Source organism: Dasypus novemcinctus, chromosome X (genome assembly GCF_030445035.2).
Source record: "Dasypus novemcinctus isolate mDasNov1 chromosome X, mDasNov1.1.hap2, whole genome shotgun sequence".
NCBI classification, from domain to species: domain Eukaryota; kingdom Metazoa; phylum Chordata; class Mammalia; order Cingulata; family Dasypodidae; genus Dasypus; species Dasypus novemcinctus.
In genome coordinates this window covers 62,613,455-62,744,002 of record NC_080704.1, presented here as the reverse complement: position 1 = coordinate 62,744,002, position 130,548 = coordinate 62,613,455, and the positions used below count along the sequence as shown (strand labels likewise).

The window sequence follows — 130,548 nt, the reverse complement described above, 5'->3', positions numbered from 1 at the left end:
TGAATCCTTTAGAACTCTAAAAGTAGCCAAATCACTGAACTGCATTAATATATATACATTTTCTAGTAGAAAGTATTTGGAGTTAAATGGTAAGCATTTTGTTGTTGTTGTTGTTACTGTTTCTGTGCATCTTGAATCTATTTGACACAAACAAATGACAGTATTGTTTGTTAACTCTTACAGCATTAAGATTTCTTATTTTGTAGGCATTTATTGTGAGAAGTAAAATTGCTGCTTTGTCGATAATGATTCCAGCTTTCCTCCCTTCCACATAGTTCTACTTTCCACTAGCCTGGCCCAGGGTGAAACAAATGGTCTGCCTTCAACCTTTTGTTTGATTCAGCACTTTGGGTTTAAGGAGGTTACATGAAATAACAATGAAGGGCCATATTCCTATATTTTAATTTATCTGCCAAAACACCCAACATAAAAGTCAGAAAAAGTAAGGTTCATTACTGGGAGATGAACTTTTTCTAATTGGAGGACAAATTGGGGAAGGTGGAGTCTGATCATTGCTGTGAGTACGACTTGAAGAGACTGTCATTCTTCACTTAAGGTTCCATTTCTGACTGCGATATGGCGTCCCTTGGATAAAGTCATGTGGAAACCCCCAGAAATGACCTCTTCACCTCAAAGGACCCCAAACAAAAGCACCCTGGGTATAAGTATAGCAACTGTTCTCTAAGGACTTCCAGTTCTTGATTTCTGTTGGTGTGTCTTTGGGTCACCCTATAATTCCTAACATCATTAGTAGCCAGTCGGCTCTGGAACAGGGTTCACTTGCGTCATTTTCATTCATTCTGAATTTCATGAAGTGACACTTGATGTGGCTAATGACATTTGGTTTTTGCCTCCGTCTTGATTTTTTGGCATTGTTGGCCAAGTCACACTAACTTTTTTTGATCACTAAGAAAAACAACCAGATAAGACATTTAGGGAGGATGGCTAAGGTGGGATATAGGAGGAGGAAAGTTCAAGTTCATGCAGGGTAGAAAGAATGTGGAGGTAACTGTTCAGTTCTGGTGATCCAGTCCTTTGGAACCTTAGAAGGCTCCTGTGGGCATGTCATTGGTACCCTTTCAGCCTCTTAATACCCACCCCTTCCTTTGAAATGACAAGTAGACCACAATTTAAAGTAGTTAGTATAATTCTAACTACTAAGGTTTAATCACTACCCTTGTTCCTTTCCTGGTAGATATTTCCTAAATATGCTAGAGGTTAGGGAGTATGAAGGGGCAGTTTTCACTGTTGCATTATGTGTCATCCTAGCTTTTCTCTCTCCAGTGACTTTGGCATCTTATTTTTCTGTTTTCTTTTTTTTCCCTTATTTTTATTTATTTATTTTTCCTCTCTCTTTATTTTTTTTTAATGTTACATTCAAAAAATATAAGAGGTTCCCACATACCCCCCACTACCCTTACCCCACTCCTCCCACATTAACAACCTCTTTCATCATCATGGCACATTCATTCCATTTGGTGATACATTTTGGAGCACCGCTGCACCACATGGATAATGGTTTACATTGTAGTTTACACTTTCCCCCAGTCACCCAGTGGGCCATGACATGACATACATTGCCCAGCATCTGTCCCTGCAGTACCACCCAGGACAACTCCAAGTTTCTTGGCTTATTACAGTAGTGTGCTGGTGCAGGTGGAGAGAGTTCAGTGCACCTATTCCTTTATTACTGCTAATTATCTTCAATATTATCACAGATTATTTTAATGTTTTATGACGATAACTTTAATTTTCAAAAAATCATCTTTTTTAAGTTAAAAGCAAAATAAAATACCCCTTGTGCTAGGGTGCCAAATTCAGCTTTTAACATTGCCCCTGTACTTTTATAGGTGCCCTTTTTGTCCATGTTGGTAATAACTAATGACTAGTGAATTTTCATGTAAATGAAGCAAATTAAATATTTCAGATTTTATTAATTTCTTATAACCTTGTCAAATCTGATTACTTCATTTTAATTACTTTTCAGAAGGACTTCCCTTCCCACTTTCTATTTCATTTCACTTCTATAATAACACACGAGGTTAAAAAAACTTTTAACTTCAAGTAGTTAATGATTTTTAGTGCTCCCTAATAAATGATGGCTTTTGATAAAAGTTAGAAATTCTTTTATTGTTTTTTTCCTATGTTAATATCTCCTCTCCTATACTCTTGACTGTGTGCTTAGTGGATGGATAATGTGTATTTCTCTTTCCCACTCCCAAATAGAAAACTCCCTGCCTTTTTAGCCCACCTCACCACAAAAGCTCCGTAGTTTATTAATGGAAGTTTTAATGAATGCTTCTTTTGGAAAACTGCTGGAATTAATGGAAGAGTTTCAGAAAGGAATGTGAATGTCTCAGAAGTTGTTCTATGAGGGATATTGGTTTGTTGTTCTCTTACTGCTGATGGAAGGAAACTTACAGCACTTAATAAAAGTCTATTCTTGAAATAATTTTGGGTGTGTGGAGTTTGATTTCTTCCATTTCTGGATCCCTTTCTGCAATTGGGAGCTATACTTGTCTCAATTCAGAGGTATTAAAAAAAACATAGTAGCCAATTAGTAATTGAATATCAGAGCAAGAGACATAGTACATACATGAATCATCAAAAGGAAGGGCATATTTACCATCCCACCGAACTTTTCTTTATTTAGATGTTCTAGAGGCACCTTTTTCTCAGTATGTTCCAAACTGAACTCATCTTCTCCTGTTGCTCTTCTTAATGAATGGCACTACTTTTCTACTTAATTACCTAAACCATAAACCAACCTGGGAGTAATCCTAGAGTAATCCTTTCCTTCATTTCTCAAATCTAATTGGTGTCAAGAGTAATTAAGGGAAGTGGACTTGGCCCAGTGGTTAGGGTGTCCGTCTACCACATGGGAGGTACGCAGCTCAAACCCCAGGCCTCCCTGACCCGTGTGGAGCTGGCCCATGCGCGGTGCTGATGCGCGCAAGGAGTGCCCTGCCATGCAGGGGTGTCCCCCACATAGGGGAGCCCCATGGGCAAGGAGTGCGCCCCGTAAGGAGAGCCACCCAGTGCAAAAGAAAGTGCAGCCTGCCTAAGAATGGCTCCACCCACACGGAGAGCTGACACAATAAGATGACGCAACAAAGAGAAACACAGATTCCGGTGCCACTGACAACAGAAGCGGACAAAGAAGACAACACAGCAAATAGACACAGACAACCGATTCGGGGGTGGGGGGGAAGGGGAGAGAAATAAATAAATAAATCTTTTTTTAAAAAAGAGTAATAACACTTAATCTTCTATTTCTTACATCTATGTCCTCTTTATTCTTCCCACTGCTGTGGCTTAGTACAGGCTTCATTATGTCTCATCAAGATGTTGCAGTTGCTCTCCTGTCTTACTCATAACCAGGCAACCGTAAGGAACATTTTGCATCTAAGTGTAACTTTTTTTAAAAATTAATGAAATATATCATTCATAAATAAACATACATAAACAAGTGTATAGTATTAGTTGTGAACTTACAAAACAAACATATATATCATACAGGGCTTTCATAGCTCATGCCACCAACAATACCTTGCATTGTTGTGAAATATTTTAAATTAATGATTAAAGAGCATCCTCAAAATATTACTGCTAATCAAAGTATCTTAAATTTTGTGTATTTTCCCCCAACCCACCCCATTATTATTATTTTTAATATCATTTATACATGAACATACATAAAAAGTGTATAGTAAAAATTGTGAACTTACAAAGCAAACATCATAACATCATACAGGGGGCCCATACATCAACCCACCACCAACACCTTGCATTGTTGTGAGACATTTGTTAAAAATTATGACAGAATATCGTCAAAATCTTCTAACTATGGTCCATGTCTTACATTTGGTGTTTTTCCCCCAAAACCACCCTATTATTATTTTTTAAAATATGTTATTATGACAAAAGTTGTGAAATTTTAAAAAATCATGTGCATGTACAGAATTCCCATACAACACCCCTCTACCAACACAACACACCATGGTGGAACATTTATTGAAGATTGTAAGATAGTATCATCAGACTATTACCACACCATAGTCCATAGCATACATTTGGCACACTTTTTCCTTATTTCTCCACTATTAACACAGTACATCATGCATGAATATTACAATACTGCTGTTAAACATGGTACATAGGTTACTCCAGTTGTATTTTTCCCATGCTTCTCCATATTCTCACCACCCTGCAATAGTGATGAACAGCTGCTTTAGCTCACAAAGGACACTGTTGCATCTGTACCATCAACCACAATTCACATACACCTCTGGGTTTACTGTGTTATTTAGTTCCTAGATTATTCTCTAGCTTTCTGTCAAGTACCATTTACACCTCTAGGCTACCCTTTCCAGCCATATTCCCATTTATAAACAGCTGTTACTCACTATGATGTGTTATCATCAACTCTATACATTTCCACACTTTTGCAGTAAGGTTAATTAAAATTTCTATATACAGTAAGCATCAGTTGTCTATCTCAGTCCTTCTCTTATCTCCTTTAAGAATCCAGCTCCTACCACCAGGTCTTGAAGATGTTTTTCTACATTTTCTTCCAGAAGCTCTGTGGTTCTTGCTTTTATATTTGGTTTTTGGTCCATTTTGAGTTAATTTTTGTGTAAGGTGTGAGATAGGGGTCCTCTTTCTTTCTTTTGGCTATGGATATCCAGTTCTTTCAGCACCATTTGTTGAATGGACTGTTCTGCCTGAGCTGGGTGGATTTGACAGGCTAGTCAAAAATCACTTGACCATAGATGTGAGGGTCTGTTTCTGAACCAACAATTCGGTTCCATTGGTCCCTGTGTCTGTCATTATGCCATTACCATGCTGTTTTTACCACTGTAGCTACGTAATATGGTTCAAAGACCAGAAGTGAGGGTCCTCTAACTTCGCTTTTCTTTTAAAGATGTTTCTGGCTATTCGGACCCCTTACCCTTCCAAATAAATTTGATAATTGTGTTTTTCCACTTCTTTAAAATATTCTGGTGGAATTTTTATTGGGATGGAATTGAATCTGTATATCAATTTGGGTAGAATTGATATCTTTTTTTTTCCCATGCTAATTACTCTTTTTTTAAAAAATTTTTTAAATTTTTTAAATTTTTATTTTTTTAATTGATTTTGTAAAAATATTATATTAAAAAAAATATGAGGTCCCTTCAACCCCACCACCCCCACCCACACTCCCCCCCCCCCCCAGCAACATTCACTCCCATCATCATGACACATCCATTACATTTGGTAAGTACACCTCTGGGCATCTCTGCACCTCATGGTCAATGGTCCACATCATGGCCCATACTCTCCCCCATTCCATCCAGTGGGCCCTGGGAGGATTTACAATGTCCAGTGATTGCCCCTGAAGCACCATCCAGGGCAACTCCAAGTCCCAAAGGCGCCTCCACATCTCATCTCTTCCTGCCATTCCCCATACCCATCAGCCACCATGTCCACTTTTCCCACTCCATTGCCACCTTTTCTCTGTGGACCTTGGATTGGTTGTGTCCGTTGCACCTCTATGTCAAGAGGAGGCTCAGATTCCACATGGATACTGGATGCAATCCTCCTGCTTTCAGTTGTAGGCACTCTAGGCTTCCTGGTGTGGTGGTTGTCCTTCTTCAACTCCATCTTAGCTGAGTGAGGTGAGTCCAATAAATCAGATTGTAGGAGCTGGAGTCTGTTGAGGCTCAGGGCCTGGCTATCATATTGTCAGTCCAGAGATTCAAATCCCCTAAATATATCTTAAACCCCAGCACCAACTACAATTCCAATAAAGTAGCATGCAAGTCTTGTGAGAAGAGATCCCCTCTGAGTCCAATTCCATCACGCAGAAACACCAGCTCCAAAGAAGGGCCATCTGACATGGCAGTGAACCCCATCTGCCATGACCATAGAACCCGTGGGTCTCTTTAGCCCTCCAAGGAACCAATACCTGGGGATTGTATCTACTTTATCTGTCTCTTAGACTCTGCTCAGTTGTGCATAAGGGCAATCCTTCTGACAGCCTCCAGACTCTTTTTTAGAGACTTGTAGCCATATAAACTCATTTCTCCTTTCCTTTTCCCCCTTACATTAGGTCAAACAGCATTTTAAAGTCATGTTATTATATGTAGACAGAGATATTCTGCTGATCCGCATCGAACCTTCAGTTCAAGGTCATTTTCCAGTTGCATCATCAGTTGGTAGTTGATAGTGATCCCTCGGTGCCAGGGAGGCTCATCCCTGGGTGTCATGTCCCACGCTGGGGGGAAGGCATTGCATTTACATGCTGAGTTTGGCTTCGAGACTGGCCACATTTGAGTAACATGAAGGCTGTCAGGAGGAAATTCCCAGGCACAGTGCTGCTCTAGGCCTTGTTCTTATTTCAGGCATATAGGCTCACAAGCATAGTCATTAGTATCAGGGGCTCACTGTTGGACCCTCATCTTTTTTTTTTTTTAATTATTTATTTATTTTTAAAAATTACATTCAAAAAATATGAGGTCCCATTCAACCCCACCGCCCCCACCCCCCACTCCCCCCACAGCAACAGTCTCTCCCATCATCGTGACACATCCATTGCACCTGGTAAGTACATCTCTGAGCATCACTGCACCCCATAGTCAATGATCCACATCATAGCCCACACTCTCCCACATTCCATCCAGTGTGGACCCTCATCTTAATGATAATTAGTCTTCCAGTCCATGAGCATGGAATGTTCTTCCAATTGTTTGTCTTTTTTAAAAATTTCTTTTAACAGTGCATTGTAGTTTTCTGAATACAAGTGCTTTACATCTAAATTTATTCCTAAATATTTGATTATTTTAATTGCTATTGTAAATGGCATTTTCCCCTGGCTTTTTCTTCTGATTGCACATTACTAGTGTCTTTTAAAGTCTATTTCACCTGATATAAATATAGCTACTGTGACTAAACAAAATTTTTTTGTTACTGCATGCATGGAATATCTTTTTCAAGTATTTCACTTTCAATCTCTTGGTATCCTTGGGTCTAAGCACACTCTCTTTGAGACAGCATATATATGGCTTATATTTTCTTATGCATTCCGCCTGTCTGTGTGTTTTAATTGGGGACTTCAATCTATTAACACTCAATGTTATTACTGTAATGGCAGTTCTTATTTCACCAATTTTCACCTTTGGGTTTTATCTGTCATTTTATTTTCACCCTTCTTTTGAGACTTTTAGTTAATTTCACTGATACCATTTTCATTTCTAGACTTGCTTCCAAGCCAATCTCTCCTGTCTTTTCCTTTCAGTATTTCCTTTAGTATTTCCTGCAAAGCTGGTCTCTTGATTATCAGCTCTCTCAGTTTCTGTTTATCTGTGAATATTCTACACTCGCCCTCATTTTTGAAAGACAGTCTTGCCAGTTATAAGATTCTTGGTTGGAAGTTTTTCTTTTGCAGTATCTTAAATACATCATACCACTGTCTTCTTGCCTCTATGGTTTCTGATGAGAAATTGGCACTTAATCTTATTGGGTATCTCTTCTATGTTTTTCTTTTTTTTTCTTTTTTTGCTGTGCTCAGAATTCTCTCTTTGTCTTTGGCATTTGACTTTCTGATTAGTATGTGTCTTGGAGTTGGTCTATTCAGATTTATTCAGATGGGAGTACTTTGTGCTACTTGGACATGGATATCTATGTCGTTCAATAGGGTTGGGAAATTTTTGACCATTATTTCTTCAAATATTCATTCTGTCCCTTTTCTCTTCTCCTTCTGGAACAATGATGACACATATTTGCACGTCTCTTGCTGTCATTTATTTCCCTGAGACTTTGTTCAATTTTTTCCATTCTTTTCCTCATCTGTTCTTTTGTATGTTCACTTTCAGAGGCCATGTCTTCAAGCTCATCAATCCTTTCTTCTGCCTCCTCAAATCTGTTGTTGTATGACTCCAGTGTACTTTAACTTTCATTTATTGTTCCTTTCATTCCCATTAGATTTGCTATTTTTCTATGTATGCTTTCAAATTCTTTGTGCTCATCCAATATCTTCTTTTTTCTTCGTTTCCACTTGACTTTTTTTCTCCTTTATTTTTTTAAATGTTACATTCAAAAAATATAAGAGGTCCCCATATAACCCCCAACCCCCTCACCCCGCTCCTCCCACATCAACAACCTCTTTCATCATCATGGCACATTCATTGCATTTGGTGAATACATTTTGGAGCACTGCTGCACCACGTGGATAATGGTTTACATTGTAGTTTACACTCTCCCCCAGTCCACCCAGTGGGCCATGGCAGGACATACAATATTCAGCATCTGTCCCTGCAGTACCACCCAGGACAACACCAAGTCCTGAAAATGCCCCCACATCATATCTCTTCTTCCCTCTCCCTACCCTCAGTAGCTACCATGGCCACTTTCTCCACATCAATGCTACAATTTCTTCCATTACTAATCACAATAGTTCCATAGTAGAATAACAGTAAGTCCACTCTAATCCATACTGTATCCTCCATTCTGTGGACCCTGGGATGGTTATGTCCACTCCACCTCTGTATCAAGAGGGGGCTTAGATTCCACGTGGATGATGGATGCAATTCTCCTTCTTGAAGTTGTAGGCACTCTTGGCTCCCTGGTCTGGTGGTTGACCTTCTTCACCTCCCTGTTAGCTGGCCAGGGTAAGTCCGATAAACCAGAGGGTAGGACTTACAAATCTGCTGATGCTCAGGGCTGGCTGTCACATGAACAGTCCATAGATTCAGGTCTCCTGAGTATACACCAACCCCAGCACCAACCACAGGTCAAGTAAAAGTGACAGAAGAGGCATGGGTAGAAAGGTCACATCTGAGTCCAACTCCATCACACTCAGGAACACAAACTCCAAAGAGGGCCAACTGGCATGGCACTGAACTCCAGAGCCATCTGCTATGACCATAGAACTTGTGGGTCTCTGTAGCCCTCAGGAGAACCAGTGCCTTGGGTTGTATCTACATTGGCTGTCTCTGGGACCCTGCTGAGGCATGCATAGGTGCTATCCCTCTGATGACATCCCAACTCTTTTTTGGAGATTTATCGCCATACAAACTCATTTGTCCTTTCCATTTCCCCCTTTTATTCAAGGTCGAAAAGCAGTTTTTAATATCTGATATTACATGTAGGCTGATATATTCTGCTGGTCTGAGTTGACCCTTTTATTCAAGGTCTTTTTCTAGTTACATCATCAGCTGGTGCTTGGTAGTAATCTCTTGGAACCAGGGAGGCTCATCCCCAGGAGTCATGTCCCATGCTGGGGGGAAGGTAATGCATTTACATGCTGAGTTTGGTTTAGAGAGCGACCACATTTGAGCAACATGGAGGCTCTCAGGAGGTAACTCTTAGGCACTCTGCAGCTCTAGGCCTAGTTCATATTTCAGGCACACAGGTTCATAAGCATAGTCATCAGTATCAAGGGCTCATTGTTGGACCTTCCTTCTTTATTGGTCTTAGCCATTGCACTTGGAATTTGTTACTGTTCCATTGGGGAATGTGATAGAGCCCCCCTGGCTAGGAACTCAGCACTCCCTCTGTTGTCATTTTTAAATGTAACCACTATGAAAATATCCAAACATTTTTTTGTATCCTGTATACATGCCCTGGAGAACTCCCAACCATGTGCCCCCCATCAATAACACCCCACACCAATGTTCCTCCCCTGCCATAGTTGAACTTCTCTGTGGTCCAAACTTCTTCAAAAATGAAGCCTAATATATTTCCAGGTTCCATTAATAGTAAAATGGAATATAGTGATGAGTTTAAAGGTTAGATATAGAATACATACTAATTTAGAAAAATTAAATAAAGTAAAAATAGAGATATCAAAAAATGAAAAAATGGAGGGAAGCAGACTTTGGCCCAGTGGTTAGGGCGTCCATCTACCACAGAGGTCTGCAGTTCAAACCCCCGTCCTCCTTGACCCATGTGAAGCTGGCCCATGCGCAGTGCTGATGTGCGCAAGGAGTGCTGTGCCACGCGGGGGTGTCCCCCGCGTAGGGAAGCCCTACGTGCAAGGAGTGCGCCCTGGGAGGAGAGCTGCCCAGCGTGAAAGAAAGTGCAACCTGACCAAGAATGGTGCTGCACACAAAGAGAGCTGATGCAGCAAGATGACACAACAAAAAGAGACACAGATTCCCGTGCCGCTGACAACAACAGAAGCGGACAAGAACAGGCAGCAAATGGACATAGAGAACAGAAAACTGGGGGGGGGGGGGGGGGGAATAAATTAAAAATAATAGTAAAATTTTTTAAAAATGAAAGAGCTTTGATTTTGATATTTTGTCTTTCATAACTGCAAATGGTGTTGCACTATATGTACAGTGGCAAGGCAATTTTTTTCATTTCTTCCTCAGCATCTACATCCTTTCTTTTTTTTCTTTTCTAATTATTAGTTTTGTCTTCACAAAAGTTTTAGATCAGAGTAATTCACATATATAATATAGGGTACTTCCACATATCCAACATCACTTTGTCCCTTCCCCAGCAATGATATTTTTACAGTTCATATTAAAGTAGCTGGAGCTAATGTACAGATATTGAAACATAGCTTTCAACCAAGGTTCCATTTTGGTTTACATTATGGTTTATATTTTAGACAATACAATTTTCTAAATTTTTAGTTACCTTATGTTTTACATTATGGTTTACATTTTAGCCTATAGACTTTTATATGTTTTTGATGTAATTTAATATGTCCTATATCCATCATTGCATGATCTTGTGGAACACTTCCATTGCGCCCCAGTTACCCTGCCTCCATCTATTCTACACCTCTCTCTCCCTTCCCTCAGGGCCCACAGTGACAGTCAATATTCACTACTTGAAGGACCAGATTTACAGATACTTGCAACACATTGGGAGCAACCAATTCTCTTGAGAGACACAATACCCTCTCTTCGAGAACATCAGGCCTCCCCAGGATGTGGGTACACCTTCACGCTCATTGTATGGGTCTCCACCCAATAATATAACCCACTATGACAAAATGAGCACCCACACACTCCCTAGAAGCCTACCCTGTGTCAGGTATCCCCCGTTAAGCATTTCAAACAGGTAAACTTCCTTATTATATTTTCTAATGAGTTTTCTCAACATTATAGTTTCAACCACATACTGACAATCTCCTATGTCCAAATGTTCCCCCACCCTCCCCTCAAATTTCTTGGGCCATCTGACCCATCCTCCCATCACTAGCCCCTCTCAAGTCCTCAAAGCTCCACCCAGAGGTATCCCCTGCCCCATTTTATCCCTTCCCTATACAAATACCTCCAGCTGATCATAGATTTCACCCATGTAGGTGTCAGTTCACAACCTTCCTCTCCCCCCAACTTCCTCTAAGCCTATCTCTTAGACAGCTTGGTTTACTTATTTCATATCAGAGATGTCATGTAGTATTTGTCCTTCAATGCCCGGTTTGCTTTACTCAACATAATAGTCTCAAGATTCATCCATGTTATCACATGTGTTTGTAATGTATTCCTTCTTAAAGCTGAGTAATATTCCATTGTATGTATATACCACATTTTATTTATCCATTCATCTGTTGATGGGCATTTGGGTTGATTCCAACTTTTGGCATAGTGAATAATGCTGCTATGAATATTGGTGTGCATATATCAGTTTGTGTCCTTGTCTTCAGTTCTATGGGGTATATACCCAGAAGTGGAATTGCTGGGTCATATGGCAAATCTATAGCTGGTTTTTTGAGAAACTGCCAAACTGTCCTCCAGAATGGCTGAATCCTTCTCCATTCCCACCAGCAGTGGATGAGTGTTCCCATTCCTCCACATCCTCTAATATCCTTAATCTCTTTATCCATCTGATTGAATTTATTAAGATTTGTTTGAATATTTATGATTAGTTGTCTTAACTCCTTTATGTCATCTGGAGGCTTATCTTGTTCCTTTAGTTGGGCCATATCTTCCTGCTTCTTGGTATGGATTGTAATTTTTTGTTGGTGTGTTAGCATCCGGCTTACTAGATTTGTTTATTCTGGGTGCACTTTCTCCCTTTAGTTTAGGGCTTTCTTTCCCTTTTTCCCTTACTGGTTGTATAGTAGGAGTTGAGGATGTAGTTGGTGCTGTAAGCTGTGGAGGCTCAAGTTGCCCGTGTTGCCCAAGCGACCAATGAAGCTTCTCTCACCTTTCTCCTTTGCCACGGGTAGGGATAGAGCCAGAGCAGTGTGTAATAATCCAAGTTGTGCAGGCCTAGACTGTAGTTTCCTGGAGAGACTGATGAAGCTTCAAACCGCTTCCTCCCCTGCCTCAGGTGGGGATGGAGCTGTAGGTGTGGGTAGCAATCTATGCCATGTGGGTCCAAATTGACCAAAGTTCCCCTAGTAGACTTCTGACCATTTAGTCTGTGCCAGCCGAATATACCTGCAGGTACCATGAGAGGCTGGTGCAGGTCCTCCAGCTTTCTCCTAGCCAGAGGTGGGGCTGAATCCTAGGCTAGAGCTGCTGTCTGATCTGGGTGGAAGGAAGGCAGTCCTTACTAACATGTGATTTTCAATCAGCCAGGCTTCCCCTCATGCCAAGGGAAGAGTTAAAATTGTGGATACTGGCCTCTTTCCAACAATGACAGTTTCAAACTTAAGATGTTCTTAAGGTTATAGTTTAGCCAGACAAATTTACTAATCAGTGGCTGAAGTTGGTGACCAACCATCTCTTTCTCCTCTGTTTTTGGGAAAAGGAGCTTCCAACTCAGCCACAGTTCCTGAGGTGGCTTGCACCACCAGAGTAGGATTATCACCATCCTCTGTGGCATGGCCTATATTTTCCCAGAGAGGATGGAGCAGGTCCTTCCAGCTTCCTCCCTGCTGGAGGTGGGGCTGGGGCTTAAGCTAGAACTGCAGTCCAATCTGGATGGAAGGAAGTTGGTCCCTACCAGCACCGATTTTCATTCCTCCTGGCTTCCCCTAATGCCAGGTGTGGAGTTAAAATGGCAGCTTTCAACCTTTATCTGACTTGGACAGATTCAAACTATAGCTGTTCTTAGGATTATACTTTAGTCCCCCGAATTTACTAATAATTTGCTGAAGTTGGTGTGCAACAGTCTCTCCTCCCCCATTTTTGGAAAGTGGAGCTTCCAATTTCAGCCATGGAATAACTCCCAAGGCAGCTTGTGCCACTAGTGGAGAATACGGAGTGCTCTACTTATGAATCTTCTCTGAATATGGGCAGTCTCTTCCTTCCATTCTTTCAAGGATGTTGGAGGATGCTCATCCGGTCTCCTGGAGCCCCCAAACAGGTGCTTTAGATAGCTCTGGGTGGTTAACTGCCCTGTAGCATGAGTTGATTCTAGGAGTTCCTTACTCCACCATCTTGTTGGTTGTCTCCTATGTACTTTTTTTTCATACTTATGTTATTTAACACCCCCCCCCCCATTGTTTGTGGTCACTGTCTGCTCTCTATGTCCATTTGCTGTGTGCTTGCTCGTTTTCTCTTTAGTAGGTGCTGGGAACTGAACCTGGGACCTTCTATGTGGGAGAGAAGTGCCCAATCACTTGAGCCACCTCAGCTCACTGGTTTGTTGTGTCTTGCATTGTCTTTCCTCTTTTGCCTCTTTGTTGCATCATCTTTTTGTGTCAGCTTGCCATGCCTACTGGTCACGCCAGTTTGCCTTCTCCCAGAGGCCCCAGGAACTGAACCCAGGACCTCCCATATGATGGGTGGGACCCCAATCTCCAGCTCCATCCACTTCCTTTCAATGGTGAAATGGCCCATATCTTTTATCAGGTTCTTAAAAGAGTCTATAATCCGAGATGTTAAGAACCACAGCTTTAATCCACCATCCTTATCAAACTACCAGAGAAATCTGTCCTCTTAACATGCTGATTCTCCACTTCCATGTTCACATTCATGATCTGGCCCCTGACTACTTCTCTAGGCTCATTTTCTACCACCTTTACCACACTCCAGCAATGCTAAAGTGTATCCCATACACAGTAAACTGTTAATATCCATTTCTTTTCATTTACTTTTACCATGGCCTAGAATGCCTTTCTCACCTTATTTCTGATGCAGTCTTGACTCCCTCCTACCCTGTGTTACCCACTCCAACACACACACACACACACACACACCAAGATTCAGCTCACTTCAATTATTTGTGATTCTTTTCCTCATGCCTTTTTAAGGATCTAGAGTACTTTATGCATTTCTGCCTCCAGAATAAACTTGAGAGCAGTGACTGGGCTTGATCTCCGTGTTCTTTGCACCTACCATGCAGCATGTGCTTAGTAAATATTTGGTGAGTAAAACAAGGGCAACCAAACCTGTGAAAATGTTCTCTGATACAAAGCAGATTGTCATCTTTCTAGGCAGAGAATATGTTGGCAAAAACACTTGTGGGGGGACAAATTGGTAGCTGAGTAGGGTGTTCTGAGAGTTAGCTCATCCTGCAGGGCAGTTAGTAACCTAAATAGAGGTATCTAAAGCACCTGTTTGCAAGACCCAGGAGACCAGAAGAGCATCCTGCAAAATCCTTGAAAGAATGAAAGGAGGAGACTGCCCATCTGCAGTGAAGTTGCAAGAGTAGAGCACTCCATGCCACAGAGGCTAGTGCCCATCCTCCACTGGTGGTGCAAGCCACCTCAAAAACTATTCCATGGCTGGAGTTGAAAGTTCCATTTCTCAAAATCAGGGGAGGAAGAGACAGTGGGGCACTGACTTCAGCTACTGATTAGTAAACTTGGCTGGCTAAAGTACAATCCTAAGAACAGCTAACATTTGAACCTGTACCAGTTGGAAAGAGGCTGGTAGCCACCATTTTAATTCTGCCCCCAGCATGAGGGGAACAAAGGCTGATTGAAAATCACAGTGATGATAGGGACCAGCTTCTTTCCACACAGATCAGACTGAAGCCCTAACCTAGGCTCTAGTCCCAAGTATGGCAGGGAAGATGGGGGGACCTACACCAGCCTCTCCAGGCAACCATGGGTGCTTTCATCTGGTACAGGCTGAATAGCCTGACACCTGGGGCTCTATCCCCACACACCTATAGGATAGGATAGGAACAGTGTTTCCTCAACCTCTTTGAGGAACTGCAGGCACTTTCAGTCCACAAGAACTGGTTTGTTGAGTGCCTCAAATTCCATCTTGACCCCTCTACCCCCATTGGATAGGAGGGGGCTGTTGTTTATTCAGCCTTTCTGGGCAACTGTAGTTGCTTTCAGCCCCCACAGGCTGGATAGTTGGACACCTGTAGATCCATTCTCACCTCCTAGTAAGATAGAAGGGGATTTGTGTTTCCTCAGCCTCTCCAGGCAACTGCAGGCACTTTTGGCCTGCACAAACTGGTTTGCTGAGAACCTTTGATTTCATATACACCATGCCCCCTATAGGATAGGAAGGGGCTGGTGTTTCCTCAGCCTCTCAAGGCAAATGCAGGCACTTTTGGCCTGCAAGACCTCAACCATTGGGTGCCTGTGGCTCTACCCCCAACTCTGATAGGACAGGAGGGGGTGGTGTATCCCCAGCCTCTCTGGGTAACTGCAGATGCTTTGGGCCAACACAGACTGAATAGTTGGACTCCTGTAGCTACATTCCTGCCTCCCAATAGGATAGCAGAGGGCTGGTGTTTCCTCATCCTATCCAGGCAACAGCAGGCACTTTTGCTCTGCAGGGACTGGATTCTTGGGTACCTGTGGATCTATCCCCACCCCCCAAAAGGGTAAGAGAGGGATGGTTTTTCCTCAGCCTTTGCAGGAATGGGAGGCACTTTCAGCCTGCACGGAAAGAGAGGCTTGGAATAGAGTCTAGAAATGAAGATTACATCAGTAAAATTAGCTAGAAGTGTCAAAAGAGTGTTGAAAATAAAATATGACAGATAAAACCCAAAGGTCAAAATGGCTGAAATAAGAACTGCCTTTACAGTTAAAACATTGAATGTAAATAATTTAACTCCACAATCAAAAGACACAGCCTGGCAGAATGGATTAGAAAATATGACCATCTACATATTGTCTACAAAAGACTCAGCTTAGATCCAAGGATACCAATAGATTGAAAGTGAAAGGATGGAAAAAGGTATTCCATGCATGCAATAACCAAAAAAAGCTGGAGTAGCTGTACTTATATCAGATGAAATAGATTTTAAAAGCAAATCTGTTATTAGAGACAAGGAAGGATATTATATATTAATTAAGGGGCAATTCAGCATGAAGAAATAACCATCATAAATGTATAAGCACCTAACCAGGATGCCCCAATTAACATGAGGCAAACACTGGTAAAACTGAAGGGAGGTAGATGTCTCTAAAATAATAGTTGGGGACTTCACTACACCACTCTCAACATTGGATAGAACATCTGGGCAGAGGATCAATAAAGAAAAAGAGAACTTAAATCATATGATAAATGGACTAAACCTAATACACATATGCAGAACTTTGCTCCTGAAAACAGCAGAATATATATTCTTCACAATTGCTCATAGATCTTTCTCCAGGATAGACCATATGTAGAGTCACAAAGCAGATCTCAATGAATTCAACTACATTGAAATTACACAAAGCACTTTCTCTGATCATAATGGAATAATGTTGAAAATCAGTGAGAGGGGGGAAAAGGGAAAATTCACAAATAAAAGAAGATTAAGCAACACATTCAATCAATGGGTCAAAGAAGAAATTGTAAGAGAAATCAATAAATATCTTGAGACAGTTGAAAATGGGAGCACAACATATCAGAACCTATTGGATGCAGCAAACGCAGTGCTGAGAGGGAAATTTATAGCCCTTAATGCTTACATTAAAAAAACAATAAAGAGTTAAAATTAATGACCTCACTACACAACTGGAGGAACTAGTAAAAGAACATCAAACTATTCCCAAAGCAGGTAGAAGGCATGAAATAACAAAGATCAGAGCAGAAATAAATGAAATTGAGAACAAAAAAAAACAGAGAATTAACAATACCAAAAGATGGTTCTGTGAGAAGATTAACAAAGTTGACAAACCCTTAGTTAGACTGATAAAGAAAAGGAAAACCTGCAAATAAATACAACAAAAAATGAAAACAGGGTCATTACTACTGTCCCCACAGAAATAAAACATTATAAGTGGTACTATGAACACATGTATACCAACAACCTAGACAATGTAGTTGAAATGGAAAATTCCTAGGAACATACAAACAACCTACCCTACTTCTAGAAGAGATAGAAGACCTCAACAAACCAATAGCAAGAAAAGAGATTGAAACAGTCATCAAACAACTCCCCAAAATGAAAAGCTCAGGACCAGATGTTTTCACAGAGGAGTTCTACTGAGCATTCAAAGAAGATTTAATACCAATCTTACTCAACCTCTTCCAAAAAATTGAACAAGAAGGAACACTACCAAACTATGAAGCCAGATAAAGATATTATGAAAAAAAGAAAATTACAGTCCCATTTCCCTTGAATACAGATGCAAAGTCCTCAACAAAATACTAATTGTATTCAACAACACATTAAAAGAATTATTATTCAGGATCAAGTGGGGTTTATACCAAGCATGCAAGAGAGGTTCAACACAAGAAAATCAATCAGCATAGTACATACCATTAATAAATCAAAGATGAAAAATCACGTGATCCTCTTGATTGACAGAAAAGACATTTGACAAAATACAGCATTCTTTCATCGTAAAAAAATACTAACAAAAGATAGGTATTGAAGGAAACCTCCTCAACATGATAAAGGCCAGACAGTATATAAAAAACTCACAGCTAACATTATGCTCAATGCTGAAAAACTGAAAGCTTTTCTGTTGTGATCAAGGACAAGATAAGGATGCCCACTGTCACCTCAGTTGTTCAATATAGTGCTAGAGGTTCTAGCTAGAACAGTCTGGTGAGAAAAAGATAAAAGGTACCCAAATCAGAAAGGAAGAAATAAAACTTTATTCACAGATGATATGACACTATGCCTAGAAAGTCCTGAAAAAATTACAACAAAGCTAATAGAGCTAATATACAATTTCAGTAGAGTGTCAGGATACAAGATGAATATGAAAAAATCAGTGGTGTTTCTATACACTAGTAATGTGCAATCTTAGGAGGAAGTAAGGGAAAAAATTCCATTTACAATAGCAACTAAGATGATCAAATACTTGGGAATAAATTTAACCAAAGATGTAAAGCACCTTTATTCAGAAAACTACAATGCATTCCTAAAAGAAATGAAAAAAAGACCTAAATATTTGGAAGAACATTCCATGCTCATGGATTGGAAGACTAAATATCATTAAGATGTCAATTTTATACAAGTTGATATACAGACTCAATGCAATCCTGATAAAAAATTCCACAGCATTTTTTTTCAACAAATGGGAAAAGTAATTATGAAATTTATTTGGAAGGGTAAGGAGCCCTGAATATTGAGAAACTCTTACAAAAGAAAAGCAAAGTTGGAGGACTCTCACTTCTGGACTTTAAAACATATTAACTAGCTATAGTGGTAAAAAGAGCATGGTACTGGCATAAAGCTAGGTGCATAGACCAATGGAACTGAATTGATGATTCAGAAACAGACTGTCACATCTATCTTTGATTTTTCACAAGTCTGTCAAACCCACCCAGCTGGAGCAGAACAGTCTATTCAACAAATGGTGCTGGGAGAACTGGATATCTATATCCAAAAGAAAGAAAAAGGACCCCTATCTCATGCCTTATACAAAAATTAACTCAAGATCAATCAAAAATCTAAATATAAATCTCCTAAAGAAAATGGAGGAAAACATCTTCAAGACCTGGTGGTAGGAGGTGGATTTTTAAACCTTACACTGAAAGCACAAGCAACAAAAGAAAACATGGACAAATGAAACCTCTTCAAACTTAAACACTTTGTGATACAAAGGACTTCATCAAGAAGGTGAAAAGGCAACCCACTCAACTGGAGAAAATATTTGGAAATCCCATATCTCATAAGGGTTTGATTTTCATTCTGAATAAAGAAATCATACATGTGAATTATTGTTTTGTAAGTTCACAACCTCTGTAATAAAAATATATTTAAAAAAATAGAGTAGGTTGGGGGGGGAAATACACCAAATATAAGATATAGACTATAGTCAGTAGTAATATTTTGATGATGCTCTTGTGTAGTCTGTAACAAATGTATCACAACAATGCAAAGTGTTGATGGAGGGGTGATGTATGGGCCTCCTGTGTGATGTTATGCATGTTTATTTGTAAGTTCGCAACCTTTACTATATACTTATTGTTTATGCATGTTCATGCATGAATGCTATACTCCAATAAAATATTTTTCACAAGTATCTACTACATGATTCCATTTATATGAAAGACTAGAAATTTCAAACAAATCTATAGTGACAGAAATCATACTGGTGGTTGTTTGGGGAAGGGGGTTGGGTGATTGGGAGGAATAATTATAAAGGGACATGATAAACATTTGGGTTTTATGTATTTGTTCCTTATCACAATTGTGATGATGGCTTCAGTGATTGATACATATGTCTATGAAACATCAAACTGTCTGATTTAAACAGGTATTGTTTATTAAATATCATTTATGCCTTTAAAACAGGGAAACTGGAAAAGAGCATTCAGTCCTGAATATTTCTCATTTAAATGTGTTTTTTAATTGGGCTTTGTAAAGAAGGGGGGGCTCTGAATCACCTGTGAGCAGTAGAGTGATCCTTGGAGTAGTTTGAAGCCAGGAATCTAGGGCATTCTTCCCAGCTTACTCCTGCTGAATGACACTAACTGGCTTGCCCAGCCCCCAACTACTCTGTGCCTTGTATTTTTTTCTCTATTTTTTAAAAATGTTACATTCAAAAAATATAAGAGGTCCCCATATAACCTCCAACCCCCTCACCCCGCTCCTCCCACATCAACAACCTCTTTCATCATCATGGCACATTCATTGCATTTGGTGAATACATTTTGGAGCACTGCTGCACCACGTGGATAATGGTTTACATTGTAGTTTACACTCTCCCCCAGTCCACCCAGTGGGCCATGGCAGGACATACAATATTCAGCATCTGTCCCTGCAGTACCACCCAAGACAACACCAAGTCCTGAAAATGCCCCCACATCATATCTCTTCTTCCCTCTTCCTACCCTCAGTAGCTACCATGGCCACTTTCTCCACATCAATGCTACAATTTCTTCCATTACTAATCACAATAGTTCCATAGTAGAATAACAGTAAGTCCACTCTAATCCATACTGTATCCTCCATTCTGTGGACCCTGGGATGGTTATGTCCACTCCACCTCTGTATCAAGAGGGGGCTTAGATTCCACGTGGATGATGGATGCAATTCTCCTTCTTGAAGTTGTAGGCACTCTTGGCTCCCTGGTCTGGTGGTTGACCTTCTTCACCTCCCTGTTAGCTGGCCAGGGTAAGTCCGATAAACCAGAGGGTAGGACTTACAAATCTGCTGATTCTCAGGGCCTGGCTGTCATATGAACAGTCCATAGATTCAGGTCTCCTGACCATACACCAACCCAAATGCCAACCACAGGTCCAGTAAAAGTGACAGAAGAACAATTATAAACAACAACTGAGGGAGTGCTGGGTTCCTAGCCAGGGGAGCTCTATCACAGTCCCTAAAGGAACAGCAACAATCCCCCAAGTGCAACTGCAAAGACCAAAAAAGAATGAAGGTCCAACAATGAACCCTTGATACTAATGACTATGCTTGTGAGCCTGTGCACCTGAAATAAGAACAAGGCCTAGAGCTGCAGGGTGCCTAAGAGTTATCTCTTGAGAGCCTCCATGTTGCTCAAATGTGGCCAGTCTCGAAGCCAAACTCAGCATGTAAATAGTTGCCTTTCCCCCAGCATGGGACATGACTCCTGGGGATGAGCCTCCCTGGCACCAAGGGATTACTACCAAGTACCAGCTGATGATGTAACTAGAAAATGACCTTGAATAAAAGGGTCAACTCGAACCAGCAGAATATCTCAGTCTACATATAATACCAGGAGTTAAAAATGCTTTTTGACCTGAATCAAAGGGGGAAAAGGAAAGGACAAATGAGTTTATATGGCCATGAGTCTCCAAAAAGAGCTGGCAGGTTATCAGAGGGGTTGACCTTATGCACACCTAAGCAGAGTCCCAAAGACAGATAAAGTAGATACAACCCCAGGTATTGGTTCTTCTGAGGGCTACAGAGACCCACAAGTTCTATGGTCATGGAAAATGGAGTTCAGTGCCATGTCAGTTGGCCCTACTTTGGAGTTTGTGTTTCTGTGTGATGGAGCTGGACTCAGATGTGATCTTTTTGCACAAGCCTCTCCTGTTACTTTTACCAGAACTGTAGATGGTGCTGGGGTTTAATATATACCCAGGGGACATGAATCTCTGGACTGACCATGTGATATCCAGGCCCTGAGCCTCAACAGACTTCAGCTCCTACACTCTGGTTTATTGGACTTACCTCACTCAGCTAACATGGAGGTGAAGAAGGTCAACCACCACACCAGGGAGCCAAGAGTGCCTACAATTGAAAGTGGGAGGATTGCATCCAGCATCCATGTGAAACCTAAGGCCCCTTTTGATATAGATGTGGAGTGGGCACAACCATTCCAAGGTCCACAGGATGGACGAATAGAGTATGGATTAGAGTGGACTTACTGATATTCTATTCATGAACTATTGTAATTAGTAGTCAAAGAAAATGTGGCATTGGTGTGAAGAAAGTGGCCATGGTGGCTGCTGGGGTTAGGGAATGGGAGGAAGAGATGAGATGTGGAGGCGTTTTTGGGACTTGAAGTTGTCCTGGGTGATGCTGCAGGGACAGTTACCGGACATTGTATGTCCTCACATGATGGACTGTGGGAGAGTGTGGGCTATTGTGTGGACCATTGACCATGAGGTGCAGCAGTGCTCAGAGATGTATTCACCAAGTGCAATGAATGTCTCATGATGGTGGAGGAGGTTGTTGTTATGGGAGGAGGAGTGGGGTGAGGGGGTTGGGAATATATGGAGATCTCATTTTTTTTAATGTAACATTAAAAAAATAAAGACAAAAAAAGGAAAAAAATTTAAAAAAATAAAAAACTGTGGGAATGCTAACTGAAATGTTATAAGGTGTATTTTGTCCTAATATGGGATGTAAAATTTAAGCGAATATTGAAAAAGTTATACAATTTGTGGAAATGCTAACTGAAATTTAAGGTGTATTGTCTTAAAATGGTTAGTTTTATGAAATCAGAAAATGGAGATATGTGGGACAGAATTAGTATACATATAGCAAGTTGTAAAAGCATTGTGATAATATTCAGTGTGTTAATGTGTTTTGTAAAAGTAAAACGAACCTGAATGAATACAAAAAGTACAAAACCTGTGTGAAAAGGTCAACAATGGACTCTTGCAGTTCTTCAAGGCTTTCTGCCCTGGCCTGATGGCAATGAATCTGGCTGCATAGAAGAAACCTGTGGCAGTGACCCTACTAAGAAACATCAGAGACAATGGTGTTTTAAGGGCCTGGAATAGGCAAACAACTGGGACAAGCTGTAAGGTCCCTGATGCTCAATCAAATTCTTAAATGTTTGGGTAAGACAAAACTATGTTGTCTGCTGTGGTTGGTAAATACAATGTTTTCTCATATTAATGGAGTTTGTATTGACTTAGCCTGTGAATTGGATGTAGCCAGCACTAATATCGAGCACTGGCCTATGTAGCCTTGTTAGTTGGGAATCTTGAGCCTATAAGAAATGAAAGTCTATTCATTAAATGTCTGCTAGTTGAAAGCCTTATTGTTTGTTGTTGTATAATCTAGGTAGTTATGGATTATGTATAAAATGCATGAATACTAACCAGAACTTTAATAATGTAACATATTATTTACTTAAATGATTTGATAAACTGTAAGTGATATATGTATGTACCTTGTTGACTATATAAATCTCTTCTTTTAAGTTTGAACAATCCTGGGACCGAATGTATTGAGAAAAAAATTTAATGTGTTGTTCAAACCTAAAAGTGAAAATATGCAGGAAGCTGTGTTAATCGGTGAAACTTCATTTGCATCGACTTAGCAAAAACAAAAAAGGGGAAATGTGGGAAAAAGAGTTTCACTTGTTCTATTGCAGATGTTGCAGTTATTCTCTATTATAGATGATGTTGTAGTTCTAATAGCAAACAGCTGCTTGGTAGTTTCCAATAAATACAAGGTGGAAAGTAAGGTCGATGCTCTCAGTTCCAGAAGCTTTGCGTCCCCTGGTCCCATCTTTATCTCCTCTCTTGTGTCTCTCTCTCTGTCCCTTTATCTCATAAAGTTCTGCATTGCCTTCCCTTCAAGGCAACCTATCACTGAGCTGATCTCAGCACCCCCTTATAATTGTAGACATCTATTTCTCCGCTTAGTTTTTCAAGGGTTTGCCTCATGTGTTTTGAGGTGCCCTGGTTAGGTGCATAATTGTTTTGGATTGTACTTTACTCTTGATAGATTGACTCTTTTATTAATATATAGTTTCCATCTTTGTCTCTTAAAATAGTTTTTCATTTAACGTCTGTATTGTTTGATATTTGTATAGCTACTCCCACCCTTTGTGGTTATGGTTTGCTTGTAAAATTGTTTTCCATCCATTCACTTTCAGTATCTTTGGATTCTTGGTTCTAATGTAGGTGTCTTGTAGACAGCATATAGATGGATCATATTCCTTACCCATTCTGCCAGTCTGTGTCTCTTAACTAGTGACTTTACCCTATTAACATTCAATGTTTTTACTGTCAAAGTATTACTTACATTAGCCATATTTTCTTTGGGCTTATGTATGCCATATGTTGTTCTTATTTCTCTTTTTGTCTTTTTATTTCTTACACACTCCTTTTTTTTCCATTTGACTTGTAGAACTCCTTTTAGTATTTCTTGAAGTGCATGTTTCTTATTGATATACTCTCTTAATTTCTGTTTATCTGTGAATATTTTTAACTATCCCTCATTTGTGAGTGCCAGCTTTGCTGGATAGAGTTCCTGGCTGGAAGCTTTTTCCTTTAGCACCTGAAGTATATCATATCACTGTCTTCTTTCCTCCATGGTTTCAGATGAGAAATCAGCACTTAATCTTACTGAGTTTCCTTTAATGTGATGGTTCTCTTTTCTCTTGCTGCTTTCAGATTCTCTCTTTGTCTTGAGCATTGGAGAATTTGAAAAGTATATGTCTGGAGAAGGCCTGTTGGCATTTACACTGTTTGGGGTGCACTGCACTTCCTGGACATGTATTTACATCTTCCTCAATAGGGTTGGAAGGTTTTCAGCTGTTATTTCCTTCAACACTCCTTCTGCCCCCTTTCCCTTCTCTTGTCCCTCTGGGATGCCTATAATGCATGTTTTTGTGTTTTGTGTTGTTCAAATCCCTAGTCCCTGCTTGACTTTCTATTTTTTATATTTTTCTTTTTCATTTTTCAAAAAAAAATGTTACATTCAAAAAATATAAGAGGTCCCCATATACCCCCCACCCCCCTCACCCCACTCCTCCCACATTAACAACCTTTTTCATCATCATGGCACATTCATTGCTTTTGGCAAATACATTTTGGAGCACTGCTGCACTACATGAATAGTGGTTTACATTGTAGTTTACACTCTTCCCCAGTCCTTCCAGTGGGCCATGGCAGGGCATACAATGTCCAGCATCTACCCCTGCAGTACCACCCAGGACAACTCCAAGTCCTGAGAATGCCCCCACGTCATATCTTTTTCCCTCTCCCTACCCTCAGCAGCTATCGTGGCCACTTTCTCCACATCAGTGCTACAAATTCTTCCATTACTAATCACAATAGTTCCATAGTAGAATATCAGTAAGTCCATTCTAATCCATACTCTATTCCTCCATCCTGTGGACCCTGGGATGGTTATGTCCACTCCCCCTCTATATCAAGAGGGGGCTTAGATTCCACATGGATGATGGATCCAATTCTCCTGCTTGCAGTTTTAGGTACTCTTGGCTCCCTGGTGTGGAGCCTGGTGTGGCTCCCCTCCCTGTTAGCTGGCCAGGGTAAGTCCAATAAACCACAGGGTAGGAGTTGCAAGTCTGCTGAGGCTCAGGGCCTGGCTGTCACATGGACTGTCCAGAGATTCAGGTCTCCTAAGTATACACAAACCCCAGCACCAACCACAGGTCTGGTAAAAGCAACAGAAGAGGCATGGGTAGAAAGGTCATATCTGGGTCCAACTCCATCACACTCAGGAACTCAAACTCCAAAGTAGGACCAACTGACATGGCACTGAACTCCAGAATCATCTGCCATGACTGTAGAACCATGGGTCTCTGTAGCCCTCAGGAGAACCAGTACCTGGTCTTCTATCTACTTTGGCTGTCTCTGGGACCCTGCTGAATCATGCCTAAACATTACTGCTGCATTCAGCTCACAGTAAGTTGGGTCAAAGGGAAGGCAATGCAGAAATAAAGGTAGAGACACAAGAGGGGAGACAAACCCGGGACCAGGGGACTCACAACTTCTGGAACTGAGAGCCTCAACTCTAGTTTTCCCATTGCATTTATTGGGAAACTACCAAGCAGCTGTTTGGTATCTGAACTGCAACATCATTTACAATAACAGGGAACAACTGCAACATCTAACAACTGCTACATTTGACAGGTGTAACATTTACAGTAACAAACAGGTAAGCTAGTTTCCCACAACACATTACCCCTCTGATGACCTCCCGACTCTATTTTGGAGACTCATAGCCATATAAACTCATTTGTCCTCTCCATTTCCCCTTTTTATCCAAAGTCATAAAGCAGTTTTTAGCACCTGAGATTACATGTCCTGCTTGATTTTTAAATCTTTTATCTATTTGTTCTACTATCTGTTCAATTTCAGATGTACTGTCTTCCACATCACTAATTCTTTCCTCTGCCTGTTTAAGTCTGCTGTTATGTGCTTCCAGTGTATTTTTGATTTCTTGGATTGTGCCATTCATCACCATCATATCTGTTATCTTTATATGTATGTTTACAATTTCTTCAGTATGTTTTTCCACTGTATTCTTAATATCTTTAATCTCTTCCTTCACTTCATTAAGTTGATTTATGTTATTTGTTCGGACAGATATGATTAGTTCCATATTGTGCATATCCTCCTAGTTTTTAGTTCTTTGTTGGACTGCACCATGTCTTCCTGTTTCTTAGTACGACTGTAATTTTTTTTTTATGTCTAGGCATCTGTTCATACTGACAGCTTTATTCAGTTGATTAGCTTTCTCTCTATGATTTTATTTTGTTGTTTTTGAATGTGGTAAGGTTTCACTTTAACACTTCATTCCCCTTATTCTATTCCCTTTGTCTTGTCTATGTTCCCTTGAAAAGAAAGTTAGGACCAGAGAGATAGGAAGAGATAGGAAGAGAAAAGAATAATAGTATTGATAATAGTAAAAGTTAGGAGAGGACTGTACAAGACCTAGGAAATTGAATAATTAGCCTAAGCAAGTAGTATAGAGGAATAAGATTAGAAAAGTACAATAGAAACAATGAAACAAAAAACAGAATAGTGAAAAGTATAGAATGACTTAAAAGTATAGAGTGATGAGAGGAAAAGAAAAAGCAAAGGAAAGAAAAAAAAGAAGGTAAAAAAAGAAAGAAAACAGAGGAGGTAGGAGGGAGAGAGAAATGAGAACAAGAAAAATTGAAGACCAAGCAAAAACAGCTGGAACGAAAGAACAACAACAGAAAACATAAAATACAAAGATGGAGGAGAGAAAAGATACAGTGTAGGTAGATAAAATTGGTAAACAAAAGAAGAAAAGAAAAACCAAGTGAACAGAAAAACAAAGGAAGGAGAAACACAAGAAAAGAAGGCAGCAGCTACTCATTTGAAAAAAAAAAGGAAAATGCAAACAGAAATCATAATACAAAGATAAACATGGAAAAACAGGCTTCTCTCTTAGACCCCTATGTATCTTCTCGGGCTGCTGTTATTCATCAATCATCCTGCAGCCTGTGCTCTACAGATTTTAAGCCAGGTTTTAGTGAGTAAAATAAGGAAAATAAAAAGGAAACTTTTTTCAAAATAAGAGATCCAAGAAGAGCTAATATAGAGAGAATGTCAATATGTTTCCTGTCCTAATGCTTCAGCTCGATGCCTGATACCTCTGTATCACTTCTCAGAGAGGAGCCAGGGCTCAAACCAGGGACTTTGTATATGTTAGGCAGGAATTCTTCCACTCACTGAGCTATTCTATCTTCTCAGTTTAGGGAGCCTTTCAGAAGGCTCTCTGCCCCTTTTTCCTTGGGCAGGTTAGATTCCCTGCTTAGTCTGTTAATTCTGCCTCCTTTCTGATGCAATTCCTTTCTTTACTAGGCTGCTGGGCATGGCAGCCTGCCTGAGGAGGAACCCCTCCCCTATCCCTGTCACATCAGCTTCCCTTCTGATACCCAAGGGCCGCTTGACTGGCTAATATAAACACAAGGAAACCACTCTCCACCCTCCCAGACCCCTTCTCCTCCCAGGGAGGTTGTCACACTCCATTTTGAGGAGGGAGCCAGTGACTCCACCTAAGCTCTTTGTCCTGAAGGCAGGGTATATGTGCCACTTCCAGACACAGGGGCGAGAAACTCAAGATTTTTCTTCAGCTTCTTTATCTTTCCAGTACCCTCCTAGATGACCCAGAGCACCCTCCTGCTCTCTATATATACCTAAAGGGGCTGGCAGGGAGTAAGTAGTCTGCTTTCCTCTTGGTCAGATACAATTCACCCAGAGTTTTACCCTCACTCAGTATCTTGGAGATGGGGTGGGGAGCTCTTCCTGGCAGCCAGGAGAATCAATAACTCACAGTTTGTTGTTTTGGTCTCTTCTTCTCTGTTCCTGACTCTCCTGGGAGTTGTGAAACAGTGTCCTGGTGTCCTTTACACCATAGCAGATCAACAAGGCAGCCCTTGGTTCCCTCTAATTGTTTTAGTGAGAACTTAGCTTTATCTGCCTACCCCATTGGCCATGTTCCCAGAATTCTCTGGAAGAACTTTTATCATTGATATAAAAGCAGTGGCCACCAGAGGTTCTGAAGGGAGGGAGAGGGAAGAGGTGGCATTTTTGAGACATTGGAATTGTCCTGCATGACATTGCAATGACGGACACAGGTCATTATATATTTTGTCATAACCTACAAAATTGTGCAGAATTGAGTATAAACTCTCATATAAACTATGGTCCATGGTTAGTATCAATACTTCAATATGTGCTCATCAATTGTAACAAAAGTGCCACACTAATGAAAGATGTTGTTAATGTGGAAAAATGTGGGAGGAGGAGGGCATATGGGAACCCCCTATATATTTTTTTAATATTTTTATTTATTTCTCTCCCCTTCCCCCCCCCCCCCCCATTTTCTTCTCTCTGTGTCCATTCGCTGTGTGTTCTTCTGTGTCTGCTTGCATTCTTGTCAGGGGGCACCGGGAATATGTGTCTCTTTTTGTTGCATCATCTTGCTGCATCAGCTCTCCATGTATGTGACACCACTCCTAGGTGGGCTGCACTTTTTTTGCATGGGGCAGCTCTCTTTGTGGGGTGCGTTCCTTATGTGGGGGGCTCCCCTACATGGGGGACACCCCTGCATGGCAGGGCACTTCTTGCATGCAGCAGCACTGTGCGTGGACCAGCTCACCACATGGGTCAGGAGGCCCTGGGTACCGAACCCTAGACCTCCTATATGGTAGGTAGATGCTTTATCAGTTGAGCCACATCCACTTCCCTTATGTAACATTTACATAATCTAAAGCTTCTTTAAAAATAAAAATTAGAAAGAAAGCTAGAGACTTATTTAGGGTTTGATTGAATACAGTGAGCCCAGAGGTCAATGCAGATTGTGGTTAATAATACAAATGCAAGAATGTCCTGTGAACTAGAAAGGATATACATCACTATTGCAAGGTGGTAAGAATGTAGAGAAGCATGGGCACAATGAATTAATGTAACCTATTGACTATAGTTGACAGCAATACTGTAATATTCTTGCATCAATGCCAAAGATATACTGTGTTAATAACAGGGGTATATGGAAAAATATATACCAAATATGTGCTGTAGACCATAGTTAGTGGTAATATTCTGATGATATTATCTCATCATTTGTTAGAAATGTTCCACAACAGTGTAATGTGTTGGTGGAGAGGTGTTGTGTAGGAATTCCACACTTGCGTGTTTGTTTTGTAAGTTCAGAAATTTAATAAAAATATATTTTAAAATAGTTGGAGGCTTCAATACACCACTCTCATTATTGGATAGATCATCAAGGAAGATGATCCATAAAGAATGAGAAAGCTTGAATAATATGGTAAATGATAGCAGTTTGATATTATTTATGAATTCCAAAAAGATGGATTATGTTTGTAAACTGGTCTGTTCCTCTGGGTATGATCCCCTTTGATTGTATTGGATTCAGCTGATGTATCTTTGGTTAAATTATGTTAAGATTAGGGCTTTGATTTGACCATGTCAGTAGGGTGTAACTCAGGGTTGAATCCCTGCCCCCTTGGTAAGCTATATAAATGGACACTCACTCAAAAAGATGCACAGGAAGAGTCAGAGCTCCATAGACATGGCAGAGGTATGAACTTTGATCATGCAGCTGTGGAAAGAGAGATGAACCATTGGCCTGATAGTTTTCAGTCTTCAGCTGATAAGGCCCAGAAAGAAACAAGCCTTATGCCAGCCTGTAGCTGAGAGAAAGGAAAGCTCAACCCTTGCAGAGATAGGCAACTATCTTGCTTCAACATATGGCAACTGACTTTGATGAGAAACCAACCTTGAGTTGTACTCTATTGGGCCTTACAACTGTAAGTTTTTATCCCAAATAAATACCCTTTGTAAAGCCAACAGATTTCTGGTACTTTGCATCAGCATCCCTTTTACTGACTAATGCACAAACTAATCCTAATAGACATATACCCCTATCTCACACCTTGATCAAAAATTAACTTAAAATAGATCAAAGACCTAAATATAAAAACTATAAGCATAAAACTTCTAGAAGAAAATGTAAGTATATATCTTCAAGGTCTGGTGGTACATGGTGGTTACTTAAACCTTACACTGAAAGCACAAACAACTAAAGGAAAAATGGATAAATGGGACCTCCTCAAGCTTAAACACTTTTGTGCTTCAAAGGACTTTGTCAAGAAGCCTACTCCATGGGACAGAATGTTTGGAAACCACATATCTGATAAGGGTTTGCTTTCCATGCTATATAAAGAGATCAAACATCTCAAAGATAAAAGGGCAAGCATTCCAATTTAAAAATGAGCAAAAGCCTTAAATAGATATTTTTCCAAAGAGGAAATATAAATGGTGATAAAGCACATGAAAAATGTTCACTATCACTAGATATTAGGGAAATGCAAATCAAAATTACAATGAGATGTCATTTCACATCTCATAGAATGGCCATTATTAAAAAAACAAAAAAACCAGAAAATGATAAGTACTGAAGAGGATGTGAAGAAATAGGAACACTCCTTCACTGTTGATGGGAATGTAGAATGGTGCAGCTCTGTGGAAGATGTTTTTTTAATTCCTCAGAAATATGATTTGGCAATCTCATTAGTAGATATATATACCCAAAAAAACTGAAAGCCAGGTCTCAAACCGATATTTGCACACTGATGTTTACAGCAGCATTATTCCCATTTGCCAAAAGATGGAAGCAAACCAAGTATCCATCAACTGAGGAATGGATTTTAAAATGTGGTATATACATACAATGGAATATTATTCAGCTGTAAAACGTCATGAAGTCCTGATACATATGACAACATGGATGAACCTGGAAGACCTCATGTTGGGTGAAATAAGTCAATCGCAAAAGGACAAATATTCTATGATATCACTGCTTTGAATACTCCAATTCACAGAATCTGAATCTAGAATATGGATTACCAGGGGTTGGGTTGGGGTTAGGCAATGGGAAGGTAAGGTTTAAAATTTACAGTGTTCCTATTTGGAATGATAGGAATGTTTTGGTTATGGATGGTAGTACAACATTGAGAATGCAATAAACAGAACTGAAATATATATCTGAAAATGACTAAAAGGGGAAATGTTAGATTGTATATATGGTAGCAGAATAAATTTTTTTCAAAAAATCCATGGAATTACCCTACACAAACAGTGAACTATAAGTTAACCAATAAACTTTAATTAATTGTACAATTATAAAAATGTGGTATCAATCAATTGTAACAAATAATTCCACACCAATATAAGGTGTTGGCATTAGGAAGATGTATGAGAATTCTGTATTTTATGCATGATTGTTCTGTAAACCCACAACTTCTCTAACATAGAACAAAAAAGAAAAAAGTATTATATAATATTTTATAAACATACAAGGATATATGTAATATACATTTTGAAGCTCAACAATAAAATGAACACTCGTGAACCCACTGCCCAACATAAAAACTATCCCATTTCCCTGCCTTCCCTAGAGGTAACCAGTGTCTTGAATTTTGTTTTTCATCCCTTATTTTCTTTTTAAATGGTTTTTATCACATATGTAATTATCCGTGGGCAATATATAGTTTACTTTTACTAGCTTTTTAGCTTCAAAAAATATTGTTTGTATATAGTCTTCTGCAACTTCCTTTTCTCACTCAACTTGATTGCTCTAAGACTCAAACATATAGTTGCATGTAACTGAAGTTAATTCATTTTCACCTCTGTATAGTATTCTATTGTATGAATGCACCAAAAATTATCTATCCATTTTCCTATCAAGTGGAAATATGCATTGTCTCCATTAATGTTGTCATGAATATGCTTGTATATGTCTTCTACTGGGACCTAAGGTATGCAAAGGTTCACCTTTATATGATAGTTTTTAAAAAACTGGTTTAAAAAGTGGTAGTATTGAGAATAATAATGCTTGATTTACCTCCATTACAGGTAGTTTTGTTTTGTTTGACTTTTTGAGGTACCAGGCCAAGGATTGAATCCAGGACACATAATATGTGGGAAGCTGGTGCTCAATCATGGACCCACATTGGCTCCTCTGAGTTGGTTTTTTTTTTTGTTTGCTTGTTTTTGTTGTTGTTGTTGTTTGTTTTTAGGAGGCATGTGGGAAGCAGGTGCTCAACTGCTTGAGCCACATCCACTCCCTACAGGTAGCTTTGACAATAACACAAGCTAGTGGATGTGAAAACACTTTAACTGCATCAAGAAAATATTAAAATTGTTAGTATACTAGCTTTAAGTCCAAAGTCAAATCTCTGGAAGTTATCCCATGTGCCTAATGGTTTCAGTGACTGGAAAGACCAAGACTTTTCATCTCAATTCTAATGAAAATTCTTTGAAGCTGAGGCACATATCTCCCTCTCTTTGTTTTCCTATTTGACCAATAGCTTTTCCTCATTTCTTCCAGTAATAGCACCTCAATTTTCCAAGAAAATACCCCTGTCCTAATTTGGGAACTAACATCAAGCGCCCTAATTTCCCCAACTTGTTCATTGAAGTTTGCTTTGTTTTTGTCATAGCTTTTCTTTTTTTGCTTGCTTTGTTTTGTTTGCTCCTTAGACTCATATTTTATTTCTTTTAAACATAGTGTGATAGATTGATTACATAAATGGCCACAATTTTCACATCTCTTTATATCCATGCTCTTTGCAGCTCCTCCCAGTAAGAAGTGGCATCAGTTTCTCCACCTGTTGAAACTAGACCAGTCTTGTAACCTTGCTTTGGTTGGTAGAACATTGAAGACGTGTTGTGTCTGTTTAAAACCTAGACCTGACGTTTTCGGGACTTGGAGTTGTCCTGAGTGATGCTGCAGGGACAGTTACTAGACATTGTATGTCCTCCCATGGCCCACTGGATGGAACGTGGGAGAGTGTGGGCTATGATGTGGACCATTGACCGTAAGGTGCAGCTGTGCTCAGAGATGTATTCACCAAATGCAATGAATGTCTCATGATGATGGATGAGATTGTTGCTATGGGGGGAGGAGTGGGGTGAGGGGGGGTAGGGGGTATATGGGGACCTCATATTTTTAAAATGTAATATTTAAAAAAATAAAGACAAAAAATAATAAAGCCTAGGTCTCAGACACAAAAGGGCAAATACTGTATGATTGTGCTATTATGAACTAAATATATTGTGTGACCTCATGGAGTTAATAGTTAGAATATAGGTTACCAGAAAGTAGAAGGAGGGTAGAGAATGGAAAGCTGAGGGGTTAATCTGTTCAGAATTGATAAAAACGTTGTTTTTAAAATTTTGGAAATGATTAGAAAAAGTGAAGGCATATCATGGTGTTTGTAACTAGCAGAGGTATTAGATGGGTATGGCAGTGGCTGAAAGGGAAAGTCTAAGGTCCTGTATATTACAAGAAGGAAAGTTAAAAACTGTAACATGGAACTGTATATGATAATAAAAGCTGTAAAACATGACTATGGGTTATAGTGTATGTATAATACGGTTTCTACCAAATATAAATACAAATATACTAGGAAAAAGGAAAAAGAATAGAATTTCTCAGCAGGGGAAGCATAGAGAGATTGAGAAGTGAGATTTTTTTCTTTTTTTATTCTCTCTCTTTTTTTTAAAGATCCATAGATCACGCAAAATGTTACATTAAAAAATATAGAGAAGCAGATGTGGCTCAAGCAATTGGGCTCCCATCTACCATATAGGAGGTCCAGGGTTTGATGCCCAGGACCTCCTGGTGAAGGCAAGTTGGCCTGTATGGCAAGGTGGTCCATACGGAGTGCTGGCCTGGGTGGGGTACCGCCCTGACCAAGAGTGTGGCCTCATGCAAGAGTGCAGCTCCATGCAGGAGAGCTGACCTACACGGAGAGCTCGTGCAGCAAGATGACACAACAAAAAGAGACACAGAGGAAAGATAATAAGAGACACAGCAGATCAGGGAGTTGAGGTGCAAGAGAATGATCCCCTCTGTCCCACTCTGGAAGGTCCCAGGATCGGTTCCTGAAGCTGCCTAGTGAGAATACAAGCAGACACAGAATAATACACAGTGAATGGACACAGAGAGCAGACAGTGGAGGGAGGGGGGATAAATAAATAAATCTTTTAAAAAGCATATATAAGAGGTTCCCATATACCCCATTCCCCACCCCACCCCCACTACTCCCATGTCAACATCCTCTTTCATCAATGTGGCACATTCATTGCATTTGATGAATACATTTTGGAGCACTGCTATACCACATGAATTATAGTTTATATTGTATTGTACACTCTCTCCGAGTCCATTCAGTGGGTTATGGCAGGATATACAATATCCTGCATCTGTCACTGCAACATCATTCAGGACAACTCCAAGTCCAGAAAATGCCCCAAAATCCCTCTCCCTGCCCCCAGCAACTCGCATGGCCACTGTCTCCACATCAATGATACAATTTCTTCCATTCCTAGAGTCATAATAATTCTATAATAGAATACCAGTAAGTCCACTCTAATCCATATTTTATATCCCTATCCTGAGGACCCTGGGATGGTGATGTCCACTCCACCTCTAAACTGAAAGGGGGCTTAGATCCCACATGGCTGAGAGATGGGATTCTCATGCTTGCAGTTGTAGACTCTCTGTTCCCTGGTGTGGTGGTTGTCCATCCTCACCTTCCTGTTAACTGACCTGGATAAGTCCAATGAACTGGAGAGAAGGTGTTGGAACTCTGCTGAGGCTCAGGGCCCAGCTGGAACATGGACAGTCTAGAGATTCATGTCTCCTGAGCAAACACCACACCCAAAGGACAAGCTATGAAAGAAAAAAATAGGTAAATGGGACTTCCTCAAAATTAAAGCTTTTGCACCTCAAATAAGTTTATCAAAAAACTGAAAAGACAGACTACACAATAATGGGAGAAAATATTTGGTAACTATGTATCTGATAGAAGCCTATATCCAGCATATATAAAGAAATCCTATATCTGAAAAATAAAAAGACAAACAACCCATTTTAAAAAAATGGGCAAGAGATTTGAACAGATGCTTCTCCAGAGAAGAAATGCAAATGGCTAAAAAACACATGAAAATATGCTTAACATCACTAGCTATTAGGGAAATGCAAATCAAAAGTACAAAATGAGATACCATCTTACACCCATTAGAAAGGTGACTATCAAAAAAACAGAGGACTACAAGTGTTGGAGAGGATGTGGAGGAGTGAGATGCCTCATCCATTGCTGGTGGGAATGTAGAAAGATCCAGCCATTCTGGAGGATAGTTTGGAGGTTCCTCAAAAAACTAGCTGTAGATTTGCTATATGGCGCAGCAGTTCCACTGCTGGGTATACACCCAGAACTGAAAACAAGGACATGAACTGATATTTTCACACCAATGTTGATAGCGGCATTATTCACAATTGTCAAAAGTTGGAATCAATTAAAATGCCCCTTGTATTAGTTAGCCAAAGGGGTGCTGATGCAAAATACCAGAAATTGGTTGGTTTTTGTAAAGGGTATTTATTTGGGGTAGGAGATTACAGATACCAGGTCATAAAGCATAAGTTACTTCCTTCACAAAAGTCTATTTTCACGTGTTGCAGCAAGATGTCTGCTGATGTCTGCTAGGGTTCAGGCTTCCTGTGTCCCTTCCTTCTAGGCTTTTGCTGCTCTCTGGGTTCAGGGTTCCTCTATTCCTGGGGCTTGCTTCCCTTTCCTCTGTGTGCTTACTTCCCAGGGCTCCAGCTTAAGGCTTCAGCATCAAACTCCAACATCAAAAACCTCTAGCATAAAAAAGCTTCAATTCTGTCTAGCCGTGTCTTTTATCTGCGAGTCCCCACCCTTGGTGTGGGTGGGGACTCAACACTCTAATGACGTGGCCCAATCAAAACCCTAATCATAACTTAATCACACCCAGGTACAGACCAGATTACAAACATAATCCAATATCTATTTTTGGAATTCATAACTACATCAAACATCTACACTCCTCAACAGATGAATGGATAAACAAAATGTGGTATATTAATACAATGTAATATTACTCTGCTATAAGAAGGAATATAGTAGTAACACATGGGATAACATGGATGAATCTTAAGGACCTTATTTTGAGTGAAGCAAGCCAGGCACTGAAGGACAAATACTACATGACCTCTCTGATATGAATTGAGCAAATCAGGCTGTTTCAGAGAGCTAGAGACTGGATGATAGGCTTACAGGAAATGAGGGTGGAGAGGAAGGTTTTGTGCTGATGCCTAGAAGGGCAAAATATATGATAAAGTGGAAGTAAGTAGTTGTGCAGTGAAGGGATAAGACGGGTCCATAGGAATACTATTGGGTAGGGTTTTGCAGGCTTGAGGAGGACTAGGGTTGGGAGGATGGGTTAGATGGTCCAAGGAATTGGGGGGAGTGTTGGGGGGGAGCAGGTGAACACAGAAGATTGTCAGGTACGTGACTGAAACTATAAAGTTGAGAAAACTCTTTAGAAAATATAATAAGGAAGGGTTACTCGTTTAAGGCATTTGACGGGTGTACCTGGCACAAGGTTTACCTGGGGCAGGCTTCTAGGAAGTGTGTGAGTGCTCATCATGTCATAGTGTGTTATATCAGTGGGTGGAGACACATACAATGAGTACAAAGATTTATACCCCTACCTGGGGAGGCCTGATGCTCTCGAGAGCATGGGTGGCTTCCAAAGGGGGAGAACAGACTACTGTATCAAGCCCTCAGCATTGTTGCAAGTATCTGTGAATCTTGTCCTTCAAGCAGTGAAGCTTGGTTGTCACTGTGGGCCTGAGGGGAGGGAGAGAAAGGAGTAGAATAGTTGGAAAAAGGAGTAACTGAGGGGCAATGGAAGTGTTCTGCATGATCCTGCAATGATCGGTACAGGTCATGTTAAATATCACCGAAAATGTATAAAGGTATATCATCTAAAATGTAAACCATAATGTAAACCATAATGGAACCATAGTTAGTTGCTATGTTTCAATATCTGTACATCAGTTTCAGCAAAAGTAACATCCACATGTAAAAAGATCACTGCTGGGGAAGGGGGAAAAGGGTTTGATGCTGAGTATATTGGAGTTCCCTGTATACTATATGTGACTTCACTCTGACTGAAAACTTTTTTGAAGACATAAAAAAAGAAAGATGTAGATACTGAGAAAGAAATGGAAGAGATTGCCCTGCCACTGTACATACAGGGCAACACCTATTACAGTGAAGAAAGGCAAAATGTCATAATATTTTTCATTTTTCATTTTTTAATACCCCAATTTATTTTTCACTTTATTTTAGTTTTTCTATTTCTTAACTGTAAACCTATCATTACCATTTCATTTTCCTGTTAATTGAATTTGGCAATATATTAGAATCCATTTTTGAAGAAATTTTGCATCACAGAGGGGTTCAACTATGGCAGGGGAGGAGCATTGATGTGGGGTGTCATTGATGGGGGATACATGGGTGGGAGGGAGTTCTCTAGGGCATGCATATAGGGAATATAGATATGTTTGGATGTTCGTTAGATATTGACATAGGGGTTAGAATTTCACATGACAACTGAGGGAGTGCTGAGTTACCATTCTGGGAAACTCTGTCGCACTCCTCAATGGAGTATCAAAAATCTCCCAAGTTCAAAGGCAAAGATCGTGAAGAAGGAAGATCCAGTGATAGGCCCTTGATACTGATGACTATGCTTATGAGCCTATGTGCTTGAAATTTCAGGGAAACGGACTTTGGCCCAGTGGTTAGGGCGTCCGTCTACCACATGGGAGGTCCGCGGTTCAAGCCCCGGGCCTCCTTTGACCCGTGTGGAGCTGGCCCACATGCATGCTGATGCACGCAAGGAGTGCCCTGCCACACAGGAGTGTCCCCCGCGTGGGGGAGCCCCACGCGCAAGGAGTGCACCCATAAGGGGAACCGCCCAGCGCGAAGGAGGGAGCAGCCTGCCGAGGAATGGCGCCGCCCACACTTCCCGTGCCGCTGACGACAACAGAAGCGGACAAAGAAACAAGACGCAGCAAAAAGACACAGAAAACAGACAACCGGGGGAGGGGAGGGGAATTAAATAAATAAAAAGAAAATCTTTAAAAAAAAAAAAAAGAAATTTCAACTAGGCCTAGAGCAGCAGGGTGCCTAGGAGTTACCTCCTGTGAGCCTCCAATTTGCTCAAATATAGCCACTCTATAAGCCAAATTCAGCATGTAAATGCCTTACCTTCCCCCTAGCATAGGACATGACTCCCAGGGATGAGCTTCCCTGGTGCCAAGGGATTACTACCAAGCACCAGCTGGTGATGCAACTAGAAAAAGACCTTGAATAAAAGGGGGAAATGCTAAAGAAAAATGAGTTTATATGACTAGGAGACTTCAAAATGTGTCAGGAAGTCATTGGAGGGGTCATGCTTATGCACATCTCAGCAGGATCTCAGAGACAGTCAAAAGGGAGACAATCCCAGGTAGTGATTCTCCTGAGGGCTATGAAGACACCCAGGTCCTACAGTCATGCAGATGGCTCTGGAGTTCAGTGCTTTGCCAGTGGGCCCTATTTTGGAATTTGTGCTCCTGAGTGTGATGGAGTGGGACTCAGATGTGACCCCTCTATGCATGCCTCCTCTGTCACTTTTACTGAATCTGTGATTGACACTGGACTTGGTGTATGCTCTGGAGACTTGAATCTTTGGGCTGTCTATGTGCCAGCCTGGCCCCGAGCCTTAGCAGAGTTGCAACACCTACTCTCTGGTTCGTTGGACTTACCCAGGTCACTTAACAGGGAGGTGAGGGTGGGCAACCACCACACCAGGGAACTGAGAGCCTACAACTGCAATCAGGAGAATTCCATCCATCAACCATGTGGGATCTAAGCCCCCTCTCAATTTAGAGGTGGAGTGGACATCGCCATCCCAGGATCTTCAGGATGGAGGAATAAAATATGGATTAGAGTGGACTTACTGGTATTCTACTATAGATATAGTATGACTCAAGCAATGGAAGAAACTATATCATTGATGTGGAGACAGTAGCCACAAGAGTTTGTTGAGGTCAGGGAAAGGGAAAAAGAGGTGCGATATTGGGGCATTTTCAGGACTTGGAGTTGTCCTGAATGATATTGCAGGGACAGATACAGGACATTATATATCCTGCCAAAACCCACTGAATTGGGACTGGGAGAGAGTGTAAACTACAACATAAACTATAATCCTTGCTGTGTATTAATGCTCCAAAATACACTCATCAAATGCAAAGAATGTACCACACTAATGAAAGAAGTTGTCAATGTGGGAAGAATAGGGGGTGTGGGGAGTGGGGTATATGGGAAACTCGTATTTTTTAATGTAACATTTTGTGGGATCCATGAATCTTCAAAAAAAGATAAAAAAAGACCATTGCTGGGGAAGGGGGAAAAGTTTTTGATGCTGTGTATATGGGAGTCCCCTATATTCTATTTGTGACTTTACTGTGATGTAAAACTTTTTTGAAGACATAATAAAATTTTTTTGAAAAAATGATGTAGACACTGAGGAAGAAATGAAAGAGACTGCCTTGCCAATGTACATACCAGGCAATCTTATTACAGCGATGAAAGGCAAAATGTCAAAAAAAGTTTTATGACATTTTTCATTTTTTAATATCCCATTTTATTTTTTACTTTATTTTAGTTTTTCTAAATTATTATGTATTCTATTTCTAATCTTTAAAGCTATCATTGCAATTTCATTTTCCTACTAATTGATAGGTGATTTTTAAAAATTATTGGAATAAGAAAGAGCTCTAAGAATGTTTGAAATGAATGCACAAATATGTGATACCAGTTATCATTGATTGTGCATGTGATTCCTCCAAATACCATTGATTGTACATTGACTGTATATGTAGATAAATATATCTACATATATTTGCTTTTATATTTTTGTTAAAAACATAATATACTCACTTTTAGTCACTGTAACTTTTTATACTCAATTTATCTTAGAGATAATTCTTTATCAGCATATATAATCTCAGAATTAAAAAAAATTTGTTGAAATATATCATTCATACATAAACATATATAAATAATAATTGTGTAGTAAAAGCAGTGAACTTGCAGAACAAACATGCATGACATTGTACAGTGCTCCCCTACATCACCCCACCACAAGTATCTTGCATTGTGGTGACACATTTATAAGAAATTATGAAAGAGCTTAATCAAAATATTACTACTAACTATAGTTATATTTCATGTATTTTTAAATTTTACACATTCTGATATGTATGAGATAAGATCTTATAGTTTTAATTTGCAGTTCCATACTGGCTAATTATGTTAAAATATTTTTATGGACTCATTTGCCAGCTGGATGGCCTCGTCAGTGAAATGTCCCTTCATGTCTTGCCATTTTCTTTTATTTTTAATATTAATATTGGGACTTCTTTATATATTTTAGATATTAATTTTTCAAATTCATAGTTGGAAAATATTTTGTCCCACTATATAGCTTGATTTTGAACAAATAAATTATATTAATAAAGCATAAATCCATCCAAAGTGTACAATCAATGGTATTTGATATAATCACATAGTTGCGCATTCATCACTTCAATCTGAGTGTTTTCATTACCTCAATAACAAATAATAAACAAAAAAAAAACAAAACTCATCACCTCTCAATCTCTATGCTTCCCCTGTCATACATACCTGTTATTCTGTTTCTCTCTATTTGTATTTATATTTCATAAAAACAGTTTTATATAAGCAATATTGCCCATATTCACATTTTACATGAGGTTCACTGTTATACAGACCCATGGTATATTTTTTTAGCTTTCCTTCTAGTAATATACATGTCCTTAGACTTTCTCTTTCAACTACTGTCATGCTTATATAATAACTTTTCTAGTTACAAACACCATGATATGCTTTCACCATTTCTATTCATGTCCAAAGATTTAGAAACAACCTTTTTATAAATTCTTCACAGATTAACTCCCAGCTTTCCATTTTCTACCTTCTTTCAATTTCCTTGTGACCTTTATTCTAATTATTAACTCCATAAATTTACAAAATATATTTAGTTCATAATAGCGCAATCATACAGCATTTGTCCTTCTGTGTTTGGCTTGCTTCACCCCACAGAAAGTCCTCCAGGTTCATCCATGTTGTCATAGGCTTCAAGAATTCATTTCTTTTTACAGCTGCATAATATTCCATTGCATGTATACACAACAAATTATTTATCCATTTGTCAGTTGATGGACACCTGGGTTGTTTCCACCTTTTGGCAACCATGAATAACATCAGTATGAACATAGGTGTGCAGATGTCTATTTGTGTTACTGCTCTCAGTTCTTTTGGGTTTATACCTAGTAATTGTATTGCTGGGTCACATGGCAAGTCTATATTCAACTTCCTTAGGAACTGCCAAACCGTCCTCCAGAGTGTCTGTACCATTCTATATTCCCACCAACAGTGAATAAGTGTTCTTATCTCTCCACATCCTCTCCAACACTTGTAGTTTTCCAATTTTTTAGTAGTGGCCATTCTAATAGGTGCAAAATAATATCTCATTGTAGTTTTGATTTGCATTTCCCTAATTACTAGTCATGTTGAGCATTTTTAGATGTGTTTTTTCACCATTTGTATTTCTTCTTTGGACAGTTGTCTACTGTCTATTCAAGTCTTATTTATTTTTTATATATAAATTTATTGAAGTATATTTCTCATACATGGACATACATAAACAATAAGTGTATAGTAAAAGTTGTGAACTTACAAAACTAGCATGCTTAACATCGTACAGGGCTCCCATACATCACCCCACCACAAATACCTTGCATTGTTGTGAAACATTTATAACAAATTATGAAAGAACCTCATCAAATTTTTCTATTAACTGTAGCCCATATCTTACATTTGGTATTTTTCCCCAACTTACCATGTTATTTTAATTTATAATATATTTTTTTAATTAAAGAAGTTGTGAACTTACAAAGCAATCATGCCCATGTGTATTCCCATACAACAACTCTTCACCAACACACCACACCATTGTGGAATATTTTTTACAGATTATGAGATAATATCATCACTCTATTACCATTAACTATGGAACATAGCATACATCTGACATATTTTTTCCATACTCCTCTATTATTAACACCATACATCTTTGGAATTAATACAAGAATATTAAAGTATTGCTGTTAACTACAGTCAACAGGTTACATTTAATTGCATATTTCCCATGCTTCTCCACATTCCTACCACCCTGCAACAGTGACCTATATCTGTTCTAGTTCACAGAAGGACATTCTTGCATTTGTACTGTCAACCATAACTCTCATCCACCTCGTTTCGCTGTTATTCAGTTCCTAGATAATTGTCTAAAGACATTTACATCTTTAGACTACCATTTTCAGCCACAGCCCCATTTATGAACCATACCCTCAACTCTATCCATTTCCACACTTTAACAGTCAAGTTAAAACTTCTACATGAATTAAGCATCAGTATTCCTTCACAGCCCTCCTCTTATCTCCTAATAAACTATACTATGGGTTTTAACTCCATGTGTTTATTCTTTGTGTTTAGTTCATATTAGTGAGACCATGCAATATTTGTCCTTTAGTGTCTGGCTTATTGCATTTAGCATAATGTCCTCAAGATTCATCCATGTTATCATATGTGTCCCAATTTCATTTCTTCTTACTGTAGCATAGAATTCCATTGTACGTATATCCCACATTTTTTTACTCCATTCATTGGTTGATGGACACTTGGGTTGTTTCCATATTTTGGCAATTGCGAATAATGCTGCTATGAATGTTGGTGTGCAGATGTCTGTGCCACTTTTCAGTTTTTCTGGATATATTCCTAATAGAGGAATTGCTGGATCATATGTTATAGCAGTTCTAATTAGCTTCCCGAGGAACCGCCAAATGTCTTCCACAGTGGCTGCACCATTTTACAATCCCACCAACTGTGAAGAAATTTTCCTATTTCTCCACATCCCCTCCAGCACTTAGGACTTTCTGGGTTGTCTTTTTTTAAATAATGGCTTTTCTATGTGGTGTGAGATGATATCTCATTTTCATTTTCATTTTCATTTTCATTTCACTAATAGCTAGTGATAGTGAACATAATTTCATGCGCCTTTTGTCCATTTGTGTTTCATTTTTGGAGAAATGTCTACGTCTTTTGAGATTTTTAAATTGGATTGCTTGCTCTTTCATTGTTGGCGTTGTATGAGTTCTTTATATAGAATGGAAATAAAACCCTTATCCGATATGTGGTTTCCAAATATTTTCTCCCATTGAGTGGGCTGCCTTTTGCACCTTCTTGACGAAGTCCTTTGACTCACCAAGTGTTTAAGTTTGAGGTGGTCCCACTCATCCATGTTTTCTTTTGATGTTTGTACTTTTGGCATAAGGCTTAAGACGTCATCTCCTACCACCATGCCTTGAAGGTGTTTTACTCCATTTTCTTTAGGAGCATTATGGTTCTTGCTTTTATATTTAGTCATCAATCCATTTTGAGTTAATTTTTGTATAAAGTGTGAGATAGGGGTTCTGTGGATATGGATATTCAGTTCTCCCAGCACCATTTGTTGAAAGGACTGTTCTGCCCGGAGGTGGGTTTGAAAGGCTTGTGAAAAATCACTTGGCCATATTAATGAGGGTTTGTTTCTGAACCATCAATTCGGTTCCATTGCTCTATGTTTTGATCTTTATGCCAGTAACATGCTGGGTTTTTTAAACAACTGTAGCTAGCTAATATGATTTACATTCCAGAAGTGAGAGACCGCCAACTTTGCTTTTCCTTTTTAAGATGTTTCTCAATATTCGGGGCCCCGAACCCTTCCAAATAAATTTCATAATTGTGTTTTCCATTCGTTTAAAAAATGTTTGTGGAATTTTATTAAGATTGCATTGAATCTGTATATCAATTTCTGTAGAATTGACATCTTAATGATACTAGTCTTCCAATCTATGAGCATGGAATGTTCTTCCAATTGTTGAGGTCTTTTACAATTTTTAAAGCAACACATTTGCAGTTTTCTGAATATATGTGCTTTACATTCTTGCTTGAGTATATTCTGAAACATTTGATTGTTTTTGTTGCTATTGTACATGGAATTTTTTTCTGACTTTCCTCCTCAGATTGAGAATTACTAGTGTATAGAAACACCTCTGATTTTTGCATATTGATATTGTATCCTGACACTCTTCTGAAATCGTTCTTTAGCCCTAGCAGCTTTGGTATGGTTTTTCAGGACTTTCTAGGTATAGTATCATATATGCCATGAATAATAAAAATTTTATTTCTTCCTTTCTGATTTGGATGCCTTTTATTTATTTTATTTATTTTTGTTTCTCGATTGTTCTAACTAGAAACTCTACCACTTTATTGAACAGTGGTGACAGTCAACATCCTTATCTTGTCCCTGACCTCAATAGGAAAGATTTCAGTCTTTCACCGCTGAGTACAATGTTAGCTGTGGGTTTTACATACATGGCCTTTACCATGTTGTGAAACTTCCTTCAATTCTTATTTTTGTAGTATTTTTATCGATATAGTATTTTATGCTGTATTTTGTCAAATGCCTTTTTGGCACCAATCGAGAGGATCATGTGATTTTTCTTCTTTAATTTATTAATGTGGCATATTATGTTAATTGACTTTCTTCTGTTGAACCATGCTTACATGCCTGGTATAAAACCCACTTGATCATGATGAATAATTCTTTTAATGTGTTGTTAGATTTGATTAGTGAGTATTTTGTTGGGGATTTTTGCATCTGTGTTCATTAAGGAAATGGGTTTTTAATTTTCTTTCTTTATTAATATATTTATTTGGTTTTAGGGTGAAATCAGCTTCATAAAATGAGTTTGGTAGTATTCCTTCTTGTGCAATATTTCGGAAGAGATTAAGATTGGCATTAAATCTTTGAATGCTTGGTAGAACTCACCTGTGAAAACATCTGGTCCTGGGCTTTTATTCTGGGGAGTTGTTCAATGACTGTTTCAATCTCCTTTCTTGCAATTGGTTTCTTGATATCATCTATTTATTCTGGATTCAGTGTAGGTTGTTTGTATGTTCCTAGGAATTTTTCCATTTTATCTACATTGTCTGGTTTGTTGGCATAGAGTTATTCATATTAACCTCTTATGATCTCCTTTATTTCTGTGTGGTCAGTAGTAATAGCTCCATTTCCATTTTTTATTTTATTTATTTGCATCTTCTCTCTTTTTTCTTTGTCACTCTATCTAAGGGTTTGTGAATTTTGTTAATCTTCTTGAAGAACCAACTTTTAGTTTTGTTAATTCTTTCTATTGGTTTTTTTTCTCAATTTAATTTACTTCTGCTCTGATCTTTGTTATTTCATTCTTTCTACTTGCTTTGGGAATAGTTTGCTATTCCTTTTCTAGCTCCTCCAGCTGTGTAGTTAGGTCATGGATTTTAGCTCTTTCTTCTTTTTAAAATAAGCATTGAAGTCTATAAGTTTCCCTCTCAGCACTGCCTTTATTCCATTCCATAGATTCTGATGTGATGTGTTCTCATTTTTTAAAAAATCAATTTTGTTGACACGTATTAATAAGACATACAATTCATCCAAAGTGTACAATCAGTGGTATCTGGTATAATCACATAGTTGTGCATTCATCACTTCAATCATTATTAGAGCATTTTCATTATTTCAATAAGAACAATAAACAAAAATAGACAAAGATAATTCCTCACTTCTCAATCTGTCTATGTTCCCTCTGCTGTACATGGATGCTATTTCTGAATATTCTTTTTTTAATATACTTTTAAAAAAAATACTTAGTTTACATAAATGTTATGTAAAAAATATGAGGGATTCCCATATGCCCTGCTCCCTACCTCTCCCACTTTTTCTCACATTAACAACATCCTTCATTAGTGTGCTACATTTGTTACAATTGATGAACACACTTTGGAGCATTGTCACTAAGTGTGGATTATAGCTTACATTGTAGTTGATGCTCTCTCCTGCACAATTTTGTAAATTATGACAAGATATGCAATGGCCTGTATTTCCCTTTGCAATGTCATTCAGGATGATTCCCAAGTCATGTAAATGCCCCCACATTACGCCTATTTTTCCTCTCCCTCCCCCCCAGAACCTCCAATGGCCACTGCCTTCACATCGATGACAGAAGTTCTTCCACTGCTAGAATCACAATAAGTCTATAGTTGAATAACTGTAAGTCTATTCTAGTCCATCATTCATTCCCCAATCCTGAGGATTCTGGAATGGTGATGCCCACTCTGCCTCCAATTGAGAGGGGGCTTAGATCTTATGGAGCAGATGGATGGGACTAACTTGCTTGCAGTTACAGACTCTCTCTGTTCCTTGGGATGGTCATTGTCCATCATCATTTCCTTGTTAGTTGTCCTGGGTGAGTCCAATGAACTGGAGAGTAGGTGTTGCAACTCTTTTGAGATTCAGGGCCCAGCTTGCACATGGACAGTCCAAAGATTTAAGTCTCTTGGACATAAACCTATCAAGTATAGTACTAAATATAGGTTCAAATAGAAAGTTCAGAAGAGCCATGTGTAGGGAAACCACAACTGAGTCCAACTCTGTTACACTGGGTAGCATAAATTCCAAAGTAGGGCCCACTGGCAGAGTGCCAAACTCCTGAGTTGTCTGCCATGCCTATAGTGTCTGGATGTCTCCAGAGCCCTCAAGAGACCCACTATTTGAAGCAGTATTTATTTTGGCAGTTAATAAGATTCTGAGGAGACATGCATAAGCATAACCTCTGCCATGACCTCCCGACTCACTTTGAAGTCTTTTAACTATATAAACTCATTTGTCTTTTCCCTTCTCCCTTTTGGTCAAGGTCTTTTTCCAGTTGCATTGCTAGCTGGCACTTGGTAGTAATCCCTCAATGCCAGAGAGACTTATCTCTGGGAGTCATGTCCCATGTTAGGGGGAAGGTAATGCAGTTATATGCTGAGTTTGGCTTAGAGAGAGGCTTCCATTTGAGCAATAAAGAGGGTCTCATGAGGTAATCTTATGCACCCTATAATACTAGGCTAAGTTTCAATTTCAAACGTAAATATTCATAAGTACAGTCATCAATATCAAGGATCTGTCAATGGCCCATCCTCTTTCACTAGTCATTGCCCCTGTACTCAGGGGATTCTTGCTGTCCCACTAGAGAATGTGGCAGAGCTCTCCAGGATGGGAATTCAATGTTCTTTCAGTTAGTGTGTGAATCTCCACCCACTGTGCCAATGCCCCATTAACACTTGAACACATTCATAAGCCTTATGGGTATACCCCAGGTACATGCACTCCCATGCATCCCTGATATGTAATAGAATATTATCTACAATGGGTTAAGAATTGTGCACTCACAGTAAAATGTAGCTTTGAGTTAATAAGTGACCAGAGATCCGGTTCCTATGAATGATTTATGTGTAACAACTCTTTGCTGAATACAAACACAGGGATGCCTTGACATGAGTCCCTGCTCTGTAGTTTCCTTTTTTGCCAAGGAATCATGGCAACTGTCTAGATGATGAATACTAAACACTGAAAGTATGTGTTCCTATAGTTTTTAGTTACTGATTCATGTATAGAATAGAGCACTTTGAGGCATGATTTCCCTCTTTGGAACTGGCCATTCTCCTGGAGATGGGCATTGTTTTTCCAAGGGGAGCTGACAAATCATGAGTTGCATGACCACTCTGAGATCATAGATTCAGTCTCTTATAAAAGTGGAGCCCCTTTTGGTTGCCGGTTGAAGTCCTACCCAGGAAAGGATGCTCGTTCCTGGGATCATTTTTCCAACTGGGACTCGGATTAAGAAATCAGATGTTGGGAAACGGACTTTGGCCCAGTGGTTAGGGCGTCCGTCTACCATATGGGAGGTCTGCGGTTCAAACCCCGGGCCTCCTTGACCCGTGTGGAGCTGGCCATGCGCAGTGCTGATGCGCGCAAGGAGTGCCGTGCCACGCAAGGGTGTCCCCCGCGTGGGGGAGCCCCACGCGCAAGGAGTGCGCCCGAGAGGAAAGCCGCCCAGCATGAAAAGAAAGTGCAGCCTGCCCAGGAATGGTGCCGCCCACACTTCCTGTGCCGCTGATGACAACAGAAGCGGGCAAAGAAACGAGACACAGCAAATAGACACCGAGAACAGACAACCAGGGGAGGGGGGGAAATTAAATAAATAAATAAATCTTTAAAAAAAAAAAAAAAAGAAATCAGATGTTGTGTTTCTCCCAATTTGGTGAATGGTTGTGTATATTTTCATTCTTTCTTGTATCTCTAATTAATTATTTTCTACTGTGATTGCCCAATTATTATAATAATTTGATATGAACTGAAACTCATTTAATTGAATAAAGCTGTTTTTCTGCCTCTTCCTCTTCATTTTGGCATAGTTGGCAGGATGTCTTTGTTTAACCGTGCCCGCTTGGCTCAAAGTTTGAATAAGCCTATAGAATCCATCCCTGGATTGGAGGACTCCCCCCTTTTCTAGTTTGGCTAAGGAACAGGCAATACACTCAGGATTGTGTGAGGACTGGAATTCACAATTGAAGTGCCCAGAACCTTCACAATTAGTTCAAGCTTTGCAAACAGTTCCTGATGTGAGAGGAAAAGAGCACGTTTATTTAGGATGTAGGGGTGGTGTCTGCTTATAGCATACAAGAGCATGGTTCTGTTAAGAAACAAGGCTGTCCAAGAAAAGTTAGCTTTAGAAAAAGAGGTAACTGATTTGCAAAGCTGTCTTTCTATGTTACAGTGTCAGACCTATATATTAAGTGACCAAAGTCCATACTTACCAGAATGTAGTTGAAAAGACAGCTGTATGGGTGGCTAAATATAAATATAAGAAAAGAAAGGGAAAAGTTAATGTGAGGAAAGTACAATTGGCATGTGCTGGGCCTGAGTGGGATCCAGATGAATGGGATGGAAATATTTGGGATGAGGATTCAGATCAGGACCCAGAGGCCCTGCTAGACCCTCCTGAAGATGCAAAAGCCCCTGAGGCAAGTGAGAAGGATGGAAAATGATAATGGGCAATCTGTTAGGCATGATGTTGTTGAGGATTTTACCCAGCAAGAAATCAACAATATTATCTCGAGCTAGTCAGAAGTCGGAAGAGTGACTGATTACATGGTTGGTGTGTCTCTATGAGTTAGAAGCTGGAGGTATCAGGTTAGACCAAGGAGATGCTTTTAAGTTCATAACCATTTCATTTGAACTTTCCATACAACAACCATTTCAGGAATGGAGCGCTAATCAACATCAGCCCAATTCCCAGGGGCAGCCTACAGATGGCACTATACTGTTAACTCTTGGAGTTCAGGGAGCACCACAATAATATCCCTCTGAGGAGTCATGGCCTAATGCTGATTGCCCCTGGTATACTCTCAAGGATTGTGTACAGAAAATAAAAGAGGAGGCAATGATGGTGGCAGTTGTCATATGCCATGCAGAAGTTCTTAGGAGTATTCCTTTAGAGATAAAAATCAGAAAGAATCATTAAAACTGCTCCCCCTGCATATAAACATATCATCATGACTCTTCTAATGAATGAGACCAATCAACCATTCAATTAGCTAATTGACAGAATTTTACAATTAGGAGATTTAGGAGATTGGAACTTGCATAAGCCTATGAAAGAAAGGAAAGGGGGCTCTGGAAACTCGGTGCCCCAACTCTCATGAAAAGACATGTTTACAGGGCTTTCAAGGGCTGGGGTGAAGCGGTCAGACATTAATGAAATAAACACAAAGGATTTATGGAAATTGTATAAAGATAAATGTTTACATGTAAAACACGCCCAGATTAAAGATCCTGAGAGCCAAAGAAATAAACTAATCACTCTTGCTCCTTCAGCAGAGCCTAGTGCATCTTCTTAAATAGATTTGTTGTTAGGATTCTGAAAGGATGGCCAAGCCCCAGATATCAAAGCTATTGGCCATCGAGACATGTGGCTTCATGTTAAAGTAAAAATTTTTTGAAAAATGGATCACATACTTTAGTAAGAGCATAATAGATACTGGTGCAGAGGCCACTCTAATTTATGGGGACCCGAAGATGGGCAAAGGGAGACCAGTGACTGTTACAGGTTTGGGGGTGAAAGAAATTAAATCAGCCCAGGTGAACTTAGACTTGAAGATTAGCCAATTACCCAGGAAAACCTACACAGTATTAATAGTCCTGGCCCCCTAATATATAATTGGAATAGATATATTAAAAGGAATGACTCTAAATTTAGAAGATGGAAAATATCAATTTGGAGTTTGTGTAGCTAAATTCGTAACCCCAATAGTGGTAGGCAAACTATTAATGCCTCCATACAAATTCCAGCCACCACTAAAATAATAAGACAGAAACAGTATAGAATGCCCAGTGGGCATGAAGAGATTACAGCCACTATACAAGACTATGTGGCAGAAGGGGTGTTAATTCTCATCACCTGTGAAGGGAACAACCCAATCCGGCCAGTGAAAAAATCTGATGGAATTTGGTGAATGCCTGTAGATTATCGGAACTTAAATGAAGTTACACCCCCATTAACCACTGCTGTGCCAGACACCATCACGTTAATAGAAAACATTCAACAGCATCCTGGAGAATGATATGCTGTTATTGATTTGGCTAATGTATTTTTTACTATTCCCATATCCCCCCGAGTTGTGGAAGCAGATTGCTTTCATGTGGCAAGGCCGACAATTTACTTTTAACTTGGTTGCCACAAGAATATATTCATAGTCCCACTATTTGTCACCGGATAGTTGCTGAACATATTGAACAACGCTCCCTATCCAGTGCACAAATTGTGCATTATATTGATGATATTCTATTGCAAGGGGAAAACAAATATGATGTCCAACAAGCCTTGACCAAATTAATCAGACATTTATAAAGTAAAGGTTGGGAAATTAATCCATCCAAAGTTAAGGGACTGGCTAAAGTCAAAATTTTTAGGAATAATGTGGAATAAAGGACAACAAAAAATTTTCCCTAAAGCTAAACAAAAGATATTAGAATTTACTACCCCACAAGACAAGAAACAAGTACAACAGTTTATGGGTTTATTTGGCTATTGGAGGAACCATATTCCTCACATGGGGCAAATATTAAGTTCATTATATAAAGTAACTAGGGAAAATATGAATTGGATTGGGAAACAGAACAGGAAAAAGCATTTGAGCAAGCTAAACACGCCATACAAATCGCTATGAATTTATGGCCCCTCAGAGATGGGCCAGTTGAATTACAAGTGACTGTGAATCTAAACTATGCTAATTGGAGTTTATGGCAAAATCAAGATGGTGAAAGAGTTCCATTAGGATTCTGGGGAAGAAAATTACCTGAGGTCGGACAATCATATACCCTTTTTGAAAAACAGCTTTTAGCTTGTTATTAGGCTCTAGTAGATACTGAGCCCCTGACCATAGGACATTCAGGTTTAATGCATCCTGAATTATCTATTATGAATTGGGTAAATAGTTCTTCAAAAACTCACCATATAAGACATCACCAGGAAGCTAGTATTATTAAATGGAAATGGTATATTCAAGATAGTGCTAAAGCTGAGAAAAAAGGAGTCAGTTTGTTACATGAACAAGTAATGGAAATGCCTAATCAGTTATCTCCTTTAGAAGACATGCCTTTGAAACCCCCACCCCCACCCCGAGAACTCCCCAGTACAATGGGGAGTCCCACATGACCAGTTAACTGATGAATAAAAATTATATGCTTGGTTTACAGATGGAGCGTCTAAATACATTGGTCCCATTAAACATTGGAAGGCAGTAACCTACAATCCTAAACAAGATCTCACCTTAACTACTTTTGGAGAGGGAAAAAGTAGCCAGTGTGCTGAGTTATATGCAGTATTTCAGGCTATACAACAAGAATTTCTTAAGCAATGCCATATATATATTGATTCCTGGTCTGTGTGTGGCAAATGGGTTAGCAACTTGGATTCCAAAATGGGCTAATGACCAGTATCAGGTAAAGAGATTTGGGGAAAGGAAAACTGTTATGGCAAGATATTTGGGATATTGTTAATAGTTTTCCATGTGGATGCTCATTGCTCTCCTGTTTCTATGGATAAGCTTTTTAATCAAATGGCAGATAAATTGTCAAAGATAGCTGCTGCTACAGTGGGAGAAAATGATACCCCAGATTTATTCAAAATAGCATCATGTGCTCATCAGAAGTCTGGCTATTTGGGCACATGGACCATCTACAGGTGAGCACAGGATCGTGGAGTTAGTATCACTTTAGAAGTAATTAGAGATGTAATTTTAAAATGTCCCATATGCCAGCATATGCAACAATGATCTGTTCCCTAGCAAGTAACTGGAGAGCTGGCTCAAGGCAAATTACCTGGTCAAATCTGGCAAATTGATTATGCTGGACCTTTACCAAAATCCCCAAAAGTGTTTACACATGTATACTGTTGTAGATACTTATTCAGGATATTTATTTGCCTGCCCATATCCACATGCAACCCAACAAAACACCATCAAAACTTTAGAAATTTTAAGTTTATACTATGGAGTCACCCTGCAGACCCAAAGTGATAATGGTACCATTTTAAAGGTAAGTTGATAAAAGAATACGCTTGTGCAAATAATATTGAGTGGCTCTATCATATAACATATTACCCACAACAGCAAGGTTAATTGAAAGGATGAATGGATTACTAAAACAGCAACTATGGAAATTAGGAGATCGCTCATATAATAATTGGAAAGCACACCTGTTCTCAGCATTAAAACTTTAAATAATTGCACTCTTAATAATTTTAATATTCCTTTAATGAGGATTATCATTTGAAAATTCTTAATGCTAAATTAGGTCCATATGACCCTCTCTTATCATATTGGAAAATGCATCCAAATGCACAAGCCCCTTTTGTTGCTACCCCTGAATCTGCAGGTTTGTATTTATTTTCAGTCAAAGAATCCAGACTGAATGCAGATCAGCAAGCCATGATTCCCATAGGAATTGGTTTATAATTGCCTCCTGGACGTTTTAGATTGGTTTTCAGTCATTCAGGTCTGGCTTTAAAAGGAATACAAGTATTAGGAGGACTAAACCTACACTGGGAGTGTCAGTGTTTGATGGAATAGGATGGCTCACAGCTGAGTCTATAACTTTTTCTCATCAAGTTCCTCAATGTATGTTAAGAAGATTCTGGATACATAATATGGGATGGACATCCTTAGAGTTATGTAATTAGACTTACCTTTTATCCTATACTAGCCTATCTGAGTGGCAAAATTCTACCTTAAAAGTTGATGCATACCTTTCCCCCAAAGGATGGCTTTGGGTATGTGGGGCCAATGCTTGGCCCTACCTACCTTACAATTGGGTTGGAAAGTGTACGTGGGGTCGACCTTACATTCTTGCCATCTTATATTACTACTTGCCTCATATTCCTGCTAATTGGAATGTAATGAAACCATGTTATCAGGTAAAATGCACCCCATCTTGGTATTACCCCTTTGCAGTGTTTGTTCCTGGAGGAATGGCCATTGTCACTGAAAGTCACGTTGCAGCCTTGGCTAATCATACAACCCAAGCTCTTAATGATTCAAACCATGCAATTGCATTGCTTAATGATGAAACCTCTCAATTACATAAAGTAGTCCTTCAAAATAGAACGGCTTTAGATATCCTAACTGCGGCCCAAGGAGGGCTTGTGCTTTAGTCAATATTCAGTGGTATGGGAAGTGGACATGGCTCAACTGATAAAGTGGCTGCCTACCACATGGGAGGTCCAGGGTTCAAACCCTGGCCCGTGTGGTGAGCTGGGCCACATGCAGCAGTGCTGTGCTCAAGGAAAACCATGCCACACAGGGTGTCCCCCACATAGGGGAGCCCCATGCACAAGGAGTGCACCCTGTATTGAGCCGCCCGATGTGGAAAAAAGCACAGCCCACCCAGGAGTGGCACTGCACACATGGAGAGCTGACACAGCAAGATGATGCAACAAAAAGAGACACAAATTCCCAGTGCTGCCGAGAATGCAAGCAAACACAGAAGAACACACAGCAAATGGACACAGAGAGCAAACAATGGGGAGGGAGTGTTGGAAGGGGAGAGAAATAATAAAATAAATCTTAAAAAAATAAATATTCAGTGTTCTGTTTATATCCCTGATCATTCAAAGAACGTTATTCAGACCTTACAACATATAGTCCACCAAACTAATCATACTAATGATCCAGCTACTGACCCCTTATCTGATTGGCACTCATCACTTTCCTGACACTGGAAACAGGCTATTTTGGAAATTGCTGCCAGCCTCTGCCTATTAATAACAGGATGCCGTTTAGTAGAATGTTGCTACTCTTGTTGTGTATGCAGGATTACTGCTATTGGAATTAGAATAGTACAATATGGATATGATTATGAATAATTGAGTGATTTGGGCATCTGTAGTTATGTAATGATGCTTTATAAACCTTTTTTCTATTATGACGTATTAGAAAACATGTCTGTGGTTTCTATACTTTTTACTGTTATGTTTTCAATTCTTGGGACCGAATGATATGTAATAGAATATTATCTACAATGGGTTAAAAATGGTACATTCACAGTAAAATGTAGCTTTGAGTTAATAAGTGACCAGAGATCTGGTTCCTATGAATGATTTATGTGTAACAATTCTTTGCTGAATACAAACACAAGGATGCCTCGACATGAGTCTCTGCTCTGTAATGTCTGTTTTTGCCAAGGAATCATGGCAACTGTCTAAGATGATGAATATTGAACATTGGAAGTATGTGTTCCTATAGTTTTCAGTTACTGATCCATGTATAGAATAGAGTACTTTGGGGCACAATGTCCCTCCTTGGGGGAACTGTCCATTCTCCTGGAGATGGGCATTGTTTTTCCAAGGGGAAATGACAAATCATGAGTTGCATGACCACCCTGAGATCATAGATTCGGTCTCTTATAAAAATGGAGCCCCTTTTGGTTGCCAGTTGAAGTCTCACCCTGGTGGGGATGCTCTACCTGGGACCATTTTTCCAGTTGGGACTCTGATCGGCTGCCAAGGGACTTTCTGGCCTTGTGGTAAATCAGAGTTTGTGTTTTCCCCCAATTTGGTGAGTGGTTGTACATACTTTCATTCTTTCCTATATTTCTAATTAATTATTTTCTACTATGATTACTCAATTATTATAATCATTTGATATAACCTGAAACTCATTTAATTGAATAAAGCTGCTTTTAGATAGCATTTAGAGTTTCTACCTCTTCCTTAGCAAAACAATCCCCCATCATTGACATCCTGCACCAATGATCCTCCCCTGCCACAGTTGTAGCACTTCTGTGATCCAAAATTTCTTCAAAAATGAAGCCAACAAAATAACCAAATAAAATTAATAGGAAAATGAAATAATAATGATAATTTAAAAAATAACAAATAAATCTAACTATTCTTGCACAATTATTTATTTGTTTATTGAGCAGTTTCATTGAGACAGATTTACATATCATATGATCTATCCCAAGTGTATAATCAATGGCTTTTGGTATAATCATTGTCTTAAAGATTTTAGAACAATTTCATTATTCCAAAAAGAAAGACTCTATGATGCTTAGCATTCCTTCCCCAGCCCGACAAAGCTACTAATGTAATTTCATCTTTATAAATTGATTTATATCTATATTTTATATAAATGGAATCATACAATATGTAGTATTCTGCGTCTGGTCTCCTACACTTAGTAAAATGATTTTTTTTCTCGATATTAACATTTTGTAGTATTAACCTACAATAGTTCAATTTCAAAGAAAAAGGGTCTTATATATTCAATTTTATCCATACTAATACTTTACATAATATATTTAGTTCATAATAGAACAATCATACACTATTTGTCCTTTTGTGTCTGGCTTGCTTCAGTCAACATAATGTCCTCCAAGTTCATACATGTTGTCATATGTTTCATTACTTCATTTAATCTTAGTGCTGCATAATATTCCATCATTTGTATACTCCACAATTTGTTTATCCACTCATCCGTTGATGGATACCTGGGTTGATTCCAACTTTTCACTATTGTGAATAATGCTGCTATGAACATCTGTGTTCACATGTCAATTCGTGTCATTGCTCTCAGTTCTTCTGGGTATATACCTAGCAATTAAATTGGTGGGTCCTATGGCAAGTTTATATTCAACTCAATATAAGAGCTGCCAAACAGTTCTTCACAGTGGCTGTACCATTCTACATTCATTCCCACCAACAGTGAATAAGTATTCCTATCTCTCTACATCCTCTCCAACATTTAGTTTTCTGACTTTTTAATAGCAGCCAGTCTAATAGGTATGAAATGATATCTCATTGTAGTTTTGATTTGCATTTCCCTAATCTCTAATGATGTTGAACATTTTTTCATGTTTCTTTGCCATTTGTATTTCTTCTTTGGACAGATGTATTTTCAAGTCTTTGGCCCATTTCTTAACTGGAAAGTTTGCCTTTTTATTGTTGAGTTCTATGATCTGCTTATAGATCATGGATATTAAACCCTTATCAGATATGTGATTACCAAATATTTTCTCCCATTGAGAAGGCAGTCTTTTAACCCTATTGACAAAGTCCTTTGAAGTGTAAAAGTATTGAATTTTGAGGAGGTCCCATTTATCTATTTTATCTTTTCTTGCACATGCTTTGGGTGTAAGGTTTAAGAAACTACTGCCTACCACAAGATCTTGAAGATGTTTTCCTACATTTTCTTCTAGAAGTTTTATGGTTGTTTTGTTCATGTATATATATATTTAGGCCCTTGATCCACTTTGACTTAATTTTTGTATAAGGTGTGAGATAGTGGTCGTCTTTCTTTCTTCTGTGTATGGATATCCACTTTTCCCAGAAACATTTGTTGAATATACTCTTCTGGCCTAGCTGGGTGGGCTTAACAGCCTTGTCAAAAATCACTTGGCTGTAAATGTGAAGGTCAATTTTTGAGTTCTTGATTTGGGTCCATTGGTCGTCTGTCTGTCTATGCCAGTACCATGCTGTTTTTACCACTGTAGCTAAGAAATATGCTTTATTTTTTGTTCATTAGAATATTTTAATAATATAAGTCTATTTTTAAATAAGATACTTAGATTACACAGAATGTTACACAGAAAAAAATAAGGGATTCCCATATGCCCCACTCTCAACACCTCCCACTGGTCCTCACATTAACAACTTCTTTCATTATTGTGGTACATTGGCTGCAATTGATGAACACATTTGGACCATTGCCACTAAGCATGAATTATAGTTTACATTGTAGTTTACACTCTCTCCCACTCAATTCTATAGCAGGATACAAAAAGGCCTGTACCTGTTATTGCAATGTCATTCAGAACAATTCAAAGTCTAGAAAATGCCCCCATATTATACCTCTTCTTCCCTCTCCCTGCCTTCAGCACCTCCAGTGTCCACTGTCTCCACATAAATGATATAATTCCTTCTATTGCTAGAACCACAATAAGTCTATAGTAGGGTACTAGTAAGTCCACTCCAATACATGTTTTGTTCCCCAACCCTGAGGATTCTGGGATGATGATGCCCACTCCACCTCTAATTGAGAGGGAGCCTTGATCTCCTATGGCTGATGGATGGGACTCTCTTGCTTGCAGTTGTAGACTCTCTTGGTTCCTTGGTATGGTGGTTGTCCATCCTTACCTCCTTGTTAGATGTCCTGGGTGAGGCCAATGAACAGAAGAATAGGTGTTGCAACTATGCTTAGGCCCAGGGCCCAGCTGGCACATGGAGAGCCCAAAGATTTAAGTCTCTTGGATGTACACATACCAACTCAAGCACCAAATATAGGTGCAAGTTTTTAGGACAGAAGACACATGTGTAGAGAAGTCACAACTCGGTACAACTATGTCACACTCAGGAACACAAATTCCAAAGTAGGGCCCACTGGCAAGACAACAAACTCCAGGGCTATCTGCCATGAACATAGGACCTGGGTGTCTCCATAACCCTCAGCAGCCTCACTGTTTGCAGTAGTATCTACTTTGGCAGTCTATGAGATCCTGCGGAGACGTGCATGAGCATTACCTCTGGGATGACCTCCCGACTCACTTTGAAGTCTCTTAGCCATGTTAACTAATTTTTCTTTATCTATTCCCCCTTTTTTTCAAGGTCTTTGTCCAGTTGCATTGCTAGCTGGTGCTTGGTAGTAATCCTTCAGTGCCAGAGAGGCTCATCCCCAGGAGTCATGTCACACACTGGGGGGAAGGTAATGTACAAATATGCTGTGTTTGGCTTAGAAAGAGGCCACATTTGAGCAACATGGAGGCTCTCATGAGGCAACTCTTAGGCACCCTACAGCACTAGGCTAGGTTGCAATTTCAAGAGAAAAGGCTCATAAGCATAATCATCATTATCAAGGGCCCATCAATGGACCCTCCTTCATTAGTCATTTCCCTGCACTTGGGGGATAGTTGCTGTTTCATTAGAGAATGTGGCCGAGCTCCCCAGGATGGGAATTCAACATTCTTTTGGTTATTGTGTGAATCTCCACCCAAAGTGACAATGCCCCATGAATATTTGAACACATGTATGTGCCTTATATGTGTGCCTAGGTGAACTTCCTCCCAGGTATCCCCCATCACTGACACCCCATACCAATGATCCGCCCCTGCCACAGTTGTAACCCTTCTGTGGTCCAAAACTTCTTCAAAAATCAAGCCAAGAATATTGCCAAATACAATTAACAGGAAAATGAAATAATAATGTTAGGTTTAAACATAAGAAATAAAATACACAATAATTTAGAAAAACTAAAACTAAAATAATTTTTAAAATTGGGATATTAAAAACATGAAAAATACTTTAAAATTTTTTGACATTTTGCCTTTCATCACTGTAATATCTGTTATCATTTTCTTCCATTTCTTCCCTAGTGTCTTACTTTTTTTCAGTTTGTCTTCAAAGAATTTTTCAGTCACAGTAAAGACACATACAGAACACATGGGACTCCCATACACCCAACATCCTTTCCCTTTCCCCCCTTCCTGTATCAATAAACTTTTGGCATGTGGCTGGTACATTTTTAAAATTTTTAATTTATTTTTATTTTTTATTTTTGTCTTTACTTTTTAAAAATATTACATTAAAAAAATATGGGGTCCCCATATACCCCCCCACCCCCCTCACCCCACTCCTCCCCCCATAACAACAATCTCCTCCATCATCATGAGACATTCATTGCATTTGGTGAATATAGTGGATGGTACATTTGCTACAACTGATGTACAAATATTGAAACATAGCCAGTAACCATGGTCAATGGTTTACATTATGGTCTACCCTCTAGATGATACACTTTTATAAATTTTTGATGAAATTCAAAATGACCTGTATCCATCTTTGCAAGATTATGCAGAACACTTCCATTGCCCCCAAAATACCCCCTCTTCCATCTACTCTATTTCTCTGTACCCTCCCCTTGGTGCCAATGGTGACCACTAGGCTTCACTTCTTAAAGGACAAGATTCATAGTTACTTGCAACAACACTGAGGGCTTGAAACACTGGTCTGTCCTCCCCTATTAGGAACTGCCCATGCCCTTGAGAGACACCAACCCCTCTGTCTGAGAACATATTGGGCCTCTGTAGGGTGGGACTCCAACTCCTTCCCTCTCATTATGTGGGTATCCACCCACTCTTAAAACACACTATGAGAAAATGATCACACACACATTCTCTAGAAGACTGTCCCAGATGTGCCCTGTCCCAAATGCCCACCCATCCAACACCCTAAACCAGTAACCTCTCCTTGTCATATTGCCAAATGAGATTTCCCAACATTGTAGTTTCAACCACATACTTGCCAATCCCCAGTGCTCACCTGCTGCCTCCTCCAACTCTGCCCCAATTCCATGGACCATCGAACACATCCATAGTCCGCACCCTAACCACTGTCAAACTTGCACCACCTAACCTAATAGTATCACTACACCCCTGTCATATCCCTTCACTGCACTCACATCCATCTTATCATATATTTCACCCGTATGGATGTTGGCTCACAACCTTCTTCTCCCTTTCTATTTCTTGTAAACCTATTTTCAAGACTCTAGCTCTCTAAGTCTGCTCAATTTGCTTAATTCATATCAGTGAAATCATGTAATATTTGTCCTTCTCTGCCTGGCTTGCTTCACTCAACATAAGGTCCTCAAGATTCATCCATGTTATACTGTGTGTTAGTACCGTATTCCTTCTTATGGCTGAGTAATATTCTATTGTATGTATATCCCACATTTTGTTTATCCATTCATCTATTAACGGATATTTGGGTTGTTTCCAAACTTTGACAATAGTGAATAATGGGTGAGGGATACCATTCCTCCACATCTCCTCCAACTCTTGTAGTCCTCTCTTTTTAATGGCTGTCAGTCTAATGGATCGAAGATGATATTTCATTGTAGTTTTGATTTGCATTACCCTAAAAGTTAGTGCTGTTGAGGATCTTTCTTTTTCATTTTTTCATCTTTATTTTCTTTTAAATGTTACATTAAAAAAATATGAGGTCCCCATATACCCCCCACCCCCCTCACCGCTCCTCCCACATCAACAACTTCTTCCATCATCGTGGCACATTCACTGCAACTGGTGAATACATTTTGGGGGCACTGTTACACCACATGGACAGTGGTCTACATTGCAGTCTACACTCTCCCCCAGTCCACCCAGTGGGCTATGGCAGGACACACAATGCCCAACATCTGTCCCTGCAGCACCACTCAAGACAACTCCAAATCCTGAAAATGCCTCCACATCGTATCTATTCTTCCCTCTCCCTACCATCAGTAGCTGCCGTAGCCACTTTCTCCACATCAATACTACAATTTCTTCCATTACTAATCACAACAGTTCCCCAGCAGAACCCCAGTAAGTCCACTCTAATCCATACTCTATTCCTCCATCCTGTGGACCCTGGGATGGTTATATCCAGTCCCTCTCTACATCAAGATGGGGCTTATATTCCACATGGATGATGAATGCAATTCTCCTGTTTGCAGTTTTAGGTACTCTTGGCTCCCTGGTGTGGTGGTTGACCTTCTTCACCTCCCTGTTAGCTGGCCAGGGTAAATCCAATAAACCAGAGGGTAGCAGTTGCAAGTCTGCAGAGGCTCAGGGCCTGGCTGTCACATGGACAGTCCAGAGATTCAGGTCTCCTGAGTATACACCAACCCCAACTCCAACCACAGGTCTGGTAAAAGTAACAGAAGAGGCATGTGTAGAAAGGTCATATCTGAGTCCAACTCCATCACACTCAGGAACACAAACTCCAAAGTAGGGCCAACTGACATGGCACTGAACTCCAGAGTCATCTGTCATGACCATAAAACCTGTGGGTCTCTGTAGCCTTTAGGAGAACCAGTACCTGGGTTTCTATCTACTTTGGTTGTCTCTGGTACCCTGCTGAGGCATGCGTAAGCTTTACCTCTCTGATGATCTCCTGATTTTCATGTGCTTTTTAGCCATTTGTATTTTTTCTTTGGAGAAGTGTCTGTTCAAATCACTTGCCATTTTTTAAAAAATTGATTGTTTATCTTTTTATTTTAAAGATATAGGATTTCTTTATATATGTTGGGCATTAGGCTCCTACCAGATATATGGTCACCAAACATTTTCTCCCATTGGGTGGGCTGTCTTTTCAATTTCTTGACAAACACCTTTGAGGTGCAAAAGTTTTCATTTTGAGGAGGTCCCATTTATCTATTTTTCTTTCACTGCTTATGCTTTGAGTGTGAAGTTCATGAAACCATTTCCTATTACAAGGTTCTGTAGATACTTCCCTACATTATCTCCCAAGGTCTTTACAGTCTTATCTCTTATATTTAGATCTTTGTTCAATCTTGAGTTGATTTTTGTATAGGGAGTGAGAAGGTGTTCCTCTCTCATTCTTCTGGATAAGGATATCCAGTTCTCCCAGCACCATTTGTTGAAGAGGCCATTCTCTCCCAGTCGAGTGGGCTTGGTGGACTTGTTGACTATCAAATGACTGTATACACGAGGATCTATATCAGAACTCTCAATTCAGTTCCATTGGTCGATGTGTCTATTCCTGTGCCAATACCATGCAGTTTTGTCCACTGTAACTTTGTAGTATGATTTAAAGTAAGGTAGCGTGATCCCTCCAGTTTCATTTTTCTTTTCCAATGTCTTTGGCTATTTGGGGCCTCTTGCCATTCCAAATAAATTTCATAGTTAATTTTTCCAATTCAGTAAAAAATGCTGTGTTGATTTTTATTGGGCTTTCATTAAATCTCTAGATCAGTTTGGGTAGGATAGACATCGTAATGATGCTTAGTCTTCCTATCCATGAACAGGGAATATTCCTCCATTCATGTAAGTCTTCTTTGATTCCCTTTAACAGTGTTGTGTAGTTTTCTGTGTATAATTCATTTACATCTTTTAATTTAATCCCATGTATTTGATTCTTTTAATTGCTATTGTAAATGTGATTTTTTTTTTGCTTTCCTCTTCAGATTGCTATTATTGGTGTACAGAAATGCTATTGATTTTTGTGTTTTTGATCTTATACCCTGAGACTTTACTGAACTAATTTATAAGCTCTGGAAGCTTTGATGTAGATTTTTCAGAGCTTTCGAGATATAGGATCATATCATCTGCAAATAGTGAAATTTTTTACCTTTTCCTTTCCAATTTGGATGCCTTCTATATTTTTTTCTTGTTTCTAAGGGCTTGAGCATGCACTTCTAACACAATGTTAAATAAGAGTGGTGGCAGTGGGCATCCTTGTCTTGTTCCAAATCATAAAGGTAAAACTTTTAAGATTTCACCATTGTATAAGATGTTAGCTGTGGGCTTTTCATATATACCATTTATCATGTTGAGGAATTTTCCCTCTATTTCTATTCTTTGCAGTATTTTTATCAGGAAAGGATGCTGTATTTTGTAGAATGCTTTTCCTATGTCTATAAAGATGATTATGTGATTCTTTTCTTTTGATCTGTTTATGTGGTGTATTTCATTGATTGATTTTCTTATGTTGAACCATCCTTGCATACCAGCGATGAAATCCACTTGGTCATTGTGTATAATTCGTTTAATATGTTGTTGAGGGAAACGGACTTTGGCCCAGTGGTTAGGGCGTCCGTCTACCATATGGGAGGTCCGCGGTTCAAACCCCGGGCCTCCTTGACCCGTGTGGAGCTGGCCCATGCGCAGTGCTGATGCGCGCAAGGAGTGCCGTGCCACGCAAGGGTGTCCCCCGCGTTGGGGAGCCCCACGCGCAAGGAGTGCGCCCGTGAGGAAAGCCGCCCAGCGTGAAAAGAAAGAGCAGCCTGCCCAGGAATGGCGCCACCCACACTTCCCGTGCCGCTGACGACAACAGAAGCGGACAACAGAAGCCGACAAAGAAACAAGATGCAGCAAATCGACACCAAGAACAGACAACCGGGGGAGGGGGGGAAATTAAATAAAATAAATAAATCTTTAAAAAAAAAAAAAAATATGTTGTTGAATATGATTATCAAGTATTTTGTTAAGGATTTTATCATCTGGTTCATTAGAAAGATTGGTCTTCTAATTTTTCTTTCTTGTGGCATATTTGTTTGGTTTTGGTTTTAGGGTAACATTGGCGTCATAAAATGAGTTAGGCAATGTTACTTCTACTTCTATTTTTTGCAAGAGTTTGAGCAGAATTGGTTCTCTGACCCTTACTGATTTCCGGCTTCATTCCATTGTGGTCAGAGAAATTACTTTGTATAATTTCAATCTTTCTGGATGCATTGAGACTTGTTCTGTGGCCTAGCATGTGGTCTATCTTGGAGAATTATCCATGTGTACTTGAGAAGAAAGTATATCCCACTGTATTTGGGTGTAGTGTTCTATATATGTCTATTAGGTCCGGATTCTCTAATGTATTATTCAAAGTGTTTGTTTCTTTATTGATTCTCTGTTCAGATGTTTTGTCTAATGCTGTTAATGGTGTATTAAAGTCTCCCAATATAATTGTAGAGGCATCTATTTCTCCACTTATTTTCCAGTTTTTGCCTCATATATTCTTATGTGATCTGGTTAGGTGCATAAATGTTTATGATTGTCCTTTCTTCTTGAAAGATTACCCCTTTTACTAATATATAGTATGCATGTTTGTCTCTTAAGATAGTTTTGCATTTAAAGTCTTTTTTTTTTACACAAATTAAAAAAAATAGTTTTATTAGAGAAGTTGTGGGTTTATAGAACAATCATATATAAAATACAGAATTCACATATACCACCCCACCACCAACACCTTACATTGATGAGGAGCATTTGTTACAATTGAAGATAGCAATTTTTAATAATTGTACTTTTTAAATAACAATAGTAGCCAGTATTTATTGAGAGATTCTGTGTTCTAAGCACTGTGTGAAACAATTTACATGGATTACCTCATTTAAAATACCCAATACACAGGTCTGTGAAATACGTCCTATTTTTTTTTAAACTTTAATTAAAGAAGTCATAGTTCTATGGAAAAATCATGCAGAAATACACAGCTTTTCCATATACCCACCTCCATTGCTGACACCTTGCATCAGTGTGGCCCGCCTGCCACAACTGATGAAAGAACATTAAAATTAGTACCACTAACATTTGTTCATAGTCCACATTAGGTGTATTTTTCCCTGTACTATTAACTATAGTCCATCGTCATACTTATACTATTAACTATATTCCATCATCTACAACAGGGTTCAATGTATTATACAGCCTCATGTTTTATCTTTTATTTTTTTATATCAGTGTTACCCGTTACTCTGTTAACACAAGATAATAACTACAACAATAAATCTGCTTTGGCCTATGGTTACTCACCTCCTTATTTTTGTTCATTCCACAGTCGAGGGATTTGGGATGATGTCTGCTCTGACTCACTCAGGCTGAGAGAGGACTTAGATCTTATGGGGCAGAGGAAAGGAACTGTTTTTCTTGCAGTTGAAGATACTCCTTGTTTGGGGGATGGGACTGCTCCATCATAACTGTTTCATTTTATTTTTATTTTTATTTTTTTATTGACTTTGTAATAATATTACATTAAAAATATATATGTGAGGTCCCATTCAACCCCACCCCCCACCCCCTCTCTCCCCCCCCAACAACACTCGTTCTCATCATCATGACACATCCACTGGATTTGGTAAGTACATCTCTGGGCACCTCTGCACCTCATAGACAATGGTTCACATCATGGCCCATACTCTCCTCCATTCCATCCAGTGGGCCCTGTGAGGATTTACAATGTCCGGTGATTACCTCTGAAGCACCATCCAGGGCAGCTCCATGCCCCAAAGACGCCTCCACCTCTCATCTCTTCCTGCCTTTCCCCATACCCATCGTCCACCATGTCCACTTTTCCCAATCCAATGCCACCTCTTCTATGTGGACATTGGATTGATTGTGTCCATTGCACCTCTATGTCAAGAGGAGGCTCAGATTCCACATGGATGCTGGATGCAATCCTCCCATTTTCAGTTGTAATCACTCTAGGCTCCATGGTGTGGTGGTTGTCCTTCTTCAACTCCATCTTAGCTGAGTGTGGTAAGTCCAATAAATCAGATTGTAGGTGCTGGAGTCTGTTGAGGCTCAGGACCTGGCTATCACATTGTCAGTCCAGAGATTCAATTGTTTATGTGTGATGAATCTGGACTCAGATGGGATCTCCCTTCATAAGACTTTCATGCTAATGTGCTGGAGGTGCAGTTAACGTTGGGGTTTAAAGTCTATTTTATATATCCTGCCATAACCCACTGAATGTATTGGGAGAGAGTGTAAACTACAATGTAAACTATAATCCATGCAGTGCAGCACTGCTCCAAAATGTATTCACCAAATGCAATGAATGTGCCACAATGATGAAAGAGGTTGTTAATGTGGGAGGAGTGGGGGAGGGGGTAGGGTATATGGTAATCTCTTATATTTTTAATGTAATATCTTTTGGGATCTATGTACCTTATAAAAAGACAATTTAATTTTAAAAAGGTAAAGAAAGTAAGAGGAATATCTACAGATGGTTTTATATAGATATACACATATCAATAAAAACAGATGTAGATGTAAAAATATAAAAATTAAAATGATATAGATGATACATTTAGATAAAGATAGATATAGATAGATGATGATATAGATGGATATAGATATAGACATAGACATAGATCAAGGTACAGGTTTGCTGATGGCTGCCAATATGGACAAAGGTAACATGACCACAGGCACTATCTTTCCTTAAGACAGGTCCATTTATATCTCTTCTACCACTGCTATTAACAGTTCTCCGTTTTACTCTCAGAAATGCTATATTTGGATGATATATATATATATATATTTATTTATTTATTTATTTATTTTCCCATTGGACAGAGGTAGCTGTAATAAATGCATGGACATAACAAAAAAATAAAGTCTATTTTGTCTGATATTACTATAGCTACTCCTCCTTTTTTGGTTGTTTGCTAGTAAAAAGTTTTTTCCTGTCATTCACTTTCAGCCTCCTTGAATCCCTGGCATAAAGATGGATCTTATTTCCTTATCCATTCTGACAATCTGTATCTCTTCACTGGTGAGTTTAATCCATTAGCGTTCAGTGTTATTGCTGTTAAGGATTTACTTACATTAGCCATATTTTCTTTGTGTTTATGTATGTCATATGTCGTTGTTTTTTTTTACACTCTCCTCCAACTCTCTCTCTCCTGTTTTTTCCTTTCAACTTGCAGCACTGCCTTTAGTATTTCTTGAAGGGCAGGTTTCTTATTGACAATCTCTCTTGCTTTCTGTTTATCTATGAAAATTTTGAATTCTCCCTCATTTTTGAATCCCAGCTGTGTTGGATAGAGAATTCTTGGCTGGAAGTTCTTTCTTTTATCACCTTAACTATGTCATACCACTGTCTTCTTTCCTCCATCATTTAAATGAGAAATCAGCACTTAATCTTATTCTACTTCCCTTGTATGTGATGGATTTCTTTTCTCTTGCTTTCTGTATTCTCTCTTTGTCTTGAGCATTGTGTAACTTAACAAGTGTATATCTTGGAGTATGCTTGTTAGGATTTATATTTTCAGGGGTGTGCTGTGTTTCCTGAACATGCACATCCATGTCCCACAGTACAGTTGGGAAATTTTCAGCCATTACTTCCTCCAACACACTTTCCATCCACTTTCTTATATCTTCTCCCTCTGCAATGCCTATAATTTGTATATTTGTGCATTTCCTGTTGTCATTTAAATCCCTAAGTTCCTGCTGGATAACACATTTGATAAAATACAGCACTGTTTCTTAATAAAAACACTCCAAAAGATAGGAATAGAAGGAAGCTTTCTCAATATGGTAAAATGAAAAACCTACAGCTAGCATTGTACTCAATAGTGAAAGACTGAAAGATTTCCCTTGAGATCAGGAACAAGACAAGTATGCCCATTGTCACCATTATTATTCAATATTGTGCTAGAAATTCTTGGTAGAGCAATTAGGCTACAGAAAGAAATAAAAGGCACAAAATAGGAAAACAAGAAGTAAAACTTGCATTATTCACTGATGACATGATCTTATGTCTAGAAAATTCAGAAAAATTCACAAAAAAGGTACTAGAATTAATAGACAAGTTCAGCAAATTGGTGGCATGCAAGATTAATACACAAAAACCAATAACATTTATGTATACTACTGATGTGCAATCTGAGGAGAAAATCAGAAAAAGATCATTTAATAGTGGCTAAAACTGAAATATTTATGAATTATCATAAGCAAAGAAATAAAAGACCAAAGACCTCTCTTCAGAAAACTATAAAACATTGCTAAAAGAAACTGAATAAGACATAAATAAATGGAAGAATATTTGGTGTTCATGGATTGGAAGAATAAATACCCTTAAGATATCAATTCTACCCAAACTGATTTTCAAGTTCAATGGAATCCCAATAAAAATCCCAACAACTTTTTTTGTAGAAATTGAAATGCAAATAATCAAATTTATTTGGAAGGGTAAGGGGCCCCAAATATTCAATAATATATTTTAAAAGAGGAATGAAATTGGAGGATTCTCAGTTCTGACTTTAATTTATTTTTTAATGAAAATTTTTTTACTTTTTAAAAAGAAAAATAGATCATACAAATGTTACATTAAAAATTCCAAGAGGTTCCCATATACCCCACTCCCCACCATGCCCACTCCTCCCACAACAACATCTTTAATCTGTGTGGCACATTCATTGCATTTGATGAATAGATTTTGGAGCACTGCTACGGCACATGGGTTATAGTTGGCATTGTAGTTGACACTCTCCCCCAGGCCATTCAGTGGGTTATGGCAGGATATATACTGTCCTGTATCTGTCCCTGCCATGTCATTCAGGACAACTCCAAGTCCCGAAAATGCCCCAATATCAAACCTCTTTTTCCTTCTCCCTGCCCTCAGAAACTCCCATTGCCACTGTCTCCACATCAATGATGCAATTTCTTCCATTGCTAGAGTCACAATAGTTCTATAGTAGGGTACCAGTATGCCCACTCTAATCCATATTTTAGTCCTCCATCCTGCAGACCCTGGGATGGTGATGGTCACTACATATCTATATCAGGAAGGAGCTTAGATCCCACATGGCTGATGGATGTGATTCTCCTGCTTGCAGTTGTAGACTCAGTTCCCTGGTGTGGTGGTTGACCATCCTCATCTCCCTGTTAGTTGATCTGAATAAGTCCGATGAATTGGAGAGTAAGTGTTGCAACTCTGCTGAGGCCCAGGGCACATGAACAGTCCAGGGATTCAAGTCTCCTGAGCATACACTAATCCAAGTGCCAACCACAGGTTCAGTAAAAGTGACAGAGGAGGCATGTACAGAGAGGTCACATCTGTGTCTAACTCTGTCACACTCAGGGGCATAATTTCCAAAGTAGGGCCTAGGCACTTAAATCCAGAGCCATCTGCCATGACCGTAGGACCTAGTTGTCTCCATAGCCTCCAGGAGCACCACTACCTGGGGTTGTATCTACTTTGGCTGTCTCTGAGATCCTACTGAGCTGTTTGTAAGTGCAACCCCTCTGCTGACCTCCTGACTCATTTTGAAGTCTCTTAGCCATATAAACTCATTTTCTTTACCATTTCCCTCTTTTCTTCAAGGTCTTCTTTTAGTTGCATCACCAGCTGGTGCTTGGGAGTAATCCTTCAGTGCCAGGGAGGCTCATCCCCGGGAGTCATGTCCATGTTCCCCACTGGGGGGAGGTAATGCATTTACATGCTGAGTTTGGCTTAGAGAGTGGCCTCATTTGAGCAACATGGAGCCTCTCAGGAGGTAACTGGTAGGCACCCTGCAGCTCTAAGACTAGATGAAATTTCAAGCACACAGGCTCATAAGCATAGTCATCAGTGTCAAGGGCCAATCATTGGAACATCCTTCTTCACCAGCCTTTGCCTTTGTACTTGGGGGATTGTTGTTGTTCTGTTGGGAAATGTGACAGAGCTCCCCTTGCTAGGAACTCAGCACTCCCTCAGTTCCCATGTGTAAATCTACCTACTATGACAAAACCCAATGAATATTTGAATGTATTTATATAACCTATATACATGCCCTGGAGAACTATCTCCATCCATGCATCCCCCATCAAAAACACCTCATGCCAGTGTTCCTCCCCTGACATAGTTGAACTGCTCTGTGATCCAAAACTTCTTAAAAAATGAAGCCTAATATATTGCCAAATTCAATTAGTAGGAAAATGAAATAATATTGACACATTTAAAGAATAGAAATAGAATACATAATAATTTAGAAAAACTGAAATAAAGTAAAAAATAAATTGAGGTATTAAAAAATGAAAAATATCATTAAAATATTTGTTTTTGACATTTTGCCTTTCATCACTGTAATAGGTATTGCCCTGTATGTACAGTGGCAAGGCAATAGCTTCCACTCCTCCCTCAGTGTCTACATCCTTATTAACATTTTTAATATGTTCTTCAAAAAAGTTTTAGATCACAGTAAAGTCACATATACAATATAGGGGACTCCCATATTCCCAACATCAACCATTTTTCCCCTTCCTGAGCAATGATCTTTTACATGTGGATGTTATATTTGCTACAGCTGATGTACAGATATTGAAACATAGCTACTAACTATGGTTCTATTATGGTTTACAATGTGGTTTATATTTCAGACTGTACACTTTTCTAAATTTTTGGTTACATTATGGTTTACATTATGTTTTACATTTTAGACTATACACTTTTATAAATTTTTGGTGAAATTTAACAAGGCCTATATCCATTATGCACAATCTTGTGGAATACTTCCATTGCACCCCCCATTACCGCCTCTTTGATCTATTCTATTCCTCTCTCCACCTACCCTCATGGCCCACAGTGACAACAAAGCTTCACTGTTTGAAGGACAAGAGTCACAGGTACTTGCAACAATGCTGAGGGCTTGACATACTAGTCTGTCCTCCCACATTGGGAGCCACCCATGCTCTCAAGAGACACCCTCCCCTCTTTTTGAGTACATCCGGCCTCCCCATGATGAGGGTACAACATGTTCCCACTCATTGTATGGGTCCCTGCCCATTAATATTACACACTATGACAAGATGAGCACTCACACACTCCCTAGAAGCCTGCCCCAGGTGCATCCTGTGCCAGATGCCCCCTGTCAAACACCTTAAACCAGTAACTTTTCCTTGTTATATTTTCTAAAGGATTTTCTCAACATTATAGTTTCAACCACATACCTGACAATCTCCTGTGTTCACCTCATTAAAAAATGTTGTGTTGATTTTTATTGGGATTACATCACATCTGTAGATCATTTTAGGTAGGATGGACATCTTGATAATATTTAGTCTTCCTATCCAAGAACAGGAAATATTCTTCCATTTATTTAAGTCTTCTTTGCTCTTTAACAGTGTTGTGTAGCATTCCGTGTATAAGTTTTTTACATCTTTAGGTAATTTATTCCTAGGTATTTGATTTTTTAATTTACTATTTTAAATGATATTTGTTTTCTTGATTTCCTCCTCAGATTGCTCATTATTGGTGTACAGAAATGCTACTGATTTTTGCACATTGATCTTATAACCTGCGACTATGCTGGACTTAATTATTAATTTTAGAACTTTTGTCATAGATTTCTCAGGGCTTTCTATGTATAAGATCATGTCATCTGCAAATAGTGAAATTTTGACTTATTCCTTTCAATTTTGGATGCCTTTTTTATCTTTTTCTTGCCTCATTGCTCAAGCAAGTACTACTAACACAATGTTAAATAGGGCATCCTTTTCTTGTTCTTGATCTTAGGGAGAAAGATTTTAGGATTTCACCATTGTAAATGATGTTAGCTGTGGGTTTTTCGTATATAACCTTATGATATTTAGAAGCTTTCCTTCCATTCCTATCTTTTGCAGTGTTTTTATTAGGAAAGTGTGCTGTATTTTGTCAAATGCTTTTTCTGCATCTATAGATATGATCATGTGATTTTTTCCTTCAATGTGTTTATGTGGTGTATTACATTGATTGATTTTCTTATGTTGAGTTATCCTTGTGTACTAGGGATGAAACCCACTTGGTCATGGTGTCTAATTCATTTGATGTGTTGTTGAATATGATTAGCAAGTATTTTGTTGAGGATTTTAGCATCTAGGTTCATTACAGTGATTTGTCTGTAATTTTCCTTTCTTGTGGTGTCTTTGTTTGGCTTTGGTATTAGGGTAATGTTAGGTAAACTTCCTTTTATGTTGATTTTTTGAAAGAGTTTAAGCAAGATTGGTATTAGTTCTTTCTGGAATATTGTTAGAATTCACCTGTGAAGCCATCTAGCCCAGAGGACTTCTTAGTTAGAATGATCTAGGTCTTTGTTCCTTTATTCATTCTCTGTTGAGATGTTCTGTCTAATGGTTATAATGGTGTATTAAAGTCCCCCACTATAATTGTAGAGGCATCTATTCCTTCACTTAGTTTTTCCTGTGTTTGCCTCATGTATTTGGAAGTGCCCTGGTTTGGTGCACAAATGTTCATGATTGTTCTCTCTTCTTGAAAGACTACCCCTTTTACTAGTATGTAGTGTCCACTTTTGTCTCTCACAATCATTTTGCATTTAAAATCTATTTTGTCCAATATTAGTATAGGTACTCTGGTCTTTTTTTGTTTATTATTTACTTGTAAGATTGTTTGCCAGTCACTCACTTTCAACCTCCTTGAATCCCTGGATATAAGGTGGGTTTCTTGTAGACAGCATAATGATGGGTCCTATTTACTTATCCATTTTGCCAATATATGTCTCTTGACAGGTGAGTTTAATCCATTAACATTCAGGGTTATTACTCTCATGGAATTACTTATATTAGCCATATTTTCTTTGGATTTGTGTATGCCATATGTTGTTTTTATTTCTCTTTTGTCTTCTTAATTGTTCTTACGCTTTCCTCCAACTCTGCCTCTCCTGTTTTTTTTTTCTTTCCTCCTGCAGAATTCCCTTTAGTATTTCTTGAAGGGCAAGTTTTTTGTTGGCATGCTCTCTTAGTTTCTGTTCATCTGTGAATATTTTGAACTCTCCATCATTTTTGAATGCTGGCTTTGCTGAATAGAGTATTCTTGGCTAGAAATTTTTTTCTTTTAGTACCTTGACTATGTTATACCACTGTCTTCTTGCCTCCATGGTTTCAGATGAGAAATCAGCCCTTAATCTTATTGAGCTTCCCTTGTATGTGATGGTGCTCTTTTCTCTTGCTGCCTTTAGTATTTTTTATTTGTCTTGAGCATCAGATAATTTGTCTTGGGGTAGGCCTCTTGGTAATTATGCTGTTTGGGGTGCATTGCACTTTCTGGACATGTACGTCCATCTCCCTTAGTAGGTTTGGGAAATTTTCAGCCGTTATTTCCTCCAACACCCCTTCTGTCCCCTTTCCTTTCTCTTCTCCTTCTGGGATGCCCATCATACATATGTTTGTGCATTTTGTGTTGTCATCAGATCCCTAAGTCCCTGCTGGATTTTTTCTATCTTTTTATCCATCAATTCTACTATGTGTTTGATTTCAGATGTACTGTCTTCCACATCACTTAATTCTTTCCTCTGCCTCTTCAAATTTTGCTGTTATTTGCTGAGAGTGTATTTTTGATTTCTTGGATTGTGCCATTCATCACCATCATATCTGTTATCTTTTTGTGTATGTTTACAACTTCTTTTATATGCTTTCCAAGTGTTTTCTTAGTATCCTTTATCTCTTCCTTCACTTCATTAAGTTGGCCCATGATATTTGTTTGGAGAGGTTTGATTAGTTGTTTGATGTTCTGCTCCTCTTCCTGGGTTTGTTCAGTTGATTAGCTTCTTTTGGAGTCTTGGATTTTATTTAGATGCTGTTTTTGTGTGTGTGTTAAGTCTTCTCTTTGACACTTTGGTTTTTTTTTATTCTATTTCCTTGGGGGTTTTTTTGTTTTTTTTTAAGAGAAATTTTAGCTTTTTAAAAAAATTTCTCTCCCGCAGTTGTCTGCTCTCTGTGTCCATTCACTGTGTGTTCTTCTGTGACCACTTCTATCCTTATCAGCAGCACTGGGAATCTGTGTTTCTTTTTGTTGCTTCATCTTGTTGTGTCAGCTCTCTGTGTGTACAGTGCCATTCTTGGACAGGCTGCACTTTCTTTTGCGCTGGGTGGCTCTCCTTACGGGGTGCACTCCTTGCATGTGGGGCTTCCCTATGTGGGGACACCCCTGCGTGGTGCAGCACTCCTTGCACGCATCAGCACTGTGCATGGGCCAGCTCTGCACAGGTCAAGGAGGCTCAGGGTTTGAACCACAGACCTCCCATGTGGTAGGCGGATGCCCTATCATTTGTGCCAAGCCCGCTTCCCTATTTCCTTGTTGTTTTCTAAGTTCCCTTGCAGGAAAAAGATTAGTGCCAGGGAAAGCAAAAAAGATAAGAAAAGAAAAAATATAATAGTAGTATTGCTAGTAAATATCAACAGAAGAACCATATAAGACCTAGGAAAATGAATATTAAATTCATGTAAGCTGTGTAGAGTTATAGCAATAAAATGTGGACCACCTACAATGAGATGAGAAACTGAATATGGAGAAGAATATAGTATGAATTAAAAGGCCAGTGTGGGGAAGTGGATGTGGCTCAAATGATAGAGCTTTCACCTACCATAGGGGAGGACCTGGGTTTGACCCCTGGAGCCTCCTATGAAAAAAAAAAAAAAAAGAGAAATTGTGGCTGCATGGCAAGCCAGTACCTGTGAAAATGCCCACATGTTAAGAAAGTGCCCAAATGAGTGCCCACACAAGTGCCCACATGGTGAGCTGGTGCCCCGTGCAAGTGAGTCATGCAGCAAGATGATGATGCATCAAAATAGAGACAAGGGGAGAGTCAAAGTGAAGTGCAGCAGAAACTGGGAACTGAGGTGATGCAATTGACAGGGAAACTCTCTCCCCATCAGAGGTCTCCAGGATTGAATCCTGGTGAATCCTAGAGGAGAGAAAATGAGAAGACAACACAAACAGCAAAAACAGTAGGGTGGTTAGTGGGGAAGGGGTAAAATTTTAAAAAGCCAGTGTGATCAGGAGAGAGGGCAAGAGAAAAGAAAGGACAATAACATAAAGAGGGAATAAAAGATAGAAAACAAAATAGATGTGTTAGAAATAAAAGGCCAGAAAAATTGGGGGCTAAACAAAGATAGGTGGAAAGAAAGAACAACAGAAGATGGAAGATCGAACAATGTAGAGGAAAGGAGATAGCATTGCAGGCCAAAAGCAGTAAACAAAAAAAAGAGAAATCTGAGAATGAGGAAGCACAGCAAACAAGAAACACCTCCAGCAGCACCTAATAGAAAAAAAAAGAAAAGTGTGGGATGGGGGCATAAAGAGGAAGGAAAGACAAGAAAACAAAGGAAAACCAGACAAGTCCTCAAGCAAGGAGTCATCTTTGCAATTGAATAAACTGATTAGATCTGTCCTTCCCTCTTTTTCCCTTCCTCACTTCTCTATCCCCTGGGCAGCAGGAAGCCCATGTGAGAGCTCCCCTCTGAGATTCAAATGGGACCCTGGTGAACCAACTCACCACAGAAAATAAGGATTCTTGGTCTTTTTGAGAGAAAGCACCCACACCTTGCCAGGAACCCTAAATATGCTATTGGAAGCCTACCAAGCACTTCCTACCATCCTCCTCCCTTAGGTGTGTTGCACAGGACTAGTTAATTGCATGACTGAACCTTCTCCCAAACCAATTTTCCCTATACCAGGGCATTTAGGTAAATCAGGCTGCCTCAGCAGATTCACCTCTCACCTCTTCTTAGCCTCTCCCCAAGCCAACTGGCATGTTCCTCCAAGCTTAAAAAGGGGGGACCAGACAGTTGAATCCACACTCCTTGGTTCCCTCTGCACCCCTCACCAGAATCCTCCCACTCTCAGAGATTCTCAGAGACCAGCAGACTGAGGGAATGCCAGGGTTCAGGGAGTGCTGGGTTTGGGGAGCACAGGGTTCAGGGAACATGGGTTTAGGGACTGTGGGTTTGGGGAAAGAGGGCTTGGGGAATGCTGCCATAGGAACAGTAGTGTTCAGGGAATGCTGCAGCCACCAGCCCTAGGGGAAGGGTTTAGCTTTCCCACATCTTCGGGCACAAGAGCCAGAACCCCAGGGTTTTACCTTGAGCAATCACTCCTTTTGTCACACTCTCTCCAGACTGATGTGCAGAAGCCTCCTGTTTTGTGGAGTCCCAAAACAGCTCACTTAGGCAGGATTCTGTCCCCACTCAGCTATTTTTTTTACAGGAAAGATCACGAGGGTGCCCTCAGTTGCTATCTTGCCCCGCCTCTCAATTGATTTCCTGACTTTAAAGCATATTACTGATAGAAACAGGCAAGATGGCATCAGTTTATGTGGGCACTCACCACCTCTCTCACAAAAATGGCTGAGAAGGGGCAAGATCCTGCCTGAATGAGCTGTTTTGGGAGCCAACAGAGGGGGAGGCTTCAGGGCCCAGATCTGGAGGGACAAACAGATAAAAATCCCAAGGGAAAACTGTGAGTTTATCACCCTGGTGGCTGGAAATGGCAGGTGGCTAAGCGCCCCTCAAGGCAAAAAGCTGTTATGAATCCCTTGACTCCCACCAGCCATTGAGTGGGAGGGAGCATTCTCTGGGAGTAAGAGGGTTTGGGCAAAGGGTGGAAAGAGGTGTCCTTTCTATGGGTTCAGTTACCTGGACCCCCTTTGAACTTTAGCAAGCATACCGGCTGGCAAGAGGTGGCCCCAGGAGAGAGGTGAATTGGTTTAGGCCGCCTGATTTACCTGGCCAACCTGGGAGAGAGGAACTTGGGATTGGAGAGGGTGGAGTCAGGCAACTGATTTGTCTGGTCCTGAAAACTATCAGAATTCCAACTCTGCTAAGGGAGGCAGGCAGTAGGAAGCACTTAATAACCTTCCAAGGGCCTATTTAGGGTCTCCTGGGAGGTGGGGGAGGTCTGGAAAAAGGTTTAGAATTACTTCTCTGTTGTGAGTTTGGATACCAGGGTCCCATTTGAATTTCAGAACGGAACTCAAGCAGACCAGGAGATGTGAGGGGGGATTCAATCACACAGGCTATCAGGTCCTATTGCCCTGGGAGAGAAAGCAATAAGAATAGAAAGGGGGCAGGGACAGACAAGATCCCAATCAGCAGGAATCTCCCCAACTGTAAAGAATCAAACCAGCCCTAGGGAAAGACTGGATAGCTGTCTAGCTAACAGACCCAATGAGAAAATTTAGCTCAGTGGAGGAGTCTCTGTTTTGAATATACAAGGTCCCTGGTTCAGTTCCCAGTTCTCCTTAGAGTAGTGATCCACTGGGTTATCAAACACACAGCTGATACTTTAGGACAGGGAACATATAGACAGTATTTTTGTATTAGCTTCTCTTGGGTCTCTTATTTTCTTTAAAAAAAGTTCCTTTTTAAAAATTTAACTTAGTTTACTCACTAAAACCTGATTTGAAACCTGCAAAGGGCAGGCTGCAGGGTAATTGATTGATGAACACTGGCAGCTTGAGAAGCTCCTCAGAGACCTAAGAGGGAAAGTTTTTTCCGAAGTTTCTTTAAAAAAATTTATTTGAATTCATAAATACATTAGTTTAATAGGCTAATCTACTTTGCTCTTATTCTCAGAATTTGTGGGTTATTTAGTACATTAGATATTAAAACTGGTATATGGTTTTGGGGTGACCTGAAAATTTGCATTTTTAGCTAATTCCCATGATTCTGCCTTTAAGGCTGGAATTCTTTGATTTACTCAGTTTTTTAAAAAGCCAAACATGGAGATATATATGCCAAGTTTCAAACCCTCCATGATCATCTTCAAGATAGTATAGCATTCACTTTCCCACCTCATATTTCAATATCAAGGCTTTGCTCCTCTTCTCTCCTCAAATCTGAGGTATTTTGGAATTCTTTTGAGAATTCTGTGAAACAAAGGTACAAAGTTTAAATGTAATTCACCAATAGATTAAAAACAAGACAAAGTGCACTTCTTTTGGACACGTGGTAAACTGACCCTGGATCCAGACCGGGATGCTCGAGAAAACTGTTCCCTGCATGGTTTGTCTCCTCAGTCATTGTCCATAAGACTCAGAGAAGCTGTAGGAATATGCAGGTACAGGCTTGAGAGCCCAGCTTCATCGCCAATGTTGTGGAATGGAACTGTACATCACTCGGCTGAACTCTATGCTCCCCTGTGCCACCAGGACAGCACCTGGGGGAAATGACCTCCCAGGGTATCCATGTTGGACCTAAGTTTTTTTCCCCTCTTCCCCCTCCCCTATTTTTAAAAAATTAGGTACTGCTGTCTTGTTTGTTTGCTGTGTTTCCCCTTTCCTTTGTCCCCCCCTTTTTTTGTATACCGATTTTGTCTACCTATGCTATTTCTTTTCCTTCCTTCATCTTCCTATCTTCTGTTTTCTGTTTTAGTTCTTCCATCCCACCTCTCTTTAGTCTTCAATTTTTCTTGTTTTTATTTCTATTTCCTCTATTCTCTGTTTTCTTTCTTTTTTTAACTTTTTTCCTTATTATCTTTTCTCTTTCCCTCTCTTTTTTTTTTTGGTGATGGATTTCTTTTTTTAAAAAATTCTACTCAATTTATTGATTTTTTAAAAAATATTACATTCAAAAATATGAGGTCCCCATTCACCCCCACCGCCCCCACCCCATCACTCCCCCCACAGTAACACTCTCCCCCATCATCATGACACATCCATTGCATCTGGTGAGTACATCTCTGGGCATTGCTGCACCCCATGGCCTGTGGTCCACACCATAGCCCACACTCTCCCATGTTCCATCCAGTGGGCCATTTTCCCTCTCTTCTTATTATTCTGGCCTTTTAATTCATTCTAGATATTTTTCTCTATTCTGTTTTCATTTCATTGTTTACATCCTACTTTTTTATTCTTATTCCTTTGCACTTCTTCCATAAATTAATTATTCCTTTTCCTAGGTCTTATACATTTCCTCTTCTATCTTTTACTATTATTATTGCTAGTACCCTTTTTTTCTTCTTACCTCTTTTCCTTTCTTTGGTCCTAATGTTTTTCATTCAAGGGAACATAGACAACAGCAAGGAAATAGAATAAGAGAGACAAAGTGTCAAAGAGTAAACTTACCACAGACACAAAAGCAGCAACTAAATAAAACCCTAGAGTAGAGAGAGAAACTAATCAATGGAATAAACCCATCAAGATAAAGAGATGCCTAAACACCAACAGAAAATTATAAATCATACTAAGATACAGGAAGACATGGCCCAGTCCAATGAACAAGCTAAAAACCAGGAGATGATGCAGAACATAGAACAACTAATCAGAGCTGACCAAACAAATATCATGAACCAAGTTAAGGAAGTTAAGGAAGAGATTAAGGATATAAAGAAGACACTGGAAGAACATACTGAAGAAATTGTAAACATACATACATACAAATATATACATAAACAAATACATACACTTACATACATACAAAATATACACAGATAAACTGAAATTGAGAGAGATGGTCAATAAGAAACCTGCCCCTTCAAGAAATACTAAAGAGAGTTCTGCAGGTCAAAAGGAAAAAACGGGAAAGAGAGAGTTGGAGGAGAGTGTAAGAACAACTAAAAAGATAAAAAGAGAAATAAAAACAACATATGGCATTCATAAACCTAAAGAAAATATGGCTAATGTAAGTAATTCCTTGACAGAAATAACATTGAATACTAATGGATTAAACTCTCCGGTCAAGAGACTCAGATTAGCAGAATGGATAAGGAAACATGATCCATCAATATGCTGCCTACAGGAAACTCACCTTACAACTAGGGACTCAAGGAGGCTGAAAGTGAATGGTTGGAAAACAATTTTACATGCAAACAATAACCAGAAAAGGGTGGTAGTAGCTATAATAATATCAGACAAAATAGAGTTTAAATGCAAAACTATTGTAAGAGACAAAGAAGGCCACTACATACTAATAAAATAGATAATCTATCAAGAAGAAAAATCATAAACATTTATGCACCTAACCAGGGCACCTCAAAATACATGAGGCAAACACTGGAAAAACTAAGTGGAGAAATAAATGCCTCTACAATTATACTGGGTGATTTTAATACATCATTATCACCATTAGACAAAACATCTTTGTCTAACATCTTTGTTAGACAGAGAATCAATAACGATACAGAGACCTTGAATAATACATTGGAAGATCTGGGCCTAATAGACATATACAGAATATTACACCCAAAAACAGTGGGATGTAAATTCCTCTTGAGTTCACATGGCTTATTCTCCCAGGTAGACTACATGTTAGGCCATAGAACAACCCTCAATGAATTCAGAAAGATTGAAATTATTACAAGTCATTTCTCTGACCACAACAGAATGAAGCTGGAAATCAGTAAGGGCCAGAGAAACAGATTAGGCACAAGATATTGAAGTTAAACAGCTCACTCTTAGAAAAGCAGTGGGTTAAGGAGGAAACTGCAAAAGAAATCAGTAACTACCTTGAAACAAATGAAAATTACAATACAATGTATCAAAACCTATGGGATACAGCAAAAGCTGTACTGAGAGGGAAATTCATTGCCATAAAGGCTTATATTTAAAAAGAAAAAAGGGATAAAATCAAAGACTTAACTGCACACCTGGCGGAATTAGAAAAAACAACAACAAACTAAACCCAAAGGAAGTAGAAAGAAGGAAATAAAGATTAGAACAGAGAGGAATGAAATTGAAAATAAAAAGCACTAGAAAAATAAAACAAAAAGGTGATTTTTTGGAGATTAATAAAATTGTGAAACCCTGACCTGGACTAACAAAGAAAAAAAGAGAAGATGCAAATACATAAAATAAGAAACTAGGAAGGGGATATCACAACTGATCCCACAGAAATAAAGATTATCACAAGAGAATAATTTGAAAAATTGTATGCCAACAAGATGGATAATTTAGGGAAATGGACAAATTCCTAGAAATACATAAACAGCACACATTCATGAAGAAGAAATTGATGAACTCAACAGATCAGTCACAAGTAACGAGATTGAATTAGTCATCAAAAACCTCCTAACTAGGAAAAGCCCAGAATCAGATGGCTTCACAGGTGAATTCTAACATACATTCTGGAAATAACTAACACCAGTCCTGCTTAAACTGTTCAAAAAAAAAAAGAAATAGAAGGAACATTACCAGCTCACTTTATGATGCCAACATCACCCTATTACCAAAACTAAAAAAAGATGCCACCAGAAAGTAAAACTATAGACCTACTCTAATGAACCTAGATGCTAAAATCCTCAACAAAATAGTTGCTAATCATATTCAACAACACATCAAATGAATTATATACCATAACCAAGTGGGTTTCATCCCTGGTATGAGAGGATGGTTCAACATAACAAAATCAATCCATGTAATACACGACATAAACGGATTGAAAGAAAAAACCACATGATCATCTCTATAAATGCATAAAAATATTTGACAAAATACAGCACACTTCCCTGATTAAAATACTGCAAAGGATAGGAATAGAAGGAAACTTACTCAACATGATAAAATGTATATATGAAAAGCCCATAGCTAACATCACATTCAATGGTATAATCCTAAAAGCTTCCCCTCTATGATCTGGAAAAAGACAAGAATGCCCACTGTTACTGCTCTTATTTAACATTGTGTTAGAAGTACTTGCTCAAGCAATTAGGCAAAAAAACAAAAACAAAAACAAAAAAAAACCCTGACAATATAGAAGGCATCCCAGTTGGAAAGGAAGAGGTATAAATTTAACTATTTACAGGGAAGCGGACTTGGCCCAATGGATAAGGCATCCACCTACCACATGGGAGGTCCATGGTTCAAACCCTGGGCCTCCTTGACCAGTGTGGAGCTGGCGCATGCACAGTGCTGATGCACCCCTGCCACACAGGGGTGTCCTCTGCATAGGGAGCCCCATGCGCAAGGAGTGCGCCCCATAAGGAGAGTCACCCAGCATGAAAGAAAGTGCAGCCTGCCCAAGAATGGCACCACACACATGGAGAGCTGACACAACAAGATGATGCAACAGAAAGTAACACTGATTCCCAGTGCCGCTGATAAGGATAGAAGTGGTCACAGAAGAACACACAGCAAATGGACACAGAGAGCAGACAACTGGTGGGTGGAGGCAGGGAGGGGGAAAGAAATTTAAAAAATAAATCTTTTTTAAAAATTTAACTATTTGCAGATGATATGATCCTATACCTTGAAAACCCTGAGAAATCTACATTGAAGCTTCTAGAATATATAAATGAGTTCAGTAAATGGGCAGGTTAAAAGAGTAATGTGCAAAAATCAGTAGTATTTCTGTACACAAACAATGAGCAAGATGAGTAGGAAATCAAGGGAAAAATCCTATTTATAATAGCAACTGCAAAAGTCAAATACCTAGGAATAAATTTATCTAAAGATGTAAATAACCTGTATGTAGAAAACTACACAACACTGTTAAAAGAAATTTTTAAAAAAGAACTAAGTGTAAGAATACTCCCTGTGCATGGACAGGAAGACTAAACATCATTAAGATGTCTATCCTACCCAAACTGATTTACACATTTAATGCAATCCCAATAACAATTACCATAGCATTTTTTATTGAAATTGAAAAGCTAACTATGAAATTTATTTGGAAGGGCAATAGGTCCCAAATGAGGTTGGGGAAATCACCCTACCTGACTTTAAAGCATATTACAAAACTAGAGTGGCCAAAATTGCATGGTATTGGCACAAGGATAAATGTACTGACAAATGGAACTGAATTAAGATTTCTGATATAGATTCTGATATGTACAGTCATCTGATATTCAACAAGGCCACCAAGCTCATTCAACTTGTAGAGAATGGCCTCTTCAACAAACAGTGTTTGGAGAATTGGATATCTATATCCAAGAGAAGGAGAGAGGAACACCATCTCACACCCTATACAAAAACCAACTCAATATGGAACAAAGATCTAAATATAAGAGCCAACTGGGGAGGACTAATGCCATCAAATAGAGGGAACTGTATCCCTCAAAAGAAAGGGTGGCTCCCAGGGCATTGGGGCAGTTGAGCAAGTTAGACCCTGAACACTATTCCATCTATATCTGGAAGTGGCTCCTCAGGAAACGGAGGCTGGCTGTCACTGTGGGCACCAAGGTGGAAGGGAAAATGGACGTTAAATGTGTGTAACCAAGGTAAATGGGGGGTAAAAGAGGAGTTTCATGAGAGTACACAAGGATGGATATAAAACATGTAATATTACAGCATAACATATAGGAGATGACAGACTGATAATGTAAACCATAATGTAAAACATAGGTTAACTAAGAATGTAAAAAACTGTGTATCCTAAAGTATGCACCACAATGTAAGCACAAATGTCACCTTGTTTGAAAGCTATTGTCTCAGACTCTGTACATTACGTTAAGTAAATATGATGTGAATAGGGTGTAAGAGTATCGCTGTGGAAGGGAAAGGTTTTGTGGTGGATGTATGGGAGTGCTGTATACTATATATATGCATTGCTGTGGTCTAGGGCTCCTGTGAAGAGAAGCTCAATAATTAGGGGGGGGGGGAAAGATAGGATGTAGAATTTTTTCCAAGTCAACACGTATTCTTTATATAACCTTTAAACCCATCGCTATATGCCATTTCCTAGTAAGGGACCCTGACATTATATTGGGCTTCAAATTTCAGGGAGTTCTGGATCACAGAGTGGTTCAACAAAGGCAATGGAGGAATACTGGTATGGGATACCATTGACAGGGGATATATGGCTGACAGGGAGCTGTACAGAACATATGTCCAGGGTGCATGGCAATGTTTGGATATACTCATAGTGGCAACAATTAAAAACCACAGCAGGGGGGGTACTGGGTTCCTGGCCAGTGGTGCTCTGTCGTGGTCCCTAGGGGAGCAGCAACAGTCTCCCAGGTGCAGCGGCGGGGACCGGGAGGGAGTGAGGGTTCAAGAGTGAGCCCATGACGCTAATGACTATGCTTGTGAGCTGATAAGCCTAAAATAAGAACAAGGCCTAGAGCAGCATTGTGCCTGGGAATTTCCTCCTGTCAGCCTTCATGTTACTCAAATGTGGCCAGTCTCGAAGCCAAACTCAGCATGTAAATGCAATGCCTTCCCCCCAGCGTGGGACATGACACCCGGGGATGAGCCTCCCTGGCACCGAGGGACCACTATCAACTACCAACTGATGATGCAACTGGAAAATGACCTCATACGGAAGGTTCAACGTGGATCAGCGGAATATCCATGTCTACATAAAATAACATGACTTTAAAATGCTGTTTGACCTAATGTAAGGGGGAAATGGAAAGGAGAAATGAGTTTATATGGCTACGGTTGAATGGGACCTCACATATATATTTTTAATGTAATATTATTACAAAGTCAATAAAAAAAAAAAAAGAGTCTGGAGGCTGTCAGAAGGATTGCCCTTATGCACAACTGAGCAGAGTCTGAGAGACAGATAAAGCAGATACAACCCCCAGATATCGGTTCCTTTGAGGGCTAAAGAGACCCATGGGAGTTATGGTCATGGCCGATGGGGTTAACTACCAGGTCAGATGGCCCCTCTTTGGAACTGGTGTTTATGTGTGACGAATCTGGACTCAGATGGGATCTCTCTTCATAAGACTTTCATGCTAATGTGCTGGAGGTGCAGTTAGTGTCGGGGTTTAAGATATATTTAGGGGATTTGAATCTCTGGACTGACAATGTGATAGCCAGGTCCTGAGCCTCAACAGACTCCAGCACCTACAATCTGACTTATTGGGCTCACCACACTCAGCTAAGATGGAGTTGAAGAAGGACAACCACCACACCATGGAGCCTAGAGTGATTACAACTGAAAGTGGGAGGATTGCATCCAGCATCCATGTGGAATCTGAGCCTCCTCTTGACATAGAGGTGCAATGGACACAACCAATCTAATGTCCACATAGAAAAGGTGGCATTGGATTGAGAAAAGTGGACATGATGGCTGATGGGTATGGGGAAAGGCAGGAAGAGATGAGAGGTGGAGGCGTCTTTGGGACATGGAGCTGCCCTGGATGGTGTTTCAGGGGCAATCACTGGACATTGTAAATCCTCACAGGGCCCACTGGATGGAATGGGGGAGAGTGTGGGCCATGATGTGGACCGTTGACCATGGGGTGCGGGGGTGCCCAGAGATGTACTTGCCAAATGCAATGGATCTGTCATGATGATGGGAGGGAGTGTTGCTGGGGGGGGGGTGGGGAGAGGTGGGGTGGGGGTGGTAGGGTTCAATGGGACCTCATATATATATATTTTAATGTAATATTATTACAAAGTCAATAAAAAAATAAATAAATGAAATAAAATAAAATAAAATAAAATAAATAAATAAATATAAGAGCCAAGACTGTAAAGACCTTGGAAGATAATGTAGGGAAGCATCTACAGGATCTTGTATTAGGAAAAGGTTTCATGAACATTGCACTCAAAGCATGAGTAATGAAAGAAAACATAGATAAATGGGACCTCGTAAATATTAAAAACTTTTGCACCTCATAGGAATATGTCAAGAAAGTGAAAAGGCAGCCTACTCAATGTGAGAAAATATTTGGTAACCATATATCTGATAGGGGCCTAATATCCTGCATATAATAAGAAATCTTACATCTCAAAATTAAAATACAAACAACCTTTTTTAAAAATGGACAAGTGATTTGAATAGACACTTCTCAAAAAAAATACAAATGACTAAAAGTACATGAAAAAAATGCTCAACATCACTAGCTGTTAGGGAAATGCCAATCAAAACTACAATAAGATATCATCTTACACTGATTAGACTGGTGGCTACTAAAAAACAGAAAGGGAAGTGGATGTGGCTCTAGCAACTGGGCTACTGTCTACCACATAGGAGCTCCAGGGTTTGATACCCAGGGCCTCCTGGTGAAGGCAAGCTGGCCCATGTGGTGAGCTGGCCCACACAGAGTGCTACCTTGTGCAGGAGTGCTGCCCCATGCAGGAGTGCTGCCCCACACAGGAGTATTGCCCCATGCAGGAGCACTGGCCCAATGGAGAACTAATGCAGCAAGATGATGTAACAAAAAGAGGCACAGAGGAGAAACAATAAGAGATGCCAGACCAGGTAGCTGAGGTGGTGCAAGAGAAAGATAGCCTCTCTCCCACTCCTGAAGGTCTCAGGGTTGGTTCCTGGAGCTGCCTAATGAGAATACAAGCAGACACAGAAGAACACACAGTGAATGGACACAGAGAGCAGATAATGGAGGGAGTAGATAAATAAATATTTAAAAAGAAAACAAAACAACAACAAAAAAGACAGAGGACTACTAGTGTTGGATAAGATGTGGAAGAATGGAAACCGTCATCCACTGGTGGTGGGAATGCAGAATGGTGCATCCATGGTGGAGAACAGTTTGGCAGTTTCTCAGGAAACGAACTATAGAACTGCCATATGATCCAGCAATTCCACCGCTGGGTATATACCCAGAATAACTCAAAGGAAGGATACAAACAGATATATGCACACCAATTTCCATAGTGGCATTTTTCACTATTGCCAAAGTTGGAAACAACCCAAATACCTATCAACAGATGAATGGATAAACAAATTTGTTACATACATACAATGGAACATTACTCAGCTGTAAGAAATAATCCAGTATTAAACTACAGGATAACATGGATGAACCTTGAAGACCTTATGTTGAGTGAAGCTAGCCAGGCACAGAAGGACAAATATTACATGACCTCAGCCGGGAGGTTATCAGAGGGGTTGCCCTTATGCACAACTCAGCAGAGTCCCAGAGACAGATAAAGTAGATACAACCCCGGGTATTGGTTCTTCTGAGGGCTACAGAGACCAACAGATTCTACGGTCATGGCAGATGGAGTTCAGTGCCATGTCAGTTGGCCCTACTTTGGAGTTTGTGTTTCTGGGTGATGGAGCTGGACTCAGATGTGATCTTTGTCCACAAGTCTCTCCTGTTACTTTTGCCAGAGCTGTAGTTGGTACTGGGGTTTAATATATACCCAGGGGACCTGAATCTCTGGACTGACCATGTGATAGACAGGCCCCGAGCCTCAACAGACTTGCAACTCCTACACTCTGGTTTATTGGACTTACCCCACGCAGCTAACATGGAGACGAGGAGGGTCAACCACCACACCAGGGAGCCAAGAATGCCTACAACTGAAAGCAGGAGGATTGCATCCAGCATCCATGTGGAGTCTAAGCCCCCTCTTGATATAGATGTGGAGTGGACACAACCATTCCAAGGTCCACAGAATGGAGGAATAGAGTATGGATTAGAGTGGACTTGGTGTGGAGAAAGTGACCATGGTGGCTTCTGGGGATAGGGAATGGGAGGAAGAGATGAGATTTGGGGGCATTTTTGGGACTTGGAGTGGTCCTGGGTGGTGCTGCAGGGACAGTTACCAGACATTGTATGTCCTCCCATGGCCCACTGGGTGGAATGTGGGAGAGTGTGGGCTATGATGTGGATCATTGACCATGAGGTGCAGCAGTGCTCAGAGATGTATTCACCAAATGCAATGAATGTCTCATGATGATGGAGGAGGTTGTTGTTATGGGGGAAGGAGTGGGGTGAGGGGGTGGGGGGTATATGGGGACCTCGTTTTTTTAATGTAACATTAAAAAAATAAATATTTTTTTAAAAAAGCATAGGCAGTGCCTAATAGAGGAGGATAGACCAGTATGTCAAGCCCTCAATGTTGTTGCAAGTAACTATGAATCTTGTTCTTCAAGGAGTGACGTCTAGTGTTTCCCATGGGCCCCGAAAGGAGGGGGAAAGAAGAATAGAATAGATGGAACATGGAGCAGTTTGGGTGTGATGGAAGCATTCTATAAGATCTTGCAATGATGGATACAAGCCATGTTAAATTTCATCAAAATTCATAAAAATCAATGATCCAAAATGTAAACCAAAATGTAAACCATTCACAATGGTTAGTAGCTTTGTTTCAATATTTGTACAATTGTAACAAATGCACCATCCACATATAAAATGTTATTAATAGGGAAAAGTGGAGGATGTTGGGTATATTAGATGCCCCACATTCTGTACATGACTTTTCTGTAACCCAAAACGTCTTTGAAGACAAAATTTTAAAATTAAGACACTGGGAGAATAAACAGAAGAATATGTCACTGTATGTACAAGACAACATATCTTACAATGATGAAAGTCACAATGTCAAAATTTTTAAAAATATTTTTTTCATTTTTTATTATCCTAAATTTTTTAATTTAAAAAATTTTGTAATTTATTTCTTATTTTTAAATTATCATTATTATTTCATTTTCCTATTGACTGTCCTTGTTATTTTGTTGACACATTTTGGAAGAAGTTTTGGACCACAGAAAGGTTACAACAATTACTAGGGAGGGTCATTGGTATGGGGTGTCAGGGATGGGGGAACACATGAGAGAATGTTCACCTGGAGCATATACATAAGGCATAAAACTGTGTTCAAGTGTTCATTGGGCATAGTCATGGTGGGTGGAGATTCACACACTAACCAAAAGAATATCAAATTCCCATTCTGGAGGGGCCTGCCACATACCATAATGGAACAGCAAGAATCCACCGAGTACAGGGGTAATGACTAGTGAAGGAGGATGGTCCAGTGACAGGCCTTTGATATTGATGGCTGTACTTATGAACCTTTACTTTTGAAATTAAAACTTAACCTAGTATTATAGGGTGTCTAAGAGTTACCTCCTGAGAGCCTCCTTGTTTCTCAAATGTGGCCTCTCTCTAAGCTGAACTCATAATATAAATGCATTACCTTCCCCCAAGCATGGGACATGGCTCCCAGGGATAAGCCTCCCTGGCGATGAGGGATTACTACCAAGCAACAACTAACAATGCAACTGGAGAAATACGTTACCAAAGAGGATAAAGGGTAACAAATGAGTTTATATGGCTAAGCGACTTCAAAGTGAGTTGGGAAGGCATTTCAGAAGTTGTGCTTATGCACATCTCAGCAGGATCTCATTTACTGCCAAAGTAAATACTACCTCAAATAGCAGGTATCCTAATGGCTCTGGAGATATCCAGACACTATAGCCATGGCAGATAGCTCAGGATTTTGGTGCCTTGCCAGTGGGCCCTACTTTGGAATTTATATTCCACAGTGTGACAGAGTTGGACTCAGTTGTGGTTCCTCTACACACGGCTCTTCTGATTCTTATATTTGAATCAGCATGAGAGTTGATAGGTGTACATCCAAGAGTCTTAAATCTTTGGGCTTTCCATGTACCAGCTGGGCCCTGAATCTCAACTGAGTTGCAACACCTACTCTCTAGTTCCCTAGACTCACCCAGGACAAATAACAAGGTGATGATGATGGACAACATCCATCCCAAGGAACCAAGAGAGTCTACAACTGGAAGCAAGAGTGTCCCATCCATCTGCCCTATGGGATTGAAGCCCCCTCTCAATTAGACGTGGAGTAAACATCACCATTCCAGAATCCTCAGGATTGGGCCATGAACTATGGACCAAAGTAGAATTACTGATATTCTACTAAAAACTTATTCTGATTCTAGCAATATAAGAACTTATATAATTGATGTGGTGGCAGTGTCCACTGGAGGTTCTGAGGGCAGGGAAAGGGAAAAACAAGTGTAATATGGGGACATTTTTGGGACTTGGGAATTGTCCTGAAAGACATTGCAACAACAGATACAGGCCATTATATATCTTGCATAACCTACAAAACTGTGAGAGTGTGAACTACAATGTAAACCATAATCCATGCTTAGTGGCAACGCTCAAAAATGTGTTCATCAATTGTAATGAATGTACCACACTATTGAATGATGTTGTTAAGGTGGAAAAATATGGGAGGGGTGGTGAGTTGGGCCATATGGGAATCCCTTTTATTTTTTATATAACATATAGATAATCTAAGTATATTTTTTATTTTTAAAAAAGGTGGAAGATAAAAAAAAGAATGGGTGCAGTATTTTGTCAAATTACTTTTCTATATCAATAGAGAGGATCATATGATTTTTAAAATTCAATTTATCAATGTGGCCTACTAGACTGATTGATCTTGTGTTGATCACCCTTGTGTACCCAATTGATCATGGTGTATAATTCTTTTAATGTGTGTTTGGATTCTGTTTGCAAGTATTTCGTTGAGGATTTTTGCATCTCTATTCATTAGAGATATTAGTCTGTAATTTTCTTTTTTCATAGTATCTTTATCTGGTTTTGATGTTAAGGTGATATTGGCCTCATAGAATGAGTTTGGTAGCATTCTTTCCTGTTTAATTTTTTTGGAAGACAATGAGCAAGATTGGTATTTGGTCATCTTTGAATGATTGGTAGAATTCTCCTGTGAAGCCACCTGGTCCTGGGCTTTTCATCTTTAGGAGGTTTTTAATGATGGCTTGAATCTCATCACTTGTAATTGGTTTGTTGAAGTCTTCTATTTCTTCTTGGGTCAGAGTACTTAATTTCTAGGAATTAATCCATCTCATCTACAGTTTCTTGGGTTTTTTTTTTTTACACTCAGTTGTTCATAGTATTCTCTTATGATCGCGCTTATTTCTGCAAGGCCAGTGATAATGTCTCCCCTATCATTTCTGATTGTATTTATTTGTGTCTTCTCTCTTTTTATCTTTGTCAATCTAGCTAAGGGTTTGTTGATATTCTCAAAGAACCAAATTTTGGTTTTGATGATATTCTATTCTTTATTTGTTCTTGGTTCAATTTATTTCTGCAATGATCTTAGTATTTCTTTCCTTCAGCTTTGTTTGGGATTGGTTTGCTGTTCTTTTTCTAGTTCCTCCAAGAGTGCAATTAGACTTTCAATTTTATCTCTTTCTTCTTTTTTAAATGGAACCATCGAGGGCTAGAAATTTCCCCCTCAACACTGATTTGCATTGTTCCATAGGTTTTTTTTCCAGATGGTCTTTTTTTTCTTCTTTGTTTTCTTTTAAATGTTACATTAAAAAAATATGAGGTCCCCATATACCCCTAACCCCACCCACACCACCTCTCCCACATCAACAAACTTTTCCATCATTGTAGCACATCCACTGCACCCAGCGAATACATTCTGGAGAACTGCTGCAGCACATGGACAGTGGTCCACATTGTAGTACACACTCTCCCCCAGTCCACCCAGTGGGCCATGACAGGACACACAATATCCAGCATCCATCCTTGCAGCACCACCTAGGACAACCCCAAATCCTGAAAATGCCCTCACACCGTATCTCTTTTTCCCTCTCCTGACCATCAGCAGTCACCGTGGCCACCCGCTCCACATCACTATTACAATTTCTTCCCTTACAAATCACAATAGTTCCCTAGCAGAACACCAGTAAGTCCACTCTAATCCATACTCTATTCCTCCATCTTGTGGACCTGGGATGGCTATGTCCAGTCCCCCTCTACATCAAGAGGGGATTTAGGTTCCACATGGATGATGAATGCAATTCTCCTGCTTGCAGTTGTAGGCACTCTTGGTTCCCTGGCGTGGTGGTTGACCCTCTTCACCTTCCTGTCAGCTGGCCAGGGTAAGTCCAAGAAACCAGGGGGTAGGAACTGCAAGTCTGCTAAGACCCAGGACCTGGCCGTCATGTGGACAGTTCAGAGATTCAGGTCTCCTGAGTATACACTAACTCAGACACCATCTGCAGGTCCAGTAAAAGTAACAGAAGAGGCATGTGTAGAAAGGTTATATCTGAGTCCAACTCCATCACACTCAGGAACACAAACTCCTAAGTAGGGCCAACTGACATGGCCCTGAACTCCAGAGCCATCTGCCTTGACCATAGAACCTGTGGGTCACTGCAGCCCTCAAGAGAACCAGCACCTGGGTTTCCATCTACCTTGGCTGTTTCTGGTACCCTGCTGAGGCGTGCATAAGCATCACCCCCTGATGACCTCCTGACTCTTTTTTAGAGAATCTTAGTCATATAAACTCACTTGTCCTTTCCATTTCCCCCTTTTTATCCAAAGTCAAAAAGCAGTTTTTAACACCTGATATTACATGTATGCTGAGATATTCTGCCAGTCTGAGTTGACCTCTTTGTTCATGGTCTTTTTGTAGTTACACCATCAGCTGGTGCTTGGTAGTAATCCCTTGGTGCCAGGGAGGCTCATCCCCTGGAGTCATGTTCCACACTAGGGGAAGGCAATGCATCTACATGCTGAGTTTGGCTTACAGAGTGGCCACATTTGAGCAACATGGAGGCTCTCAGGAGGTAACTCTTAGGCACCCCACAGCTATAGGCCTAGTTCATATTTCAGGCACACAGGTTCATAATCGGAGCCATCAGTATCAAGGGCTCATCATTGGACCATCCATCTTTATTGGGCTTTGCCATTGCACTTGGGGGATTGTTGTTGTTCCATTGGGGAATGTGATAGAACTCCTCTGGTCAGGAAATCAGCACTCTCTCATCTGTCATTGCCAACTGAAACCACTATGAAAATATCCAAACCTTTCTATGTACCCTGTATACATACCCTGGAGAACTCCCGCCCAACCGTGTGCCCCCCACCAATGACATCCCACACAAGTGCACTTCAAAGGAATTTGTCAAGAAAGTGAAAAGAGAACCTACACAATGGGAGAAAATATTTGGTAACCATATATCTGATAGGAGACATATATTGCATATATAAAGAACTCCTATATCTTGAAAATAAAAAGACAAACAGCCTATTTTAAAAACGGGAAAAAGATGTGAACAGACACTTCCCCAAAGATGATATACAAATGGCTAAAAAAACACATGAAAAAATGCTCAAAATCCCTAGCTATTAGGGAAATGTAAATCAAAACTACAATGAGATATCATCTTACTCCCATAAGACTGGCAGCTATCAAAAAATCAGAAGAATTCAATTATTGGAGAGGATGTGGAGGAATGGGAACACTCATCCATTGCTGGTGGGAATGCAGAAGGATCCAGCCATTCTGGAGGACAGTTTGGCAGTTTCTCAAAAAACTAACTATACTTACTGATATTCTATTCATGAACTATTGTGATTAGTAATTGAAGAAAATGTGGCGTTGGTATGGAGAAAGTGGCCATGGTGGCTGCTGGGGGTGGGAATGGGAGGAAGAGATGAGATGTGGAGGTGTTTTCAGGACTTGGAGTTGTCCTGGGTGATGCTGCAGGGACAGTTACCGGACATTGTATGTCCTCCCATGGCCCACTGGGTGAAACGTGGGAGAGTGTGGGCTATGATGTGGGCCATTGACCATGATGTGCAGCGGTGCTCAGAGATGTATTCACCAAATGCAATGAATGTCTCATGATGATGGAGGAGATTGTTGTTATGGGGGGAGGAGTGGGGTGAGGGGGGTGGGGGGTATATGAGGACCTCATATTTTTTAATGTAATATTAAAAAAATAAATAAAGACAAAAAAGTGAAAACAAAACAAACAAACAAACAAAAAACTAACTATAGATTTGCCATATGACCCAGCAATTCTACTGTTGGGTATATACCCAGAAGATCTGAAAACAAGGACACAAACTGATATATGCACACCAATTTTCATAGCAGCACTGTTCACTCTTGCCAAAAGTTGGAATCAACCCAAATGCCCATCAACAGATGAATGGATAAATAAAAATGGATAAATAAAAGTAACAATGGAATACTACTCAGCAATAAGAATGAATACGGTACAAACGCATGTGATAACATGGATGAATCTTGAGAACCTTATGTTGAGTGAAGCAACCCAGGCATTGAAGGACAAATACTACATGATCTCTCTCATATGAAATAAGTAAATGTTCCATAGGTTTTGATATGCTGTGTTTTCATTTTCATTCATCTCAAGATATTTGATGAATTCTCTTGCAATTTTTTTCTTTGACTCACTGCTGTGTGCTTAATCTCCATCTATTTATGAATTTTACCTTTTTCCTTCCATTATTGATTTCTAGCTTCATTCTGTTATAATCAGATAAAGTGTTTTGTTTAATTTCAATCTTCTTAAATTTATTGAGACTTGTCTTGATGACCCAATTTATAGTCTATTTTGGAGAAGGATCCATGGGCCCATGAAAAGAATGTATATACTTCTGTTTTGGGGTGCAATGCTCTACAGATGTCTATTAGATCTAGTTCATTTATCATATTATTCAAGCTTGCTATTTCTTTTATTTTTTAATTTACCCTTTCTAATAATCATCATTTCTACACTATTCACCAAGTCTTTATCCCCTGTTTTTTTTCTTTTCATGTTGCAGCACTACCTTTAGTATCCCTTGCAATTCTGGTCTTTTGGTAACATGTTCTATCAGTTTTAGTTTGTCTCTAAAGACTTTGAACTCCCATTCATTTTTTTTTTTTTAATTTTTTTATTTTTTATTGAATTTGTAATAATATTACATTAAAAATATATATGTGAGGTCCCATTCAACCCCACCCCCCCCACCCCCCCCTCTCCCCCCCCCCCAACAACACTCGTTCCCATCATCATGACACATCCATTGGATTTGGTAAGTACATCTTTGGGCACCTCTGCACCTCATATACATTGGTTCACATCATGGCCCATACTCTCCTCTATTCCATCATGTAGGCCCTGTGAGGATTTACAATGTCCGGTGATTACCTCTGAAGCACCATCCAGGGCAGCTCCATGTCCCGAAGACGCCTCCACCTCTCATCTCTTCCTGCCTTTCCCCATACCCTTTGTCCATTATGTCCACTTTTCCCAATCCAATGCCACCTCTTCTATGTGGACACTGGATTGGTTGTGTCCATTGCACCTTTATGTCAAGAGGAGGCTCAGATTCCACCTGGATGCTGGATGCAATCCTCCCATTTTCAGTTGTAATCACTCTAGGCTCCATGGTGTGGTGGTTGTCCTTCTTCACCTCCATCTTAGCTGAGTGTGGTAAGTCCAATAAATCAGATTGTAGGTGCTGGAGTCTGTTGAGGCTCAGGATCTGGCTATCACATTGTCAGTCCAGAGATTCAAATCCCCTAAATATATCTTAAACCCCAACATTAACTGCACCTCCAGCACATTAGCATGAAAGTCTTATGAAGGGAGATCCCATCTGAGTCCAGATTCATCACACATAAACACCATTTCCAAAGAGGGGCCATCTGCCCTGGTAGTTAACCCCATCGGCCATGACCATAACTCCCATGGGTCTCTTTAGCCCTCTGATTCCACCTTCTCCCAGACCAAGTTTCCTATCCCAGTACGTTTACATAAATTGGGCTTTCTCAGCAGATTCACCTCTCCTTTCTTCCCAGACTCTCCCCAAGTCAGCTGGTACACTCCTCCAAGTTCAAGGAGAGAGAGAGAGAAAACCAACCACACAAAATGCCGAGGGCTAGGGTAATCAACATCCTCAGATGGACTTCAGGGCATGGTGGATTCGGGGATGGGAAGTCTGTCATATTGCAAACTCAGGATGTGTAAGTCTCTGGAGTGTGCACCACCAGGGTTTAGGGGATACAGACCTGGGAACCATGCATCCAGTTAACACGGGGCCTGGGAACACTGTAGCACAACATAGCCTTTAGGGATTGCAGCAGCTGTGCTGCCAGCCCTAAGGGGAGGGGTTCCACCTACAACTTCTGACCTCCACATCAGAAACCCAAAATTCCACCTCTTGCAAGAATCTCTTCTGTCACTGTCTCACCAAATCGACATCCAGACACTTCCTGCCCTGCAAGCCCCTGAAACAGCCTGCTCAGGGTTTGGGAGTACCGCAGCACAGCAAAGATCCCAGGGATCACTGCAGCTGGGCTGCCAGCCCTAGAGGGAGGGGCTCTCTCTGCCCACAACTTCTCACCTCCATGTCAGAAACCCAAAATTCCACCTCTTGCAATAATCTCCTCAGTCACTGTCTCACCAAATCGACATCCAGACACCTCCCATCCTGCAAGCCCCCAAAACAACCCACTCAGGGCTTGGGAACACCCCAGCTCCACATTTTTATTTTATAAAGTCCATTACATCTATATTTATCTACTCCAGCTTTTTTGTTGTTTTTGTTACTGCATGTGTGGAACATATTTTTCCAGCCTTCACTTTCAAGCCATTGGTATCCTTGGGTCTAAGCTAAGTCTCTTGTACACACAATTTAGATGGCTCATATTTTCTTATACATTCTTCCAGTCTGTGTCTTTAATCCATTAACATTCAATGTTATTACTGTAAATGCTGTTCTTATTTAACCCATTTTTACTTTTGGTTATTACCTGTAATATTTTCTTTTCATCACTCTTTTTACAATTTTGGTCACTTTTACTGATATAATCTTCATTTCTAGACTCTCTTCCAAGCCTCTCTTTCCTGTTTTTTCTTTTCAGGCTATAGGATTTAGTATTTCATGCAAAGCTGGTCTCTTGGTTACAAACTCTCTCAGTTTTTGTTTATCTGTGAAAATTCTAAGTTCACCTTTATTTTTTAAAGAACTTGGCTGAAAGCTTTTCTTTTGCATTATCTTAAAAATATCATACCACTGTCTTCTTGCCTCCATGGTTTCTCTGAGAAGATCAATAAAATTGACAAACCCCTAGGTAGACTGACAAAGAAAAAAGGAGTGAAAATGCAAATAAATAAAATCAGAAATGAAAGGGGTGAAGTTATGACTGACACCACAGAAATAAAAAGGATCATAAGAGGATATTATGAAAACTGTATGCCAACAAACTAGACAACCTAGAAGAAGTGGACAAATTCCTAGAAATGTACAAAAGACCTACAATGATGCTACAAAAAATACAAGAACTAACAGATCACATTTAAAGTGATTGCATCATTCATCAAAAATCTGCCAACAAAGAAAATTTCAGGACCACTTCACTTCACAGGTGAATTCTACCAAGCATTTCAAGAAGAATTAACACCAATGCTGTTTAAACTCTTCCAGAAAATTGAAAAGGAGGGGAAATTACCCAACACATTTTATGAAGCCAACATCACCCTAATACCAAAGCCAGATAAAGATACTACAAGAAAAGAAAATTACAGACCAATCTCTCTAGTGAACATGGATGCAAAAAAATTCTAAACAAAATACTTCCAAATTAAATCCACCAGCACATCAAAAGGCTTATACATCATGACCATGTGGGATTTATTCCTGCTATACAAGTGTGGTTCAGCATAAGAAAATCAATTTATGTAATACACCACATTAACAAATTGAAGGAAAAAAACACATGGCCATCTTGATTGATGCAGGAAAGGCACTCAACAAAATTCAGTAACATTTATTGATTTTAAAAAAACTTCAAAATATAGAAATATAAGGAAAATTCCTCAATATGATAAAACGCATATGAAAAACCCACAGCCATACTATACACAATGTGGAAAGTTTCAAAGCTTTCCTTCTAAGATCAGGAACAAGACAAGGATGCCCACAGTGACCATTGTTATTCAACATTGTGCTAAAATTTCTAGCTAGAGCAATTAGATAAAACCAAAAAATCAAAGGCATACAAATAGGAAAAGAGGAAGTGAAACTCTCACTATTTCCATATGACATGATCCTATATTTAGAAAATCTGAAATGTCTACAGCAAAGCTACTTGAACTAATAAACAACCTCAGCAAAGTGGCAGGATCCAAGATCAAAACACAAAAATGAGTCATTTTTCTGTATGCTAGTATTGAACAATCTGAGAAGAAATCAGGGGGGAAATTCCATTTACAATAGCAACAAAGAGACTCAAACACCTAGGAATCAATTTAACCAAAGTAGTACAGGACCTGTATGCAGAAAACTACAAAATGATGCTAAGCGAAATCAACAAAGACTAAGCAAATGAAAAGACATTCCGTGTTTGTGGTTTGGAAGAATAAATATCATAAAATGTCAATCCTACCCATACTGATTTATAGATTCAATGAAATATCAGTCAAAATTCTAATAGCCTACTTTACAGAAATACAAAAGGCAATTACCAAATTCATTTGGAAGGGAAAGTACACTAGAATAGCCAAAAGAATTCTAAAAAAAGAATAGTGACATAGGAGGAATTTCACTGCATGACCTTGAAACATATTACAAAGCTACAGTGGTCAAAAGAGCATGGTACTGGCATAAAGATAGACACACTAATCAGTGGAATAGAATTGAGAATCCAGGAATAACCTCTCACCTATATAGTCAACTGTTTTGTTTTGTTTTTTGTTTTTAATTTTTTTTAAAATTAAAGTTAATAGATCACAAGAAATGTTACATTAAAAAACATTAAAAAAACAAAAAACATAAGAGGTTCCCATATAACTCCTCCCCACCCCCACCACATTATTTTTGTAAATTGCATTTTTTTTGAAGATAGGTACATCACAAAAAAAATGTTACAGTCAACTGGTTTTTGACAAAACTACCAAGTTAAAGTTAATGAGACCAAAAAGTCTCTTCAACAAATGGTGCTAGGAGAACTGGATATTCATAACCAAAATAATGAAAGAGGACCCCTATCTTACTCCCTATACAAGAATCAACTCAAAATGGATCAAAGTCCTAAATATAAAAGCTAGGACCATAAAACTACTAGAAGAAAATATAAGGAAACATCTTAAAGACCTTGTGATAGGTCATGGTTTTTTGGACTTTACACCAAAAATATGAGCAACAAAAGAAAATTTAGATACATGGGATATCCTCAAAATTAAAGACTTTGCACCTCATAGGACTTGTCAAAAGGGTGAAGAGGCAGCTGAGCCAATGGGAGAAAATATTTGCAAATCAAATATATAATGAGCTTAATATCCATGATATGTTAATGTAAGAGAAGATACAACTCAATGATAAAAAGACAAATGACTCAGTTAAAAAAATAGGCAAAAGACTTGAATAGAGGGAAGTGGACTTGGCCCAATGGATAGGGCATCCGTCTGCTACATGGGAGGTCCACAGTTCAAACCCTGGGCCTCCTTGACCTGTGTGGAGCTGGCCCACACAGAGTGCTAATGCATGCAATGAGTGCCTTGCCACTCAGGGGTGTCCCCGTGTAGGGGAGCCCCACGCACAAGGAGTGTGCCCCATAAGGAGAGCCGCCCAGCATGAAAGAAAGTGCAGCCTGCCCATGAATGGCGCTGCACACACGGAGAGCTGACACAACAAGATGATGCAACAAGAAGAGACACAGATTTCTGGTGCCGCTGATAAGGACAGAAGCGGTCACAGAAGAACACACAGCAAATGGACACAGAGAGCAGACAACTGGGGGTGGAGGGGAAGGGGAGAGAAAAAAATAAAAATAAATTAAAAAAAAAAAGACTTAAATAGACGTTTGCCCAGAGAAGAAATATAAATGGCAAGAAAACACATGAAAAAATGTTCAACTTCAAAAGTGATTGGGAAATGCAAATCAAAGCTACAATGAGATATCACTCCACACCTATTAGAATGGACAGTATTAAAAAGACAGAGAACTACAAGTGTTAGAGAGGATGTGGCATGATAGGAATACTTTAGAGGATGTGGAGAGATAGGATGTGGAGAGATAGGATTGGGGAATGAACTACAGACTAAAGTAGACTTATTGGTATTCTACTAAAGACAGTGATTCTAGCAATGGAAGAAATTATATCATTGGTGTGGAGGCAGTGGTCACTGGAGGTTCTGAGGGCAGAGAGAGGGAGAAACACATGTAATACAGGGGCATTTTTGGGACTTGGGATTTGTCCTGAATGACATTGCAACAACAGATACAGGCCATTATAAATCTTGCTACAACCTACAGAATTGGGTGAGAGAGAGTGTTAAACTACAGTATAAACTTTAATCCGCATTTAGTGGCAATGCTTCAAAATGTGAAAATATGGGATGTGTGGGAAGTGGGGCATATGGGAATCTGGTATATTTTTATGTGAAATTTGTATAATCTAAGTATCTTTAAAAACAAAAGCAAAGCAAACAAAAAAACAGCAAATATCAAAACCCAGCAAAGAAAGTCCCCAATGATGGGCACAGCAGACCAAATTGCTTAAATATACACATGTCAAAACCATACAGCATTCATCAACAGAATAAAAATCACATCAAACAAGTAAAAAAGTCTACTCTGTCCAATATTAATAAATAAATAAACAGGTTTTGATAAATAACTGCATCTTTATTTTTAGCACATTGTGTCTGTGCTCCATATAGTTACCTCAAAAAGTCCTTAAGGGGTAAGGCGAGTGAGAGAGGTGCCTTCTCTATCTTAGACTCACACACATCAATGAAGTTGAACAATTGGTTTAAGCCTTTAAGTGAAAACAAAAATTATAATACCTAACCAATTGTGCCTGGATATTAAAGTACGTTGTGTTAAGAGCTTTCCATTTGATTCAATGTCAGAATATTAGGATTTTTTCCCACAGGTATATATATTAAGTCATCTTCCTCAGCCATGTTTTTTACTGGGTCTACAACAGTATTCAATGTAGAATCATGTTTTCTTAATTGATCAACCTTACTGCACAAAATTGTGTTATAAGAAATTTTTATGATGTAATGATCTATTCCTAAGGAACCCATATATCTTACAGTTAATGTTTATATAACTCAACTTGATACTCTACTACAGGTAAGTTTGAATAAATATTTTCATTCACTTCAAAAGTTTGAATTACTTTATGTTAGCAATCCTTGTTAAGAAACTTTTATTAAATTCCTTCATAAGTCCAAAGAATACTTGGTAATCAGCTTTTCCATTTCTGCAAAAAAAGCTATTGGGATTTTTATTGGGATTGCATTGAATCTGTAAAGCAGTTTAACAGTGTTTTGAGGTTTTCTGAATACAGGCCTTTTATGTCCTCAGTTAAGTTTATCCCTAAATATATGATTCTTGTAGTCATTATTTTAGATGGGATTTTTTTCTGATTTCATCCTTAGATTGTTCATCAGCAATGTAGAGAAATGCTATGGATTTTTGTGTATTAATCTTGTATCCTGCTACTTTGCTGAACTTGTCTTTTTTGTTTCAGTAGCTCTATTGTGGATTTTTCAGGATATTCTACATATAAGATCATATCATCAGTCCATAGTGAAAGTTGTACTTCTTCTTTTCCCACTCCTACATGGGTGCCTTTTATTTCTTTATCTAGACTAATTGCCTTAGCTAAAACTTATAGCACAATACTGAATAACTGTGGTGACAATAGGCATCCTTGTATTGTTCCTCTCTCAGCAGGAAAGATTTCATGTTTTCAGTTTTGAGCACAATGCTAGCTGTAGAATTTTCATATATGCACTTTATCACATTCAAAAAGCATTTTCTATTCCTATCTTTTGGAGTGTTTTAATCAATAATTGATGCTGTATTTTGTCAATGCCTTTTCTCCATCAATTGAGAGAATAATGCAGTTATTTTTCTTCAATTTATTAATGTGGTTTATTATACTAATTGATTTTCTTGTGTTGAACCACCCTTTCATACCTGGAATAAAACCTACCTGATTGTGGTGTATAATTCTATTAATGTGCTTTTGGGCTTAGTTTGCAAGTATTTTGTTGAGGATTTTTGCATCTATATTCGTTAGAGATATTGGTCTGTAATTTTCATTCTTTGTAGTATTTTTATTACATTTTATTTTTTAATTAATTGTCTCTTTTCTTAAAGATACATAAATCACAAAAAAAGTTACATTAAAAATATAAGAGGTTCCAACATACCCCACTTCCCACCCCACCCTCCACTCCTCCCACATCAACAGCCTCTTTCATCATTGTAGCCCATTCATTGCAATTGGTGAGTACATTTTGGAGCACTGCTGCACCGCATGGATTAAAGTTTACATCATAGTTCACACTCTCCCCCAGTACATTCAGTGAGTTATGGCAGGATATATAATGTCCAGCATCTGTCCCTGCAATATCATTTAGGACAACTCCAAGTCCCTAAAACGCCCCCATATCTCATTTCTACTTCCCTCTCCTTGCCCTCAGCAACTACCTTGGCCACTTTCTCCAGATCAGTGCTACAGTTTCTTCCATTACTAGTCACAAGAGTTCTATAGTAGAATACCAGGAAGTTCACCCTAATCCATATTTTATTCCTCCAGCCTGTGGACCCTGGGTTGGTGATGTCCACTCCACCTCTATGTCAAAAGGGGGTTTAGATCCCACACGGTTGATGGATGTGATTCTCCTGCTTAGTGTGGTAGGCATGCTCAGTTCCCTGGTGTGTTGGTTGACCATCCTCACCTTCCTGTTAGCCGATCTGTGCTAGTCCAACAAACAGGAGAGTAGGAGCTGCAACTCTGCTGAGGATCAGGGTCCAACTGGCACAAGGGCAGACCAGAGATTGAAGTATCCTGGGTATACACTAAGACCAGTACCAACCACAGGTTCAGTAAAAGTGATAGAAGTGGCATGTGTAGAAAGTTCATATCTGAGTCCAACTCCCTCACACTCAGGAACACAAATTCCCAGGTAGGGCCCACTGACAAGGCACTGAAATCCAGAGCCAATAGCCAAGTGTGTCTCCACAGTCCTCAGGAACACCATTAACTGGAATTGTATCTATTTTGCCTGTCTCTGGGATCCTGCTGAAGTGTGCATAAGCATGACTCCTCTGATGACCTCCTGATTCTTTTTTGAATACTCTTAGCCATATAACTTCATTTGTCTTTACCATTTCCACCTTTTATTCAAGGTCTCTTTCTAGGTGCATCACCAGTTAGTAATTGGTAGTAATTCCTCAGTGCCAGGGAAGCTCATACCCGGGAGTCATGTCCAACACTGGGGAGAAGGTAATGCATTTACATACTGAGTTTGGTTTAGAGAGTGGCCACATTTGAGCAAATCGGAGGCTCTCAGGAGTAACTCTTAGGCACCCTGTGGCTCTAGGCCTAGTTCAGATTTCAGGCACACAGGCTCATAAGCACAGTCATCAGTATCGAGGGCTCATCATTGGACCATCCTTCTTCATTGGTCTTTGCCATTGCACTTGGGCGATTGTTGCTGTTCCATTGCAGAATGTGACAGAGTTCAGCACTTCATCAGTTGTCATTTGTAACTATAACTACTATGAAGATACTCAACATATATCCAAACATTTTTATGTACCCTATATGCATGCCCTGGAGAACTTTCTCCCAATCATGTGCTCCCCCCCAATCAATAACACCCCACACCAGTGTTCTTCCCTGCCATAGTTTAACCTCTCTGTGGTCCAAAACTTCTTCAAAAATGAAGCCCAATATATTGCCAAATTCAATTAATAGGAAAATGAAATAGTAGTGATAGGTTTAAAGATTAGAAATAGAATGCATACTAATTTATAAAAACAAATAAAGTAAAAATAAATTGGGGTATTGAAAAATGAAAAATATCAAAAATCTGTTTTTGATGTTTTGCCTTTCATCACTGTAATAGGTGTTGCCCTCTATGTACAGTGGCAAGGCAATTTCTTTCATTTCTCCCTCAGTGTGTATATCTTTTTTTTTTCTAATTTTTAATTTTGTCCTCAAAAAAGTTTTAGATCACAGTAATTCACATATACAATAGAGGGGACTCCCATATATCCAACATCAAAACCTTTGCCCCTTCCCCAGCAATAATCTTTTTCATGTTCATGTTACATTTGCTGCAGCTTCTGTACAGATATTGAAACATAGCTATCAAACAGGGTTCCATTTTGGTTTGCATTATGATTTATACTTTAGACTGTATAATTTTCTAAATTTTTAGTTATGTTATGTTTTACATTATGTTTTACATTTTAGCCTATAGACGTTTATACATTTTTGGTGTAATTTAACATGTCCTATATCCATCATTGCATGATCTTGTGGAACACTTGCATTGCCCCCAAGTTACCCTGTTACCATCTATGCTATTCCTCACTCCCCCTCCCCTCAGGGCCTACAGTGTCAATCAATCTTCACTACTTGAAGGACTAGATTCATAGATACTTGCAACAACGATGAAGACTTGACATACTGGACTGCTCTAAACCATTGGGAGCCACCAATTCTCTCGAGACATAATTCCCTCTGTTTGAGAACATCAGGCCTCCCCCAGGATGTGGGTACACCTTCACACTCATTGTATGGGTCTCCATCCAATGATATAACACACTATGACAAAATGAGCACTCACACATTCCCCAGAAGAATGCCCCTGGGTCAGATGCCCCCCCCCTTTAAGTACCTTAAACAGGTAATCCCTCCTTATTATATTTTCTAAAGAGTTTTCTCAACATTATAGTTTCTTTTTTTTTTTTTAATATTTATTTTTTTTTCAATTTTTCTTTTTTTTTTAAATTATTTATTTATTTTTTTAAATTACATTATGAAAAATATGAGGTCCCATTCAACCCCACCGCCCCCGCCCCCCACTCCCCCCACAGCAACACTCTCTCCCATCATCATGACACATCCATTACACCTGGTAAGTTCATCTCTGAGCATCACTGCACCCCATAGTCAATGGTCCACATCATAGCCCGGACTCTCTCACGTTCCATCCAGTGGGCCCTGGGGGGATCTATAATGTCCCTTAATTGTCCATGAAGCACTATCCAGGACAACTCCACGTCCTGAAAACGCCTAAGATTTATTTTTATTTATTTAATTCCCCTCCCCTCCCCCGGTTGTCTGTTTTCTGTGTCTTTTTGCTGCGTCTTGTTTCTTTGTCCGCTTCTGTTGTCGTCAGCGGCACAGGAAGTGTGGGCGGTGCCATTCCTTGGCAGGCTGCTCCCTCCTTTGCACTGGGCGGCTCTCCTTATGGGTGCACTCCTTGCGCGTGGGGCTCCCCTACGCGGGGGACACCCCTGCGGGGCGCGGCACTCCTTGCGCGCATCAGCACTGCGCATGGGCCAGCTCCACACGGGTCAAGGAGGCCCGGGGCTTGAACCGCGGACCTCCCATGTGGTAGACGGACGCCCTAACCACTGGGCCAAAGTCCGTTTCCCTATAGTTTCAACTACATACCTACAATTTCCCATATTCAACTGTTTCCCCCAGCCCTCCCCCCAATTCCTTGGGCTATCTGACCCATCCTCCCAAACCTAGGCCCCCTCATGCCCAAAAAGCCCCACCCAAAGCTATCCCTATGCCCCCATCTTATCCTTTCCCTGTACAAATACTTACCTCCAGCTTATCATAGATTTCACCCATGTAGGCCTCAGCTCACAACCTTCCTTTCCAACCCCAACTTCCTTTAATCCTATCATACAGTCTCTAGCTCTCTGAGACAGTTTGGTTTGCTTATTTCATATTAGAGAGGTCCTGAAGTATTTGTCCTTCAATGCCTGACTTACTTCATGCAACATAAGGTCCTCAAGAGTCATCCATGTTATCCCATGTGTTTGTACTGTATTCTTTCTATAGCTGAGTAGTATACCACTGTATGCATATATCACATTTTATTTATCCATTCATCTGTTGATGAATGTCAATAGTGAATAATGCTGCCATGAACAATTGGTGTGGCTATATCAGTCTGTGTCCTTGTTTTCAGTTCTTGTGGGTATATACCCAGCAGTGGAATTGCTGAGTCATATGGCAAAGCTATAGCTAGCTTTTGGAGAAACTATGAAACTGTCCTCGAGAATGGTTGGATCCTTCTGCATTCCCACCAGCAGTGGATGAGTGTTCCCATTCCTCCATATGCCCTCCAACACTTGTAATCTTCTGTTTTTTGATAGTTGTCTTATGGAAATAATATGGTATCTCATTGTACTTTTGATTTGCATTTCCCTAATAGCTAGTGACTTTGAGCATTTTTTCATGTGCTTTTTAGCCATTTGTATTTCTTCTTTAGAGAAGCATGTTCAAGACTCTTGCCCATTTTTTAAATGGGTTGTCATTTTATTTTCAACATAGGAGTTCTTTCTATATGCAGGATATTAGTCTCCTATCAGATATATGGTTACCAAATATTTCTCCCATTGGGTAGGCTGTCTTTTCACTTTCTTGACAAACTCCTTTGAGGTGCAAAAGGCTTTAATTTTGAGGAACTCCCATTTATCTATTTGTTCTTTTGCTGCTCATGCTTTGGGTGTGAAGTTCATGAAGCCATTTCCTATTATAAGGTCCTGTAGATGCTTCCCTACATTGTTTTCAAAGATCTTTATGGTCTTGGCTCTTAAATTTAAGGCTTTGGTCAATCTTGAGTTGATTTGTATAAGGTGTGAGATGGTAATCATCTTTCATTCTTTTGCATATGGATATTCAATTCTCCAGGTACTATTTGTTGAAGAGACCATTCTCTCCCAGTTGAGTGGGCTTGGTGGCCTTGTTGAATCTCAGATGACTGTATATATGAGGATCTATATCAGAACTCTCAATTCAGTTACATTGTTCAGTGTGTCTATCCTTGTGCCAATACCATGCCATTTTCACTACTATAGCTTTGTAGTATGTTTTGAAGTCAGGTAGTGTGATTCCTCCAATTTCATTTTTGATTTCAGTATGTCTTTGGCTATTCGGGGCCTCTTTCCTTTCCAAATAAATCTCATAGTTGGTTTTTCTAGTTTCTTAAAGAATGCTGTGTTGATTTTTATTGGGATTGCATTGAATGTGTAGATCAGTTTGGGTAGGATAGACATCTTAATATTTACTCTTCCTATCCATGAAAATGGGATATTCTTCCATTTATTTAGGTCTTCTTTGATTTCCTTGAACAGTGTTGTATAGTTCTCTGTGTATAAGTCTTTTACATGTTTAGTTGAATTTATTCCTAGGTATTTGATTTTTTTAATTTACTATTGTAAATGGTATTTGTTTCTTGATTTTCTCCTCAGATTGCTCATTATTGGTGTACAGAATTGCTACTGATTTGTGCACATTGATCTTAAAACCTGTGACTTTACTGAACTCATTTATAAGTCCTAGAAACTTTGTCGTAGACTTCTTAGGGCTTTCTATGTGTAGGATCACATCATCTGCAAATAGTAAAATTTTGACTTCCTTTCCAATTTGGATGACTTTCATATCTGGAGCTTGCCTCAGTGCTTGGGCAAGTACTTCTAAGACAATGTTAAATAGAAGGGTTCATAGTGGATATCATTGTCTTGTTCCTGATGTTAGAGGGAAAGATTTCAGGATTTCACCATTGTCAATGACATTAGTTGTGGATTTTTCATATATATCTTTTATCATGTTCAGAAAGTTTCCTTCTATTCCTGTATTTTGCAATGTTTTTTTTTTTCAAGAAAGTGTGCTGTATTTTGTCAAATTCTTTTTCTGGATCTATAGACATGATCATGTATTTTTTTCCTTCAATCTGTTTATGTTGTGTATTACATTAATTGATTTTCTTATGTTGAAACATCCTTGCATACCAGGAATGAATCCCACTTGGTCTTGGTGGATAATTTGTTTAATGTGTTGTTGAATACAATTAGCAAGTATTTTGTTGAGGATTTTTGCATCTAGGTTCATTAGAGAGATCAGTCTGTAATTTTCCTTTCTCATGGTGTCTTTGTTTGGCTTTGGTATTAGTGTAATTTTGGCATTATAAAATAAGTTGGATAATATTGCTTTTATTTCAATTCTTTGGAAGAGTTTAATAAAGATTGGTGCTAGTTCTTTCTGGAATGTTTGGTAAAATTCAACTGTGAGGCCATCTGGCCCAGGACTCTTCTTAGTTGGGAGGTTTTTGATGGCTGATTCTATCTCTTGACTTGTGATTGGTTTTTTGAGATCATCGATTTCTTCTTTTGTCAGTGTAGTCTGCTTATGTGTTTCTAGGAATTTGTCCATTTCCTCTAAATTGTCCTTCTTGTTGGAATATAGTTTTTCAAAGTATCCTCTTATGTCTGAGAGACAGATAAAGCAGATACAACCCCCAGGTATTGGTTCCTTTGAGGGCTAAAGAGACCCATGGGAGTTATGGTCATGGCAGATGGGGTTAACTACCAGGTCAGATGGCCCCTCTTTGGAACTGGTGTTTATGTGTGACGAATCTGGACTCAGATGGGATCTCTCTTCATAAGACTTTCATGCTAATGTGCTGGAGTTGCAGTTAGTGTTGGGGTTTAAGATATATTTAGGGGATTTGAATCTCTGGACTGACAATGTAATAGCCAGGTCCTGAACCTCAACAGATTCCAGCACCTACAATCTGATTTATTGGACTCACCACACTCAGCTAAGATGGAGTTGAAGAAGGACAACCACCACACCATGGAGCCTAGAGTGATTACAACTGAAAGTGGGAGGATTGCATCCAGCATCCAGGTGGAATCTGAGCCTCCTCTTGACATAGAGGTGCAATTGACACAACCAATCCAATATCCACATAGAAAAGGTGGCATTGGATTGGGAAAAGTGGACATGGTGGCTGATGGGTATGGGGAAAGGCGGGAAGAGATGAGAGGTGGAGGCGTCTTTGGGACATGGAGCTGCCCTGGATGGTGCTTCAGGGGCAATCACTGGACATTGTAAATCCTCACAGGGCCCACTGGATGGAATGGGGGAGAGTATGGGCCATGATGTGGACCATTGACCATGAGGTGCAGAGGTGCCCAAAGATGTACTTACCAAATGCAATGGATATGTCATGATGATGGGAATGAGTGTTGCTGGGGGGGGAGAGGTGGGGTGGGGGTGGTGGGGTTGAATGGGACCTCATATATATTTTTTTTTAATGTAATATTATTACAAAGTCAATAATAAAAAAATAATAATAATAAACCAAAAACAGACAAACAAGAAAAAAAAGTATCCTCTTATGGTAGTCTTTATTTCTGTGGGGTCAGTGGTGATATTGCCTTTCTCATTTCTTATTTTGTGTAATTGCATCTCCTCTCTTTTTTTCTTTGTTTGTCTAGCTAAGGGTTTGTCAATTTTATTGATCTTCTCAAAGAACCACCTCTTTGTTTTGATTATTTTTTCTATTGCTTTCTTATTTTCTATTTCATTTGTTCTGCTCTGATCTTTGTTATCTCTTTCTTTCTTCTTCCTTTTGGGTTAGTTTGTTGGTTTTTTACTAATTCCTTCAAGTGTGCAGTTAGTTCTTCAATTTTAACTCTTTCTTCTTTTTGGTGTATGAATTTGTGGTATGAATTTCCCTCTCAGTACAGCTTTTGCTGCATCCCATAAGTTTTGATATGTTGTGCTATCATTTTCCTTAGTTTCAAGGTAGTTATTGATTTCTTTTGAGATTTCCTCCTAACCCACTCTTTTTGTATGACTGTGTTGTTTAACTTCCATATCTTGGTGCCCAATCTGAGTCTCTGACCCTTGAAGATTTCCAGCTACATTCCTCTGTGGTCAGATAAATTATTTGTATGCTTTCAATCTTTCTGAATTCACTGAAATTTTATTTGTGGCCTAACACGTGGTCTATCTTGGAGAATGATACATGTGTGCTTGAGAAGAATGTATATCCTGCTGTATTTGGGTGTAATGTTCTGTATACGTCTATGAGGTCCAGCTCCTCTAATATATTGTTCAAAGTCTTTGTTTCTTTATTGATTCTCTGATGAGATGTTCTGTATAATGGTGATAGTGGTGTATTAAAGGACCCCACTATAATTGTAGAGGCATCTATTCCTACACTTACCTTTTCCAGAGTTTACCTCATATATTTGGAGGCACCCTTGTTAGGGGCATAAATGTTTATGATTGTTCTTTCTTCTTGAAAGATTATTCCTTCCACTAATATGTAGTGTCCATATTTATCTCTCAGAATAACTTTTCATTTAAAGTCAATTTTGTCCAATATTAATATAGCTACTCCTGTCCTTTTTTGGTTACTGTTTGCCTGTAAGATTGTTTTCCAGCTGTTCACTTTTAATCTCCTTGAATCCCTGGGTCTAAGATGTGTTTCTTGTAGACAGCATATAGACAGGTCATATTTCCTTATCCAATCTTCTAATCTTTGTGTTTTAACAGAAGAGTTTAATCCATTGCTATTCAGTGCTATTCCTTTCAAGGTATTACTTTTTTTTTAATTTTTTAAATTCATTTTGTAAAAATATTACATTCAAAAAATATGAGGTCCCATTCAACCCCACCACCCCCACCCCACCACTCCCCCCCAGCAACACTCTCCCATCATCATAACATATCCATTGCATTTAGTAAGTATATCTCTGAGCATCGCTGCACCTCATGGTCAATGGTCCACATCATAGCCCATACTCTCCCACGTTCCATCCAGTGGGCCCTGGGAGGATCTACAATGTCCGGTAATTGTCCCTGAAGCACCACCCAGGACAACTCCAAGTCCCGAAAACGCCTCCACATCTCATCTCTTCCTCCCATTTCCCGCACCCATCAACCACCATGGCCACTTTTCCCACACCAATGCCACATTTTCTCTGTGGACCTACTTTCAAGGTATTACTTTTATTGGCCCTATTTTCTTTGGATTTGTGTTTGTCATATTTTGTCTGAATTTTTTTCTCTTTTTGTCTTTTTAGTTGTTCTTACAGTCTCCTCCACTTCTGTCTCTCCTGTTTTTATCTTTCCTCCTGCAGAACTTCCTTTATTATTTCTTGAAGGGCAGGTTTCATGTTGGCATACTCTTAGTTTCTGTTTATCTGTGAATATGTTGAACTCTCCATCATTTTTGAATGCCAGCTTTGCTGGATAGAGTATTCTTGGTTGGAATTTTTTTTGTTTTAGCACCTCAACTATGTCATACCAGTGCCTTCTTTTTTTTTTCTCTTGCCCACCCCCCACCCCCCACCCCAGTTGTCTGTTCTCTGTGTCTGTTTGTTGCATCTTCTTTCCTTCCGTTGTTGACAGCTGCACAGGAATCTGTGTTTCTTTTTGTTGCATCATCTTGTTGTGTCAGTTCTCTGTGTGTGCAGTGCAATTCCTGGGCAGGCTGCACTTGCTTTCATGCTGGGCGGCTCTCCTTACAGGGGCACTCCTTGTGCATGGGGCTCCCCTACATGGGGGACACCCCTGCGTGGCAGGCACTCCTTGCGTGCATCAGCACTGCGCATGGGCCAGCTCCACATGGGTCAAGGAGGCCCGGGGTTTGAACCACGGACCTCCCATGTGGTAGACGGATGCCCTAACCCCTGGGCCAAGTCCGCCGCCACCAGTGCCTTCTTGCCTCCATGGTTTCAGATAAGAAATCAGCACTTAATCTTATGGAGCCTCCTTTGTGTGATGGTTCTCTTTCTCTTGCTGCTCTTAGTATTTTCTCTTTTTCTTGAGCATTGGATAATTTGACAAGTGAATGTCTTGGGTAAGCCTGTTGGGATTTATGCATTGTGCTTCCTGGACATGTGTATCCATGTCCCTCAATAGGTTTGGGAAGCTTTCAGCCATTATTTCCTCCAACACCCCTTCGGTCCCCTTTCCCTTCTCTCCTCCTTTTGGGATGCCTATAAGGCATATGTTTGTGCATTTTTGCATTGTCATTCAGGTCTATAAGTCCCTGCTGGATTTTTTTCTATTTTTTATCGATCAATTCTACTATCACTTTGATTTCAGATGTACTGTCTTCCACATCACTAATTCTTTCCTCTGCCTCTTTGAGTTTGCTGTTATTTGCTGAGAGTGTATTTTTGATTTCTTGAATTGTGGTGTTCATTACCATCATATCTGTTATCTTTTTGCATATGTTTATAATTTCTTCTGTATGCTCTCCTAGTGTTTTCTTAATATCCTTAATCTCTTCCTTCCCTTCACTAAATTGGTCTATGACATATGTTTGGAGAGCTTTGATTAGTTGTTCAATGTTCTGCTCCTCTTCCTGGTTTGTAGTTTGTTCATTGGACTGGCCATTTTTTCCTGATAATTGGTAAGGTTTGCAATTTTTTGTTGCTGTCTGGTAGTCATTTTATCTTGATGGGTTTATTCAATTGATTAGCTTTTCTGTGTAGTATCAGGGTTTATTTAGGTGTTATTTTTGTGTGCAAGTTAAGTCTTCTCTTTGTCACTTTGTTCTTATTCTATTTCCTTTTTGTTGTCTAAGTTCCCTTGAAGGAAAATATTAGGGCCAGAGAAAGCAAAAGGGGTAAGAAAAGAAAAAGTATAATAGTAGTATTGATGGTGAGTGTTAACAGAAGAATCATGTGAGATCTAGGAAAATGGATATTAAACTCATGTAAGCTGTGTAGAGTTATGAAAGTAAAAAAGTGGAGTACCTATAATGAGATTGTAAACTGGATATGGGGAGGAATATAGTATGAATTAAAAGGCCAGTGTGGTCAGGAGAGAGGGAAAGAGAAATGAAAGAACAGCAATATAAAGGGTGAATAAAAGACAGAAAACAAAATAGAGGTATTAGAAATAAAATATCAGAAAACTTGGGGGCTAAGCAAAGAGAGGTGGAATGTAAGAGAAACAATAAATGAGGAGGGTAGAAAGATGTAAAGAAATGGGGATAGCATTGGTAGCCAAAATCAGTGCACACAGAAAAGAGGAAATCAAGGATGAAGAAGCACAGCAAATAAGAAACACTGCATGCAGCACTTAATAGAAAAAAAGAAAAAAAATGGAAGCAAGAATGAGGTGAGGGGCCCCCGCTTCTCTAGACAGGGGGCTTGGGGTGGGGAGGCGCAGGCGTGAGAGGACACACAGTGACTCGAAGGACAACTGCGGAGACGAGGCGGATGGTGCAGGTCTACTTTATTGAGGAAGTACAAGCAGTTTTATAGAGTATGAAGAGAGGGGATTGGTGGAGGGTGATTGGGTTCTGATAGGCTAGATTAGCTGTTGTTACCTTATAAGGGCATAGAAGCAGAACTCATCTACTAGGCTGGTCAGTAGTTACTAGGGAGAGCTTAAATTTGAGAGGGCTGAGCTGGATAGCTCACTGATAGGTGGAAGAGAGCAGGCGTGTCTTTACGAGGTAGGAGGCCCTGAGATTGGCCCAGATGGAGGTGGTGTGAGGGGGCTTGCGTGAGTTTCCCCTGCGGGGAGGCGTAGGTGCATACCTCGTCCCGAGGGGCCAACCAAGGGAGGTGTATTTCGTGCCTCAGACCTCGGAGGCGGCCAGTTCTGAGAGCCAAACTTTTGCATGCTTGCCCTCAATTCCCCCTTTGTTTTCTTTTAAGGCTAGGGTGGAGATAGCCAGAACTCGCTGGTTCTGCTTTAACGCAGTTAGGGAGGTAAAGACACGTCTGAACACTATGAGAAGAATAACAGCTATTAGGAAAAGGATACCATAGAAAATGAGATTGGCAGGGTTGAAAAATTGGGTGAACTTATTGAGTAGCTGACTGAGGAGGCTAATAGTAAATTCAGGGACAACGAGGTCATTAAAGGTTTCTATGTCATGCTGCAGAGAGAGGGTATAATTCCAAAAGGATTGGTTATAGGATTGGCAACACTGCCAAAGGCTATAAGTAAGAGAGCGTCTGGGGGGGGGGAGTAAGAGAAACAGTGAGAGTTATCGATGTGGGTACGAAGGTGGGGTTGCATGGTAGCTGTAGAGAGCAGTTGCTTAGGATGAGTTGGGGGAAAAACAAGGCTCTGTGGGGAAAGGAAAAGGAATCCAGGAGGATGACGGACTGCTGCCCAGACCTCCATGGCCTGGCCTGTAGAGGCGAGCGAGAGCATAGCAAGCAGCACGGCAACGAGGTTAGGGGGCTTCGTTGGGCCGGAGGCTCTGGCTCTCCTATACAGGCGGATCAGGGCGGTGATGTCTGGAGCTTCATCCGACATGTTGAGGTGTTGTATCTGGTGTTGGAGAGCTCGCATCCGCCGGCGGTCCCTCCGGGATGGCTTCCATGGACCCTGACTGGGTCAGTTTGGTCTCTCTGGTTGCTGGGCGGACATTCCTTCTAGGGATCCAGATGGGCTGTGGGACGTTATCTGGAAAAATACAAGCAAACCCTCGTCCTTGGGTTAAAAGGGGGCTGGGTCCCTGCCAGTTGTTGGATTCTGGGTTCTTCCAATATATGAGGGGAAGAGGAGTAGATATTATAGAGGGCCCCCAATGCTTATGCATTGGCAAGAGGCCATTCTTGTCAAATGTCATCAAATTTAAGTGTATTAGGCATGAGGTTAATAGTTCATCTGGTGTAGCTTGGGGCTGTATACCCCTCTCTTTTTCAATGAGAACCTTTAAGCGATGGTGCGTATTTTCTACTATGACTTGACCTTGTGGATTGTATGGGATGCCAAAATGGTGTGTAATGTTGTACGTTCTGATAAAATTTTGGAACTCTCTGCTAGTATAGGCAGGGCCATTGTCTGTTTTTAGGTCCCAAGGCACTCCCATGAACAGGATGGCTTGTCGCAGTGCCTTTATGCAGTGCCTAGCCTTTTCACTGGCCAAGGCTGCCGCATAAGTTAAATGAGAATAAGTATCTATGATGACATGTACATATTTTAGCCTAGCAAATGTTGGGATGTGGGTGACATCCATTTGCCAGCGTGCGTTGGGCTTCAGGCCTCAGGGGTTAACCCCTTGAGGTTGTAGGGGTCCCAACGGTAAGAATGGTGCGCAGGTTTTGCAAAGGTGCACTAGGTGTTTGCATGTGTCTAAAGGTACGTCAGGGAGTAAGTGCTTTAAGGACACAGCTGAAAAATGAAAGCGCGCGTGCAGATTTTTTGCCTGACTGATGGGATCAACGGTCAATTGTTGCATTAGGAGTGCCGAGACTAAAGAGTCAACCAAATGGTTTCCTTCTGCTATAGCTCCTGGAAGTGAGGTATGACTTCTAACATGGCTGATATACCAGGGGTGATGTCTATGCTCCAGGGCCTTTTTTAGGTCAACCAGGGCTGCATCTAGAGGTGAGTCTGTGGGGAAGAAGGTGCAGTATGCTATGGTTTTACAAACCTGGCAGGCATACTGGCTGTCTGAAAATATGTTAAGTGGTTCCTGACTAAATGTTTGAAGGGTTGCTATGATTGCATGTAGCTCGCCCCTCTGGACTGAATTTGTTAACTTATAAGCCTGATATGAGGGTGTGCATTTGTTGGTTGTATATGCTACAAAGCCAAATCCACGTTTGTATGCATCAGTGAATACTACTGTGGCATGAGGAATAGGCACTCCAGAAGGGAACGCATGGTTTTGTTCCATTAACTTTATGCCTGTAAGGCCTTGCAACAACTTGCTTGAAGGGTAATGTGTATCAAAGTCCCCAGTATACTGTTCCTTGAGCACTTGCATGCTATAGTTCTCCTGCAAGAGGGTGGTAGTTTGTTCTTTATTTAATGGCCATATAATTCGTGCAGGTTCTACATTGTACCTTTGCCTACACAAAGTGACAAGGTCTGATGCCAAGGATATAAAGGCCTGTATTAGTGGTAGCTTTGGAATGTGAGATTTAGACAAATGCACCCAAAGAAGAGGCCCATTTTGCCATAACACTCCCATTGGGGTGCCTAGGGTTTTGAGGACTAGAGCTAAGATTGGTTCCTCAGGGTTATATCTATTGATAACTGCTTTCGACAAGGCCTGGGACACCTTTTCTATGGTTTGTTTGGCAGCCGGGGTGATTTTAATCTTTTTATGAATTATATTGGAAGGGTGTCCAGGTGTTTTAAGCAGCTGGAAAAGGGGGTCAAGGTCTTGTGTAGTGATAGGGATGGAGGTTCTAATCCAATTGATATGTCCGCAAAGCTGTTGCAGCTCGGTAAGAGTGAGAGCTTCCGGAGTCTCGAGTTGGGGTGATATGGGGTTTATATGGGAGGTTATTCAGTATCCAAGAAATGTGAATGGGGCTACCTTTTGTACCTTTTCTTCTTTGATGGTTAAGTTTATTTGTTGGAGGTTTAATTTTAATTGGTTTAGCCCTTTGATTAGCATTTCTTCTTCACTGTGAGCGATGAGGATGTTATCCATATAGTGGATGGCGTAATATGAGGATCTAAGAGGTTCAATGGCCTGATTGACATAATTTTGGCACATTGCTGGACTGTTTCTCATACTTTGCGGTAACACGGTCCATTGATATCTAGCATTAGCCCCTTGATGATTGGGCAGTGGAACCGTGAAGGCGAACTTTTCGCGGTCATTAGGATGCAGTGGTATGGAGAAGAAACAGTCTTTGATGTCAATAATAAGTATGTGGTATTTTTTGGGAATAGCTGACGGGTGAGGTAGCCCCAGTTGCGGGGAACCCATTGGTTTTATATGCTTATTTATCTCGCGTAGGTCATGGAGGAATCGGTATGCCTCTTTGTCTTTTTTGTGTATGACAAAGACTGGGGAATTCCATGGGCTAACAGAGGGTTCTGTGTGTTTCAGGTGTAGCTGCTCTTGTACTAATAACTTTAAAGCTTCCAATTTATGAGACGGGAGAGGCCATTGCTCAACCCAGATAGGTTCCTCTGTGTCCCATTGAAGAGGAACGGGTGGAGGCGGTAAATTACGAGCAATGACGCTTAGAATTGGGGGTGCTCCGTAGACCCAGGGTGCTCAGTGGAGATGATAGCACTGCTTTGTTTGAGGATATCATGGCCCCATAGAATAGTAGGGAGTTCTGGCACAATGAGAGGCTGAAATAGCCCTTTGTGTCCATCTTCGTCCTCCCATGGAATTAATTTCCTAGTCTTTCGGGAGGGCACTTCCCCAGTGGCTCCTTGTATGGGAGGACTCGGTATGGTTTCCCATAGGTGTTCATAACAAATGGGGAAACAGGAGACTTCAGCTCCGGAGTCAAGGGTGCCATGAAACCATTGCCCTCCACCTTTTCCTCCAACTTTTATGGCTAGAAGAGGTTTATTTTGGTGGATGGGGATGGACCACATTATGGCTTTGGTGGTTTGCGTGCGGGGGGGGGACCCCTTGGTTGTGGGGCTGGGGCCCGCCCCCTTGGAAGTTTAAAGGCTTGCCACTCTTATTTGTGCGGGACTGGCAGTCTCTGGCCCAGTGATAGCCACGCCTGCACCTTGGGCAAGGAGTGGGAGGCCCTGGAGGCCGATGGTTAGAAGGGCGGGGTCCTTGGGGGCAGTCCCAGGTGAAATGGCCCGTTTCCCCGCATTTAAAGCAGCCTCCGGTAAGGGAGAGGGCCTCGGCCAGGGATGAGACCAAGGTGTCGGCGAGGTTCTGAGTGGAATGGTTTATGGAGGTGGCTAGGGTGGTGGCTAGGACTTGGGTGGTTTGATCTAAGTCTTTGCACGCCAATATCCATTCATGTATGTCTTTATCACGCACAGGCAAGATGGCCTGCTTGCAGGCCGAGTTTGCCCCTTCTAGGATAAGTTCCCTAGCAAGGGCTCGGCGGGCCTGATCATTTTCTACTTTTCGTTCACAGGCCTCTTGGACTCGCGAAATGAAGGCTGAGAAGTCCTCGTCCTTCCTTTGGGTAAGTTTAGCGAGACCATCAGTCTTAATAGCCGAGCAGCTTTGAAAGGCTCGCAAGGCAACCGAACGGCATTGATCCCAAAAGGCGGCAGGCGCCCGGGCGTATACCCCAGGGTTGGCAAAAGGCCCGGTGCCTAAGAAGGCCTCGGCCGGGAAGGGGACGCCGTTCTGCAGGTTGGTGGCTGCCTGGAGTTCGGCTTGGTTCTGGAAATGCGCGCGCCAGTTGACAAATTGACCGGGAGTTAGGATGGCGCGGGCAACAGAGAGCCAATCATAAGGGAGATTTAAGTGAAGAGAGATGTCATCGAGGAGCTGTCTGGCATATGGGCTGCCGAGACCGTCCTCTTTCACTGCCTCCCTGAGGCATTTGACCTCTGCGCGTTCGTGGGGGTACCAAGGGAGGGGGCGCCGTGGAGTCTGTTGGATGTTGAGGGGGAAGAGCTGGGGGAAGCCAGCTGAAGGCTGAGCAGAGCCGCTCGGGGCGGGCAGAGGTAAAGGCTCCTGACAAATCATTTGGAAGTGCGCAGCGGGAAATGATGGGGAATTATTTGGCTGCGACTCGAGACTGGTGGGGAACGGCCAAGGGGCAAACATGGAGGAGCCGGCGTACGGGTATGGGTTGGTTAGTCCTAGGCAGGTGCTAGCCGCCTGGGCGAACGGGGTGGTTGTGGCGGCCCCGCCCTGTGGACCGGGAGGGTGGGGGAAGTTGGGGACTTCCTGTGCTGCGGCAGCAGGAAGTTCAGGGTAGAGTGACGTAGCCGCTGCAGAGGGAGGTGGCACCTTCCCCGGGAGAGGAGATGGGGGGTGGCCGCGTGGGTCCTTGGGCGCGGCGAGCGGGGAAGAAAGCGGAAGTGCGCCATGTTTGGGCTCGGACAGGGAAGAAGGCGGAAATGCGCCATCTTGATGCTTAAGCAGAGGTGCCAATGGCTCAAGATTTTGCACTTTAGGAGAGAGCGCCTGCGGCTGTGCGGGCTCTAAGAGATTGTTAAGCTGGGACACGAGGGAGACGGAGTCGTCGTCCCTGTCGTCAGTGGGGTTGGCCTCCTCGCAGCTGTAAGCCGTGGTGGGAGGAGCGGCTCCTTGGAGGCAGGAGCAAATGGTGATGAGGGTAGGAATGAGGCCAGGAGGGAAACGCTTATTTTTGTGCTCCATGGCAGAGGTGACCTGATCTATGAGCACACGATAAGTGTCTGGGTCCCAGAGGTTGGTGGTGGTAAGCCAGGGGTTAAAGGGAAGAAGGAGGTCCCAGAAGGTCTGAAGCTGACGGGCTGAGACTTTACATCTGTGGCAGTCTAAGAGGGCGGCAAGGGCCCGAACCTGCGGGCTTTGCTGCCAGGAGAGTGAGCTCCCCATGCTAGCTAGGGGAGGTGCACCCAGAGGGGTCCTTACCTGCTCCTGGACGATGGCGAGCGGTCGAAGCCAGGCCCCACAGGGAGCCCCACGTTGGGCGCCAAATGAGGTGAGGAGCCCCCGCTTCTCTAGACAGGGGGCTCAGGGTGGGGAGGCGCAGGCGTGAGAGGATGCACAGTGACTCGAAGGACAACTGCGGAGACGAGGCGGATGGCGCAGGTCTACTTTATTGAGGAAGTACAAGCAGTTTTATAGAGTATGAAGAGAGGGGATTGGTGAGGGTGATTGGGTTCTGATAGGCTAGATTAGCTGTTGTTACCTTATAAGGGCATAGAAGCAGAACTCATCTACTAGGCTGGTCAGTAGTTACTAGGGAGAGCTTAAATTTGAGAGGGCTGAGCTGGATAGCTCGCTGATAGGTGGAAGAGAGCAGGCGTGTCTTTACGAGGTAGGAGGCCCTGAGATTGGCCCAGATGGAGGTGGTGTGAGGGGGCTTGCGTGAGGTTCCCCTGTGGGGAGGCGTAGGTGCATACCTCGTCCCGAGGGACCAACCAAGGGAGGCGTATTTTGTGCCTCAGACCTCGGAGTTGGCCAGTTCTGAGAGCCAAACTTTTGCTTGCTTGCCCTCACAAGAAAACCATGGGAGGGGGGGATAAAGAGGAAGGAAAAACAAGAAAACAAACCAACAAAAAGACCAGATAAGGCCTCAATCAAGGAATTCTCTTTGCAATTGAATAAACTGCTTAGGACTCTGACCTTCCCCCTTTCTTCCTTCCTCACTTCCCTCTCTCCCAGGGCAGGAGGAAGGCTGTGTGAGGGCTCCTGTTGGAGATTCAAATGGAACCCTGGTGAACCAACTCACCACAGAAAATAATGACTCTTAGTTTCTTGAGAGAGAGCACCCACACCTTGCCAGGAACCCTAAATATGCTACTGGAAGCCTGCAAAGCACGTTCTTATGTCCCTCTCCCTTAGGTGTGCTACAGAGGGTTAGTTAATTTTCTGACTCAACCCTTCTCCCATACCAAGTTTCCTATCCCAGGGCATTTAGGTAAACTGGGCTCTCTCAGCAGATTTGCCTCTCCTCTCTTCCTAGACTCTCCCCAAGCCAGCTGGTATGCTCCTCCAAGCTCAAATAAAGGGGGAATACCAGAAAATTGAACCTACACTCCTCAGGCCCCTCTGCACCCCCACCAAAATCCTCCCACTCCCAGAGTTAGTCTGAGACCAGAGTGCTAGGGGAATGCTGGAGTTCAGGGAGTGCTGGGCTTGGGGAACACGGGCCCAGGAGAATGCGGACTTAGGGTACGTGGGCCTGGGAAATGTGAATTACAGGGGTTTAGGGAACATGGGCTTGGGGTTCATGCATTTGGGAAACATGGGGCTCAGGAATGCTGCCATGCCATGAGCAGTTTTCAGGGAATACTGCAGCCCTCAGCACTAGGGGAAGGGTTTTGCCTACCCACAGCTTCTGGCTTCAGTGTTAGAAACCCACAGTTTACCTTAAGCAAGCACGACTTTTGTTGCTGTCTCTCCAGATCAACGTCAACGTACAGACACCTCCTGCTTTGTAGGTTCCCAAAACAGCCGGGTCAGGCAGGATTCCGTCCCCACTCAGCTGGTCCTTTGCAGGAGAGATGATGAGGGTGCACTTACTCGGATGCTATCTTGCCCCCTCTCTTTTGTTGTATTTTTATCTGGTTTTGGTATTAGATTGATATGGGCTTCATTAACCTAATTTGGTGCTGTTCTTTCCTTTTCAAATTTTGAAAAAACTTGAGCAAGATTGGTATTAGATTCTCTTTGAATGATTGGTAGAATTCTCCTGTGAAGCCAACTGGTCCTGGGCTTTTCATCTTTGGGGGGGGGGGGTTGTGATGACTGTTTCAATCTCTTTACTTATGATTGGTTTGTTGAGCTCTTCTGTTTCTTCTAGAGTCAGTGTAGGTTGTTTGTTTCTAGGAATTTGTCCATCTCGTCTACACTGTCTAGTTTTTTGGCATATGGTTGTTCATAGTATCCCTTATGACCTCTTTTATTTTTGCATCGTCAGTGGTAATGTCCCCTCTCTCATTTCTGACTTTATTTTTTTGCAACTTCTCTCTTCTTTTCCTTGATAATCTATCTGTTTGTAGAATTCGTTGATCTTCTCAAAGGACCAGCATTTGGTTTTGTTGATTCTCTCTATTGTGTTTTTTACTCAATTTCATTTGTTTCTGCTTTGCTCTTTATTATTTCTTTCTTAAATCTTGGTTTGGGATTATTGTACTGTTCTTTTTATAGCTCCTTCAGGTGTTCAGTTAGACATTCAATTTTGCCTCATTCTTCTTTTTTAATTTAATAATTGAATATATAAATTCTGTTTCCGCACTGCCTTTGCAATGACTCATATGCTTTCTTAAACTTTTGTACATTTAATAATTGAAAATATAATTAAAATTAAAAATAAAACACAGATGAATAAAACATATGCTTCTTATTTAAATGTATATGTACTGGATACCTATAATTTTTTTGAATCATACAGTATGTTACACAATATATTTGGTTCATATTAATGCAATCATACCGTATTCATTGTTGTTGTTTTTGGTATTTTTTATTTTTTTCTTATTTTCTTTGAAATTTTACATTAAAAAATATGAGGTCCCCATATACCCCCACTCCCCCTACCCCACTCCTCCCACATCAACAATCTCTTCCATCATTGTGGCACATTCACAGTGCCTCATGAATACATTTTGGAGTACTGCTGCACCACATGGACAGTGGTCTACATTGTAGTCTACACTCTCCCCCATTCCACCCAATGGGCCATGTCAGGACACACAATGTCCTGCATCTGTCCCTGCAGCACCACCCAGGACAACTCCAAATCCTGAAAATGCACCCACATGATATCTTTTCTCTCTCCCTACCATCAGCAACCGTGGCCACTTTCTCCATATCAATATTACAATTTCTTCCCTTACTAATCACAATAGTTCCCCAGCAGAACACCAGTATGTCCACTCTAATCTATACTCTATTCCTCTGTCCTGTGGACCCTGGGATGGTTAAGTCCAGTCCCGCTCTACATCAAGAGGGGGTTTAGATCCCACATGGATGATGGATGCAATTCTCCTGCTTGCAGTTGTAGGCACTCTTGGTTCCCTGGTGTGGTGATTGACCTTCTTCACCTCCCTGTTAGTTGGCCAGGGTAAATCCAACAAGTCAGACGGTAGGAGTTGCAAGTCTGCTGAGGCTCAAGGCCTGGCTGTCACATGGACAGTCCAGAGATTCAGGTCTCCTGAGTCATACAGTATTTGAACTTTTTTTGTGTGGCTTGCTTCACTCCACATAATATCCTCCAGGTTCATCCATGTTTTCATATGCTTTACAACTTCATATCTTCTTTTTTTTTCCAATTGTTTCACATTTTTTTTAATTTTTTAAATTGATTTTGTAAAAATATTACATTAAAAAACCAATATGAGGTCCCATTCAACCCTACCACCCCCCCCACCACTCCCCCCCCCCCCCCCCCCCCCAGTAACACTCACTCCCATCATCATGATACATCCATTGCATTTGGTAAGTACATCTCTGGGCATCTCTGCACCTCATGGTCAATGGTCCACATCATGGCCCATACTCTCCCACATTCCATCCAGTGGGCCCTGGGAGGATTTACAATGTCCGGTGATTGCCCCTGCAGCACCATCCAGGGCAACTCTAAGTCCCAAAGGCGCCTCCACATCTCATCTCTTCCTGCCATTCCCCATACCCATATCAGCCACCATGTCCACTTTTCCCACTCCACTCCAATGCCACCTTTTCTCTGTGGACCTTGGATTGGTTATGTCCGTGGCATCTCTATGTCAAGAGGAGGCTCAGATTCCACATGGATACTGGATGCAATCCTCCTGCTTTCAGTTGTAGGCACTCTAGGCTCCATGGTGTGGTGGTTGTCCTTCTTCAACTCCATCTTAGCTGAGTGAGGTGAGTCCAATAAATCAGATTGTAGGAGCTGAAGTCTGTTGAGGCTCAGGGCCTGGCTATCATATTGTCAGTCCAGAGATTCAAATCCCCTAAATATATCTTAAACCCCAACACCAACTACAATTCCAGTAAAGTAGCATGAAAGTCTTTAGACTTCATATCTTCTTACAACTGCATAATATTCCATCGTGTGAATAGGCCACAGTTTATTTATCTATTCTTCTGTTCAAGGACCCTTGGGTTGTTTCCAACTTTTGGTAATCATGAATAATGTCGATATGAACATCAGTGTGCAGATGTCTGTTCATTTCACTTCTCTCTATTCTTCTAAGTATATACCCAGTAGTGGTATCACAGGGTCCCGTGGCAACTCTATACTCAAATTCATTAGGAACTGCCAAACAGTCCTCCACATTGGCTGTACCATTCTCCATTCCCACCAACACTGAATAAGTGTTCCTATCTCTCCACATTCTCTCCAACACTCGTAGTTCTCTGACTTTTTAATACTGGCCATTCTGCTAGGTGTGAAATGATATCTTATTGTAGTTTTAATTTGCACTTCTCTAATCATTAGTGATGGTGAGCATTTCTTCAGGTGTTTTTTTTTAATTTTTTTTGTTTTTTGCTATTTGTATTTCTTCTTTGGACAAAAGTCTATTCAAGTCTTTTGCCCATTTTTAAATTTGGTCATTTGTCTTTTTATTGTTGAATAGTCACATCTCTTTTTATATACTGGATATTAAACCCTTATTGTACATGTGATTTCCAAATATTTCCTCTCATTGAGTTGGCTGCCTTTTCACCCTTATGGCAAAGTCCTGTGAGGTGTAAAAGTGTTTAATTTTGAAGAGATCACATTTCTCTATTTTTTCTTTTGTTTCACATGCTTTGGGTGTAAGGTGCAAGAAACCACCACCTACTATGAGGTCTTGAAGGTGTTTCCCTACATTTTCTTCTCATAGTTTTATGGTACTGACTTTTATATTTAGGTCTTTGATTACTTTGAGTAGATTCCTGTATAGAAAATGAGAGAGGGGTTCTCTTTCATTCTTTTGGTTATAGATATCCAATTGTCCCAGCACCATTTGTTGAAGAGACTGTTTTCTCCTGGTAACATTAACTTGGTAGGTATGTCAAAAACCAGTTGACTGTATAGGTGAGGGTTTATTTCTGGATTCTCAATTCTATTCCACTGATTGGTGTGCCTATATTTATGCCAGTACTATACTGTTTTGACCACTGTAGCTTTATATATTTCAAGGTCAGGCAGTGAAATTCCTCCTACATTGCTCTTCTTTTTTTAGAATGTTTTTGGCTATTTGGGTGCACTTTCCCTTCCAAATGAATTTGTTAATTGCCTTTCCTAATTCTGTAAAGTAAGCTGTTGGCATTTGGGTTGGTATTGCATTGAATCTATAAATCATTTGGGTAAGATTGATATCTTCATGATATTTTTTCTTCTAATCCATGAACATGGAATGTCTTTCCATTTGTTTAGGACTTTTTAGAATTTCTTTGGTTTGTAGTTTTCTGCATATAGTTCTTGTATTTCTTTGGTTAAATTAATTCCTAGGTATTCGAGGGTTTTTGTTGTTGTTGTTTTTTTTTTTTTGGTTTTTGCTGCTATTGAAAATGGAATTTTCCTGATTTCCTTCTCAGATTGTTCAGTACTATTGTACAAAAACATTACTGATTTTTGCATTTAGATCTTGTATCCTTCCACTTTACTGAACTCATTAGCTCAAATAGCTTTGTCATGGATACTTCAGGATTTCTAAGTACAGGATCTTATCGTATAGAATTAGTGAGAGTTTTACCTCCACTTTTCTTATTTGGATGCCTTTAATTTTTTTTCTTATCTAATTGCCTTAGCTGGAACTTCTAGTACAAGTTTGAATAACAATGGTGGAAGTGGGCATCCTTGTTTTGTTCCATATCTTAGAGGGAAAGCTTTCAACCTTTCCCCATTGAGTATGATGTTGGCTGTGGTTTCTTCATATATGCCTTTCATTATACTGAAGAATTTTCCTTCTCTTCCTATCTTTGGAAGTGTTTTTTATCAGAAAAGGATGCTGGATTTTGTAGAATGTCTTTTCTGCATCAATTGATATTATCATGTGATTTTTTCCCTTCAATTTGTTAATGTGGTGTATATGTTGGTTGAATTTCTTATGTTGAATCAGCCTTGCATACCAAGAATAAATCCCACTTGGTCATGATGTATAAGTCTTTTGATTTGCTGTTGGATTCTATTGCAAGTATTTTCTTCAGATTTTTTGCATCTCTATTTATTAGAGAGATTAGTCTGTTATTTTCTTTTATGTAGTATTTTTATCTGGCTTTGGTATTAGGGTGATGTTGGCTTCATAAAATGTGTTGGGTAGTTTTCCCTCCTTTTCAATTTTTTGGAATAATTTTAACAAGATTGGTGCTAATTCTTTTTTAAATGCTTGGTGTAATTCACCTGTGAAGCCATCTGGTCCTAGACTTTTCTTTACTGGGAGATTTTTGATGATGGATTCAATCTCCTTAAATGTGATTGGTTTCTTAAGTTCTTCTATGTTTGTTTCATCAGTGAAGTTTGTCGTGTATTCCTAGGAATTTGTCCATTTCATTCAGGCTGTCTAGTTTGTTGGCATACAGTATCTCATAATATCCTCTTATGATTCTTTTTATTTCAATGAGGTCATTGTAACTTCCCCCTTTAATTTCTGATTGTATTTATTTGCATCTTCTCTCTGTTTTTCTTTGTAGTCTAGGTAGGGGCTTGTCAAGTTTTTTTAATCTTTTCAAAGAACCAGCTTTTGTGTTTGTTGATTTTCTCTGTTTTTTTTTTGTTGTTGTTCTCAATTACATTTATTTCTGCTCTAATCTTTATTATTTCTTTTCTTCTGTTTGCTTTGGGATTGGTTTCCTGTTCCTTTTCTAGTTTCTCTAATTGTTCAGTTAAATCTGAGTTTAGCTCTTTGTCCTTTTTTAATATAGGCCTTTAGGGCTATAAATTTCCCTCTCAAGACTGCCTTCACTGTATCCCATAAATTTTGATAAGTTGTGTTCTTGTTTACATTTGTTTCAATATATTTACTGATTTCAGTTGTAATTTCTCTTTTGACCCACTGATTATTTAGGAGTGTGTTGTTCAGCCTTCACACATTTAGGAATTTACTTTTTTCCTATTATTGATGTCCAGTTTCATGCCACTATGATTGTTTTGTATAATTTCACCATTATGTTTTTTATAATTTCAATCTTTTTATATTTATTGAAAGCTGCTTGTGCCCTAACATGTGATTTATACTGTAGAAAGATCCATGGGCACTTGAGAAGAATATATAACCTGGTGAGTTTGGATGCACTGTTTTTTATATGCCTGTTAGATCTAACTCATTTATCATATTTTTCAATTTCTCTGTTTCATTGCTGATCTTCTGTCTAGTTGTTCTATCTAATGGTGCAAATGTTGTGTTGACGTCTCCAATGATTATTGGGGAGATATCTATTTCTGCCTTCAGTTTTCACAGAGTTTGTCTCATGTATTTTGGGGCACCCTGGTTAGGTGCATAGATATTTATGACTGTCATATCTTCCTGGTGGATTGTCCCTTTTATTAATATATAATGGCCTTCTATATCTCATAACTTTTTTGCATGTAAAGTCTGTTTTGTTTGATATTAGTATAGCTACCCCTGCTCTTTTCTGGTTGGTATTTCCATGGAGTGTCTTTTTCCAACCTTTCACTTTCAACCAGTTTGCATCCCTGGGTCTAAGGTGAGTTTCTTACAGGCAGCATATGGATGGCTCATGTTTTTTTCTTTTTTTTTTTTAATCCATTCTGCATCTCTTTTGGGGCTTTGATATTTCTTTTTCCTGGGCCATGTCTTCTATTTTCTTACTATGGCCCATAATTAATTGCTGATATCTAGGCATCTGGTTAGGATGTATTTTACTCAGATGCTCAATTTCTTTCTCTTTTGTGGGGATTTAGCAGTAGGAGGCTGTGTGTTATCAGTGCTCTTTGATTCTTGGCTTGAACTGGATTGTTAGGATTGTCCTGCTGGTTGCACAAAACTGGGCATTGGATCCAGTAATTGGTAGTAGACCCACTTCTTAGGGCCTTGGAGAGGGAGACTATAGAGGCAGGAAAAAAGCCTCTCTTACTTATTTTTAATTTTCTTTTATGCACTTCTTTGTTTTGCCAGCAGATGACATTCTTTGACAACTCTCATTTCAATGCCTGGTCAGAGTGTACTTGTTGCAACACAGACAGGATCAATGTCATAGAGCTTCCTGTCTGGAGGCTATGAGCATTTTAATTCAAACTTCCTTGAGACAGTTCTCCAGCCCTGTCTGGCCGGCCCCTCCCTTTTCCTGGGTTGAAAATATTTCCACTCCCCTCTGAGTCCTCAACACTCAGTCTCTATTAGTAGAGGAGGAGATTGGGAGGGTTGTATATCTTTACCTCCTTGCCAGCTCCAAGGCAGACAATGCTGCAGCTCTACCTGGCCTGGAAGGGCTCCTGGGACACAGCAGACCAAATTTGTGAGTCAAAACTGAGTCAGCCTTAGGCTGTGTCCCTCTCTCTACCCTTTCCTGGGGGAGTCCTCAACAATTAGTCCCAGTTAGAAGAGACGGAGGTTCCAAGGGTCAGATTTCTCCAGTCCTTCCCCAGCTCCCAGGAGAAACCAGTGTGTGGTCCCACCTGGTCTGGAAGGGCTCATGGGACATAGGAGACCAAATTTGTGGGTCAGAAGCTGAATCATCCTTAGTCTGTCCTTCTCTCTCTCCTTTCCTGGGATTGTAGATCCCTGGAGCCCCTTTGTAGTTGCAGGCCCAGAGGTCTGAGAATTCTAAAGTGTCTTTAGTGTGGGGGATGTTGCTGGTTTCAACTCACATTTCTGTCATTCTGATTTCCCACCTTTGTCCCTCTCTCCTCTGGGCAGTGTCCAGCCTTTGCCTGGTATCCTAAGCCCTAAAAGCCAGTATGTTTTGATATTTTTTATTCCAATTTTCATTTGTCATGTTATTTACTGAATTCTCTTGCAATTTCTTCTTTGAATCACTGATTATTTCAGAGTGTGTTGTTTAATCTCCATATATTTATGTATTTTCCCTTTCATGGTCCATTATTTATTTTCAGCTTCATTCTATTATGATCAGAGAAAGTGTTTTTCATAATTTTGTATAATTCCATTCTTTCTAAATTTATTGAGAATTTTTTCTATTCTTTTTAAATTTAAATTTTAAATTTACTGCCTTGACCCAAAATATGATCCATCCTGGGGAAGTTTCCATGAGCACTTGAAAAGATTGTATATCCTGCTGTTTTGGCATATAATGTTCTATAAATATTAGATCTAGTTCGTTTATCATATATCATTCAAGCTCTGTTTATTTATCCTGTCTAGATGTTCTATCCAATACTGAGAGCAGTGTACTGAAGTCTACAACTATTATTGTAAAGACATCTATTTCTCCCTTCAGTTTTGCCAATGTTTGCATCACATATCTTGGGGCATGCAGGTTTGGTGCATATTTATTACAGTTATTTCTTCTTGGTGAATTGCCCCTTTTATTAATATATAATGACTTTCTTCTGGCAGTTTTGCATTTAAAATCTATTTTGTCTAATATTAGTATAGCTACTCCATCTCTTTTTTGTTTACTATATGCATGGGACATCTTTTTCCAAACTTTCACCATCAACCTCTTTGTGTCCTTATGTCTGAGATGAGTCTCTTGTAGACAGTATATAGATGGCTCATATTTTTTATCCATTCTATCAGTCTATGTCTGTTGATTGGGGGTTATGCTGTTAACATTCCATGTTATTACTTCAAAGGCATTACTTAATTCATCCTATTGTACTTTGGCTTTCCATTGTCATACCTTACTGTTGTTTCTTTTTTTACCCTTTAATTTATCCTTCCTAATAATCTTCACTTCTACACTATCTCCAAGTCTCTTGCCTTTGTTTTTTCTTCTCGACTGGCAGCATTCCCTTTAGTATCTCTTGTAATTCTTGGTTTTTAGTAACATACTCTCAGTTTTTGTTTATCTGTGAAGGACAGTTTTGCCAGATACAGATTCTTGGCTGGTATTTTTTCTCTTTCAGTACCTTATGTACATCATACTGATGGATGTAGGGTGAAATGACCAAATACCTGAAAGTAACTTGTTTGTTCCCCTTTCTCTCCCTGTTGCTAGGATACAAAGGAAGTATATGTAAATTAGATGGTAATGAGATGCAACCCTCTCTTGGTGCCAGATCCCATTTCTTATGGTCAAGAAAATCTTGCTGGAATGAAGTATGAAACCAGCTTCAACCAGTTGCCCAGACCTGCACAGAAGAAGTCCCTGGCTGTCCTCACTTAAACTTGCTTGATTAATGTAGTAAAATTCCCACCCTGGGGTGGAGTTATCCACCCCTTTTTCTATCATGCAATGTATATGCAACCAGGATTTCCTGAACACACTAATCATGCAATTACATAACCAGATATGTGTGTTCATCCATATGCACAAAAGCTATTGCATAATCAAAGCAGATGCTAAATAGAAACTTAAGCATTTAAGCAAGAGTGAAACTGCAGCATGGGGAGTCAGGTCTGAATTGCTTTCAGCCAACCTTGGCTCCTTGTCCCTGCAGACAAAATAAATGTGAGTTTTACCTAACTCTCATGTTGAAGTTTTCTTCTCACCATCTCTGGTTATCCATAAAGGCCCTGCTTTGAGGACCTTACAATTGGCAACTCCATGAAGACTAAAATAAAAATGGTAACCAGAGAATGCTTCTGAGGTGGACCGCAGAGGGAGTTGTCTACACTGCGTCATCACTGATTCCAGCTGCTGTTCAGGATTGCCCAAGGACTTGGGATTTATCTGGGGTGGGGCACTTTTTCAGTTGCCAAAGGAACCAAGGCTCATGAGTTTAGGGCAGAGGACCAGTTCATCTCCTTCCCTTGGTGGATGAATTTGTTCTTTTATTCATCATTTTTGGTTTTTGGTTGACTACAAATTAGCATTTGGTCTACCTTTGCTAAGGTAGCAAAAGTTTGCCTGTAGCAGAAGAGGATCCATGGGTTGAGTCCCACTCCCTCGTTCCCTTAAAGGGAAGCCCACTGCCTTTTGTACCTTTGTTCTGGCTGCTCTTTCTCTCTCTCTCTCTTCTTCTCTGCTGCCCTGGGGAACAAGGCATTAGTTCCTGAATGCTTGTCACTAGGATGCATACTGAAAAATTGGTCTAAATTTGGGGGATCTGGGTTACAGAAGCATAATTATTTTTTTGTAATGAAGCATGACCTAGATACAGAATAGATGATAGAGAATTTTGTCCAGAAAATGGATCTTTACATTTTAATACTATACTGCAATTAAACTTGTTTTGTTGTAGGGTGGCACCGTGTGGGAGCGCGGCGACAGCAAGGGTCAGCTCGTCTCCAGGCGCCGGTGCGAGTCGGACCTGGGTGGCGGGAACGGGCGTTAAGGCCCTCCGCTTGGGGTTCGGGCGTACTGCCTGCCCCTCTGCCCAGCTGCACCCGCTTCCCCCTCGGTGGCCTAACCCCGCCTCTCCCCCGAGGGCCACCGCGGCGCCATGACAGCCCCGCCTCGCTGCCGCCGAGAACCCTGGCTACCCCGTCTTCTGCCCGCAACCAGTGATGCACCCCTGCACGAACCTATCAGCCGTCTGCCACCCCCCGGCCATGCCCCCTGCCCCTCCCCCATCTTCACCCTATATTAACCGCTGTACTTCCTGAATAAATCAGACTTGCGCACAGATCCTGGTCTCCTCGGTAGTCTTCTTCCTACCGCGTGTCCTCCGCACCTTGCCAGCCCCGGAGCGCCTTCTCGGAAGGCCCCTCCGTGTGTTGCAGCCCTCCGCCCGAGCCCACACCGCCCCTGCAGCGGCCCTCCGGGCGAGCCCACACTGCGACATTTTGTAAATGGCAATAAAAATAGGCAAAAGTCCCATATGTTCATATCTTCTTTGGGTTGTGGAAAGATAAAGAAATTTAAAAAGTTGTGAGTTAATGCTGTGTGATTCCCCTTCACACCTGGACAAAGATCTTAAAAGCAGAAAAATCAAAGATGTGAAATTATAGAAAGCTTGGAAGCAGTCATACCAAAGGAGTAAGAATTATGAGTCAAATTAGTGAGCTTTATGTTTCTGTTGTTGTATCTTAACTCTTTTGTGTTTGTCTGTTCAGTGTATATTTTCATACCTCTGGATGGTAATATTAAATTAACAAATAAAAATTCTTAAAAGTGCTCTATTCAAATGGCCAAAAATTAAATAAGCACTTATGTTGGGATACAAACAGAGAGTCTGTTTTATCAAAATAGCTTCTTTTTTATAGTTTTTAAAGCACATTTTATTGTCTTTTTAAAAAAATAAATAGATCACACAAAATATTTTATTAAAAAATATAAGAGTTTCCCATATACCCCACTCCCCACCCCTGCTCCTTCAACATCAACATCACCTTTCATCAGTGTGGCACATTCATTACATTTGGTGAAAACACCCTGGAGCACTGCCACACTGCATGGACCATAGTTTACATTGTAGTTCACACTCTCCCCCAGTCCATCCAGGGTGTTACGGCAGGATATAAAATGTCCTGCATCTGTTCCTGCAATATCATTCAGGACTACACCAAGTCC

General features: G+C 40.1%; 1 long non-coding RNA gene and 1 other non-coding gene across 2 annotated transcripts; one reads left to right on the top strand and one right to left on the bottom strand.

Annotated features, from left to right (window-relative positions):
• Nucleotides 1-54,878: 54,878 nt before the first annotated feature.
• LOC131277191 (uncharacterized) lies at nucleotides 54,879-129,654 on the top strand. The gene is made up of 4 exons (XR_009184359.1): nucleotides 54,879-54,964; nucleotides 66,379-66,450; nucleotides 116,504-116,554; nucleotides 129,278-129,654. It is a non-coding gene; the product is annotated as an uncharacterized lncRNA (long non-coding RNA).
• LOC111764978 (small nucleolar RNA SNORA73 family) lies at nucleotides 77,417-77,621 on the bottom strand. The gene has a single exon (XR_002797448.1). It is a non-coding gene; the product is annotated as a small nucleolar RNA SNORA73 family (small nucleolar RNA).
• Nucleotides 129,655-130,548: the final 894 nt, after the last annotated feature.